The sequence below is a fragment of the Lytechinus variegatus genome, chromosome 17 (genome assembly GCF_018143015.1).
Source record: "Lytechinus variegatus isolate NC3 chromosome 17, Lvar_3.0, whole genome shotgun sequence".
In the NCBI taxonomy this organism is placed as follows: Eukaryota; Metazoa; Echinodermata; class Echinoidea; order Temnopleuroida; family Toxopneustidae; genus Lytechinus; species Lytechinus variegatus.
The window spans coordinates 28589706-28692286 of NC_054756.1; the positions used below are offsets into that span (position 1 = coordinate 28589706).

The 102581-nt window shown below is 35.7% G+C and overlaps 3 protein-coding genes across 5 annotated transcripts; all 3 read right to left on the reverse strand.

Annotated features, from left to right (window-relative positions):
* Positions 1-2423: 2423 nt before the first annotated feature.
* On the reverse strand, positions 2424-51580 carry LOC121431071. Of its 3 annotated transcripts, XM_041628545.1 has the most exons (28): positions 51527-51580; positions 42526-42707; positions 39442-39537; positions 37471-37614; positions 35323-35497; positions 34186-34226; positions 31529-31711; positions 29915-29980; positions 28358-28550; positions 27211-27432; positions 26112-26196; positions 25438-25558; positions 24198-24271; positions 22943-23051; positions 22194-22297; positions 20833-20941; positions 19918-20019; positions 18713-18831; positions 17802-17868; positions 17307-17392; positions 15706-15874; positions 14141-14221; positions 13827-13875; positions 13222-13280; positions 11801-11833; positions 8606-8731; positions 6775-6826; positions 2678-2765 (listed from the first exon to the last, which is right to left on the reverse strand). In XM_041628545.1, the coding sequence occupies exons 2-27, from the start codon at positions 42673-42675 to the stop codon at positions 6821-6823; spliced, it is 2769 nt and encodes a 922-aa protein (XP_041484479.1). In that variant the 5' UTR covers positions 42676-42707; positions 51527-51580; the 3' UTR covers positions 2678-2765; positions 6775-6820. The 3 variants fall into 3 exon arrangements, with proteins under 3 accessions (XP_041484477.1, XP_041484478.1, XP_041484479.1); XM_041628543.1 differs by lacking the exon at positions 6775-6826 and having other exon boundaries at positions 2424-2765; XM_041628544.1 differs by lacking the exons at positions 6775-6826; positions 11801-11833 and having other exon boundaries at positions 2424-2765.
* Positions 51581-65242: 13662 nt separating this feature from the next.
* Positions 65243-82146, reverse strand: LOC121430513 (proline-rich protein 36-like). Its single transcript, XM_041627794.1, has 12 exons — positions 81915-82146; positions 81319-81336; positions 79744-79926; positions 75000-75179; positions 74352-74537; positions 71923-72042; positions 71058-71087; positions 70390-70410; positions 69604-69706; positions 68745-68995; positions 67090-67598; positions 65243-66798 (listed from the first exon to the last, which is right to left on the reverse strand). The coding sequence occupies exons 1-12, from the start codon at positions 82135-82137 to the stop codon at positions 65944-65946; spliced, it is 2679 nt and encodes an 892-aa protein (XP_041483728.1). The 5' UTR covers positions 82138-82146; the 3' UTR covers positions 65243-65943.
* Positions 82147-85555: 3409 nt separating this feature from the next.
* LOC121430616 (scavenger receptor cysteine-rich domain-containing protein SCART1-like) lies at positions 85556-88916 on the reverse strand. The gene is made up of 3 exons (XM_041627933.1): positions 88815-88916; positions 87199-87342; positions 85556-85812 (listed from the first exon to the last, which is right to left on the reverse strand). Exons 1-3 carry the CDS (start codon positions 88876-88878, stop codon positions 85556-85558), a joined length of 465 nt encoding a protein of 154 aa, XP_041483867.1. The 5' UTR covers positions 88879-88916.
* Between the last annotated feature and the right edge of the window lie 13665 nt (positions 88917-102581).

Sequence of the window (102581 nt, forward strand, 5' to 3'; positions counted from 1 at the left end):
GAGGGGAGATGGACCTGATGGGGGAATTAATACGTTTTTTTTTTTTGGGGGGGGGTAACATGAAAATGCAGTCATATGTTCAACAAAATTGTATTTAAATATAACATGAATTGAAAACAATTAGAAAACACATTTGCGACAAGAAAGAGATGAAGCATACACTGTAAAAACTGTGGTGTTAAAACTGACACCAATTGGTGTTAATAGAGGACCACACCCTGAGGTGTTAAAATATCACCCTAGAGATTGAACATAACACCAAAGAGTGTAAATGTAACAACCATAGGTGTTGTAATAACAACTACAGGTGTAAAACTAACACAACCAATTTAACACCGGTGTAAAATAACTGGTGTGGTCCTCTGTGTACAGAGGAGTCACCAACTTACTGAATAGATTAAACTATGACAATAAATACTCATCATACTGTAGAAAATAAGTACACTTATTTTACTTTGTTCTAAATCAATCAATAAATTTCTGAAAGAGGTAATGATCCGTTTTAGATTAATATATATGTAGTTATAATATAGATTAAATATATAAGATAATATATATACAAGAGTTGTGACATTGAAAGACATTAATTTTGCTGAAAGACGGTTTAGATGAAATTGAATATGTGGTCAATTATGTATCCTAAGTAACTTTATATATATATATATATATATATATATATATACTTTTTCACAAAACATGCAGTGTAGAGAAATCAATAATCGTGTAACCTTAATGTGTGCCTACTTCAAATACTAATTCAATAAAGTTGTTATATTTTTATATCTCTCCAATGGGTTAAAAAGCAAAATAAAATGTTTTAATGAAATAGTTTCTTTGTTTTTGATGATGATCCTTATATGTCAGGATTTTATATCAATAAACTTTTGAATTTGAATTTGTTTGAATGAAGAACAGTATATTAAAGAAACTATTCATCTAATTGCAACATCAATAAATACATTCTGAGAAAAAAAATCAAATTTCATTTTAAAAGCAATAAATCTGCATTTTAAAATCTTAATATGAACAGTTAGAAGTAAAATTATCTATCTATCTTGGATCCAGACAAATATGGGTAGAAGAGGATGTAATGACAACCCCAAAATAATTGCATTTTTAGCTTCAATTTCCAGAAAAAAAACTTTTCTGATTTTGAGCATTGTTAAACATCCTTAATGTACCAGCGTGTAAATGTACAGATTAATTGTACTTTTTGTCTGGTCATCCATGTAAATACTAATATAGCTGAATAGCTCCTGGATAGCAACATTACTAACCTTGTCTTAGTGCAATGATGCACGCATAAGAGGAAAAAATTAATCACACAAATTGATATTACTCTTTCTAAACATCAATTTCATACAAATCACAAACTTAAACTAACAACCAAGCTCTGGTTTAAAGATATTCTTGTAAACATATTTGAAAAAATAACAATTGATGGATGCTAATCGCCCCCCATTTTGGTTAATATGGTGATTTGCAAAACATCTCCATATACATCTAACCTTATTCTTTGGCTACTCTGATGAGGTCATGTATTTCAAACATTGTGAATATTTTTGAATATTGATTTGAAGGTTAAATTCTGAAATGTGATTTCTCTGTCACATAGTTCCACTTTTTTTACATTCCTTTTTTTTATTTGACTTGCACACATGAAAACAAAAATCAAAGTGCAACGTTGCAATTTATTATATACACGTATCACGTGATTTGTATAGGTTCTTAATAATTATACAGCCAATGGTAGCAGACGAAACCCTATATAGGCCTACCCTAGTCACACTGGCTAAAATGAGTTAAGATATATACAGTGCGTATCAAAAAAAATTTACACTTTGAAAAAGCCCTGGGAATTGTAAAATATACAACATGTGGGTAATTTTTTTCACATATAATCTTTGGTTTGGGTATCATCTATCCAATGAAAATAAAGGTTTTGACAAAATGTTACAATTGAGTGAGCACTGTTTATTTTTGTAAAGCTCGCAGAAATCGGTTTGCGCAGAAATGCTCATTTTCACGCTGTGTCAAGGGGAAAGGGCGAAATTAAACTTACCCTGTGAAACATTTTTTCATACATTTCCCACTGCACTTCTTGTCAAGTGTAATGCATGGATACATTTAAGCATTTTGTAACAATTTTGCCACCCGAATTGAAATTTCAACACTTCGTAAGCACAACCTTTACCCTTTTTGTGCCCGCTGGATATGAGGACATAACTAAATCTGAACAATTTTTTATATCATCTTTCACTAACTTTTCAAAAGTTAGTGGTGCTCACTCAAGCGGAAATATTTTTCGACATATAGATCGTCATTTGCTTAAATGGCTCTGTACCAATGTTAAAATGTGGAAAAATCTTCAGGATATTACAAATGTATAATTTTACAGGATTTTTTCTAAGTGTATTTTTTTTTGATACGCACTATATAACAAAGGTACCATGTCACTTCCAATTACAATTGATTGGTTTCATATCGTTGGCGTGACTGTATAGCATTGAAGTGTAGATTCTATGTACATGTACGTTACTACGGTAATTTTAAAACACAAAGCAAATGTGTGCATTGTTAGATGCAGCATACGCCACCTCGGCGTAGGTGCTGTAATAGTTGTAGCACACAACACCTTAAAGTGTTCTTGCAGGTGCTGGGCTTGATTACTGGGAATCCCCAAGGCGAACGAAGGTCCTCTGGACATGTTTCTTTTCGTTGATCTTCCATCCACCTTGCTCCATCTCTCGCTCCGTCTTAATCTCCTGTAAGTCAAGAATATAACGTTTGAAACCCATCGATTATCAAAATCTGAAATTCTAATAGGCCTTGGGCAAGGAACTCCATGGGAGCATTAATTGTGGCCAGCCATCTCAAAACCAACAAAAAGTCACCCAAAATAAATGTGTAGACTTCCATTGAATTATCATCGTTATTATCATTATTATTTAATCATTTATTTATTTATTTATTGATTTATTGTTATTATATTTTTTTTTGGGGGGAGGAGCTTTAAAATGATATATAGCTTACCGAAATTAATCAACAGTAACCTACAAGAAGTACTTGATTGAACGCAGAAAAAGACTGAGCAAGAGCTTTAAACAATATGGAGAAAACAACGTTTGTAACATAAGGTTCACTGAAGAATGAGATATGCATACTGTTCAATTTCGGTATGACTTCCAAGTAATTCACAAACTCTTGTGCTAAAGAAACTATTTTATCTTGTTTTCTATCCATCTTTCCAACTAGAAATTCTTACAATATGAAACTAATGAAAAACTCTCTCAAACGGGGTTCATTATTATTACTTATTTTTTTTCTTTTTGAAGACTAAATTGTTATTTTGGCTATTTACAGAGACCCTTCCCTGGCGGCTTCTTGTTGGTTTTGAGGAGCCAGGTCACATTTCATGATTTCCACTGACTTACTTTTTTCTATAGTCACCTCATAGTATCAGTTTGTGATAATAACTGACAGTAATATTCTCATAAAACGCTCTCTGGAGTCCAGTATATAACGACTTAAATTTCATCTTGGTTTATTACCAATAAAGGAAAAACTTTCGCAATTTTGGTGCCCTACAATAGGCCACTATGATATTAGTCTTTTGTATATACTTTTTTTTAAATATAATATTTACACATACACAGAGTGTTCTTTGGTTTCTCTTGGTTTACAAAATATAAGTAAAGCTGCAGTCCAAAAAACACTCTACAAAGTTTGGTTTGAATTGTGAAGGCCATTCGAACCATAACCAAAGGTTGGGGAAAGAACTACAGTGAGTTGGCAACAATTTGCTGCACAAACGATTGTAAAAGAGTATCAGATTAATTATGTTTCAAATGGGTGTGTTTCTGTCAATAAGACTAGATAAGTCAAGTGTTGGATTGTGGGAAAGGTACCAGAGACTGGTTGAGCAGCTTTTAACATGTCACTGAGGCCAGTATTCTAAACTCAGGTTTAACTTTAACCATGATCTAAAGTTGTGGTTTCAATATGGGTAGCCAAAGTTGGCAGCATTCTCTATAATTGAATAAATGAATTTATCATCACAGTGCGGCATTCAAATGATTTCTTTTGATGATAAATATGATAGAAGATCGCCAAGAAATAAAAAAGTTTTGAATCTTTAAAATACTGCTTTTATTTGTATAATTTTAAACGTGTTTTCACATATTCCCGCCTTTAGATTTGTATAGTTAACAAAAGACTCCATGCATTGATGATTGCCAGCAGATCAAAGTGTTGAAAAGGTCTGTAAACACAACGGTAAAACGTCTTCACTTCATAAAATTATTGAAATTCAGGCATTATGAAAAAAAATCCTGTCCATTTTCTGTGATTAAGGCATAACAAAAAATTAAGAGCAAATAATGAACCTTTAGACATGTGACCTTTTCGAAATGCAGATACCTCTGACAAGTGGCTTTTTTGCATCCTTTCTTCAAATTGTTTTTGCTCACTCATGTTTGAATGAGGAATCTTATACCAAGTCAAAGAAGAGATTCTAGGCTTAACAGTGAGAGGGTTTTTGTCCACTGTCTTTGTTATTAAGTTATAATGAATCATTGATAGCTCTTGGTTTTATCTTTCTGGGATGCACTGTAAATGCACCTACATAATGTAGGCACTAAAGAAGTATGCATATATCCTTTAATATTACATTTAGTGTCAAAGGCCATGCAATTCCAACTTAAAATTAATGAGGTGGTTATATATGCTTAAAATAAAATATATACTGGCCCATATTCTGAAGTCAGGTTCAAATTGAATCCTGGTCTAATGTTGTGAATGTAATTACAAATATAATAAAAATCAATTTGTATCGTATTTCCTGTTGAAAAATAAAATGAATTAGAATTTGAATTCATGCATTTAACTATGGATAGCCAATCCCGAGATATGTCCCTAAACATGATAAAAGTAGAGGCTGAATTTACTTTGGCAATTCATAGCGGAGTGAAAATGTAGAATACAATATTTTACTTTATCATTCAGGCATGGAGAAAAGATTTAGAACTCAATAAACATAAGAGCACAATGTAAACAAATTCTTGACATTTTTTTTTGCTTCTCACAATTTAAGCACGATTCACCTTATAGACCAGGGTCTAATTCAAATCTGACTTCAAAATGAATGGAGTTGAAGCATCTTATAGTAAAAAAAATAGTAAAATTCCCAAGTAAATCATTTTCATTAAGGGGCATTCACTATCATGACTATGGCTATATGCAAAACTAGTGATAATATGCAAATATGTTTTCATAGCCATGATAGCCAAATGGTCACGGAAGGTTGTACAACCAGTGTGGAAAACCTCTTCTGAATTCTGTACGTCCCACAGACTTTGTACATGCACAATATGGTTCAAGTAGGCAATGTATCGAGTGAATAAGTGAATTGGATGCTTGAATATAATGGCATGCCGAAATCACAGCGATTAAACACGAACATGCTTTGCATGCATGCCATAATCAGGCTTGAATTTCATTACATTAAAAATAGCATGCCTTACAAACCCAAAGAAAAAAGAAAAAGAGAGGAAATGTAATTGTGCGACTGAAAAACATAAAGAAGAAAAAACATGTATATAGTATGACACTCCACCCCAAACAAGTCAAAACTGCAAATAAGTTTCAAAATTTCATTTTTTTTTCTCAGTTGGAAAAAGTAGATTATAAATTTCATTGCTTTATAAGAATTAAATTGCTTGAATGTGATGACGAAATTTCATTATAGTCATATTTGGAATGCTGACAAGAAGTCACCGACCAGTGTGAGGATGAGAATACATCCTTAAAAAAGTGAGATCGCTCACGCATGCCGACCTCAGTTTTATTTCCAGCTACTACAGTTCAAAACGTTAGTTGGTTTCAAATTCCATCAAGTTTTGATATTTAAGGAACTTTGCCACTGATGAAAAAAAAAGATATAAAACGTCCTTAATTTTGAATAGAAGGGATCAGTGCATGTAGATTGAGCTCAAACTTTGAACAATATTTATATAATGAAATCTTGTTATTCAATCTGTTTGTACCATTTAAAAGCATGACAAAGAATCTTCTTTTAATTATGGTCAGTCCTGTATAACTAGTAAAGGAAGCAAATAGTTTTTGCCTTTCGATAATAGTGCGAAAATTACTTTTTGAAACCCCAAAACGTAGTTTGTAGACCATAACAGACAGATGGTGTGTTCATTCATCACCTATAGGAGTTAAGAAACTATGATAAATAAGTTTTCAACCCCACTATTTTCCTCTTTTTGCAGAAACTCCCATCAGACTTATGACTCGTTTTGCGGTGGAGGGCACATACGTGGATCTATAATGAGTCATCTAGTTTTGTGGATTCCGTTGATTTTTAAGATTTTCATGGGCCCCTCTTTTGGTCAAATTATGTGGTTAAAAACTACAAACATGGATAGTCAGGGAGGACACTAATCTCCAACTGGAGAGATTTTATTTGTCAGTTTATTGGCATTGCATGCCCTTTGAAGAGGGGCTGCTATGCATGCTAAAGCACCCTCTCAACAAGATTTTTTTTCTGGGGGTGCTCCGTATGTTATACACCATAGGTAGCACCCCATGGAAATGTGGTTGGTAGGCTTATTTAAAATGTTGAAATTTGACTTAAAACCGTTTCATTTATTTGACCAAATCACTTTAAGATTCATATAAGGAAATGAGTCTGATATTGGAATAAGGAAGTAGTCCACATGACTAGAATTCCCATAGATCCATACAATAATAACACAGGGAGGCAATCACCGATTGATAAAAAAAAAACATTGAAAAAAATGCTGCAATCCTGGCATCATTTCTGTAAAAGAGAAATGTACACAATAAGAATCATACAGTGTAGCATCAAAGAAATTATTTCATTGATCTTTATGTCACAGGCCTAACTGCATAAAATATCTGAATGCTGTGAAGACATAAATCTGTTTTATGAACGAACTTCATACTGAAATAAAATGCCAATTGGAGCAAATTAGAGTAGAATTAAAATTTTGTATTTTGTTCAAACCTTTCAAAAGGCACATCACCTCCCTGATATTTAAAAGACATAACTTCATGAGAAAAATAATTAAAAGCATAACCTCTACATCAAATGCACCATGCGGATAATGTAAAAATGTCCAAAATATTATTGGGCCCTTTCACTATACACTTAATCTGATCTTCAATCAAATTTATGCAGTACATGAACATCATATCGGGCATTCATCGCAGGCAAGTTGGATGATTATCAGGAAGTAACAATTAATTATTTTTTTATTATTATTTTTTTATAGTAGAGAGAGGCTACGAACTGAATCAATTTTTGATAATGTACGTGTTGAAAGAGCCCCCCCAGCCCTTTATGAAATAGTAATAAAAAACATTAAAGTGAGAGAACAAATATCTGCTGGATACTGTTCCTAAAGAAACTGTAAAGTGATACATTTTCTTTTTTTGGCAAGAACTTTTTGAGTGTTGATATGACATCATTGGATCATCAAATTCACTTTTTTTTCATATTGCGATATACGTGTATGAATCTTGCCACATTAGTGACCTTCGATCCCCCAAATCATATTAATACAGAAAATGAAAAAGGAGTAAAATATGAGACATGTACTTGGCATGTCGTATTTGTAATGCTTTCCGATCATTTTGTCAAAATGTTTAAAAAATATTTTTAGGAAGGGAACCATTTAAGTCATTAAATTATTAAGAATCACTATCTTCAAATCAAATTGGAAAATTTCTACCTTCAAACCTTTAACAAACCCTAACTTCATTACAGAGTTAAAATTAAGTGATTTAAGGAAAAATATGGTTGTTGCTAATTTGAGGAGTATAAAGTGACCGAATATGACTTCAAAGAATTTATTGTTCCAAAGAAGTTGAACATGGGTTGATTAAGGCGCACACATTCGTAATTCCGAAGCTTCGTTATTCCGAAGGTTCGTTATTCCGAAGGTTCGGATATTCCGAAGGTTCGTTATTCCGAAGGTTCGTATTTCCGAAGGTTCGTTAATAGTCCAAAAACGAAATGAGGTTCGTAATTCCGAAGGTTCGTTAGTCCGAAGACGAAGTGAGGTTCGTAATTCCACAGGTTCGTTAATCCGAAAACGAAATGCGGTTCGTAATTCCGAAGGTTCGTTAGTCCGAAAACAAAATGATGAACTAACCTTATTTCGTTTTCGGACTAATAACGAACCTTATTTTGTTTTCGGATTAATGAAACTTCGGAACATCGAACCTTATTTCGTTTTCGGATTATCGCAACTTCGGAATAACGCCACAAATGTTCGGATTAACGAACCCTTTTACGTTTTCGGATTAACGAACATCGAGGTATAGGCAATTTACGTTTTTCGGAATTACGAACCTTCGGAATAAAGAACCTTCGGAATTACGAACCTTCGGAATTACGAAGTGTAACCGATTAAGGTAGTGATAAATGCTCATTGAGTGATGAGCCTACCTAGATGCTCATCGTATCTCACTCAAAAATGGCACGTGTGTCCTCATGGTTTGGACCCTCATCATCATCATCATCATCACCACCACCACCGGTAACATGAACGGGAGGGGTAATAGCGAGATTCACCTGTCGTATGGAGCTCGTCTGAGCCTCGTCGAAGTTCTCACCGATCTGCCCAGGCAGGGAGAACTCTGAGTCGGTCTTCATGGGTCCCGCTTTAGCCTTGGAATTGGGATCCGTAGCCCCCTTATTCTGGTAAGGAGAGATTAATGGGGAGAAAGATGTTAAGCCCCGCAGAACACACACGGTATGGGTCTGACTACGACGCAAGTCTTGAACAATTCGCATTTGCATATTAGAATTAAAATACCATGTAGTAAAATTATTAATGGTCACTAAAGAAAATCTTATACCTGGGTTTTATCTTACTTTACAACTTCTAATATAAACAGTATGATGAAGAATTACCATCTCTGGTAAGTTATTTTCCTAATTTTAACTTTCCCGTTTTGAAGACCAAATTATTGTTTTGGCCTTCCATGGCAATTTCATTGTTGGTGTTTGGGTAGCTGGTCAAATATACAGTGGGTAAATTTGTGAATAATTTAGGGTGAATACATATACACTTGTGAGTGGTGATTTCAAAATTCAATAAAGATGAAAACAGATTTCTATTTAAGTATATTTTTTTCCGAAATAATTTTGAAATATGCATTTTCAGACAGGGGATGTAAAGTCTTATTTCTGCATTTCAGTCTTCAAAATAGTTTTTAAAAATGAGCACATGGATTTTCACAAAAAATAATAAGAGAAGAAGGTAGCAATTTTATTTTCACGTGCGTTATCTCCAATATTTAGCTACTACTTCTGTGCGTGTATATTTCAAGTAAAGCTGTTTGTTAACACTGCATTGGAAAAAGGAATGAAAACAAAGCATATACTTTTACAAATACAGTGATAAATTATCAAATACTAAATGTATGAATTATAAAAAAATCTTTGTCCAAATGGGAACATTTGTAGTTCAACTAGTACAGCACTGAGACACACAGTATCAACTTTCTTTGTAAAAAAAGACAATAACAGGGCTAAAATCAACAATATGGACAAAAAAACAGAATAAATATCAGAAAGTAATACAAATTGAGAACATGCAAAAGCTACATGTATAATATTTTAAGAAGCGTAACTAAGGTGCATTTTTCTGTGGGAGTGAACATTTATTTTTATCATTGCATTTCCATAAGTATCATTGTCAAATACCTCAAAAAAATATTCAGTTATTATGATAAAAAAAGGAAAATGATCATGATATAAAGAAGGTAAACACTAGAACTTAACTTGCATGACTATATTTTTAATAAGTAAATTAAATGGCATTGCGATCGATTTGCCAGTAATAAGAAAAGTTCCATTACTTTTCACGTTCTCCTGATTTAAGAATTAAAAAAAAAACAATTACAGAAAAATACTGTAAACATAAATTTGGGTATAAAAAAGAAATATATATATATATATATATATATATATTTTTTTCTATTTTTTTATTTATCATTGTGGACCTAAGCCCTTTTGCAAGCAGGAATATATCCAATCTCTTTTGATTTGAAAAAGTGATTTTTCTTTGTCACTTTTATTCATGATTACTATTATGATTTTCAAAATTTCCTTTGGTATCATCAGAGCGACTAACAAATTAGAGGTTTAGAGACAGAAAGCAAAAAAATTATGAAAGGTGGACCTAATCCTTTTTGACAAACAAGTTCTTCCGAAGGGTTTAATTGCTAAAGGGGTTATGTCCACCCCAAGAAAAGATTTTTTTTAATTCTCCCATATTGCAATATCCTTATGCGAAACTGACCGTTCATGATACCCTACCATGAGAACATAAAACTGGTCTAAAGGAAATCTACCTGTCTTCATATTTATAAAGATATTCTTGTCCAAAAAAAGAATCTGTGTGGACCAAACTCTTTTTGCAACTAAACTGAAATAGACCTAACCCCTTCTGAAAAAACAAAGTGATATTTCTTTGCCATTTTAGTTAACTTTTTAATAGAAATGTCAACTTTCTTTGGTATCATCTTATATATAGAGCTACTAAATATTCATTTTGATAGAAATGTCAACTTTCTTTGGTATCATCTTATAGAACTACTAAATATTCATTTTAATAGAAATGTCAACTTTCTTTGGTATCATCTTATAGAACTACTAAATATTCATTTTAATAGAAATGTCAACTTTCTTTGGTATCATCCTATAGAGCTACTAAATATTCATACATTAAGACAAAGAAAATAAAATCTACTCTGATGATAAATGGACCAAACACCTTTTGCAAGTGAGCTCTTTATATGTTGAAATTGAACCTGTCTTAGCAACTAAAAAGCTAAGTAATATGCAACAAATAATTCACAAAAATTGTCCAGGGTTGTTTGCTTCTGTTCATTAAAATTTTGAGGCTTGTGAGTTTCTACAGCAAATGTTTAGCTGGTAAGCAGTAAACTGATTTCAATTCGTGCATAGTTGTATATTGTAGCTTATATCTTTGAAATTAAGTATGCTAGTTGTTTTACTCAATATCCCTGGTGGTATAATGATTAAAGGCAGGATACTATTTGTCTATTGATCACTGATTAGGCCCGTATCTTGAAATCATTTTTACCATGATCCAGCTGTTTTAAAATGATGGGATGCAAATAGTTTCAAAATTGCCTTCATATTAAAAGTTTCTTTTCTTTTCTTGGCTCTTTACTCTTTTTTTGTGGATGAAGAAAACTTTTGCATTAATTATTCGTCATCAGTCAGTTAAGAGCTTACACAGTGAAATTGTACTGTAAAAGAGATACACACACCTGTCCATAGTTAGACCATAAGTTTAGAGCAGGGCTATGTTACATAAAAATTACTATTATAGCAACTCTATCATCCAATTTTAACTGCCATGGCAACGGTGCCAATCAGCCAATCGGAATCAAGGATTTCAGGGAAGTTACTATTGGATAGCAAAGTTACTATAGTAATATTGTTTTACTCATTGAAGCCCAGAGTTTAAACATGGACCTATTCCATGGTTTAAATTAAACCGAATTTCAGAACACGAGCCACAGGTATTATATAGAAAGGGCCAATTTTCAGTCGTTAACAGATCCAGCAACTGGTAGTGGTAAAATGTTTTAACCAGTTAAAAAGAAATCAATTTAGCACAAGCAAAGATAAGTCTCTTTCATTTTGCAGCTAGCGCTTTTTGAAAGCAATTCATTATTTTTTTATAGAATCTTTAGCATTTTAAGTAAACACTGACGTAGCCATGGTTACCTTCCTGTTCTTCTTTGGTCTGTCTGGGCGTACCTAAGAATGAATTCATCATGACAGATTTAAATACCATCTTTTTTCAAACATTTCACCAAGAAGTACGTTTTCTACTTTGTGGGAAGATATACATGACACACGATATAACAGAGGACATAATTCTAGATAATTATATACATAAAGCCGTTTTATGGCTGAACCAGTGTGCTGCCCACATTGTGTTACCATTTGGTAATAAATAAATCATGAATAAATCAATGAATAAAACTGAAGAACAATGCATTGAGAATACTCAGAATGATATTTCCATTTTAGGATAACCTTGAAATCCTCATTATCTATTAAATAGAAATCGAAGATGAGTCTATAATGTCTTTTGCAATATACCTGCAAATTCGCCTAAAGGTTTGCTTTCACAATCAGGTTATACTTCCCAAAAAGGTATCTTAAGCCTTATAAAACGAAATATGTGCACTGTAATCTCAAACAAATGATGGCAAGCTATTCGGGCACAGTGAGGGCAACCTACAAAGGGAAAGAAACGTACTAAAATGCATGTTTACTTCTTACATGTTTTATAATTGACCAAGTAAGGCGTTTTGGGGCCAAACGTACTGCGTCATTGCTTTTCTAATGTCCAGTCTCTGCGTCTCTATCATTATCAATTACTCTACCAATGGACATGCAATTGTACGTTTCCAAAAGCTACTGACAGTTTGATATATTTGTGAGTTTTTTTTTAAATGTGGTGTTAAGTCTTAAAAAAAAATCTTCTCTGAATCTTGTATTTACACCCTTAGTAAAGACATTGCTTGATTAATGAGAACACTTGTTTATAATCAACACATCTAGAACGCTCACTTAGCCCACATCCACATATTTTCAGACAGTAAATGTTCTAATATTAGGTCAAACCTCTCCTAAAATAAGCAAATCACCAGAACATGTAATTAAAAGATATAAAAAGGTTTTGGCGACCATATGCCTGAAAAATTAAATTATCATTTTACTTCTTTACAACACATATCCAGAAAATGATGACCAACAAATTGACCCTTTTTTTATTCATATGATATAGTTCAGTCCCTCTGATTGTAAAACAAACCTCTAGATTTTAACATCTTCAAGATGGTTCATATTAAAGACGACTTGCCCATATTTTTATCTCGATAAAGTCAACTTCTCACCTTTCCATTCTGACCCCTTTAGGTACACTTTTGATCCGTTGAACACTTTTGAATTCAACATAACACACATTTAAAATAAAAGGGGGAAAATGGAATACCTTAGTAACAGTAAAGGCTTCATAATAATCTTTCTCCATAGACCCGATCATGATTAATATTAAGCATAAAAATCAAGTTTCTGCAAAAGTTTCATTTTTTTAAATAAGGAATTGAAAAAGTTAAAGAAAAAAACCACATTACCATGGATGAGTCGTATATTGCGACTGATTTCTCATTGTCACAAGTGGTTTTTGTGGTACCTGTTAAAAAATAAAAGGGGGGAAACATGGTATACCTTAGTAATAGTAAAGTCTCAACAATAATTTTCCTCCAATTATTGTAAAGACATTTTTTTCAGAATACAATTCGAAATAAAAAGTAACTATAGTATTTAAATTTTCTCTACATCCTCCTCTTTTTATAACAATTTTTCCTTTTTTCTTCTCCTCTTCCAACTGCTTTACCGTCACCTCTCCCTTGCTGTTCTTCGTCTACTTTATTTGTCTTATTTTTTTTCTTTTTACCCTTCCTCTTCTTCTACTTTCCTTGTTTTCTTTATCCTTTGATTTTTCTCCTCTTTTTCTTCTTCTTTGTCTTCTTCCTCTTCTGGTTCTTCTACTTTCTGGGTCTTCTTTTCCCTTTCACTCTTTGTAATCCTTCTTCATTTTATTTTTCTTCTTCTTTTTTAATCTTCTTTTTCTTTCCGTTTTCTTCATTTACCCCCTTCTCCTCATATTGTTTTACTTATTTATTTATATTCTCCACCTTTATCATCTTCTCCTTCTTCATTTCACAATCACACATACCCTTAGTTAGGCTCTTGGATGTGCTATTAGCAGTGTCCTCGGGATGAACCTAAAACATAAAAAAATATTATCATGAACAATTTTAGGTATATAATACAAATGTTAATAGAGAAAACATCTAAATCCTGCTACAAATAGCATCCTATTACATGGAAGTAATGATACAAAAGTTTTGAGGGGTGGGGGCAAGAAACTAAGGGCAAAATTTGGTTAAGCGAGGAAAATAAATTCACATTTTTAATGCAAGAATCTGATTTTCTGTTAAATTTAACATAATGTTCAGACAATATAATATCATAATTTATATGAGGTACCTTTCCCTTCTTGCTCTGTGTAGCTGGGCCAGCAGTGGACCAACCCATCTTCTCTTGTTCACGCTTCAAAGCATTCCTCACCTGAGAAGAAGAGAAGAAGAAAAGAATCCTTTCATTGATCTTGGAAGGCAATCTTGATTCTGGTGATTGAATTTAATAGAAACAATTTATTTTAAAAAGTAGATTGTTGTTATTTAAAAATGGGTAATGAATGAAAAAATAAATCAATAAATCATTCAATCAATCAATCATAAATCAATCAATCAATCAATCAATCAATATCAATCAATTTATTCAGTATCCACTTACTTTCCGATTCATTTAATTTTTCATTTATGTATAAATTTATTCTGTAATCAATTAATCAAATTTCCTGATTTTTTGTATATTGCTATTTGAATATTAATTATTTTATTTCTATCATAATTTTATTTATTTATCTATTATTATTATTTATTTATTTTTTGTTGGGGGGGAGGAAAGAGACAAACAAGTTTGACCCCATCTATATACAAACATTTAGAAATAAGGACACAGCTTTGCTAACAGTGGAGAATCATCGAAGAAAGCTGCAGCAAAAAAAAACACTTAGGCCCGTATTCTGAAATCGGGTTTAAATTAAACCATGGTTTAAAGTTGTGGTTTAACTATGGATAGCCCATAGGGGCACAAATGTTTTTAAGTACATATTAAACGTATTAATTCATATGACAATCAAATAATTCATAACTGCTGGGAAGAATTGAAGTGTTTTCTTCATTATGAAAGCAAATGGAAACAGAACAGTAAACATATGAAATATACAATGTAAACATAATTTTTGACTACCTATAATTTTATAAAAGACTTAGACCGCGGTCTAAATTAAACCCGACTTCAGAATACGGGCCTTAAGCTCCATTCCTACCATAAAATATGGATATACATTACGGTACCTCATTGCATAACTTCACATTTGACATTTTTTTAACAACTGCTCCCCCACCCACTGAATGGGGTTTAAGGTTTAGAATCATATGGGGATCAGGACCTAGGTTTGAAGCTCGCGATGTTTTGCTTAATAATATACAAAAAACAGGAGCAATTATCGTATAAACAAATAACATGGAACCCTCACTAAAACTATCGATAAATAGATGAAATACAGCATCTCAAGTTTCAAGCATATGCTGCAACATCTTTCTATTTATTAACAAATGCTGTTTTTTTCCTGTTCATGTATATAAGTATAAGTATAGTATAAGTATTTATTTATTGTCCATAATTGGAAATTCTTCTAGTTCTGTATAAATACCTCGGTCATATTGGGAAAGATATATTTTATTACAACGGTTTTTTTTCACCATCAGCCAGTTAAGGATTTGGACAAGATCTTTGAATATGAATATAAGACCATTCTATTTGCCAACTCCTACTGAGTACGGAACAGCGGTTATTTTAAATTTGAGCATGTATGAAACAATTAAATGAATAAATAATTTATACATAGATTGAGAGATAAATAACTAAATAAATAATTCAATCAATAAATAAATATTATAACAGTTTTTGTTTCCTGTCCTTACCTCAGAGTTCAAGAGACAGTGAAATACGAAGAGAAGGATACCCTGAGTGCTATTGCAAATCACAAAGAGATACTGGAATACGATTGTCCCCTTTCCAAGAGCGAATATACCCAAACACCATGTGATTCCAAGAATCGGCAAAAGAGCAAGCGATCCCTTGGCTGCAGCTCTAGGCAACGTGGACGAATCAAGAGTGAAGTTATTAGTTACATCTCTTGTGGCATAAAACATGTAACAGATATACAGTTTTCAATGACAAATTTGCGAGTGGCTAATCGAATGCCAGTAATTCATTGGCTTTCAAAGAGTTTTCGAAATGTTGCTAAAAGAAAACGAAACCCGAGAAGAGAAACAATCATATTGGAAAGAATTAAACAAGAGGAACAGTATAAAACAAGCTTCATCAAAATCGGTTGTAGAATAAGCAAAAAAAAAAAAACCCTTGTTGTACTTTCTATGGGGATCCTCAAAGTGGCAAACATGCTTCAAAATGGCTGATTTTGTGGACAACTCTCCATTTGTTTTGTACACAAATTTTCAGATTTTCCCAATTATTTTTTCAAATTGCATCTTGCATCCTTCTGGGCATAACATTTGTCTTGGAAGAATAAAATTAACACCCAATTATGTCAAGGTCAGGAGGAAATGATGTTACATAATAAAGGGGAAAATCTGAAAATTTGTGGACAAAACAAATGGAAGGTTGTCCACAAATTTAGCCATTTTAAAGCACGTTTACCAATTTGATACCCATAGAAAGTGCATCAAGACCTTACACGTCCATAAAATGCTCATTTTCGATTTTCATGAAACTTGTTTTTAATTGTTCCTCTTATTTTACTATTTCCAACAAAATTTAGTGGGTGTATTAAACTACATCAAGGATTAAAAGGGGCATTTAATAAAAATACTTCAATAGGTTTCACAATAATTATAATATATAAATAAACTTAAAGCCTGTGTATAGCTTTGGTAAAGGGTCAATAATGTGATTGATAATCGAATATTATCTAATATGACAGTCTTACTGAAGCGTAGAGACCGTTAGATATTTTTCCAACTGCACTTCTCTGAGAAAATTTCAAATATTCAAATCTTGGATATATAGCGCCCTCTCTCGGCGTTGTCGGCGATGCTTGTTTTAAATTTAAAAAATGGGCATTCAAGCACTTATTTTATAAATTTAGTGATTAGATATCCAAAAGTTACAGACAAAGAACATATCTTGAAAGTTTCAGCCCATTCCATGATTTGGAATAGGATTTAATTGAAAGACAAAAACACACAGATATTTTGATTTGATCGGGTGACCCGATCAAGTTAAATTTCCATGTAAAATCGCAAAATTTATTATGTAAAACACATTATCATTTCATATCCTCCACATCATAACTGTTATAGGGCATATCCATTCATATTAGCTAGCAATGAATTGGAATAGTGATAAGTGCATTTTGGTGGATTTACCAAAACTATACACAAGCTTTAATATTCATTTTGGATGACTTATTGATGGTTCTGTGGTGGTAAGTCACATATTTGTTTACCGAATGACTGATTTATGAGTTGAAAGAAAAAAACAAAAACAAATGGATTCATACTTGACTTGGTCGACAGGGCAATCCACGTTGATAGCTGATGATCGATATATGATACGCAGAACCATACAAAGTACAAATAGATTGAACTATTTAAAAGACAAAATGGAAGATATGATAAACAAATATGAACATCATTGAACTAATGACTCACAGTCAAAATGCTGAATAAGTGCAAGATCCACTTTTTGTAACAACATTGGTGATAACAGTATAGTCCTTGTTGAATAAATAAACACATCATAAAATTTTGTAATCAACACCATAGCCCATCATCAGCAAGGTCAACATCACCATCATCATCATCATCATCATCATCATCATCATCATCATCATCATCATCATCATCATCCTCCTCTCATCATCACCACCATCGTCTTCATCATCATCATCATCATCATCATCACCACCATCATCATCATCATCATCACCGCCATCGTCTTCATCATCATCACCATTGTCATTATCACCAAAATGTAAATCATACATGTAGCTTACGAGTATAACGGCGATCACTGGTCCAACAAAGGCCCAAATAACACTTGAGCCAGGCTTCAGCCAACACCTGCAAACAGACATACGGTAAATTAAATTAAAAATAGATTCAATTCATTAAAAAAAAAGAAACACATGCAGAGCCTATTAATATTGGAGTTCTAAGTGATGTATCCACTTATCATAGAACCATTATCATAGAGCATATATCATCTTAGATGATGATTAGATCCAACGATCAGAGATCTCATTATCTAAGACCCATTATCATAGTCCTATTATCATGGATTCTACTGTTACAAATCCCATTTACATCACGGATTCAGATCCCATTACCATGGATTGGTGTTTTACAGATACCATTATTACATATTGTATTATTACAGATACCATTATGTATTTTTCACTGTCACAGATCCCATTATGATAAATTCATATTCCATAGATGCCATTATATAAGAAACCCCTCTGTCACGAAATTCATTATTTTAATCAAATTATCATGATTATATAGAATTATCGTATATCAACTTTTATTGATCTAATTTACATGGATTTCATTTATACAGGTTCCATTATTGATCTCAAAATCAGAGATCCCATTATCAAATAACCAATTACCATTCGTCCTGTTCTTTCTGAAGGGCGAAATGAGCAAAGGACTGATGCTTTTTAGTGTCATACTTATTTTTCTATTGATTTTATAATAAAACACTCTTTATTCATAATGCTATGCTTCATATTTGTTCAGTTGTAATAATGGTTCAATCTTGTTTATTATCATCATGCAATATAAGAAATGCATTTGAATTATCACTGTAATAATAATTTATAACCACCTAGAAAAGGTGTCATATTGATGCATGTATACAAATATACAGTGAGATGGTTTGAATTGTAATGATTGTACTTACATTTCAGATGTTCCGTATTCTTTATACCTAATGCCCACAGAGACAGCGACTACAATGATTGGAGCACCCCAGCCAATGATTAAATAGTATATCTGCTTACTTCCTTCAGATCCAAATACCTAGTTTTATTTTTACAAATGTGATGAAAACAACAAAATTGGTGTTAAAAATACAAACTAGTATCATTCCATTACAATCTTGCAGTGATCATCTATTTCATGTCGCAATATATCAATATCTGATTTATTTCTAGGGAAGGACAACAAATAGAAAATTAGCGATTGTTGCTGCTTTGAGAAGCAAAACTATGATCTTTTTAAATGTGAGTGCAACTTAGTGCTATTTTCATATGAAATGGGTAATATATTTATAATTAATGTGGACATAGCTTATGCTATGTTTTGGTGTCATGTTTTATTATCAAAGGTACAAAGATAGGATCCCGACTTTTGGATGGAAAGCCGTGCTTGTTGTTTATGTCTATACTCATTTCCTACCAAAATTATTTGGCACATGTTTTTCTTTCACTTAATTAACGCTTATAAGTGAGCAATTTGCAATTATTAAAGCTCTTTTGTAGCCCTTTGTCTCCCTATCTACAGCTGTATTGTGGTAATTCTATCGCCCTTTTAAAAAACGATTTGAAAACAGTGAATTTTGCCAATAGATTTCTGAATAGGCGTCAATTCTGCATGAAAACAGCTATAAAACGGCACTTCGCATAGGTTTGCTCAAAGTGATATTATTTCTACTGCATTCAGTTCCAACTCTGTTGTTACAACTGGCGCAGTTATGTTTAAATGAATTTTTTTTGTTCTTAAATGTATTGTTTAACTTTGTGAGCAGCCGATTTAAAAAATTATCAAATCAAGATGAAACATGTGTACAAGTGCCTGTATTAGAACTAATAAACCCTGAAAACAACCATTATTGAAAATGAAAAGCTAAATCTACAAGGCAAACCCCGATTTTGTAAATAGGCGTCTTATAGACACCTAAATAGTACAAAGAAGTGTATGGGATGAAATTAAGATGGTGTTTCCGATCACTTTATATTTCAATTTTTGAAGCACTAAATAATTATTTTCGAACGCAATTTTTTCTGGGCTTCATTTTGTAACAAATCACAGGCACAGGTGACAAGTGTGACCTTCTAGCTCAGATTTTTTAAAAGTCAAACCAATGTTAACCAATCACTTTAATACCTTGACAAGCATGAGGTAAAGATGGATCCCTTCAATTAGCATCCAAGCAAAAACAGCAAGGTAAAGATAATGCAATAAGGCGGCAACGATGGTACACATCACCTGCAATAGATAAAATGAGACAATATATTAATCACTGAATATATATAAGTGAGCCCTTAAGGAAAGAAAACAGTGTGACCACAGTTTGTTCACATAGTGGACCAAGCATGTGATGATATCATTCACACTGTGGACACCTCGACAGTGTGACTCTGTGTTCGTATGGTTGACTATGTGATTCACACTGTTTAAAATACTCGAATGTAACAGTGTTTCAGATGGTTTCACATCGACCTCTACAATGTACATGCAGGAAACTTGTTCTTTTCAATAGGGTAAAATCTGTCCTGTAACATGAAACATGGTTACTTAATTGATGGCTGTTTGATAAACAGATATAACTAAGTTCAGGTAGTTAGTATTAGAGAAAATTCATTATCAAAACTTTCGAAACATCCTTGGCAATCACATCGGCCTTCTGTTTTAAAGATACCTGTAATAATAACACATTGAGCCGGGGTAGCCACATCAGTTCTGAAAACTAATATCATAGGGAGCCCTGCTTAACGTGATTATATTATCATGAACCCGGCTTTGGTTGGGTTGCCCTCAATCATTCAAGGAATTTCTCCTACGAGGTACCAATTACTATTCACAACCCGGTGGAGAGTTGCAAATTTAGATAAATGCCTTGCCAAAGATCACAAGTGCTGGGGTGGGATTCGAACCCTGAACCTTAAGGTTCATAGTCCGGAGAGACTTGTCCACTACACCTCCTTATGTGCGCCAACTCTTACTAATGCTCTAATGATGTACAGGTGTACAGTATTTGTATAAATAACATGATCATGATGACACGATTTTAGTACTAACCGGAATAGGAGTGCCATAGTTGATACCGCCTAAGAAAACAATATAGGCCAGAAGAAGTGCAATCATCAAGTTCCGATGAATCATATTGCGTTCGGATGTGCGCAGGGCTCTGAAATAAAAAAAACATAAAACAATAAGGCTCAATGATCTGAATTCATTATTTGCAATCAACTTTTGTTTGATTCGCACAAGTTGGTCTTATATCGATTGGTCTTATACGAGCAGGTTCTTATGTCAGCAGCAGGCATTTCCATTAACCTTTTTACAATTACGTTAAGAACGACTGGTGACCCTCTCTTCTAGAAAATGATTTACACCAATTTTTCATTCATGTTGATTTAGCTCTTGAGAACTAGTCATTCATTAAGCAACCCGTAACTTACATCCACCTTTTATTGTAAAATAAGGTCTTATACCAGTTGAGCTTATACCGGTTTGTCTTTAATACATCAGCTTATCTTATACCGGTTGGTCTTACGACAGTTGATCTTCTCCCAGTTTCATCATGCTTCATTCAAGTTTGTCTACATGTACATGAGTTTGATATATACCAGTTGGTCTTATATCATCTGGTTTTACATCATTTAGTCTTATATGAATTGGATACCAGTTGGTTTCATAACAGATGGCCTTATATTGTTTGATCGGATCCCAGCTGGTCTTAATATCAGCTGATCTTATACCAGTCGGTTCTTATGGTCTCATATCAGTAGTTCTATACCAGTTGGTCTTATACTAGCTGGTTTCATAAAATAGTTCTATACCAGTTCGTCTTGTACCGGTTGGTTTCATACCAATAGTCCTATACCAGTTGGTCTTATACCATCTGGTCAAAATGACAATGTAAGTAAGGGGGGGGGGGCAGGGGGCAGACTGCCCCCCTAACGAGTCACTACCCATGCAAGTGACGTACCCCTGACCCCCCCTGACGAGTCACAACTGACTCCTGACGAGCTGCAAGTGGCCCCCTCTTTTGAACTTGGCGACCTTTTTTTTGCTCTTCAATTTTTTTTCTGGTACGAAATTCTTTATTTGTGGTTGAAGACCTTTTTTGGCTTGTTAAATTTTTTGGCGGACGAATTTGCCCCCCCCTGGAAAATCCTGGGTACGCCACTGATTTCAAATCCATCACTGCACTAGTGACCAACAAAGGCTGCCGGTTATCAGTGCGATTTCTTCCGTACCAGTGGACCCCTAAGATTTTCTTTATTTCATCAGTCCACTTGTCTCCCCCCAAAAAAAAATATCAATGGCATTTTCCCCAAGAATAATATGTGATTACAAGGCATCACCATTTTGAAAATGGGAATTGAATATGTAACATACAAATCCATGATTGATTATATTGATATATGACTTACCCAACAGTAAAGAAAATAAAGAGAGCTATGACGAGACACAAGATGGATAAGCCAATCCCTATGTAGGTTAGAATGGTCATTGCCAGTGAATCAGCCTTGCTTATCTATAGGACAAAGATAAAAATAAATAAATACTTTCTGTCAGTACATCTTTTCATTTGAAATTCTTCAAGAACCTATACTTGTAGCTTTCTCTACCAACGGTGCATAGAAAAGGTGAAAGTGTGGGGATATGATAGAGATGTCTTGATGTTGAGAAATCTAGTACAACATCTCAAGTTTCAGAAAGAATGAAATTAGAGGACCAATCTAAAACTTGTTTTATCAAAATCGGTTATAGAATAAGAGTTATGGAGGTTTAACAAACTTCTGTTGTACTTTCTATGGGGATCCTCGAATGGGCCAAATTAACGTGCTTCAAATAGCTGATTTGGTGGATAACTCTCCATTTGTTGTGTACACAAATTTTCAGATTTTCCTCATCATCTGAAAATTTGTGCACAAAGCAAATGGAGAGTTGTCCACAAATTTTGAAGCATGTTTGCCAATTTGAGGATCCCATATAAAAAGTACAACAAGACTTCTTAAACCTCCATAACCTGCTTATTTCATAACCAATTTTTATGAAACTTGTTCTTAATTGTTCTTCTCATTTTACTCTTTCCAATAGGGTTGCTTCTCTTCTTTGGTTTTGGTTCCCTTTGAAGATTGTTTTTTTCAAAAAATAGTACTATAGGTATTAATAGTACCTCAAAGTCAACGACCTGAACCAATACAGCAAAGCTGGTTGTATGTCCACATATGCAGTTCGTTTCACCCGTCAATTGGATAGTAATGCACCCTTCGTCGGTCCATTCCCTAAAATGATAAGTAAAGTTTAAAGAAAAATTGAAGCTCAATACATAGTAATAATAATGATTATGATAAAAATAACAACAACAACAACAATAATAATGATAATAAAAAATAATATTAGATAGCCAAGACACATAGACAAGCGCGATTGTTCAATTGCACGTCAGGTGATATGATCGATATTAATGTATTTTACCAGCCGGTCCACCTTCGATGAATATATTGACCAACTGGTCCATGAATATATTTTTCTACGTGGATAGCGCCCTCTTGTGGATTAGATGTTACTACAAGGAAATAATAATGATAATAAGAAAAAATATAATAGTAATAACAACAACAACAATGATGATAATAATAATAATAATGATAACAATAACGTCATATTCTAGCCAGGATAGCCACTTCAGTTCCGAAAACAGTTCTTCTAGTGTGAGCTGCTTAATATGACAATGTTATTATCATGATTATAGGGCCCCCGGCTTTAGCATGGCTACCTTGATCTGGCCCTCGAGAATTCGAGGAATTTCTTCTTACCGGGTACCCATTCACCTTACCTGGATCGAGTGCAGCACAATGTTGGTAGATCTCTTGCTGAAGAAACACACTCCATGGCTGGGAATCGAACCCACGTCACTTAGATTGAAAGACGAGAGTCGTAACCACTAGACCACAACACCCCCACGATGACATCAAATTTGTTCCAGATAAATCGTTCCAGTTTATATCTTCCGACTGTCATGACTTAGTCTGCAGGCACAGAACCTCATTGGAACTTTGATCAACAAGTGTGCCTCCACGCGAAGACTAGCACATACAAAACTTTAGCCTTCAGTACACAAGGCATGAGTAGGCTGCACATTCAGACCCATGTTTCGAGTGAAGGTTTGCCCAGCAGACTAGTCATGACTTGAGGGTCTATGGAATTTCTCTTTCACGGCAATATCTTATTTCAGAGACTGTCATTAAGCTACACCCCATTTATCACATTCTTCACAATGAACTTTAGATATATATAAACGGCAGTCCTATGTATTTCAAAACTGGCTTTGATAAACATATCTTATTATTCATTCATTTTATTCCCCCAAAGTTAAATTTGAAACTGACCATCAACTTACTACTCATTCAATACTGAACAGAACTTACTTTTCCTCATTAAGCCACACGCATGCGCTCTCCGTATTCCGGCGGCGGGATGCATTTTGACTTGGTTCCACTTCCTACAAAACAATGAACATAAAATATTGTATCCTTTATTTGAACTTTTTGTCAAGAGAGTGTGCCCCTGCTATATGGTGATAATCAGAAGGTAAACGTACCCGACTCTGATTTCCCTGGGAGCCGGGAGATTGATAGTGCCAGTCACACAAATCAAATCAATTAAGACTATTGTGCATAAACATAAACAGCATTTCACTTTACCCATCTACAAACTTAATTCAAATTTATTTCCGAAGCTGATTAAAAAGTAAAAATAGTTGTACGAAATTTATTCGTCCAAATTAAAGTACGGTCAGATATCATCATCACCATCATCATCATCATCACCGTCTTCTTCTACTACTACTACTACTACTACTACTACTACTACTACTACTACTACTACTACTACTACTACTACTACTACTACTACTACTACTACTACTACTACTACTACTACTACTACTACTACTACTACTTCTACTACTACTACTACCACCACCATAACCATCACCACCACCACCACCATCACCACTACCACCACCATCATCATCATCATCATCATCATCATCACCGTCTTCTTCTTCTACTACTACTACTACTACTACTACTACTACTACTACTACTACTACTACTACTACTACTACTACTACTACTACTACTACTGCTACTACTATACTACTACTACTACTACTACTACTACTACTACTACTACTACTACTACTACTACTACTTTTACTACTACTACTACCACCACCACCACCATCACCACCACCACCACCATCATCATCATCATCATCATCATCATCATCATCACCGTCTTCTTCTACTACTACTACTACTACTACTACTACTACTACTACTACTACTACTACTACTACTACTACTACTACTACTACTACTACTTTTACTACTACTACTACTACTACTACTACTACTACTACTACTACTACTACTACTACTACTACTACTACTGCTACTGCTACTACTACTTCTAACACTAAATATTTCATGCAGATCGTGTAGATGTTACAAATATGGTATGAGACCATGGAAACTCTGTTGCCGTAGATAATGAACTTTCTATGTGCCCAAAATTGGGGTTCTGTGGTGCTTATAAACATCTTAAGAATCTAAGACAGCCGAAGTGAAAGATGACTGAGGCATTGGGATTGTTAAAACTTACGCGCTTGTTCTCCCACCGGAACTCAACTGGAATAGAGTAGGAACTTCCATCAACAAATACTGTGAGCGAAAAGATGTTCGAGTTTATGAAGTTCGAACTTGAAATCAATGTTTCTCCATCACTGTCATAAAAAATAAACATCAATATCATTTTCATTTAAATTACATAATCCAAATCTGGGGGTTCATAACACCATTATCAAGATTTTCATCGAATATTGCTAAACCTTACGAAATAACTTTGCTATATATTATCAAATTATGGTGAAGTTTTCAGTGCCTGACTCGGTGAGCTTTACTATCTTTTAAGATAAAAATATTTTCAGTCCAGAGTACCCATTGAGAAAACATCATTCTGAGTATAACTTTTTTGGGGGATTTTTTTTCGTCTCATTTTATGTACATTAAAGCAAGGGGAAAAGTAGTTGAGATGCTGGCCCTTTGAGACCCCCCTCCACTCTCCGCGCACCATCCACTGCACGTTTTCCTCCACATTGCACTTACCCACTGATCGCGCAACCCCCGAATTTTACCCTCTCCAGGACTAAAGGAAAAAACTGTTTTTAGGCCTACAGTACATCAAGTTTGATTTTTCCATAAGCATTGTGATTACAACTTTTTAGAAATAGAACTTTCAAAAGTAAACGTTCTGATTGTTCTATATAACTCACTTACTTAACAGGTGCAGAGATATTAAGATCTGCAGTTTGGTTTGTTTCTAGGAAGTCCTCTGTCTCAATAAGCAGGGCTGTAAAGCGAGCTACAATGGTAAAAAAAATGATTGAAATAAAATATGAAAGACTTTTTTAAGGGGGCCCCACATTCAGAAAACAGTGAATCCCTGAAAAAATAATTATCTTGAGTAAACAATCAGAAATAATTTAGTTTTGAGACATGGGGCCAGAATGATATTTTAGGGGGGGGGGGGTAAATTAGGAAACGTCACATACAAATTTCATCAATTAGACCTACATTTCTAAAATCTATTATAGGGTATTAACGATTTATGATATGTGAAAAAGAGATCATTGATCTCCAATAACCTCGGGAATTGAAACAAATCTTTTTTTTGTAAATATACATAGGCCTATATATATATATATATATATATATATATATATATATATATATATATATATATAAATCAAAGAGTTCTTCGTCGGCGTCATAAAGTAGAAACAAAAGAAGACTTAATAGAAACGCCGTGAGGAGACATAATCTTCCGAATGTGCTTGAATTCTGCATTGTTATAATAATCTCACACATATCATTTAATTCGTTCAGGGTAGACGTCGGTCGCTCCTGGTACTGCCTCCCCTTACTGCGTCATCACGAGGAACCACTGTACATACATGTAGCACAGTCACTTGAATTACAATAACTTTCCTATTCAATTGAACAACCATTATGCTTGGTACATGTGGGGGGGGGGGTACTCACTTTGGCCCATCGGTATTTGCGGATCATGATCAGTTCGAGAAACTGGTGTCACTTTTTGTGAAAAATCTTTGAATGATTTTGACCTGAAAAAATGCCTTAAACATTTAGCCACCTTTTTTAGATCTTGATAAATTGACTTTTTTGTTTTTTGCTTGGATAAAACAAAAAAGACTAATCATGGGTCACTATGTATTCAGCGGGGAGGGGCATTTTCCCCAAGCTGGCACTTGTTTTGCCTCAGCTTCAACTTTCAAGTGGCTTGGTTAAGTTGGAGCCAACATCGCTAAGTAGGCCTATACAATATGCCCTTTCTTATTTGCAGTGGGTTACTCACGTGGACTTGTTGGTGCGCTTTCAGTGTCATTCCCCTCTGATGATTGTGCACGCTGAAGAACATCTTCGATGACTGACAGGTCAACCTTGATGTTCACCGGAGCCACCACACCCTCGTCCCCGGGGCCGTTCTGCCCTTGTCCGCCAGTGGGGTCTCTAGGAAAGGTAATCTCCAGTTTACCGTCTGTTTGACTCGTGTCCGGTAAAGGGGCAGACAGGACGACTTAAAACATGAAATAAAAACAGTGGATACATCTATCAGCATTGATCATTCAAAGCATTCAATAATAAGATGATCAAGTGGATGATTAACGAAATCTGTAGTATTCATCCAGCGACTTCTTTTCAGGAACAGCAGCAGACCAAAGAATTACCAATTTCTGAAATACAGTGGGTACTTGACGAGACAGCGCCCTGGTCAGCATTAGTGACCTCATCGTCATCTACATCACTATTAAGATCATCATCAACGTGGCGTCATCATCATCATCATCATCAACAATCATCATCATCATCAACAACATCATCTTCATCATCATCATCGTCATCATCATCATCATCATCATCATCATCACCATCAGCATCATCATCATCATCATCATCGTCATTGTCATCCTCAGCGTCATGCCATGTACCGCAGAAATTTATATCGGGGGGGGGGGGTACGCGCGAACATATTTGTCAACAGTCGTTGGGGCCGTTTTGCATATCCCCACAGCAAAAACTAAGGGATTTCGAACACACTTTCGGTGACTTTGTGAAAATTTTCAGTAAGAATTTTTTTGAAGTGGGATCTACCCGCTTCATACGGTCATGACCACCGTCAAAATTATCACCAACATCATCGCCATCATCATCATCATCATCATATATCACCACCAACATCATCGTCATCATCATAATATCAACATCATCACCAAAATTATCATCATCCTCAACGTCGATCACCACACACTGTCACCGGCATCAAAATCATCCTCACCTTCATAATCGTCATTATCACCACCATCATCGTCATCATTATCATCATCGTCATTAGGCCTACATCACTATCAATCATGGCCATCATTAATGACCACCATCAATACAGGCCTATCACTTCCTTATCACAATCCCATTATCTAATCTCGACAACGCATTCCACTCACCAACATTCTCCGTTTCAGCGACGATGGTGGCGTTGCCAGCCTGGGCAGTGACGACTCCGATCGCCTGTTCGACGGCCAGAACAGCTTGAGCTTGTTGATTTGCAATACGGTGATCTTTATTCGACGACGCACTATCTGTATTAGCCGCTGCCGTGTAAGGCCCAGCTGGGGTGGTGGTGTATGCATATCCTTCCTGTGTAGCAGAATGGTAAATGAACTGTCACTGAGCGATTCAATTGAAGTTGTGTCAATAATTTTCGCTTAAGCTATTAGCACGTATACGATAATACAATAGGAACCAATGATTTGCATTATAGCTTGTATTTAGTATTTGGCACTTCCCGATTTTTTTCCTGCTCTTTGTTTAATGGAATATATGGAGCCCGTTTAATAAAACTTGTTAAAATAACGAATTAGCAATAACTTTTAAAGCCACTGAAATCCAAATCTGATTGGCCGAGAAAAGTATCGTGCATTTATTATTATAACAACTTTTCAGGAAAAGGGACCCTGGAAGATTTATCGTAAGTGTTTGCGTAGAAAAGCCATTATTGAATTCAAATATGCATTTCTTGACATTAAAATATATTTTTTTCATACCAATGAAAAAATTTTTGATATAAAAAAATTATTTCTGTAATGCTAAAAAAAAATAAAAATTGTCGTGATTTTTATTTGTCATTTTTCCATTGAATAAAATGCCACTTTTTTGCATGCCAAAAATTGAAAATGACTTCAACATCCAAATTAAAAAAAAACTCAGTTTTCACACAGGCCTCTATGAAAATACAAACTGCTCCAGCAGGTTTGAATTTCGAATGCCAATACAGTATGGAATATCTAATCTTATGCCGTAGTCACACAGATTTAGCCCCAACAATTTCAAAATTTCAATCGTGTTTGTCTGTATGGATTGCATTTCTTTTGTGGCGATTCATTTATTGTAGTCGTGGTTTGTTTTGCTTTCTATTTTCTTCTGTTTAAATCATATCTACTTTGCGGTCAGAGAAGAATTGTCTTTTCAGTTTCAATTATAAGACAAAAATAATACTGTGTCATTTGAATAATTCGTCCCTAATTCCTTTCGAAAATGTCATATATAATTTAAAATCATTTAATTTGTTGTCATGTCATTCCCTTTTAGTTTTCATTATTTCATTTCGTTTCATTCAATTTAATTCAATTAAATTTCATTTCATTTGACGCCATGTCATTTCATTTCAGATTCTTTTATTTCGTTTCGTTTACTAAGGCAACGTTTAATTTCGTTTTTAAGAAAATACAGATTAAGTAAAACAGTATATCAAGTCATATGATAAAAATGAGTGTGCAATCGCTTGACTCTTTTAACGACATGTATACCATTCATTTGTATGGCAGCTGATATTTATATAACTAATACAGGCCTACGCATAACATCGACCTTATTTCATACTCTTCACTGATTTACTAAAGTTTGCCCTATAGTACGTACGGCTCCAGCTTATGTCTACAACGAGCTATTGTTTTTTATTCAACTTGGCACGAACTGTTTGATGCGTTCCCATGGTTACTTACATTTTCTTGTGGTATGATGGCGTACGATATAGCACCCACAACCTTTGAGGCGACTTCAGCCAATCCCTGTAATAAAGCAATATTGGAAGGAAGTTAATCCATGCCTACGAACAAAGTGGTATAGATATGAGACGTATTTTTAATTTTCATTTTTATTATTATTTATTTGATTAATATTATTATTATTTATTCATATATTTATTTATTTATATATTTATTTTTCATTTTTATTCTATTTTTATTTTTATTCTATTTATTTATTTTATTTTTTTATTTTTATAATTATTACTATTTTTTTTTGAGGGGGGGGGGGGGTTCCCCTAGAACTGCTCCAAAAACTTCACGACCAAGAAAACATTACAGAGTAGAACGAAAGGAATGTATAAGAACATATATATTACCTTCGCATGTTATATAAACCACTCCGCCAACATCAGAATCTAATTTTATAACAACGTATTTTTTTGTTTAGTTCTTGTTCGGTGTTTTATTTCATTGCATTTTTTTTTAAATTACCCCGATAGGCGGCTTCATAATAGCCTCCTTCAGACGTTGGGTCATTACCGTATGAAAAATTATATTATGCATGGATTCACATTCCAAAGAAATTGAACCAATTTAGTGAAATTGATCCTGTCACGAAACAATCGTAGGCTGTTTTGGTCGGCGGAACTGGGCTCAGAGGGAGCCCAGTTGGAGAAAAGGTAGGAGAAGTGCCCGTTTGGACAGAGTTACTCCGACCTACCTCCTTGGTCGAGGTAGGTCGGGGGTAACTCTGTCCAGACGGGCACTCATCTCTCCGAGCTACATGTAGGCGAACTTCAATCACTAAATAGTGCCCATTCCTGAATATCAAATGCATGCAAATACATGTATTGTGCTTGTTTTTGTCTTCATTTGGTCCAATGCCAATTCGTCCAATTGCCAACTCGTCTACTATCATTTGGTCTATCATCAGTTCGTCCAATATCCACATGGCCTAATTGCCATTTCGTCCACTCACCATTTATTGTAATAGGCCTAACCAGTTAGTCAAATAGCCATTCAGTCAATATGGCTTAATTAGACTATGTGTTTTTTTGTAAAAGAAGTGACCCCCCGAATATTTGACCAACTGGTCATGAGATGAAATGGTCATAGACGAACTGGTGATTCGACAAGTGATGATTGGACCAAATGGTTGTTAGACGAAATGCTGATGGACGGAATGGCACTAGAATACATGAAGGACTCGCCGATGTGGCGAGTGGACGAATTGTGAATTTATCCTGTGCTCTAGTCACACCATTAAAACACTCTGGAAAGCGATCGATAGTATGATCGTTGGAAACTGACGGTACCTTTGATTGGTCTTCCCCGTAAGACAAAGATTGATGATTGAATGGCCTATCAAGGTCATCGTTACATGCGCATTTTGCTCAGTAGATTTACGAGGAACCAATCAGAATTGCTCTTTCATATTAGCGATTAATCAGTGAGGGTGATATTAGGGGCCCATGAGCCTATCATGATCATCGTTACAAGCGCATTTTGCTCAGTAGACTGACGAAGAACCAATCAGGATTCCACTTTCAGAGTAATTTCGAAGGTGTGGCTGTAGGTGGAACAACTCACCTGTGTAAGATTTTTTGCTAGCTCCGTTTGGTTGGAAAGGTCGAGGGATTTATTCTCGAAGGATTCAAAGGCGTCGAGGAAGAGGACGACCTCGTCATTGGTCAGGTTGGTCCGTGATTGAATGGAAGGACTGGACACCGTAAGACCCTCGGCGATCTCTAGGGTGTCGTTGGTGACGCTGAGCTGGAAGGTAGCGGGGGATAGTTACAGAGCGACGGGGGCGAGGAGGGGGGGGGGCAGCAGGAGGATGATGATGATGATATGTAGAATGGGATTCATACCATGGATGAGATAGAAAGAAAGAGAGAGAGAAAAAAAAACATGTGGGTTTGATAGGAGATATAGCGATAGATAAAGCAAAAAATATATATATCACGGTCGTGAGAAGGGTACTAATGAAAAAGAAATGATAAGATAAATATAAAAGATCAATGGGGCACTATGGGGAGACAACAGTCCATTTAAAATAGGATACGTATAGGCACGATAGGAGGGAAACAGTAAAATGCGATACCTTCAATAAAATGAAGGCTTTTACCATCAAACCTCTTAAAATTATTTTGGCAAAATATCGTCCATTTTCTTACTTCTTTTCTTTTTATTGATCGTAAAAAAGGAAAAGAAAGAAAAAAACTTGAGCGCGATGGGAAGGGGGGTTATTTTCTTGATGAAATGTTTCATTCCTGCAGTTTTTCTTGCGTTTTGAGGAGTGTAAGTCGTAAGGCACTGATTATGTCTTTGAGGCGCAAATTTTAGATAATGCAAGACCGAACCAAGACAACGTTAAAGTATAGAAGCTCTTTTCTGTCATTAAGACGCACGAATAAAAACTAAATAAACAATCTGGACGATCGAAAAGCCTATCATTGCGATTAGTAAATTTACATGGATGACAGTAACTTGGTAAATCCCATATTCCAATGATCTGTTATCGTGTTGAAACAGACTAAGCATCTCAACCGGATATATCGGTAACATGCATCCCGAATATGCGACTTCAGAGGGTTTAGTATTCAACGTGAGTGCACGAGGTGAAGAGACCCATTTTTCTTTACAAAATGGTATTAAATAATTAAAAGATCAAGGCAATATAAAAGGATCTGACAGGTCTCAATACTGAAGATAACATCACTGAAGTGTGACTTTTATTGGTACTCAAGTAATTATCATATAAAAAAGATAGCAATTCCAATCAGCTTAATGCATCGAACAACCTCGTCAATTTCTCCTGTCCACTTCACCGATTGCTCTTTTTTATCATGCCAATGCCAGCGATTGTCATGGAAACGTTTTTAGTGTCGCTCCGTGTTTTGATCGACTTTCTTGTATATTACGATGCATTGCGATATGACTAGTATTTGAACAGTAAACAAAAGAGATCCACCTTTCGAAGCAATGATTTTGCATCGTAAAATTTAATGAGAATAAGGATTGGACTATAATGCATTATGATCATTATGATTACTACACTCTAAAAACAGAGAGTAAAATTTATCCAATATTGGACAGAAAGGGAACATGTATGCTTGCTGGGTAATTTTTCTCCCAACATTAGGCAAAATGCATGTTTGAATGGCAAATTCCGACGCAACATTGCATAAAATTTACAAAATTATTTGTAAATTACTTGTAAATTATCTTTTTACCCAACAAGCATGCATGTTCTAAATTTACCCAACGTTGGGTAAGCTTTTATTTTTAGAGTGTATTATTGTGAGTGATATCTTATTATTATAATAAGTATTACAATACTCATCATTACTACTTTCAACGCTTCAAGACTATTATCATTGTAATATAAACGGGCGGCGATCTGCAGAGGGTGGGGGGGGGGGGGTCCTCCTCGAATCTCGAATTTTGCACAGCGGGCTATAAAGGAGATTGTTGGCCCAATTAAGTGACCAACTATCTTCTCACGAAATCGCATGGAAATTGAAATTACCCAAGCAGCCCCTACGAACTGGACTGATTGATAAGAAGAGACTGAGAGTTAGTTCGACACTTGTGTTATTCATGGAAAACGATGTAAAGTGAAATAGATTGATGCTATATTTACGACGTTCCGCACTGATCTACAAACATAATTGAATAATTTATAATTCATTCATTATTCAGATAAAGAGCATTTCCGATAATTGCGTTTGTTCAAGAATACCAGAATACATTATTGTAGGTGGGTATCCTGTATCGTTTCTTATAATTTTACATTATTATTCATTTATTAGGAATTTAAGCCCCTTATGATATCCATGAATGAAAGAAAATCATGGGTACAAAATGATACTTACGAATTCTCCCCTTTTGCTTTGCCATACATTTAATTCAATTAAGCAATGTGCAATGTGAAATCTGAATATCAAAAGTAAACAATTTATCTATACAATGCTTTATTACGATAGTAAGCGAATAATACATTGAAACCTCCACAAAAACTACTAATTATTGATGGACATCGATACAATAATGGATTTTACTTTATAACTGTGAAATATTAAAACTAATCAAAAGTACTCGACTTATTATCTCAATGCGAAATTCAACTTCGAGATACGAATGTTATTATCGCTATTCTGCCCTTGTTTTGATCAATTAAAGTGCTTAAATTTGTCATTGTCAATTCATTTAGAGGGGGGAGGGGTAGAATAAATATCTATTACCAAGTTATTGAGGTACTCCAGGGCTGGGTCTATGTCCTTGCCTGAAAAAAATAAAATTAACAAACATTCAAACAATAACATATTTTAAATATCTATAATAAGAGATCTATCTAAAAGATATTACAAATAAACCCCATGTCTAACAAAGATTTGTAAAACCTACCCCAGTATCTTTAGGTCATCTGGAAATTATGAAATAAATTAAAATTATGAAAGGAAGGGGAGAACATGGGACGGAACTGTGAGCTCGTGTGAAAACAACGATGGAAGAGAATAATCAATGCAATTTTGATTTAAGAAATAAAGAAACTATAAAACCCTCATGAGCATTTGAATAATGAGATCACTAATGATATGGACACCCTCCAATCGTCAATGCGAAGAGCATATGTATGACATTACTGTTATTCATATTTTACGATTTTATTTTTGAAAGTTTAGACACAGGCCAGTATTCTGAACTCAGATTTAAATTAAACCCTGGTTTAAAGTTGTGGTTTAACTATGTATAGCCAATTGGGACACAAATCCCTAGTAGTACATTATACATATCCAATTTATTATCTCATATGACACTCAAACTGTTCACAATGAGGGAGGCGCGATAGCTCAGTCGGTAGAGCGGGGGATTCGTATTCCGGTGACCCGGGTTCGATTCCCACTTGGTGCGCTTGTGCCCTTTGGTAAGGCATTAATCCTCAGTACCAGGTCCTTTAGATGGGACTTTAAGCCGTCGGTCCTCTGGTTGCTTGCTTACAAGCATTCATGCTTTCTTAGCAATCAGGTAAAAACAGAATCACCACCACCACAATTGTCTTGGAATGAAAACTGAAGTATTTTTCCTCATTATGAGAATCAATAGGAAACAATACATTAAAAAAATACAATATAAACATTTTTTTAATTTTTGGTTCCCGTAATTTAGCACAGAGTTAGACCGTGGTCTAAGTTAAACCTGGCTTTGGAATACGGGCCATAGGGTCTACATGCATGAAAAAAATACCGTAGAAATAAAAGATCGAACAATAAATAAGTTCCAACTGCAAACAATAAGGGGGCCCGGAATTTTAATCAAAGGGCAGGAAAAGGAGGGGGTGGGGTATGTGCCCCCTTGGATCCCCTTAAACGGCATCTTACCAACTTCGTTGCAGCCAGTCATAGACAATCTGAAGCTACTACTGATCGGGATCGACATGAAATGGATGAAGAGATAGGATGCCTTGAAGTACTTGGTCTCATTGTGGGTGAAGACATCATCCGTGAAGTTGAGACGATTCCATACTACTGACAGATCATCATCGTCGGCATACTCCTGTATCCACGGCGATAACGATGATACAAACTGCATGCTTTCTTATTTCACCTAAAACCTAGTTCCCGCTGTCACGACTCGTGCTACGATTGAAACCTTGCTCCAAATCGTGGAGTTATCGTAATGATCGTGTCAGATCTCATCAGATCGTCAAGGCTGGTCATTGTAATCGTTTTGATTTTACACACTCACACCCGCACACAGACACACACACATACACACCCTCACAACGCACACCCTCACACACACAAATTGAAGCTTCAAAATTTTTCGCGATCAGCGGAAAGGCCAATCGTAACGCACGACAGTGGGAATTAGGTTTTGTCGCGTACTGTCTAAAATCACAAGGTAATCTAAAATCACTTGGCTTCACATGGGTATAAATCTTCATACAACATTTCAAAGAAACCCTCGAAATCCGGCATTGTTTTATTCAATCAGGAATACCAATTTACATCAATACAAACTACATCGGAAGAAATGTTTGGTGTTGTGTTTAAGGACTGCACCAAAACTCTCTCTTTTTTCTCAGCTAATCCCTCCACTTCTTTGGAGATCCCTGGAGTCCAAATGGAATATACATGTATGTAATCACAGATCCGATATATCCTAAATTCACCAGCGTTTTGACATTGGTTTTGTTTGTTATTTCCAAAATCTCGACACTCTTTTGGGTTCTATTCAAACTTCACAACGCATATAGTGTATCTGACGTGTATTGAGGGTCTGGCCTTCTCCCAACATCAATGGGTGATGTTTGGAAACATATTTATATTTTCGAGTTTTAGAGGATTAAGTACCTTCATTGAATTTTTTTTTTAATCTGCAGTGTGGGACCCTACTTACTGCCAGAGCATGCAATATTACTCCAAGACGAAACCCTAAAAAATAATGATACCATAAGCAACATTTTATGCTTCGTAATAGTGTTCACTTTAGCGTCCAAAAGAGCAGCCATCTTATCGCAGCTATTAAATGACCGATTAGCTTTAAAAAATGTCAGGGTGATTCCTGTTTGAACTTAAGATGTGCAATCATGATTACAAAAAAAAAACTGTACGAGAATGAGAAAGTTTTTTTAAATATTTTGAAGGAAGGTTTGATAAAAAAATCGATCGAAAGATTGACAACAGGAAACAGGAATAAAAAATATATGTGCTGATGGCTTCAATTCGTTTAGGTTTTTTTTAATGATTTATGTATTTATTTTTGTATTTGGAAAATTTCTCTTATGTTTTTTATTTGACACTGGAAAAAAAAAAATATGTTGGAATTTTCTGTAGAAGTTTATTCTTGATGCATATAATTATCATCAATGTTATTTATAATTATGTATTGGAAGATGTCTGACATTGTGTTTTATTGTAACATTCATGAAAATATTATGTTTCAAAGTTCTATTTGTTATATATATTTTATTTTGTATATGAATTGAAGTTGTCAATAAAAACTACTCAATACAAAAAAGTACATGTATGTATTTAGTTTTATTTTGTTATTTGTGACTTTATATCGCAAGCAGGTTTCCTATATATCTGGTGCAAAAATTGAAAGAAATGTCATTTTGTAAAAAAAAAGAAGCTAAAATCGAAAAAGATATTTGATTGTACCTGCAGTGTATCAACAGACAAATCACATTTCACATCCTGTCCTGAAACTGACAAAAAAGCCCCGCCAATGTAGTAATCATGAACCATAAAAAAGTAAATTTATGTATTTTATGTTATATACCATATGGAAAAGCTGGTCGCACATGACAAATCCCCCCCCCCCCCGAAAAAAAAATAATGATAATAATAAAAATAAAAAATCAAAATCTATTCCAAAATCTTTCTTAATCTTTGAAGGATTTTCCCCAAACCTTGAATAATATTTTTATTATTTTTTCTGGTATTTTCACAACAAACCTTTTTGTCAGGGTGAAATTCCCCATTTTTGATTAAAGGTAGTGACAAAAAAATGCTGATACGTACCCCTGGGGTGATGTACTGCCAGAGTAGGGTATTGATGGTGGGTTGATCGGTGCACGGAACAGTATACCCATAGGCGAACTCGAAGTACACATCTTGACCAGCAGTAGCAGTAGGGGCCATATCCTCCAGCCTCACAGTCTTCACCTGGAGACAAACATTTCAATTTGATTGGCTAACTTTTAGTCACAAATAATGCATGATAAAAGCTAGCCTTTGGACAAGGCTTCGTGACTTGGTAATATTCTCCGTCAAAAAGTGGCTGAAAGGAGATAAGCGGTCGAAGGCGAGAACTGGTGGAACCCAGGTGAGCGCGAGATCAAACAACCGCAGATGGCTTGCTCGTTCACCCTTAATAGTCGCCCAGTGTTTTATATACGCGTTATATCAGATACGGGGCCTTGTCTAAAGGCTAGATAAAAGTTGGCTACACTGATCAATGGTGTTACACTCTCTCGATCATCACTTGCACACCCATCACCCACACTTTTAGCAACTTTTGTTTTTACCCGCACATACATATACATGTACAGCATACTTTCCCCAGTTGCTGTGTTTCCAAACACACAGGCCGTTGTTCTGAAGTCGGTTTTAAGTTGTGGTTTAACTATGGAAAGCCAGTTGTTACATAAATCTATAACAGTAGAGGTTCAATGTACCAGCTCATTTGAATTAAAAAAATCATCAACTGCCTGGGAATGATTAGTACGACAGTTTCCACACCATTAAATAATTCGTAAAGAGCACAGTAAACATGAGAACCATTCACTGTAAACAAAATTTTGGACAGCTTGGCTTCCCATAATTTTAGCACAGAGTTAGACCATGGTCTAAGTTAAACCTGACTTCAAAATACGGGCCACACAGTTTAAATGCATCTACACTCACCCCTCATTATTTTACCCACATTATTCACTCACTCACAAATTCTGAACCAACTCAGCTTAACCTGTCTCACACATTTAGTTTACTTATCGATTCAAAACGCTCGCAAGCTATCCAATTGACCCAATTATACCCACGTTCACTAAACCCACTTACACTCACTCGCCCACTCACTAAACACTCGCTCTCACTCAAAAACTCACCCGCTCCCCCCAACCACCCGCTCAGTCACACACTCGCTCAAGCACCCAATTACACCCTCACCACACACACACACATACACACACCCACTCGCACTCTCACACCAACACTCACCGTTTAACGACTCATTTCAACATTCACTCACCCACACACACATAAGAAAAGATTCACTCACACATTCACTCACTTAAACATTCACCGGCTCAATGAATCACTCACTCTTTTAAACACTCATTCACTCAATAAACATTTTAACTCACTCGTTCATCCCTGCTAGAAATAACACAGTACTACACAGTGTGATCACATTAAAAAAAATATCATTCATACTGTTAAATGCTCGGTGTGAATATATTTTCACACTGTGGATAACTCGACAGTGTGATTGTTCACTGCGTGTTCACATTGTCGACTATGTGAATATGTGATTCACACTGTTGAAATGCTCAAATTTAACAGTGTGGAGGTGATTTCACATTGTGTTCCACACTGTGAACACACTACACTGTAGTACTCTGTGGTAAACTGCATTATTTCCAGTAGGGATTAATTCATTCAATTTTGGGGTAACATGTATTTTTTATCTTGCAATATTTGTGCTCATTTCTTTCAAGTAATTACAAAGTAAATTAACATGAAAAACACCGTATATGGTGCTGATTTTCTGGATGTAAAATTGGCTAAACAAAAACAAGTTACTTGGACAACTATAGCTGCCAATGATACGAGAGGGTTATGGGCAACTATAGCTGCCAATGGCTCTTAAAGAGTTATCTCTAGCAATTCATTCTTCAATCAGCAAACATCGCCCACTCATTCGTCCACACCGACACCAACACTCATGCTCACTTGCACATCTATAACTCAATAATGAAATCAAGATCTTACCAGTTTTCCTCCATCAAGATCGACAATGAAGTAGAATTCCTCGTTGCAAGCTTCGTTCTCGAACTGGATCCACTTGCCATTAGCTGTGAAGGATACCTTTATCAAAAATGTAAATATCAGGGTTGTAATGAAATTTTTTTTTCATAAAAAAATAAAACGGATTTTATTGTCTTAAAACGTTTTACCCTTTTCCCAACGAATTATAAAATTTTTGGTAAATCGATTAAACTATACATTATGATTTAAGCTTTTGATGTTCTAAATACTTTTTTGAGTGAGTACATGTTAAGAGAAGAATACAATTTTGTTTTACTGAATTTCCAATAAAAAAACGATATTTCCCCAATTAATAAAATAGAAATAGAAATAAAAAACCCCACTAAAGTACATTTACGTGTAAGTAGACATTTTCTAGGTTTAATCCTCATTCATTATTATACACATTAAATGTACATGCAGTCCCCGCGGGGGGGGGGGGGGGGCGACAAAAATTTGCACAATGGTAAAAAATGACATTGTCTATAGGTTATAAATGCTTATCAATATGGTTTATTTCATTCGAATCAATTACGCCAATTTTAGTGCATGGAATACAGATTTAAGTTTAAATCTATAAATAAGCCTTTGATCTGCTTATTTTTATTGAAGAACTCTGATCAACTGCATAATAGAACAAAATCAGTATAATTTTTTCTTATTGTTTTTTTAATTGGATTATTGTCAATAATTTACAATTATTAACAAAAAGTATGAATAATGATACAGATACAAATTTTTGCGAAAATTCACATTAGATTTACACATAAAATCACATTTTTAAGCTATTCAGGGTCTGACCTACGCTTGAATAATACCATAACCGCATACCCATACGTGCATCCCAAAAGTAGTCAAACGATATGACGTGGCCTTGTCATGTCATGGATTTAGGGGGCAATTAAGGTCCCCTAGTACTGTTAGGGCTAAAGTTTACTAGCTGATTTTCTTATACTGTTTAAAGTACTTATGTACATTTTAACGAATGGCAAAGTTTCATTTGCTATCGCATGTTCCTCCAGAGTACGATGTCAGTTGTACAGTCTATTTGTAAAATATTGTTATGCTTGTGCAACACTTCCACTTCATTTAAATACTACTACATGTATTATGTTTATTTGAGTTTAATTCTAATAGTGTTTCTAAGGACAAGTCCAGCCCAACAAAAAGTTCATTTGAATAAAAAGAGAAAATCAAAGAAGCATAACTGAGAATTTCATCAAAATTGGGTGTAAGATAAGAACGTTCTGACATTTTAAATTTTACTTAATTCAACAAAACGTTAAATGCACGTCCTGGTCAGTATGCAAATGAGGAAACTGACTACATCACTCACTCACTATTCATTTTGTATTTTATTATATGAAATGTGAAATATTCAAATTCTCTCTCAATTTAATTGGATCACTTATATACTACTACTCCTGCTTCTACTATCACTACTTCTCCTCCTCATCCAATTTCTCCTATATACTCTACTACTACTACTCATCTTCCTCCTCCTCCTACTACTACTACGTACTACTACTACTACTATTACTACTACTACTACTACTTCTACTACTACAGGTACTCCTACCACTAGTACTACCGCTACTACTACTACTACTGCCACTACTACTACTACTACTACTACTACTACTACTACTACTACTACTACTACTACTACTACTACTACTACTTCTACTACTACAGGTACTCCTACCACTAGTACTACCGCTACTACTACTACTATTACAACTACTACTACTACTACTGCCACTACTACTACTACTACTACTACTACTACTACTACTACTACTACTACTACTACTACTACTATTGCTGCTATCTTAACTAATTCTATGTAGTGGCATGAACACATCCTACCAGCTAGTTCCATGCGTACCACCTCATTCTCCTCGAACTATTTTCCCTGCTGCTACCACAAACTATGTTAAAGGACAAGTCCACCCCAACACAAACTTGATTTGAATAAAAATGGAAAGATTCAACAAGCATAACACTGAAAATTTCATCAAAATCGGATGTAAAATAAGAAAGTTATGGCATTTTAAAGTTTCGCTTCATTTCACAAAACAGTTATATGCACATCTCGGTCGGTATGCAAATGAGGAACTGATGACATCACTCACTCACTATTTCTTTTGTATTTTATTATATGAAATATTAAATATTTTTATTTTCTCGTCATTGTCATGTGAAATGAAGTTTCGTTCCTCCCTGAACACGTGGAATTCCATTATTTTAACATTTTGTGCTTCAGACAAGGGGGTCCTAATCGTCAAATTCGTAAAAATTGAAATATTGTATAATTCAAACAATAAAAAACAAAAGAAATAGTGAGTGAGTGACAGCATCGACTCTCTCATTTGGATGTAACTGGCTCGTTCATATAACAATTTTGTTAAAAATAAGAGAAACTTTGATATGTCATAACTTTCTTATTTTACATCCGATTTTGATGAAATTTTCAGCATTGTGATTGTCTGATTTTTCTCTTTTGATTCAAATCAACATTTTTTCTGAGGTGTCCTTGACCTTTAAGTGTTATTCTATTCAAGTGAACGCTATATCTGTGACAGCACTGACATCGACGAAGAGGACGACGATGCGGCCAATTACGAGAAAAACTTTAATTCATATTCTGAGGGTGAATGATGTGATTTACTTAAGAATAATAATATTCAGTTTTTGTATAGCGGATTGCGTGTTAATTTAAAGTCTCTTTGCGCTTGCAAAGGAACCTTCCACATTACCAAGAAAGCCTCTTACATCGAACACACATTTTAAAGAATTAATCCATTCCAGGCAGGTACTTCACAACGTGGGGAAATTAAGTCAAGTTAGCTGTGTATGACATTAAACCCTGTATTTAACTTTGGCAAAAGGGCAGTAATGAGAACTATTACTCAAGTGTCATCGAACGTTCCAATACTACATCGAATGCATTTGTACCCATTGCAATACAAATGTGACATTTCCCAGCCATTCGGATTTAAATTCAGATATAGCGCCCTCTTTAATCAAAGTAAATGATTTACATACCCCATGAGGTAACGGATTGAAGGTATCATTCGTTCCGCAGCTGAGATTAGAGAAATTCGGTCCTGCCATTTCATCTTTGAGGAGGGAACAGCCATCAGGTACAGGGTTCAGGAACAGATCAACCTGAGGGCAGTCATAGAGCTTTGGCATTACACAGCTGCAGTTCTTACTCCTGACATCACCTATAGGTAAAGACACGGGAAAGATAAGTAAACCATCGAACAAGACAATGACAATCTTACAGATACATATCATACAGGAAGCACCCCCAAGGACCCGCTTATGTTGTTGTTGCTTCTAATACTTTCGGTGATCCAGCCATTACTACTGCATCTCCTGGGGCCTGTTGCATAAATCTTTTTACCTAAGAAAACTATGGTAAATACTGAGAACTAAGGTTAGTCTGATTTCTGCCATTGACTTTTTAACACAGGGCGAAAAAACCTCGGTAAAAGCAACCTGAGTTTTCTCAGGTAAAAAGCTTTTGCAACTGGCCCCTGGGGTCACTCTCCGCATGGCTAATAATTCCGCTGGCCTATAGATGTGTGCGTGGGAGTGGGAGGTGGGCTAGATGGAATATGGAATATTATGCCCTTTTTTCTTTGATTTTTTATATACTAAAATGTTTTCCTTTTTCCTTGATGGATTCACTAAAAAAAAAAAAAGATTTGCCCTGCACGCCATACGTGTTTATTTCCCCTTCATTACGCCTTTTTTCCATTCGTATTCACTCAGAAGTTCAGCATAAGTGCTGTTAATTTTGCAAATCTAAATGGCGTATGAAAAGGCCACCATTTAGTGGGATGATCGGAGAAAAACTTCTTGGTTAGCCTGGCGTTGCAAGGTGAAATCGACAAATACGAGACCCTATATTACTGGTCATGGGTACAACGCAGTAAGTCCAAAAGGGTTAATGACAACATTGTTGATAGAGAGATTCCTAAAGGACAAACGTTGTTTGCGTCCCCGAGGAGAGCAAGACGCCCCCGAGAGCAAGACGTCCCCCTGACGAGCTTTTTTTTATTTTTTATTTTTATTTTTTTTTGCTTTTTCATGTTTTTATCTGGTATCAAATCCTATACTAATTGTCGTCGAAAACTTTTGCCCCCCTCTGAAAAATCCTAGGTTCGCCACTGCCGATGTACGAATATGGAACATGCTTGGTCTAACTATGGGGGGGGGCGGGGGCATGGGGGCACGTGTCCCCCCAATCGGCAGACCCCCAAAAAGGGGGGGGGGGGAACAAAACAGGGAGAAAAAAGAGAAACGTAGTGCTGAAGAAGAAATTATTGTATGTTATATTTTATATCATCGTATGTTATATCATGTTATATATTACATTACATAAGACATTTTTTCCATAAATTTATGAAACAATATTTGCTTTTTTCTTTGTTCATCATTCCTGGTGTTCGCATTGTCTGACTATTAAGATATATTAGTCCTGTTGTATTTTAAGTCCATTTAGATTATGCACCAAATGCACTTCAAGTTATTATTGTTTTATGTAGTGAAATATGTTTTTTTCATGACTATATACTTAATGTAATTGCCCCCTTTTAAGGCCTTAACATAAAACGTTTCCAGTCTGTGCTTACGTTCGCATTGAGAGGGATCGATATAGATACCGGGCTGGTGTTTAATCAACACCGGCATTTTTGCAGTGCACGAATTCCTAAAGCAGTCCTTAAAATGTCCCATTTTCTGGTCTGAATATAACAAATTTTCAGTTCGCGCTCGCATCACTTGGTTAGTGAAATATGAAATTCCTAAAAACAAGCCAAAGAATGCCCCTCTTCAGGTCTGAATTTCAAAAATTGTCAGCTCGCGCTTCTCGCCCGCAATATTCCATTAGTGAGATACGTATCATGTTCATGATAACAATGACTTCAAAAAGTGCTTCATGTGTCTACAATGTAGGTGTAATTCTAACGAAATCAGCAAGCGCTTGGCACTCGCATTAGATTATAATGATGAGATACGTACGCACATCATGAATCCCAAAAGATAATCCTTAAAATGTCCCTTTTTAGGGTAAATTGATTTTTAAAAAATTCACTTCGCGCTTCGCGCTCGCATTGTTTGTTTTGTGAGACAAGTACGTATCACGATTGCAAATTTTTTTGTTATAATGTCCCTTTTTAGGACTGAATATCAAAGATTTTCAGCTCTCGCTTGCATTATTTGATCAGTGAGATACATATCCGTTGGCACAGTCCTTTAAATGTCCCTATTAGGTCAGTATACCTGGCAATTGAGCGCGCTTCGCGCGCCCACTCAAATAAATCAAATTTTTTGCTGGTGCCCCCCCCCCCAATGCCGTGACTCACGGTACGCCACCGGGCCTTTCAATGAATTTTCAAAGATATTCGAGGTCTTGCAAGATTCCCAATTGATATTTTAGAGGTCTTCATGGTCTCTGTGATTTCCAAGTATCATTGAAACGGGTCAAACTAGGGGCCTGGGGTCTTAAACTAAAATGGTCTATCGGTAGTATTTCAGCAGTCTTCCCATGGTGTTTCAACAGTCTCTCATTTTTGGAAAGAGATCTCTGTCAATTTTCAGAGTTTTTTAGAAGTCTATTCAGAGAAGTTGATTGATCTTTCAAAGATCTATGACAGTTCTCAAGGATGGAAAGCGACAGGTTGGGATACCAGCAAGATAGGTTCAGCCGTGCTGTAACCCGAGATGGCGACAGAATTCATATCCGTACTGGAAAACCCTTCTGGAAAGTGAGAATGAAAATCGGAAGAGCCAGATGACGGAATTTTAGGAGAGAACTATCGCGAAGCTGGTCAGGCTAGTGTTTAAACATCAGAGTGGAACACCTTCTTTTGCAGAATTGTTGGACAGCACTTTGGTACTATCTCGACTGACTGTGGGGAATAAGAGACATGGAGGACTAATCGACTTAGTGGTACAGAAATCCCTGGAGGACAATTCAGTAGTGCTAAAATATTGGTCACAGGCCTGATGGACGAGGGAGTCACATGTGTGGAGCCACATGGTGGGTGCAATTTTGCGGACTTGCCGAAGCGGTTCCAGAACCAGTTTGATGAGAATGTGCTACATGTTCCAGTTGAATGTCGGGAATAGGTGCCAAGATCGTTTGAGGACTTCGGTATTAGCGACTTTTCGTTTTCTGCGTCAAACCATGTGGAAGTCGGTCGTCACATGGCATTACGATGTATCTGAAAATTTTGACTTTTTCAGGTTTTGACATTTGGTTGGATTTTTGAGGGAGCTCTTTTCATTTATCTTATACTCATAATTACAGGTATTATAATTTTCTAGATAGCATGGGCTATCTGCAGTACTTCTTTTTCAAATTCACCAACTCGTTTGATGGTAAAATGATATACTCCAAAAGTGCCGCAGTAGAGTGCAATGTTCCTTGGAAAAAAAAAGTATCTTTTAGTTACACTTTTCTTCCATCAAATGAGTGAGCGCATCCATGTAATGGAAATTTTATTTCATAAAAAAATAAAACGGATTTTATTGTCTTAAAACGTTTTACCCTTTTCCCAACGAATTATAAAATTTTTGGTAAATCGATTAAACTATACATTATGATTTGAGCTTTTGATGTTCTAAATACATTTTTGAGTGAGTACATGTTAAGAGAAGAATACAATTTTGTTTTACTGAATTTCCAATAAAAAAACAATATTTCCCCAATTAATAAAATAGAAATAGAAATAAAAAAACCCCACTAAAGTACATTTACGTGTAAGTAGACATTTTCTAGGTTTAATCCTCATTCATTATTATACACATTAAATGTACATGCAGTCCCCGGGGGGGGGGGGGGCGACAAAAATTTGCACAATGGTAAAAAATGACATTGTCTATAGGTTATAAATGCTTATCAATGTGGTTTATTTCATTCGAATCAATTACGCCAATTTTAGTGCATGGAATACACTATGGTAAATACTGAGAACTAAGGTTAGTCTGATTTCTGCCATTGACTTTTTAACACAGGGCGAAAAAACCTCGGTAAAAGCAACCTGAGTTTTCTCAGGTAAAAAGTTTTTGCAACTGGCCCCTGGGGTCACTCTCCGCATGGCTATTAATTCCGCTGGCCTATAGATGTGTGCGTGGGAGTGGGAGGTGGGCTAGATGGAATATGGAATATTATGCCCTTTTTTCTTTGATTTTTTATATACTAAAATGTTTTCCTTTTTCCTTGATGGATTCACTAAAAAAAAAAAGATTTGCCCTGCACGCCATACGTGTTTATTTCCCCTTCATTACGCCTTTTTTCCATTCGTATTCACTCAGAAGTTCAGCATAAGTGCTGTTAATTTTGCAAATCTAAATGGCGTATGAACAGGCCACCATTTAGTGGGATGATCGGAGAAAAACTTCTTGGTTAGCCTGGCGTTGCAAGGTGAAATCGACAAATACGAGACACTATATTACTGGTCATGGGTACAACGCAGTAAGTCCAAAAGGGTTAATGACAACATTGTTGATAGAGAGATTCCTAAAGGACAAACGTTGTTTGCGTCCCCGAGGAGGGCAAGACGCCCCCGAGAGCAAGACGTCCCCCTGACGAGCTTTTTTTTATTTTTTATTTTTATTTTTTTTTGCTTTTTCATGTTTTTATCTGGTATCAAATCCTATACTAATTGTCGTCGAAAACTTTTGCCCCCCTTTGAAAAATCCTAGGTTCGCCACTGCCGATGTACGAATATGGAACATGCTTGGTCTAACTATGGGGGGGCGGGGGCATGGGGGCACGTGTCCCCCCAATCGGCTGACCCCCCAAAAAAGGGGGGGGAAACAAAACAGGGAGAAAAAAGAGAAACGTAGTGCTGAAGAAGAAATTATTGTATGTTATATTTTATATCATCGTATGTTATATCATGTTATATATTACATTACATAAGACATTTTTTCCATAAATTTATGAAACAATATTTGCTTTTTTCTTTGTTCATCATTCCTGGTGTTCGCATTGTCTGACTATTAAGATATATTAGTCCTGTTGTATTTTAAGTCCATTTAGATTATGCACCAAATGCACTTCAAGTTATTATTGTTTTATGTAGTGAAATATGTTTTTTTCATGACTATATACTTAATGTAATTGCCCCCTTTTAAGGCCTTAACATAAAACGTTTCCAGTCTGTGCTTACGTTCGCATTGAGAGGGATCGATATAGATACCGGGCTGGTGTTTAATCAACACCGGCATTTTTGCAGTGCACGAATTCCTAAAGCAGTCCTTAAAATGTCCCATTTTCTGGTCTGAATATAACAAATTTTCAGTTCGCGCTCGCATCACTTGGTTAGTGAAATATGAAATTCCTAAAAACAAGCCAAAGAATGCCCCTCTTCAGGTCTGAATTTCAAAAATTGTCAGCTCGCGCTTCTCGCCCGCAATATTCCATTAGTGAGATACGTATCATGTTCATGATAACAATGACTTCAAAAAGTGCTTCATGTGTCTACAATGTAGGTGTAATTCTAACAAAATCAGCAAGCGCTTGGCACTCGCATTAGATGATAATGATGAGATACGTACGCACATCATGAATCCCAAAAGATAATCCTTAAAATGTCCCTTTTTAGGGTAAATTGATTTTTAAAAAATTCACTTCGCGCTTCGCGCTCGCATTGTTTGTTTTGTGAGACAAGTACGTATCATGATTGCAAATTTTTTTGTTATAATGTCCCTTTTGAGGACTGAATATCAAAAATTTTCAGCTCTCGCTTGCATTATTTGATCAGTGAGATACATATCCGTTGGCACAGTCCTTTAAATGTCCCTATTAGGTCAGTATACCTGGCAATTGAGCGCGCTTCGCGCGCCCACTCAAATAAATCAAATTTTTTGCTGGTGCCCCCCCAATGCCGTGACTCACGGTACGCCACTGGGCCTTTCAATGAATTTTCAAAGATATTCGAGGTCTTGCAAGATTCCCAATTGATATTTTAGAGGTCTTCATGGTCTCTGTGATTTCCAAGTATCATTGAAACGGGTCAAACCAGGGGCCTGGGGTCTTAAACTAAAATGATCTATCGGTAGTATTTCAGCAGTCTTCCCATGGTGTTTCAACAGTCTCTCATTTTTGGAAAGAGATCTCTGTCAATTTTCAGAGTTTTTTAGAAGTCTATTCAGAGAAGTTGATTGATCTTTCAAAGATCTATGACAGTTCTCAAGGATGGAAAGCGACAGGTTGGGATACCAGCAAGATAGGTTCAGCCGTGCTGTAACCCGAGATGGCGACAGAATTCATATCCGTACTGGAAAACCCTTCTGGAAAGTGAGAATGAAAATAGGAAGAGCCAGATGACGGAATTTTAGGAGAGAACTATCGCGAAGCTGGTCAGGCTAGTGTTTAAACATCAGAGTGGAACTCCTTCTTTGGCAGAATTGTTGGACAGCACTTTGGTACTATCTCGACTGACTGTGGGGAATAAGAGACATGGAGGACTAAACGACTTAGTGGTGGAGAAATCCCTGGAGGACAATTCAGTAGTGCTAAAATATTGGTCACAGGCCTAATGGACGAGGGAGTCACATGTGTGGAGCCACATGGTGGGTGCAATTTTGCGGACTTGCCGAAGCGGTTCCAGAACCAGTTTGATGAGAATGTGCTACATGTTCCAGTTGAATGTCGGGAATAGGTGCCAAGATCGTTTGAGGACTTCGGTATTAGCGACTTTTCGTTTTCTGCGTCAAACCATGTGGAAGTCGGTCGTCACATGGCATTACGATGTATCTGAAAATTTTGACTTTTTCAGGTTTTGACATTTGGTTGGATTTTTGAGGGAGCTCTTTTCATTTATCTTATACTCATAATTACAGGTATTATAATTTTCTAGATAGCATGGGCTATCTGCAGTACTTCTTTTTCAAATTCACCAACTCGTTTGATGGTAAAATGATATACTCCAAAAGTGCTGCTGTAGAGTGCAATGTTCCTTGGAAAAAAAATGTATCAATTAGTTACACTTTTCTTCCATCAAATGAGTGAGCGCATCCAGCTTCGTGAAATATGACAAAATGATGTATCTGCAACATACATATTTTACCGTAATCGATGAGCCACGAACTTCATATACTAGTTGATGGCAAAAAAAAAAAATGTATCTACATTTGGTTCCATTTCATCTCCCATTTTATTTTTTTTTCAAATATTTTAGTGATTATTTTTTTCTATCTAATTGAATTAAGTTATTGTAACTCAATCTACTTGAGTAAAATGGATGCAAAGGAAATAAGTAAATTTTACTTAAAACTGCTAAACTCATAACTACTTGAAAAAATTAAGACAATTTTTTTGCCTCAATTTTATTGAGTAATTTCAACTAATTTTGTTTTACAGTGTTTCATTGGCGAGTAAAAGAGAACTTCTGTGGTATCGTCTTACACCCGTCTGCAAATGCTTATGTCTGTTTGGCGAACGCTACCAATATGAAAATTGTTTTCGAATTTTGCAACCTTTTACGAACCCTAATTTCCAATTCGCTGCGTTCAGAAGCTTCCGTCGCTCATTCAAATGCACCTTCATTACAGACCAATTATGGTAATTACATTATCTTAATTAGATTTTTTTTAATAAAGTGAAAGATATCTCGTTATGCTCCGGGGACAATTTCTAATTGTTTTTACTTGGTATAGAGTTGAGTCAATCCTCATTGTGAAGCATTATTATCTAAGATACCATGACCCTGGGAAGCAGGGAGCTGCAAGTATTATTTTTCAATGGCAGCATCCCCTGGAATTCTGGAAATGTGATCCAATGTAACCCAATATGACATTTTATAGTAGTGAAACCTGTTTTCTTTTAATTTATTTCTTTTTCTTGTGAAATTTCTCGTTACCAAAGTGACCTTCATTTTCTAGTAAAACTACTTATTTTGCTTATTAAATATTTCGGGACCAAAATGAACTTCATTTCGTAGTGAATCGATTTTTTTTTTGCTTGTCAAATTTCTCAGGACAAAACATCACCTCCAATTTGAAGTGAAACCTTTTCTTTTTACTTGTCAAATTTACATCAGCACCCCCAGTCAAAACGAAATCGTTACCAGGGCACTGTATGATACGATCCATAGTGATTTTAGAATAAAATGCGACTCATTTGCAGTAAACCGTTGATGAACAGCAAGGAATAGCGCTGGCAAAAGAAACCTTCCTTGTCACGTTTAAATAGTTCCATATATTGAAGCATTTGTAAACAAAGTAACAACACTGTTTGCAAAACAACCTCCATTTCATATAAGGAGAAGATCATGGGCCAGTTGCATAAAACTTTTTACCTGAGAAAGCTCAGGTTGTTTTTACAATCAGACTAACCTTAGTTTTCATTTTTTACCAGAGTTTTCTCAGGTAAAACGTTTTATGCAACAGGCCCCATATCAAGCAGAACGTATATGAGTAGGGAGAAAAAAAGATAAGAACGATAGGGATGGCAATGTAGATGATAATGGGGATAGTTAAGATGATGATGGTCATGGAGATGATGATGAAGAAGAAGATAATGTTGATGATGGTAGTGGTGGTGGAGATGATGATGATGATGGTTGTGATGGCTGTGACGGTTGTGGTGGACGTGGCGGCGGTGATGGATAAGGCGGTGGTGGTGGTGATGATTATGACGATGATGATGATGATTATAATGATGATGATGGTGATGATGATGATGATGATGACGGCGATGATGATGATGATAACAACGGTGGTGGTGGTGGTGAAGTTGATGATGACGATGGTGATGATGAAGATGATAATACTGTTGGTGGTAGTTGTGGTGGTGATAATGAGGTTAATGTTGGGGATTATTATTAGTATGAAAGTAATGATATTGATGATGGCAATGATAATGATAAAGGTGGTGTTGGTGATGATGATGGTGATGACGATGATGATGACGACGATGACGATCATAATGGTAATGGTATTGATGATGATGATGAGGATGATGATTTGTGCTTAATGTCAAACCTATAGAACTGTTCAATGTTGACATTGCCTATATACTTACAATTTTCAGCGCCTCGGGTAAAAGCCACTGATCCCAGGAAAATCAAACAATTGATGAACTGTGAGGAAAAGCAAAATAAATAACTGATTGCATTTGACATTTGCGGCATTTCTACAAGAACAAGAAACTAAGGTAGATGTGTCATCTATTAAAGGTGATTATGGGTTTCAACGTGTTAATGAATGAAATTATTATCACGATTTTTAATAATACCACAAATGGAATAGTATATTAATGGGGCCAAATGGGTCCATCTTTCCTAATTTTTTTCTATCGCATCCTCTCCGTCCTCATATACCCTCGGCCACTATTACCCCCACTCACGCCAACCCATGCGCTCACAAACATACACACACCCACACACACGCACACACACACACACACACGCAACCTCACACACCCACATCCATTCCAATCCCCTGCACGTTGTGCGTGTATACCACACGTGTTTTAATGTCGTGTTCGTATCTGTACGGTTGCTGTTCAAAATACCACGTAAAATTGCAAATTACCATTTATTACTATAATTGGACATTAATCATGGATTAAATAACATATGAACAATATGAACCTTATGCCGCCTAGACAGGAAACATAAGTGGTTCTTTGTTAGATTTATATAGGCAAGGGGACACATGCACTTCTTAAAATATTTTTTTTTTGTTCATCATTGACATGTTGATAGCTCGGCTTTGTAAAAATAATTACATCAAAAGTATAGATTTTGTGGAAAATATTCTAGAAAAATAATCAGTATGCAGAGGGCAAAATTGTTTCCTATTTATCATAAAAAAGGCTTCCCGGATGATAAGAAAAAATATTAAGAAAAAAAAGAACATCCACTATACCCCTTTGATAAAACGGAATTCCACATTGGCATTTCATACTCGCGAGACATTGAATTACGCCCTAATTTGTTTGATATCAATGTATAATGTGATATTTAATGGTGATTTGGAGGATTTAAAAATGGTCGAGGGATACAAACAACATTTAAACGTGAGCAAATGCAGTTATCCACAATCTTTTCAAGACAAGTGTTTAATAGATGCGTGGTCTCACGATGCCATCAAGGCGACTGCAGGATAATACCATGCACTGAAAGTGTATATGACTTTTAAGATATATCTTTTAGGGGAAATACATAAAATTGTGTTTCCATTGTCTATACCCAATACAACGTAGTTACTTCATAATATCAAACTTATAATATTCATATAGACGGAGTGTACCACGGAGTTTGATAAGTTATTGCTTTATAGTAACTTTCCTTATAAACATGGACCTGGCCATGGAGGATTATCTATTGTTACTGACAATGCTCAGCACCCTCAGTAATAATAGACTTATCCTCCGTGGACAGGTCCTTGCTTATAAACATACTAAACTCGATGTACATGACAGAAGCATTTGCAAGAAGATAAAACCTCGGTATGTACATCCACCCTGTTTATCACTTGAAATTTTGGCCAGATTTTTCCTCGGGTGAACAGGACATAAATATGGACAAAACTGCAGCGAAAAGCACGAACTTGCATCAGATTGCACTGAGAGTAATAAATGATGAAGGATCTAGTCGGTGATTGGATGAATCTGAGCACTTGCCTACCTAGGCATATCCATACACGCACACCTATCCCCCCACACTCATCATCTCTCCAAACATCCCTCACACACACCCTCACACACACCCACACAACCCTACATCAACACACTCTACAGTTGAGGTAGGGTTGTGTGGGTGAGGGTATATAATATAGAAACAAATGTGACATCATCTGCTCTCTCATTGTCATAACGCCAGTGATATATCAGCGGCTTGTGAAAATATATGTGCGGATTCAAATTAATCTTATCTTTCAGTTTAAGAACTGAAGGATATCATTATAATATTGCATTATAGTTTAAATGGTGATGTGCCTTCTTCGCCGTGTTCTCTTTACCTCATCTCATCCTTACCTTCTATCTTTCTTTCCCATATCGCTTTCTACTTGTAGCTCTGGGTTAAATAATCGTTCTCAATTTCATACACTATTTTCTGTTATTAGATTTATACCTGAAATTTCCATCTGTTTATGTTCAGGATATGTATTTTCCATTTGTATTGTATATATGCTTGTATTCTGTTTTGTTTTATGTTATACAGGGCCCCAGGTACAACTGTATTTGACTACTGATGGGATTGCCCTGTATAAATGATACCAAATAAATAAATAAATGAATGAATGAATGAATGAATAAATAAATAACTAAATTACCCCCAAAATTTACTTGACATGCGATATTTTTAACAAAATCTTTGAATTATTTTGGACAGGATACAAACAGTATTGTTTTCTTATACGAAGAGAGCTGAAGTTGAAAATCCGGAAAATCGGTAAAAAAATGCCTCATTCAATAGTATAAAAAAATATAACTGGGGCATCGCAACAGACTTTGGAGTAAAGGAAGGAATTGATATAGCATTGTTGGTTACTACTGTTTATTCAAAAATAAAAGATTTTAGTGACAGTTTAATCGACTGAAAAAAGGGACTCGGGGTCGGAATTCACATCCACACCCACCACGCCCACGTTGAACTAACAGAGCTATTTAAGGATTTTATATGTCAATACAAATACAATTTTTCCAGCAAGAATAATGCAAAACGAAAATTTTCGTATGATTGCTAGTCAGGCTATGATCAATACAGTGAGTCTGATGAACTTAAACGAAAAAAAAAAACAATTACTTAATATCAAGTCGAGGAAAACAGTGGGCATTTACGTTTTTCTATAAAATTGTGATGTACGTAATTTGTTTTACGTCAAATGAATTTTTGACAAAATATCAGCGTAGTTTGACATTATTTGTTAATCAGAAGTCAAGTTTCTACAGGCAACAATAACAGACAAGTTTTTATTCAGGATATCGCTAGCATTTCAACTTAGGACTATTAAAAGAAACAAAATAATGGAATGCTTGAATGTTGAAACAAGATTAATCTGACAAAAAATATATTTTGACAACATTCAAATACGTTTAAGTGATGTTTTATTTCTATATACTTTCTGGGAATCAATCTTGCCAAAAATCAAATTTATTTGCTCCACAGACTTTCCTTTCTATTGCCTGAACGTCCTTTTAATTTTACGAATACTTGCTTTGGAATCAACTTTTTTTAAACATCTTACGTGGGGATCAGCATTTTAATAAGAATTTCCAGCTGGTATGTTTTCGTTTCTTTTAAAAAGCATATACTCACTTAATAACTCGATTAGATTGTTTCATACCTTAATTTTAGAGAAGAGAATATGAACATTATCGATTTTTTTTGTATCGATATTCCCCAATTTAAAAGAACAAATTCATTATTTTGAGTGTTTTTTATCATTGATTTGTATTTCTGTGTTTTTTATTTGTATTTTGAAAATTGATAAAAAAATAAATAAACTAGCCAATCTCCAAATGTTTGATAACCAATTCATTTCTCTTAAGTAGGCATTTATTGTGTGTATAATGAAACTAATATCCGCTAGATCTCATTATTATTCAATACATAATGTTATCATGATAAGTAACTGTATACGCTGTCCAAAAAGCACAAAACGCCAATCACATAATTGTCTCAATTATCGTCATTAGCTGAAATGCTATGGGCAATGAATAGGGCATACTCAATGAATACCTACAAGTATTACATGGTATTTTTTAGATGATATATAGACCGCGGGTCGAATTCGAACGTAATATCGATTGCTCACGAATGCTCGATTAGAGCTTGAAATTGCCCGCACGTTCATTGGAAATTGAATAGACGTCGGCCTATTGTGATCTAAAATACAATGGGAACTAAGATATTCAATCTTATTCATCGATAACCGTTAAAGCAATAACTCATAGATTGGAAAAAAAATCTAGGCCCTTGTCTACTGCGTATATTTTAGAATCGTAGTGTACACGTATCGGATATTTTACTTTGAAGGTGCAGCTATTATTATTAGGTACCTTTTCTCATTTTTCCTTTCTTTTCTTTTGTTCCGAGATCGCCTTTCTCTCCTTTTCACTTTCCGGTATTGTTATGAGTATATACAATTCCAGTCACCGAGCTTCCTCCTTTCCTTACTCCCTCCCCCTTTCTCTCCCCTCTCTCACTCTCTCTGTCTTTATCTATCTCCATATCTCCCTCACTCCACCTCCCTTTCTCTAATCAATTATTTCCTTTTAAATGGGTAATATACACTGTAAAAAATGAAGTGCTAATTTAGCACTTACAGTGCTTGTATAGTGACTGCAAACATAAGGAGATTTTTGATGCACTGTTAAAAAACCCTGATTTGACAGAAAAAAACAAGATTTTGCAATTCATAAAACATTTTTTTTTTACAATTTAACAGAACAGGTCTGTTAAAAAGGGGAAATGGTGTTTTATTAAAGGAAATCTGTAAGATTCCATACACCAAATCCCAATTTCCTGGAATTTTACATGATATAATGCAAGATTGCGCAATCTGGTAAGATTACAGGTGTTCTCGAGACTCTGCTGCAGGAACTTCTTTTATTTTAAGGATACATTTTCTAACAGTGTAGGAAGTGTTCGAAAATTCAAATTTTTAAAAACATGATTTCCATTTCGTATCATAATGCTTATGCGGAGAAGGAAACGGAGTAACTGCGTGTGTCTTTGCCGGTGTAGTGGCAGAGCTGGTTCCACTGGCGGATACGGTATCCGCCGGCAGATATCCTTCTTTACTCGGAACTATATTTGCCGGGTTGCAGCGGTTTGATTTCCTTTTTATTTATGTTCCTACTATAATAGATGGGAAAAAATGGTAGATCCTATATATCTTTGAAGGACATGGGTACCGCGTGCATGCAGATTGAAAAATGATAGTAAGAACGGCATCTGGGGCCCGTTTCTCAACACCGTCATAAGTCTAACTTCTTGACTAAATCGGAGATAGTGAGCTACTTGTCCGCTAACCGTTTCACGAAGCCCTCTTTACCAAGATCGGGTACAACAACCTCACTAAATATTTATGACACCTCCGAACCTGTCACAACTTCTTTCTTAATGACGTAGTGGCATCACGTGGGTAGACTATGACATGCAAAAGTGCCTAGAAATGTGAAAATTATAATCTTACGTAATCAATCATAGATGTTGAAATTACATCAAAAAACAAGTTGGATAATGCATTCTATGATCATTGTAATACAAAGAATCTACAAAAACTGTTGGTAATACTCCACAAAACCATTCATTTTGAAATAGTAAAATAATTTAATCGATAAAGATTCTACCACGTCAGGCCATCCATAAATGGACTCGTATTTGTCATTTTCAGACCCCTATTAACATTTTGATAAATTCTATCTCGAATTTATGCATAGAATTTGTCAAATCGTAAGTTTCAGTATCTAAGATTTAAAAGAAAACTGTTAAACTATATTTTGATGATGTTTGGAATCGTAAAATACCGTATAATTATCATCATTTTACAACGAAAACCGTTATGGTTTTACTTTCGTAAACTATTAAAATTGGATATCCCGGGGGTACCCATCTCAACGTCCACATGTGATTTTTTAGTCACGAGATAAATTATTCATAATTCCATATTCTCAGCAATTGAATGCTCTAGTCTTCATGGTCTAAGTATGTATGGTGCATAATATACATGTGCTATTATTTTTAAAAGATGAAATTCCCAATTCATCACAATATTTGCAATTTTGTTGTAATTTTTCTTTTTGAAAATTATGCTATTTTGTGACTAAGGCTACGTCTCATCTGCTCTTTTTACCGATAATATCGGTATCAAGGTATTTTAGTTAGAAAGCCTTTCGAGAAACGGGTTTAGTAAGATTGGAAATAACTCCGTGGTTGGTGGATAAAGATATGACTAACTTGTCCAGGTGTTGAGAAACGGGCCCCTGCCGAAGAGAAATTAGTTCTGAATCCGTCGGAATTGGAACACGATCTGCCGCCAGATAGTGTTCCTAGAACCGTATCTGCCTAGCACTGAATCCGCCGCTACACCGGCCAGGTCGACCGTCGTGTATGTCCATAATGTTGCAAATAAAGTGATTTGATACAGTTGAATTACTTGACAAATATCATCTTGGCAAGACAAATATGAGCAAAATATCATCCCATCTCTCGTTTCGATCTTTTTAATGATATGATGAGTAATTTTTACGTTTTTAATGACGAATGTTCTTTTGCTATTACCGCAACTTAAGACCATTTTTTTAAAGACAGAAATCGCCAAACAGCTAGTTTTCCAGATTTACTTTAGTTCAGAAGAAAGAAGGAAATCGAAATGTTCTTCTACTCTTGAAACTACTTCGCCTTGTCAACATCATACTTTTGATATTTGAAATAAACAATACATCTTCATAGACTATGACAGAATGTAATCGTAACAAAAATCATCTAAATTGCTCACTCACATTGCATCATATCTAAATTAAATGCATGTTCTATATGTTCTCTAACGAAGATAGAGGAATCCACCTTCCCTAAAACCTTTTACTGAAATCAACCATGTATATATTTTAATCATATTTTCTGCATTTATACTCGTTTCTTTCTGTATCATGCCGTTCTCCTCGCCCCCCCCCCCTCTTTCCACCCCTTTCCATTTTCACCCACGTTGTCCATGTCGTATTTGCTGCTATTTTCTCAATATTCTCACAATCAGCGCATTTCCCCGTCTCCTCAAAGTTTGTTTTGCTGTGTACACAGAAATCATTCTCATTCAATCTAAAATGACAACTCCCCTTTTCGAATAACTAAAATCATGAAGTTCATTAAACTATATCATCATTAAGCAAAGCACAATAAAAACAACTATTGAACTCACCTTATAAGCTGGTAAAGCCATTTCTCCCAATAATCGATACTGATGAATGAAGAATGGGACGAGCTTTTTACGATTCCGACAATGGTATCCACTTGTCTTTCCAAATTTTTTTTTAAGAGATATATCCCGACAAAAATGGTATATCAAGATGAAACAGACCAAGCAATCACTGTAAGAGGGATTCGATGCGAGTTCATATACTTCTCACATGCCAAATGGCCATCGAATGAGGCTCGAGGGAGGCGAGATGATGTCCGCTTCTGCGCATGCGTAGTGTCTGTAAGGCGATATAGGTGTTACCATGGAAATGGACGCCAGGAGAAGCGGAGGCTGGTGATAGAAACAATATGATGGTAACAGCGATTCTAAGGATGCATGGGAGGTAAGGGGGGGGGGGGTAATGTAGTTCGTGCTCTCCAAACCTGTAACTACCAAAAGCCAATTGACACGTATCGAGAACCCCTAATGTAATTAGTTTTTAATGCGGGATACGGTCTCTGGTTCTACAGTCATAGTGTTCTACTAGTATATGGAAATTATTTATATTGCTGAAGATATTTCATTCGGCACGTTGGAGTCACGGACAAGTCGAATATTGAAGAAATTAATAGAAAACAGGGATCTTACCATTAGAGTGATACGGGTGACTCTGAAATAGAGGAAAACATAATATTAAACCAATGTATACAAGCTTCGCTGACCGTGTGCGACTCGTCTTTTCGTTGCAGACTTTAACATGCTTAATGATAGATATTAAATATGAAATGCATACATATTGGAAGCAGATTTTACATTTTACTATTTTTCTGATTTTAACAATTGAAAAAAAATATTGGAATATATTTTCGTTTCATCTTTTCTAAGGAAAACGGTTTTTGATGTGTTATTACGAAAGGAGCTAACTAATAAAAAATGTTAAATAAAAACAAAACTCTGTTACTTAAATAAAAAAATGCACTGTTGACGTGAAATTGATTCTAAAATATGTCTTAAAACCTGAATGCATAACGTTATGTAAATTGATTGATTGATTGACTGATTGATTTTATTTGGCAAGTCACTAAAACATATATACAGTAGCATTAAAAAACAACAAGCTTGCACAGGATGACCCACGAAAGCTCGAAAGCTTATTTCCGGTGGGGTCCTCGACATTGAGATAATAAAATGGTAAAATTATACTATAAACGTATTTAGAAAAATGAAGAAAAAAATCATATTTTACTATTACCAACAAATACACAGTAAAAAAGAAAATATACAACGCTGTTTAATATATGAACCTTACAGTAATTGTTAAAAAAGTTTAAACAACTGTTTAAATTACCAACAAATACACAGTAACAAAAATTATACAACGCTGTTTAATATATGAAGCTTACAGTAATTGTTTAAATAGTTTAAACAACTGTTTAAATTTTAAGCAAAGAAGTTTAATTCTAAATAAATCAAACATGATTGTTTAAACGGTTAAACAAATACTGTAAGGTTCATATAGTAAGCAGCGTTGTATAAGATCTTGAACAGCGTTTTTACTGTGTAATATATAGATATATACATACAAGAATATAACGAAAAAGGAGAAGAAGAAAAAGAAGAAGACGAAGAAGAAGAAAAGAAGGCGAAGAATGAGGAGGAATATAAGATAATTGTATGATTTGGAAAATGTCAGCTAGTGCTATTTTGTCCATATTATTCAATTGATATGGTATTGAATATTAGTATTATGATGTTTATTTTGTATGGATAGATCTATAGTATATTATTGTGTTCATGATTGATAATTTATCTATTACCAAATGTGTTATCATATAATTGCTCTTATTTCTTGATTTACCTCTCTGTGCAGGGACTGCTTTGATTTGACTAATAAATGTTCCTACAACAAACAGACCTACAATTCACGTTTCGTCTTTTTGAGCCCTCAACAAATGTGACGAAATTAATCTACCACTTAGTGGATTTAACTGCAGCTCCTTTTGAAATAGATCTGATTTTTGATTTAGCTTCTTTTGAAATAAAATTTAAATTTGTAATCATTTTTGCCAACCTCCACAACATATTTTCATATGGTGCATTTGATTCTCACGTCTAAGATACATATCTGTATGTATACAAAATAATCTTAGTCAACTGGATTTAGCGCCTTTTGGAGTCAAACTCCAAAATTTCCATCCAAACGAGGACATCTCTTTCTCATTCACTTCATCGTCTTGGCTGGTTGAACAAAGCCATCATATAAATCAGTTAATTATTCATATCAAAGAATTATGGAAATTGGTTTCCTTCCCGATAATCTAATTTATTAAAGTGAAGAGGCACACGACCCAAGTTTCAGGGATCATATACCTTAAAAAAAACAATTGAAATAAACAGCGTGTTTGTCAGTTATGGTAATAATATAAAAAACAGAGTTTGTTTGTTTGTATTTATTTCCATATAAAACAAAATATATACATTATCAAAATAAACAAAGAAAAAGAAAAATCGTCAACTAGAATATGGATAATTGCCCATGTCAGCGGTATTAAATGACATCCGAAGTGTTTGTATGTATATAAATACATAACATGTGCCTAATATGTAGAGATGGTTGCTCCCTCGCAACTCTTTATACATTAATACGCCACTGTATAGTCATTTTTCAACTCAAATTCTGAATTCTTTCTTTATAAACCAGATCTAAATTCACCATGACACAGTTACACCAAACCTAGCTTGAAAATTGTTTTCTTATGAAATAATTGTTGCTAAAACATTTTTTAAACCATAAAACAATCGCGATGGATTTTATCGATCAGTTGTCTAAAGCGATCGGTTTTGTATTGTGTTATATTTTATGGACTTTTATATGTAAGGGTATATTTTTAGTGTGTTCAATTGAGCCAATGACATGGCGGAGCATTGTTATTATTTTTACCCCGGCTTAAGCTCGAGCTGCCTTTCAGCGCTTGTGCATTCAAGGAATTAATCCTGCCGGGTACCCATTCACCTCATCTGGGTCGAGCGCAGCACGGTGTGGATAAATTTCTTGCTGAAGGAAAACACACCATGGCTTGGATTCGAACCCACGACACTCTGTTTTTAAAGGCGAGAGTCAGAATCACTAGACCACGATTCGCCTTCCAATGAAATTGTAATTATCATTCTCCCGGTTATGCGTTCTTATTACGGATTTCCGCTTCCAATTCGCGCGACGCCTTCGGCAACATAGAAAATTTATTGCCAAGTGACATTCACAAAAAGCAGTCTTTGTCGAGAGCTAGTGAATCAGAGCAACAGTGTTGTCCGTGATTTTGTATAAATGACACATTTCTGATTTTTCGTCAGCTCCAAAACATACGACGAAACTGCTCTTCTGGTTCATCAATGTTCGACGAACCTCACAGCTGTTCATTGTCAATTAATGGGGAATTTTCAGCCCATTTCCATTTGTTCTTTAGCCTGTCACCGTCGCAGTTGCGAAAAGTCCCTATTCATTCAGTTTAATAATGAGATATGATAGTTTATGAACCAATATTCCGATGTGAATGAGGAAATTGAACCTGCAATGGTTTGATCGTGCAAACAAATGGCCACGTTTCATGAATGCACCCTTTAGGAATGGCGCAGCATCAACGTTCAATTATATTAATGTCAAATGATCGAATTTTAACTTTTCATTACGATTCTTTTTCAGTATCGAATTAAATACATGGGTCATTTTTTTCAAAGAAATACACATCTATGGATACGAAACAAAATAATAAACTGAGGAGCACAAATAATTCAATTTCAATACACTGTAAAAAAAATGAAATGCTATTTTAGCACTTAAAGTGCTTGTATAGTGACTGCACTACGAGAGCTGATTTTCTAGTTAAAATTTGAACTAAAAAATCAGCACTCGTAGTGCAGTCACTATACAAGCACTGTAAGTGCTAAATTAGCACTTCATTTTTACAGTGTAGTATTTTTAATACATGTAATAAAATCAATAACTTGCTTTTCATAACCGAAAGCACTACAGGTAAATCATATATCTAAATACAATAGATCATCGATTATACGAATACCCCAAATTATCTACACAGTAAATTGTATTTTCAAAATTAGATATGATGTGGTCACTGTTATTAACAGGCCGGGGAGCGTTTTATGAAAGGACTTGTCGGACGTTTTATTCTACAATCCCTGTTTTATCCAACAGCTACCGCAGTAACATTGCCTGTTATCAGGGGCCCATTGCAGAAAAAGTTGCAATCAATCGCAACTCTAAAAAATCATGCGCAAATTGATTTTCAACCAATCAGCAACGCACATTTGGGACTTGCGATTGATTTTTTTTACTTGCGTTTAAACTCAACTCTTTCTGCAACGGAGCCCTGGGCCCCGTCTTACAAAGAGTTACGATTGAGCCGATCAATCGCAATAGTGGACGACCAGCAACATCTGTTATACATGTATGTTCAAAACATTTTCTAGCTGTGATGTATATTCATGCATTCGTTGTTTTTTTAACAAATTTACTGCGCTTCTTTTTGCATATAAAGGACACTTTAATGCAAATTTTCGTAGAAAACAATATGACACTGATGGATTTCCATAGAGTTATGATTGATTGGATCAATCGTAACTCTTTGTAAGACGGGGCCGAGATCTGACAACTTGCACAGCAAAAAATGTGGTGTTAACCGGTGTACATAGAGGACCACAATAGTTGTTTTACACCGATGCTAAATTGGTGGTGTTAGTTTCACACCCATAGGTGTTATTACAACACCTTTGGTTGTTACATTTACACTCTTTGGTGTTATGTTCAATCTCTAGGGTGTAGTTTTAACACCTCAGGGTGTGGTTCTCTATTAACACCAACTGGTGTCAGTTTTAACACCACAGTTTTTACAGTGTGCTTGTCAGATCACAATCCAATGACACGCTCCCCATAACTCTTGGTTTAATTTGTTCCCTATACGTTATTTGCCCAAATCAAAGGGAGAGCCCTTATATTTAAAAATTAAAAGTTTAAATTTAAAGTCAGCACTCGTCTTGTCATGGCTGTCACTGACCTGGCCCTGGGAAGTGGGGGTGCAGCTGTGGGTGCTGAGTGTATTATTTTCAATAGGCAGCACCCCCAAAAATTCTGGATGGTATATGACAAAATGGAAAAATGTAACCAAAATGACCTATATTTTGTACAACCCCCCCCCCCCCCCCTCCTTAATTTGCGCTTGTCAAATTTCTCGGAAAAAAGTGATTCTCATTTTTTATGGAATCCATTTTTGTGTAAAGTTTATAAGGAGGAACATTTAAAAACGACCTTCATTTTGCTTTCCAATTTAAATCAACATCCCCTTTACACACACTAAACATGTTCCCAGGGCCCTAACCATTGTTAGTCGATAGTACATGGTTTACATGGTATAGATAAAGCTATTAATTTAGTATTAACTGTACGTCCTATCCATGTAAATACTTTCTAGATTTATCCACTTTCAATGTTTTGCTGCTTCATATATTTGATAAAGTTCATGATGTTATAATGTTTGTAGTAGATGTTTTTATGCTCTATTTTAACGTTAAATGATGCTTAAAAAAATTGAAGGGCACCTTTGTAAAGCATTTTTCTTCTCGAAAAAACAGGCTCGCCCTACGGTATAATGTAAATAAAACTTATCAAACAAATGATATATACAAATCAAATCGGATTACGATTTATTTTTGGTTGTTATAGTGATGTTTTTTAATCACCAACAGAGAAGCCTCTAGCGGTAACCTTCACAAAATAAAATGAATACATAGGACATATCCAACACAAAACTCAAAATCTTCAAACTGGAAACATTGATTATGATAAATAATAATATGCACGGAAGTACGTGTGAAAACCTCCAATCGAAGAAAGAGATTCAGCTCGATCAACGGGCACTCATTTTGAAATCTATCATTATGCTGCCTGAAGGTCGTATAAAGTATAATAAAAAGTTATATAAATATGACAAATACATAAAATGTATAACATAAAACAATACAAAAATGTATTTTCATGTACAAATCAATGAACCTAATTTATAAGGAAAATCAGAAAAATTATATATTGTGACGGAATAATTTCACAATTTTTCTCCATTTAAGTAATTACCACTAGAAAAATGAACATCGGGTGATGTATTTTCTAAACGAGAACGCTTCATTTTATTCAGTTAGGCCCTTTGGAAATATATATCGATTACTTTTTCAAAAGTCGAATTGATTACCTGCCTAAGAATGATTATCACAATGTAATTGTGATTGTTTAGTTCGTTTCCGCCTCATTGTGAATCGAGATGCGTTTAGAATTGTAATCTTTGTTAGGTATTTAATGAATTTTGCTTGCAGGTTTATATGAGTATAATCGTTATACAATGCCCCATTTTCTGAACTTTAACTCAAACCATGGTCTATCAAAGTCTAGGCTAGAATTATGGGATGCTTACGGATGTGATCAAAGTTGTTTACACCTATACAACGCATTTTGTTTTAACTTGATCCGATCAATCGCAACTATGGAAAGCCAGCAACGTCAACATCTAAAATAAATCTTTTTCAAAATATTTCATCATGTTTATGATATATATACATACATTCACTGTTTTGTGGACAATTGAGTATATACTTCTTTTTTGTTTTTAGAGGACACTGAGTAGATTTCCTAAAGACAAATTATGACATAGATGGACTTCCATATACTTGAGACGATTGGATCAATCGTACATGTAACTCTTTGTAGGACGGGCTCTGATGTTTTGATATTGGAGAAAACTAATGTATTCTTCACTGTCCGTCTATTTTCACGGAGTTGAGTGCCAAAAGTATTGATAAACGGATTATTTGATTACAGCTCTTTACGTCGTATTCGGCTACCCATAGTTAAATCATATATTTTACACCACTGTTAACGTTCAACCAGAGTTCAGAATTTCTATTGTTGGCCATAGCGATATGTCTATTCGGCTTTAGGAAGAAATCATTTATTTTTTTTATGTTTCAGTTGTCCCGATTCCTGGTTTTACTTGTATTTTAAAGGCGGTAGCTGAACCTTATTATGGAATATGATATGTTTCATTTCGACCCTAAAATAAACATAATAAATAATAAATGACCACATTACTATTGATAAATCTACAACAGAAAAGAGTTCCTTTCCTAGTGGCATAATGCATTTTCTACTTAATAATCTACAAATCTGATATAACCTAACGAACACTCAATCGTCACTTCATCACATTGCAACGCTTTTTTGCATATTATTTACAAATAAATATCCCTACTTTACACATACTATCCATCCCCTTGTGGCGATTACGTTGATAGATAAATACATCAATGGATTAACATGAACATATAAAGAAAATGCTCGTTGAAAAAAAATAATTGCACCAAGAATGGTTTTAAGAAGGTCATCATATTTTAATTCGAGAATTTGCGGTTTATATATCAATTACAAGGATACCAAAAAAGGAGAGGTGATCATATTAAACGCAAGAGAACGCTCACTATTGCGTAAGCAAATTAAAATCAAACCCATGAGCGCCACTGCTTGACATTCCTCTATGAAACCGTGCAATCATCAAACTTTTCTTTTACGCCATCAAAAAAATCATCTAGCATGTCCTTTTCTTTCTTTTCTCCCTCTTTGTCTTCTCCCTTCTTTCCATCAGCTTGACCATCCAACGAGTCAACAGGTGACACTGATCTTGGTGAGTCTCCGAGAGGCGCTCCCGCAAGCTCCCCAGGAGATGGCTCTTGTCTCGAAGGACCAGCCTGTGCTCTTTGGGGTGCAAGGGCTCCCGAAGATGGTCCAGGACGAAGTCCAGAAGAAGAAAGCAACGGACCCCTGTCATCCACACTTTCTTCGTCTGACGTTGAAAACTTTCTCCTGTTCAGCAGAGCCCTTTGCAGTTCACTGTCAAGGTTTTCATTATAGACAGGCAACTTCTTGTTCTGCTTTTCTATATTCAATCGGGATCTCCTTGTGTCGACGTCGTCTTCGTCCGTGGAAAGATTCGTATTTAGATGTGCCGCGGGAAGAACTTTGTTCGTTGATCGAGGTACGGCGCGAGCTGCCTTTGGTGGAAGAACCCTAACAGCGTTCGGAGCCAACACGGGCTTGGGTGCTACTGGTGGTGGTGATTTAGGGGCACTGGTTGGTGGTGGTTGCACTGGTTTGACCGATACCGGTGGTGGGGCTTCCACATTGGATGGGAATCGTCTGATTGGTTTGGTTGGAGACGGAGATATCGGTATGATGTGAACAGGGGATTCCTCCACTGATGATCCGGGGGATTGGCTCAGGTTGACAGGTCTAGATGCGGGATATTGTTCTATGGGGATAGGGCGAGTTGCGGGAGATTGGTCCAGTGTGACAGGCCGCACTACGGGAGATAGTGGGCGGGGACTAGCGATCTAAAGTGAAAACAGTAAGACAGAACCAAAAAATAGTTTGCAGTTGATCATTATTCAATAGAAATATATTTCTGAATACTTCCGAATGCCAAATTACAATCAAAACATTCATAATGGTTTAAATATTGCACAGACGATATCGTAATATTCATGAATGAATTGTACTTGGAGAATATTCCGTTTGATCTCAAACGTGGCTATTAGAAGTATATATGCAATCAAACATTATTGGGAAGAAGGCAAAAGAGGAGGCGTCATTAAAAAAAAAAAAAGAGGCCGAGCAGCGGTTACCTCAGTCGGTCCAACGGCTGCTGGCCTATTTGAAGTTGACAAAGCTGAAGGACTACGAGCAACTGGTTGAGCAGCAGGTAATACTGCGGGAGCATGACGACCCTCTGGTCGTACAGCAGATGACACCGCAGAAGGGTTACGACCGACTGGTCGTGTTACAGTTGACACAGTAGAAGGATTTCGGGAAACCGGTCGACCGGAAGTTGACTCGTCGGAAGGGTTACGGGCAACGGGACGAGGAGCAGAAGATACTGCAGAAGGGTTGCGAGAAACTGGTCTGTCTAGGTTAGTACCTGATGATGGAGGATTTCCCGAAGGGCCTGCGGGAGTACGACGGGACAATCTAGGTGTTGAAGTGGTCGATGATTGTGGCGATGATGCAGCTTGGGCAAGGACGACCAGTGGTTTAGCAGCTGTTCTTTGTCGGTCACGAGGAGCTTGAAAGGCACTTCTGTCCCGGTGCTGGGTGTTCTCAGGTAGTCTATCAACGTTCCTAGCGATACCAGCTCCTAGGAAGAGTAACAAGGCAAATCATGCATAAGACAACTGATGCTGAAAAGATGTGTAGGTATTATTTTCGTCAACAATATCTCGGTTGTTTGCCAATACCAGTATGACGTACATGTATTATAAAACAGTATATATATGTCACTTTCATATGTGGACTTTCTCTGCTTTGTAAAAGTAACTTAAGAAATGAACATAGAAACGATTACGTCGTCATTAAGAAATTAATAACTAACAAAACAGTGACTCAAATATCTTGATAAGTACGCCTGGCAGTCAGAGCAAGCATGTAGTTACGTCTGCAGAGAAAAAAAAAAATGTTTGATTTTACCAGGGTTACGAACTTCAATGAACCATAAAGTTTAAAATTGCAAACTTGGATATTGATTAACAAATTTGTTTTTGTAGATGATGATCATCAGCGACATCAAACAACAATTACACCATCATACTCGTCAAGTTTACCCAAAGTATTTTTTATCTTAATCTCTTCTTAACTTGTTAACCTCCTTTTGTATCATCGGAATCACTTTCTCCATCACTTTTATTATGATGGTGATGATGATGATCATCATCACATCACAATCAGCATAATAACTATCATTCTCATCACCGTCGTCATCATCGACACCTTCGATCACAACTACTACAACCACCACTACCATTATTACCATCATCATCATCATCATCACCACCACCACCATCATTATCATCAAGATCATCATCATCATTATCACCGTCATTATCATTATCCTCCTTATCATTGCCATAATCATCACCATCATCATCAGAGTAATTACCATCATTATCATTATCATCACCATCATCATCATCATCATCACCATCGCTATCATCGTCATCATCATCATCATCACCACCATCATCGTTATCATCGTCATCATAATCATCTTTACCATCATCATCGTCATCGCTATCACTGTCTTTATAATCATCATAATCATCACTTTACAACTAATCTTATCCGACATCTCCCATCAAAACATCAATTACTCTAGTGAAAAGAAAGTGAAGGTGATTTGTGGACAAATTTCCTGTTGTTGTAATGGGTTGATTGCATGCTGCTAATATACTTCATAATTAATCTTCTAATTGCATCTTGATCAGCAATGGTAACCATGACAACATACCGATAGACGGGCCCGGTGGAACTGTGACTCGATGAGATGTTTGGTTCTGCGTCGCACTGGTGAAAGCCGGCAATGAATCGGTGTAAGCATTGTTCTCGTACTCCCCTGAATGCTTGTTGTTTGGTTTGAAGCCGCTGCCATGTCGGGAGGAGCGTCCACTGTGGTAGCCATCGGCATGGTGTAGGCGGGGTGAAACCGCTGCTGTCTTATGGGGTAGTAATCTGGGATCGGCTCTTTTAGATTTCCTTTTGCTATTGATAAATGAATGTTGGTGAAAATTACTAATACAACAATAACAAAAACAACCAATCAAAAAAACAAAATCGAACTTCTACTTACATACAAAATGTATTCCCACTCTTCCTAGTGTACCACTTTTACAGACCCTTCTACTACTTCTACTACTACTACTACTACTACTACTACTACTACTACTACTACTACTACTACTAGTCTACTTCTACTACTACTACTTCTTCTTCAATGCTGCTGTTACTACTACTACTACTACTACTACTACTACCACTATTACTACTTCTACTATTACGAATACTGTTGTCATTATTGATTTTTTATGGATGACCAAGAATTATATGTCACATGTTGTCTACCATTAAAGGGATATATATTATCATGGATTCTGATCCTATATGAATTATTTATATTTTAAGAGTCAAAAGAATAATCATTACAAGTGTTAACGCCATGAATGATATAGTTGGAACAAACAAATTGTCCGGAAACTTTATTATTATTTTTGTCCTAATTGAAATTTAATTCATAGTCTATCTTGAAAAAATATTTACGGTAAAACCTTTTATATGGAAATCACCATAGCACGATGCGAAGATTTATTTACCTTCGATAGATTATTAACCAAGCAATTAATATTAGTAGAACAACGACAGATACAATGAGAATAGTAACCCAAGCCCAGGTCGGAAATCCACCTTCTTCGCCTCCTAAAACAAAAGAAGAAAGGAAAACACAACTGAGAGTACGCAAATGATAAAGTAATAAAGAATAATATACCCTCTCGAAATGGTCCTTCATTAGAAAAAAATATGTCTGAAGTGTCAAAATATCATTCAAACCAGAGTTATATTTCCCTCGTTAATATGATATAACTATCGAATTCATTCAGCATGTCAAAACCCTCACCTTTTGATAGCCATTTCTTATATATTCAATGTTTAACGATACATTATCAAAAATATATAAAATGTTGAGCTGAAAATAAACGTTTACACAGTGAAAACGCTGTTTAAGATTTTATACAACGCTGTTTATGAACCTTACAGTATTTGTTAAACCGTTTAACAATCGTGTTTAATTTAATGAAAATTAGATATTGAAAATTAAACTTTGTTGCTTAAGATTTAAACAGTTTTTTTAAAACTGCTTAAACAATTACTGTAAGGTTCATATAGTAAACAGCGTTGTATATATATATTTTTCTGTGTACTGGGCAGCAATATGTATTATATACTCTTTATTGTATTTGTCTAACACACAATGGTGTGATACTGTCGGCTAAAAACTCTACGGTGTAAACACATGGGAGAAATAAGGCTATCGCACAACACCGAATGGTGCTGTATTAATACTGCATTGTTTAGTGTTAACTTCACTACCGAAAACTTACCTATTCCTCCTACATTGGTTCCTGGAAAGAAAGGGAGAGTTGTAGAAAAAACGCATTTAGTCATCTATTCGGCATAATGTTAATTTCGTTAATGCTGAATAAATTAAAGTGATTTGTTAAGTCAAAGACATTTGGAGACAGATAATTGTTCACTTATTACCATAGCTCTTTACACAAACCAGAGTCTGTTTTCGAAGTCACTTTGTTAATTACCCTGGAATCTTTTGATTAATTATTTTTGTAGACAATCGTGAGTAGTTTGATTACTATTCTGTGATGAAAATGAAGAAACGGGAAACAGTGTTTTGGAAGAATGATCTCGAAAAACCTGTAAGATTGACTGTGTTGCCATGTTGGATAAGAATTAATTTATTCTAGGGATTTGTAGAAGAACCGTGGCAATTATTGCAATAATAAATGCTAGATAAATTAAACAAACGAAAGTGGTAATGATTACGATTGTATTACGACACCACCACCAAAAATAATGGTAATAAATAATGATACTGACAATAAATAATAATATTGATAATACATCTACTAACAATTATACTGCCACTCCTTCTACTTTCACTTCTATTACTACTGCAAAAGATGATAAAAGTAATACTACAGTAATAAATATAAAAATATAATACAAGATAAAGTAAACTATACTGATTTCTTACCATTGCCCGCAGGAGTCGACGGTGAGATAACTGTTAAGAAAGAATGAACTCAATGAAATAAACACGGTATAATTTTGTTTAACATCTTAACCTATTGGGCAAAATCAGTTACGAAAACTGAATTGCGAAAATAAGTAATGAATTGAATGTTCGTGAAATTAACAAACCAGTCACTGCTTTATAAAGTCGTTTGATGCATACAACATTTTGTAATAAACGATTACCAGACGTACATGCTTGTACATACGTGGTACTAGAATGCTCTCTTCCCATAGTATATCTATGATTCTGTCATTATAAAGAGCCCAATTTACATTATTTCATACATACATTATTTACTTCTTAATGTGTTTGTCTATTTTTGAAACGTAAATACACTGTAAAACTTTACTTTGTAGTGTCAATCAAAGTCTTGAGAAAATGACATTATGTATTGCCATCAAGAACATCGATATCTTTTTCATTAAACAATGTTCCCATAAAAAATTCATGTTCCCCGCATTTATATAGTACTGGATCCACCTCTTTACACCTGCATAATTTTGCAAACGTATGAAATTTTCCTTAAAAATACCTTTAATATGCCTAATTGGTTTTTGAGGTGACACGACATTTGATCTTGTCTTCATATTTCCTGTCTTAATATCTTAGAGATTTAGAATCAGAGGCCACGGAACGGTTTTCAAAGGGGGAGGGGTGACCATGCCCCCCCCCCCGCTTCCGTGGCCCCCTGGAATATTATAGAGATGAAGCTTAGTGTCTATTTACTCATGGAGGTTAGGCTTTATGTTTGGCTTCACATGCAGAGTTTCCATCGGAGCAATTGTCGCCGGAGTAAATGGCATGGAACCTGTTTTGAACTTACCATCTGCAAATTGGCAATCCTTGCCTGTAAATCCTGATGTACATATACAGCCGTAATCTCCCTCGGTATTCCGGCATCTTCCTCCATTCTGACACGGGCTATCTTCGCATTCATCAATATCTAAGAGAACAACCAGAGAAAAAACAGTTATTTACATAATATGCTAATCACCCATTAGCGTACCTACGGGGGGGCAGAGGGGGCAGACTGACCCCCCTGACGAGTCACACCCCATGCAAGGGACGTATCCCAGCCCCCCTGACGAGTCACAACTGATCCCTGACAAGCCACAAGTGGCCTGCTCCTTGTCTTTAGAACTTGAAGACTTTTCTTTTTTTGCTTGTCAAATTTTTGTGCGGACGAATTTGAACCCCCCCCTTTGGAAAATCCTGGGTACGCCACTATACTCACCATCCATGATGGGAATAAATTCGGTAAAGAAAAACAATTATTGAATGTCTACAACCACTGTAACTTGCTTATTATGGTACATACAATGGTAACAGGGCTTAGCAATCAATCAGAATCATTATTTCCATGGTAGTAAGGATAATGGCAAAGTTAAAATGGATGTAGGTCTTTATGATCGTGGTGCTCTTAAGGAAACGGATCTAAATGGCGGGAATGGAAGGGGGGGGGGGGCGTGGTTATTGCTGGATAACTTCGGCAAAGTTTGAGCCAGTTCATCGTGAAAGGTAGTCCCATCTAGTCCCGGGAATCCAGTTCAGGGTCTTTTCCCTTCCATCATTCGAATTCTGCAACAACTAACACAGGGCCCTGGGAACTTTATTTTTTCTTAGTGAGGATGCTGAGGTAAATTTGGAAAGTAAAGCACCCCCTGAAGCACCCCCAGTACCCCCGCTTCCCATTGGAAGGTCGATGGGAATCGTCTGCTGGTGACAATGCTTTCACCTAAAACACAAGATGGCGCAATTATTTGTAGAAAAACACAAATAAAAAAGAAAACAAAACAAGGGAGAGTGACACGAGCAGTTCTCATAACGATTGATTTCTAATCACTCAAACCGTTACACCAGGGTATCCCTCTTATTATTAACTTCGACTACAATTATGGAAATCCATCAGTGTCATACTTTTTTACATGGAAAATTCACACGATGTCCTTTGCCAACAAAGAGAAACCCTGAATTTTCAAAATACCAGCAAATGTTTGAATATACATCATAGAAAATATTTAGAACAAACATGCATTTTAAACGTTCACATTGCTGGTTTTTCAAAGTTCTGGTTGATCGGGTCGATGCCCTACTACATTTTTAACTGTTTTATCTGCATAAAACTTTATTCAAGCAAGACTGTGTTTATATTCTTTGCTCAGAACTGCTTCAAAGGTCAGCAACTTACATGTAGTTCATTTCACCTTGTTTGTTTTGACCACATTTCTTCATTTACGCGTATGCAGACATTCTTGACCTTGTTTCAAACATTCCTCGCGCTGAAATGTATCATGTACAGGATGACTATTACATGCCATCATTTAGTTCGCCGAACTTTCTACAAACCAATCACAGCTTATCTTCAAGATTTAGCCAATCAGCGTTCAGTACCGTTTTACATCATCAATTTAATCAGCCAATGGACGTCACCCTTGAACTTGGTCACCGATTTGGCAAGTTTGCTTATTTAACATGATCGATTAATCAGACATTTGCTTTTTAAAACACTGTCGAGTTTATTCCGGCCTACATGTGTTTACGTCATGTACGTGTTATCAGGAGTTAAGTTACTTTTTCTTCATCTCCGTCAACTGGAGTATTTTCTCAACTCTCTAGGATTCCTACGTGTGGATTTTTATCTGTACTTTAATTTCACTCATTGTTGGATTAACATTGATTATACATTGGATTTCCATGCATCTTTTGTTTTCACCGGGATCGTGCAATATCTGAACTTTCGCGGTTTGCAAAAAGTCGCGACTCGTGAGTCACTCCGAACTCTAGCGGTAGTTTATTGCCAATTACCGTTCGACATTTTCAATGGACTCAACCAATGCAAGCTACATAAAGCACTTTTGGAACTGGTCTCTAACTGCCTAATTGTTCGGATCTTTGGACACATCACTTCGGGTGAGTAGAAAAATAACCATATTTTCCTACAGTTTTCCTAAAAGGGGCTCAGGTATAAGCAAACCACAAACAATCCATTTCCCCCCACCCGGAGAGGCAGTGGCTAGGATTTTCCACAGGGGGGGGGGGCAAAACCGTCCGCCAACAAATTGACATGCAAAAAAAAAGGTCTTCAAGCTCCTCAGGGGGGCAATAGAGGTCTTCGAGCTCGTCAGGGGGGGGGGCAGGGATACGTCCTTTGTATGGGTGGTGGCTCGTGGCCCTCCGCCCCCCCCCCCGTAGGTACGCTAGTGCGGAGAGGACAAAATCACCATGACCTCGTCAGAGCAAACAATTACTGACCATCACAAACTGGATCCAGTCCTATCCATCTTTGGTTCTCTGTACATGTCTTGATCATAGTCTCGTTGTCTCCTAGTCTTAGTCCTGGACTACACGTAAACGTGATTCTCGTCCCCAATGCTGTCTCATCCACGAGACTCGGGATGGCATTGGGATAGTCCTGAAGAACATTACAGTCACTCTCATCTGTATGGAAAATATAATAAAAGTTAAATCCGTAAGATTTTCGTACAATTTCATCAGTTTTGATTCAATATAAAAATCAACATTAACATAACCATTGAATAATTTTCGAGGATGTCGAAAGGTATTATGTCAGTTTGTTATGATTATCAAGAAAATGAATTTGTTTGTTGAGGAGTAGCTTCCTTTTTTTAATTGTATCCTTGGAATGTTTTGGAAATGTTATTGGGATATTTGGAAACACTAAACAACAACAAAAACGAAAACGTTCTCATGAAAAAAATGTGAGGAATGTAATTATGCAAATATTAGCGCAACATTCCGGAAATACTATGAAAACATTACATGTTAGCTACGTTTACATGATGAAGAGTGATTAGCTCGTTACCAGGAAAGGGCAATTTGCGTTTGATGAAATAGAATTATGAAAACGCTAAATGATTTTGCTATGACACGATACATTACCTCTACAAAGTGGTGTCGTACCGGTCCATGACGCATCGCCGCTGCATGTTAAGAATGAAAGTTCATTTCGGACATGACGATAATTTGCCTCACACTCAAAAGTCACAACAGTGTCATACGCCCTCTCGGTCGTACTTGGAATAGCATTCTGATAGTCGGGGAGAAGGGGGCAGACCACTCCTAAAATGTATTGAAAGACATTATTACATTAGTTATGAAACGTATTATATAGAGACAGGATCTTTACATTTTAGCATGACAACTATTTAAAATGTTCGCACAGGTTCATGTCAATAAAACCAAATATTAATTGAAAACAAGGCTTGTAATGCAGGTTGTATATTACAATAGTGAATTGAAATACTAACTTCTTAGAAGTTTGAATGTTGCAGTTATGTTTTGATATAATTTGTGATCACTATGTGAGTGATCTTGGTCTGGTAACTTAGATTTTAACGTCAATTGTAGGGCTGACTTTTGAAATGAGTAATCGCTTAGATTAGGAATCCGTTTTCCAAAAGGTACGAATGATCCAATGAAATTCAACTCTATGGAAATCCATCATCGTCCATATCCTTCTATTATTTATTTGTGCAATATCCCTTATAAACAAAGAGGAAGCACATTGAATCGTCAAGACAACGGTGAATGCATGAATATATGGTCCATCACATCAAAGAAATAATTTGAACTGGATTTTAGATGAAGGTGTTGTTGGCTTTTCATAGACATGGTTGATCGGATCATTCGCAACTCTTTCTAAAGGACCAATATGCGCAAGGAGTCCGAGGATAAATTTGTTTTAACATGTTTAATGATATATTGTGACATTTTGAGCTTCTGATAGTATATTATCAATCAAGTTGGAACTTTGACGCAGAGTGCATCGATACAAGCAAAAAAAAAGGAAAGGTTATCATCCCAAAAGTAAGGTCATCTTGTCCTAAAATACATGTTTTATTTCGATTTTGAATGATAAAATTCTTACAATCATAAACGACCAAAAAAGTGGGGGGGGGGACATATGATAATGTGTCCCCTTTTATTTTGAGTAGGGGGGGATGTCCCTCTGGGATTTCCGCCAATGATTGGACAATTGGCATCTTGCAATTTCTCGTCCGGTCTGGATTCTTAAGTCGATGTTCTGTCCTGATCAACCAACTTTCGATAATGACCTCCAGTTGTCCATTGCGACTTGACGGTTATTTTCAATAGATTCTAAACATTGCAAAAGTCGTATTGATGGCTGCTAAGTTAAAGTATTTGCAATCAAAAGCAACCCATGAAATTGAAATCAAACTCAACTATATTTCAAACTAATCAATGAAACACCGTAAATTTTGGACCAACTCAAGAAACAAACACAACTTAAATTTTTAACAAATATCAGGATGGTATTTGGGACTTGCGATTTTATTACTATTTTTTTAAACCATGACAACCTAAAGCCCAGAAAAAAATACATGTAAGGCAAAGTATAAAGACAACACAACATAAAACAATAGCCCAGTAGAGAAAAGATGAGAAGCTTAAGTACTATTCATGAAAAGTCATGATTATTAATTTTTTATTCGTTACTCGTTAAAAAATGTGATCAATGATTACAATCCACGTTTCGTGAAAAAAAACCGTCATGCCACTACATTATCTCATAAATGATGCTAGTTCACTCTTTGTCACTTTATTGTATAGAAAAATAATGTCACAGATTCTGCTAATGATAAACCACTCAATTATATATACATACATATAACAAAAGGAACAACACGCGTTTAACATGTCTCTATCTAAAGACATGGGCTTTCATGTCTCTTTCTAAAAACGGTAGTTTTGGCATATTTTGTGGAAAGTGGTTGTGGGCTTTTCTCTAATTAATAGAAGGAAAATGAAATAACTTCTATAAGATAAGCTACCATCAACATGGTAATGATCCCTACACGAAATTGTATTTATTCTCTTCTCAATATTTTTTCCCCAATACTCATACCACTTATCATTCGAGCTTAGGTCATCGGTGCACGATGGCGTTATCTATACACCCGGATAATTGCGTGTAGCGCCGTTATGATATATTTCATCCTTCGTAATATTCAAACTGCCTATTTGAAAATGTAGACTTATATAAAATCCTGATTGAAAAAACTGACATGAAAGTAGCAGCCCTGACTACAAGAGATAATTTTGTTTCATGAAAAAACATAGGCCTACTATGATCACCCCTTCCGGAATGTAAAAACACGCACATAATTTTCTTTTAAGGTTAATTTCTGGCTATACATTAACGGAAAAATAGGTATAAAAACTTTGTCCCATAATACAAGAAAGAATGCTCACCTCACATCAACTAAAATGTAATATGCGTTATTAAACCAAGGAAAATTTTAGCGATAAACATTATATGTCAGGGGCGGATCCAGGATTTTGAAATAGGGGGGGCGCCAGCGGCGAGGGAGCGAAGCGACCGAGCGGGGGAGGGTGTGGGAGGGGGGATACCCCCCTCCCACGGCAAGGACTTTTTCCAAAAATCATGTCCAAAAGTCGTATTTTGAGAGCACCTTTAGAAGAAAAATGCACACTTAAATCACTGTAACTTCATGAATAAAAGAATATACAATTTTGCTCCTTGATAATTCGTTGGAATGATTGCTTCGGCGAAACTTAGTTGGGGCGCCCTGGATAATATGCCTCTGAATCTACCAGATAGTGTAAAAGTTAGTTTACATTAAATACAAATATGTCTGACCTATACATTTCAGTGAAAACGTACATGACCAAGGCAGAATGATAATGCTGCGCACGTGGCGCCCGATATAGGGCTTCATTTTTGAGTGAAGAATAATCTCGGGGATAGACATTATCATTCGCCTCGTTGACACTCTCTCTCGCGATCTGTTACTTACAATTTACATGTATTTGCCATAAAGACGGACAAACGCATGTTACAAAAAACACAAAATTTCGGGAAAAAATGATATCCAATCCAACATCTTCACACTGGTCACTGCACTGCAACTCCCGATTACAAGTGGTGCAACTTTTCAACCAATCGACTTGCGCGCCCTGGAATTCCGGAATTTACATATTGCGATACAGTATGACAGAGGTGCATTTGTGCGAACACAAATGCCATGAGCGTAAGTTAAAATAAAGTTTTGACTAGATCTAGCCCTTGAAATTGACTACATTGTACCAATCCAGTAAATATAACCATCAAAACGTATATGCCTCCGAAAAAAAAAAAAATCCGGCGAAAATAGGGGGGCGCGCGCCCGGGGCGCCCCCCTCTGGATCCGCCACTGTATGTAAACATTTCATCATTTTATGTACATGTAACAATGTATAAAACAATAATATGACAATAAACCCATTGTCCAAACAGCCTAAAGTATTATCTATACCTGTTCAGATATCTTTCGAAAAAAAAAATGAAAATTTCAAACGAGTCAGTATTTCCATTTACAATTTTAAAAAATGAATACACTATTTTATTCTACTTAATACGTTGTAGGATTAAAATATTCTATATACCTTTTATATTACACTCACCCTTAAGTCATATAAGTATATAGTTTTTACAAGCATCCTAATATTTACTCATAACATAATCATATGAAAGTATCCCTTCCAATAAATCAATAAATCAATACGCTCTTTCATTCTAATAAATGAGTTTTAGAATTAAAACCTTTTTAAAAACATGATATTGCTTTCACTCTTAAGTCATATAACATGTATAAGGATAGATGACATGCATCCCAGTATTCAATCATAACATTTTGACTATATTAAGTGGAACTCCCTATTGACTAATGAAGGAAAAAGGAGGAACGGTTATCACGCTTTGAGGCCCGTTCTCTATTATCACGTATTTGAATCAGACGGTTGGAGGTTCGAATTCCATTTCGCAACGTTGTCTTCCTTGGTCCTCATCGCATTGGTCTTGATCCAGGAGAAGGAAATGTAGAAATGTGTTCCTTGAAACGCAGTGTTTAGCAGTGCCTCTTGGAGATACGTCATATTGCTGCTCTGCTAAGGCAAAGGTAATTATCCGGCATTATTGTACAGAGACTTCCGAATAACTCCACGTTCAGGAGCGAGATTATGACGGTACTATTTATCAAAGGTAGAGGGCGTCAACATTATAGTGAATATCTCTAGAGGGAGTGGTACCGCGTAGAATAACAGGTTTTATAACCAGTGAGCTCATTTTTGTCTATTTCTAGGCAATGCATATTTAAGTTTTGTAAACAATAGCTGCTCCCTTTCAGAAGATAACATTCTTACTCGATTTCTGCTCTGAAATGGCAGACACCATCTTTAGAACTCTTTCAAATGAACATATTACAGGGCCCCGTCTTACAAAGAGCTACGATTGATCCGATCAATTTAACTGTATGGAATTCCGTCAATGCCATTTTTCTACGGAAGACTTGTACAATGTCCTTTGAAAACAAAGAAAAGCAATTAAACTTTCAAGGAAACAATGAATGCATAAATGTACAGTTTATTTAGAAAATATTTTGATTAACATGCACTTCAGATGTTGACGTTTCTGGCTTTTCGTAGTTGTTACTGATCAGATTAATAGAAATTATTTGTGAGACGGGGCCCGGAACTTTGCCTCCCTCTACGTTGGGTGGTATAATTGAGAGAGACTGATTAAAAAAATAATAAAACGAAACAAAACAAATAATGTTATTTACATCAACCTTTAAAGTACAGGGCCAACAAAAGTGCAGCTTACCTTGACACATTGGCGGACTCGAGTTCCATTCGCCATTGGAACCGCAAGTCAGTGATGTAGCTTGACCTACGATGCTATATCCCTCGATACAAGAGAATGATACGACGTCATCAGGGGCATAGTCCCTTGCTGTGCCGTCCACCATACCGTTCTCAGGCGCTGGTGGAACTGGACATCGAACATCTTAAATGGTAAAGAGAAAGAGAGAAAAAAAGCTTAAGCGAAACGTTTGAAAGTGGGTTGGGGAGGAGAACATTGGGGAGGAGAACAGAATCGTGTAATTTTTTTTTTCACAACATGTTTCTTTGCAATGGATAGAAATACTTATTTTTATATATATGGTATACAATTTGTTTTTGTTTGATGGAAGTGAAATAAATAAAATTGAATTGAATTGAATTGAAAAAACACAATCAGATGATATTTTTTTCGTTCATGATGAATTGAAAAAAAAAACATGAAGGGACTGCAGCCCGCCGCCTAAATTCCGCGAACCCTGTCACATCTGGAAGATCAACCATGTCACTAGTATGTGATCAGCCATGTCACTAGTAGGGCCTATGTGAATAATTTAGATGAAAACACCATTTTTTCGTACATCACACCCATGCTCTCTGGCTACAGTAAATCTATGTCCCCCGAAAGCCAAAGTCAAATAGCTGTAAACGAACATTCTTGTGTAGGGGGGGGGGGGGGGCTACAACTGATAATTAATTACCAGTTCATTTGGCTTCAAGTTCAACGATCCAGTCATTTGGATCCAATATTCAATTGTGTCTTGGTTTTCCGTATAATTGTGTCTGCCTCTTGTTACATTTTTTTTATGGGTGGGTGAGGTCAGGTGATTGTCTTTGTATTCTCTTCATGTAATGTATTGCAACTGTGTATCTTATTTTGTTTTATGCATGTAGTCACGTTATAAAGGACCCCATGGAAGAACAGTGATAATTTGTAAATACAACTGGAATGGGCCATCCTTGATGTATACGATTTTTAAATTTTATTATTTTTATATGGATATAGATACAAACAGACAAACAAACCATGTTACCGGTATCGGTGTTGATTTACAGGAAAAATGAAACTCGAACACCAGTTACAGTGCAATCATCCAAATGGGGGAAAAAACATTTCCCCTAATATTATCAGTGTCAAGCAAAGCAATTTCCGGACTTTAATTACGTTATTACTTTGTTCATTATCGGTACGAAACACAGGCGAATACATATCCCCTTATGGGTTTTCTTAAAATCATATAATGCTTTTAACCAAAATAAAGCATAACATCTATGTTGGATAGGCCCATCAGTATCACAATTATACATTGACCTGCATGTATACTGGTATTTGTAAGGGTAAACGAGTTTACCCCTAAGTCTATTCCATTTTTGCTAGAATCCCTGTATATTTATTTATTGTCTCCTTATTTTTGAAGCTGAATTTACTATGCTAATAGGGTTTACCGAATATTTATTCGTTCATGTGTACTGATATCAGGTAATATACGCCATGTATATTTTTAGAATCCCTTTGGTAACCGTTATCAATGAATAGTAGTTGCACTTAAAGACTTACCACGTCCGTTCCAAGCATCTGGTAAAACAAAGAAAGGGAATCCATATGATAATAATAGTCAGAATAGTATCTTACTATCAAGCATAACTTTTCGAACAAGACTAACAGTATGACGTCATTCTCTCAATTATTTTCCTTTTCCATTGTTGGGTAACACTTGTAAGAATCTGTATACCCCTTGTTGATGCTAATATTTATAATCAGGCTTGGTATTTAGACAAATCAAATTTGTTCACAACACAATGACACGTTTATCATATTAGGAAATGCTAGTATAGGTCAAACCGTTGTACTGCAGTGTATACTTCCAGTGTATTTCTACGATGATTTTTCTTTTTTTACGACTATTCCGTCTTGTATTAAGTCACCCTTTCCCCCTTTTTCACCAAAAAGTGAAATGTGTTGCTTACATTCTGGATGAAGTGCCAACCATCCATTAGCACTTGCTTCATGCAAGTTTATGATTTTATTTCAATATGTTATTTTAGTATGTTAGAACATAGGGAGTTAGAGTAAGAAGTCAAACCAATCTTTTGAAAATGATTTATATTTCCGACCTGAAATAATGGTGGATATATCAAATTGATGCCACTTACCGCATTCATATATTTGAATTTTAAACACCGTGCCACATCGCGTTCCATAGTCTCCGGAACATCGCTGGTTACAACTGACATCCGGTAGTGGATTTGGCTGGGTGGAGGCGAAATCCGAATTGGCATTCCCACAGAAGCATTCACTGGAGGATTCCAAGCCCGCGTACAGATACTGCTCTTGCCCTCTTGAACAACACAATTCTAGACATCTTGATGTGGTCATGTCCTCGCGGTAACATCCTAAGTAAATAACAGTTGGACCAAAAATAACGGCAATAATAATGATAACTGTACTACTGCTACTACTACTACTACTACTACTACTATACTACTACTACTGCTAATAAAACTACTATACTACTACTAATAATATTAATGATAGTAATAATAATAACAATAGATCTGTTGCTACTACTACTACTTTTACTACTACTACCACTACTACTACTACTACTACTACTACTACTACTACTACCTGCTACTACTGCTATTACTACTACTACTACTACTACTAATGGTCACAATAATAACAATATAAAGTACTTATTGATATTACATGTAGCAGTATACAGTACTAATGATGAATTGTAAATATTTATTGCTTACCAATGCCTGCTCCAGGTGCAGGACCTGTTTAAGAAACAGAACAATTAAAAAAATGTTGATTGAAAAGTAATAATTTGAATTTAGTTAGTTATTTTTTGCTATTATATTTTAACTGACATGTATACAGACTTGTGCCACTTCTAGAATAATACGTACTACGGTTGACTATATCATGCTTTTATACATTTGCGACGTGTATTCGACTTCAGCACAAGCAAAAATACAAGCATTGTTTCGAGGGATCATAATTTTTTACTTCTTGACCATTTGTTTGGATTAAGGTATCAAATACATTATCAAATGTAATAGAGCAGATATTGAACTTTTTTGGTTCAAAAAGAAATTTAGATATACCCCGCCAAGTGAGTTTTTGGCATCCTTTCTTTGAATTGTTTTTGTTCACTCATGCGTGAATGAAGAATAATCTAAGAAGTACCAGATGAAAGGGGGATTCTAAGCTTTTCGTTGGTAGGTCATTTGTCTATTTTATTTATAATTAAGTTATGATAAATCATCGCTAAATCTCGGTTTCGTTTTTTTCTGGGACGCACTGTATATATTATTAAAGTCACGTTTATTTTGTATTTTAAGCTCTCGCAGTGGTATTTTTTTTATTCGGTAATTAGACCTTAAGCATAATGACGTCATAATCCCATAACTTCTGGCTTTAAAATGGCGCCGATATGACGTCAATACACAAGTTCTATAATCATCAAAACAGATCCACAGTAGATATGAATCAATCGATTTGACAATAATTGTTATTGCGTGTTTATAATGTCAAATGATGTGGCGAATATCCCGCAGAAAAGAATGCAGTGTCACGCAATGTGATCACAAAGTGTTCACATAATGGGGGAATTGAAAATATTATTCACTCTTGATATGCCCAAATTCAACAGTGTGAAGATATTTTCACAGCGTGACTGCGCACAGTGTGTTTATACGGTCGACTATGTGAATATGTGATTCACACTGTTAAAATGCTCACATTCATCAGTGTTAATGGGATTTTACATTGCATTCCACAGTGTGAACACACTGTGGGGGCCAATGTATTCTTTCAAATAGGGATATACTTGAAAAGGGTACTACCAACCTGGATACTCTATCACCTTGATTTCCCCAAAGTGGTCCCTTTTTATTTTGGCGATATATATTTTGAACGAATCAACAATAAGTGAATCGAATTTCTACTAATTTCTCTTAAACTATTAAAAAACTACAAAACTATATTGAGAGCAATGGCGGTGTCAGAGTCAAGTGTGACATGGGATACCGCTGATGAATTCTTACTGATAAATAGGGAAATATGGTGTGCTACTCGATTTCATTTACCTCGCTATTTTGAACAATATCATAGAATTGTCTATTTCTTCTGTCTTCCCTTTTTTCTATTTAGGCTCCTTTATATTTCACTGTATAATGCGATTACGTGGAAATCAAAACCTGAACAAAATGGGTCAATATGATATAGATATAGCATTTACCAATATTAAACTGCATTGGAATAGGCCTACACTCGTATACGAATAAAGGACGGTAAACTACTAACACCACCTGTCGCATCGTTGTAACCAGTTTGTTATAACAAGAGTGTTAGAATCAGTGATCCATGGTTAATTAGAAACAGAATCCAAATTTCTATGAAATGCTGATAATTCATACCTCCTATCAGTACCATGGAAACAGGTTTTTGGATGAATTACCGATACATAGTATTTTCCATAGAGGGAGTCCTACAATGACACAATCGTGCTATTAATGACATATTCGATAACCCCTATTTTTAATTATCACTTTTCTATAACTCATGTACCTCATCTAAGGCTCTAAACAAACTTTGAGAAGTTTACAAAATTTGAATTTGTGACATTTTCATTTGAAATGGTTGGTCACAGAAAAAAAACACTTTCTTTCCTAGAAGACTTAATGGCACACAAATGAAAACCAAAAATGAATAAGCAAAAACAAAATGAATAAGCCATCGAATTCAGTATAGTGAGTGAGATGCTACTGCCATTGTAGTTCTGTTCCCTTTCAAATCTATTCATTTTGAATAAAAACTTCCCGTGATGATAGAGTTGAAATATACAAGTCTTTATGCAGGAACGGATACTCACCGGAACTAGACGTAACACAGTCGTGACACAGATCTTTGTTGGAACAAGAAGCAAAATCTGCTAATATACGCTGCTGAGTATCCCAGTAACATCCTCTGTACCCCTTCTCTATGTGGAAAGAAATTGTCAATGGCGATTATCGAGGATTACAAATTTTCGCCACCACCCCCGTAGTTTATTCATTGAATATTCATCACGAGCCTTGATATGGGACCGGCTGCAGAGAGAGTTGCAAGGGCCTAACTCTAAAAATTCAAACGCAACTTGACTATAAGCCAATCAGATCCATGAAATTAGGGCGAGCGCTTTTTATGTGGCTGCATGTATTGTAAACACAACTGTTTCTGAAATGAGGCCCCCTGCTCTGTCGATAATGCTGACAAGTTATCGTTCATTTTAGGAACACTTATTACATTATTAATCAGAGAGTGGCCAATCATAAATAAACATTTACTTAAATTGCCATAGCTGACAAAATTAATGAAGCAATGCCTACCGATTTCTTGGAGGGATTTCCAGTTTATAAATGTTTATGTATATTCATGTTTTTCTTATCTATTTTTCAAATATTTTCATATGTTTGAAAGTACTGGGATGAGTTTACTGCCAAAAAAGTAAGAGGAAAAAAAATCGTACATATGCACAGCGCTATGTCGATTTAATACATGTATAAGCAATTATCTGAGAAAGTGAAAAACAAAGTGATTAACCCCCCCCCCCCCGAAAATCAAGAGAAAACATTTACATTCTTTCAGAAAATACTCAACAAGTTTAGCAATAACAAATCTGGATTTGAGAATTCACACTATAATTATACATTTTTTTTTCAGCTGCTAGTAAAAAAAATATTGAACACTTCAACTAATCGCCTCCATGTATTCTTCTCGATGTTGTCTGTGTATATTATTTTTGCTATTTTCCATTAATCAATATGAATTTTAACAGAAGTAATTTACCATATGGCACACAGTTTACGTATGCGCTCTCGCACGGGTTAGTTGTCCCAGAGCCCAGCCAGGTCTGTCCGCCCGGACAGTCAACCAGGCGGGCTTGCTGAGGCACCATGGTATCATCACCCATACAGGTTACCCTGAGTAGCCACACCTGTCCACTAGCAGGACGGACCAAGTCCTGGGGTATAGATGGCGAGTCCAAGGCACCATTATGACCTATCAGGATCAAGAGTAAAAACATAATATTAGTCAACGTGAAATTATACATTTACTGGTAGAATATTCAAAATCAATATTCGTTTATTTCATACACAGTTTCTAATCTAAAATTTAAGGAAATTATAACCTATGTGGTCATAACTTGAGTGCATTTCCAAGAAAGGGCGAAATCGCGTTCAATTGGTTTTTGAATACACCAGGTGCCAGTGGCGTACCTAGGATTTTCCAAAGGTCTTCAATCACAAATAAAGGAAATTGTACCAGAAAAAAATGACAAGCAAAAAAAGTCTTCAAGCTCGTCAAGGGGGGGGGGGGGGGAGGGGGGCAGGGATACGTCTTTTGCATGGGTTGTGACTCGTCAGGGGGGGGGCAGACTGCCTCCTCTGCCCCGCGTAGGTACGCCAGTGCCAGGTGCGTTGCTCTGTCAGGGCATGATTCATCTTTTTTATAAATAAAACATATAGGCATAATCTAACAATTATTTGAATATGATTAAATTCTGGCCAATATCATGAATAAATTGACCATTATGATAATTCTTGGAATAACGTATGTGGAATAGGTTACAGACAGTGATTATCTCACCGTGAGAGAAAATCCAACACGGCCATGGATGGATCGATTATTGGAATCCAGGTGCGGAGTCAGAGGAGGGGGGAGGGGGGCATGGCGAGGGGAGGGGGTTGGTCGACGACCAAGAATTGACGTCATATTTTTATGTATTGTAACTTAACGTTTCAGACTTCTCCTTGTAATCTTCCTGTTTTCTCCCCTCATTCGATTTTGTAAACTCTTTTTTCACTATTTGAAAAATCATGGGGGAGGGGCGTCGATCCTGTTTCTCCTGTTGTGTTAAAACCTGTCATATATTTTGTATTCTGTATCACTCTCTCACTCTAGACATGGTGGTACAATGGTAGAGCCTCTAGAACGGGAGGTCGATCCCCGAAGGGGGATGCTTGTGTACCCCGTACAATTAACAATGACCCTTTTTTTGCTTATCAATTTTGAAGTCCGAATCTGGATTCGCGCCTACTCGTAATTTCATACCGGGTCGATTCATAAGAAAGAGTTTTATTAAATGGGACCTTTAGCCATCTAGCTACGTGTTTGGAATTCAGAGTGGAGAGGGTTAGGCGATTCTTTAGCTTTTGCGAGAACGGACATTGATTCATCAACGAATCGAAAGGACGACCAAAAACAACTTATTTTGGGCGGATGCATACAAGAAAGCCCACTGGAAAAAATAAGAGGAAACAAGACGGTGGATATCGTTAAAAGGGAGCTAGCAGAAGGACATTTGGTCACACTGGGAACATTGCAAATGTAGGAGAGAAATCAGAGAACAAACTACAATATAAATGCATAGACGTAGATACGAACCTAATTGGACACATGTTACTATTGAACTGTCTACGCCCCAGCCTTGATTACAGACTCTGCCCCACTGGTTGCTGTGGTAGATCTCAACAAATCCAGAAAGATCATCTTCACCGTTTATAAGCCTCACGTCACCTTCATTTTGACCTGTTGAGTAAATAAAATGATTTTCACCATTGTTCTTTACCTTTACCTTTACCCAGTGATATCACAACCCCCCTCGTCCTCAAGAATTATGTCTACATAAAAGTTTAGGCGATTTATAAAGCTATGTAAAACCTGGTATACTCTCACAACCATACCTAAGACGTTTATGTTAATAATGGTAACAGAATGCACTCTTCCCATGAATCTCTGTTTGCCAGGGAGGTATTACAAGGATGTAGCACTAGACTTTATCTCACACTCTGGTAAGTTTATCATGAACCTATTTCCCTCAAAGGATTGCCTACCTGTTGCATGACACCGAAGTAAAGGTAAGGAGTACAGAAGTGAAGACGTAATTTTTTGTGTGTGTATTTTAGCACTTTTGATACCAAATTCTCGGAGTTTTTCATTTTCATGTCTATTTCGTACAATAAAATTTGGATTTTCATCTTATTATTGTTTATATTGCTACATATTTGCGCAAGGCTTTTTTTGGCAGGTGAGGTCGTAAGATTTGCACAACAGAGGAAGACCAAATATAGGAGTACCGGTCCTGACTGTTACTGATGCAGAGTACATGTAGTTGAAGATAGATCCAAATCTCCTGTTGCTGATGCTAAAATTTTATATGGAATACAAATAAAACGATGATAATGACAATGAATATAATACTTCTACTGCTATAGCTATATGTAATAGTGATAATGACAATAATGAAAATTGTATTGTAATGCAATGTATTAAAAGTGCCTCAATCAAAGAATTTTCCAGGATCTCCTCGTAGCAATATTCTTCAGTCAAAAATTTTGTAATTAGTATATTTTGTAATATTATATCTATTATTTCTCCTGACTTTGAAACTTAAGGTCTGGGGTTCGAATCCCACCATGACACTCTCGTCATTTGGCAAGGCGGTTTTCCGCATTCCTTTTTCCTTTTTTTCCAACCCAGGTGTAATAGATGGGTATCCGGTAGGAATTCTTTAGTGATCGAGTACCTGGTCAAGGTAGTGGTGCCAAAGTCGGATTATAGTATTCGGTTTTTTTTATAATGAGAGGATTGAAAAAAAATGGGAGTGGCCTCTATAAAGAGGTTAGGAACCGAAGTGTCGCCACGGCTGTAGAAGAGCATGGCGCTAGAACGAACTAGTACGGCACTATGCGGAGACAGCGATATGGGATATCTTTAAGTATTTCGTTATGACTGGGGCCATTTTGAGTGCTCATTCTGAAAAGAGTGGATGGCTTCGTCCCATTTACAAGATTTTGCATATAAGAGTGGGTGGTCCTGGATGACGTCAGATTCCATGTAAAACTAAGAGGTTGAGTGGCAAAACAGCCCTCTAACCTAGAAACTGCTTCACATATCATGAACAAACGAGAGTGGCAAATGTTAAATGTCCATTGTAATGTTTCATAGCGCAATTTGAAGCGAACCAAATTATCACAACTGATAATTTCTTCAATACTTACCAAAGCAAAGAACAAACCATTGTGTAAAGATTATTCCTAAAATAAGTCCCTTATTCCAATACATTTCGACCTCTGCCTCTTCGTCTGCGGTGGGCAACGTACCAATAGAAAATGAATTGATATATATTTCGACAATGAAATTGTTAATCATCGTTGGGCGGAACACAAAATCGTGTGAAAAATATCGATTCGGATTTAGCAAACGTGGGGAAAATACTGTTCTCCCGTTGTAAAGTTGAAGGTCATTACCTTTGTATTAAAAGTTGCTCTGTCCTTTCCGTTTATAACCAACTGTATTTCCATTTTGTAGGGTTAATGTTCGTTTTATTTGTACTCTAGACCGATACATACTTTTAATTTGTAAAAAGGGATATCATAGGTAAACATGATAATCCACCACACTTGTAGAAACATTTTTAATTTTATCTTTGTCACGTTTATGGTCAAATGGACCGGTGTGTTGGCTCAGTTGGTAGAGCGTCCGTCTCACAACCGGGAGGTCGGGGTTCAAACCCCGGCCGCGTCAGACCAAAAGACGTTAAAAGATGGGAGTTGCTGCTACCCTGTTTGGCGTTCAACGATAAAAGGGATAGAGCCTCGTCGATCTGGCGCTGCACAGTGGCTGCCGGGCCCACGATCAACTGGGCAAAGCAAATTTTCGGAGTATTTCATTTCATGTCCATTTCGAACAATAAATTATGGATTTTCATTTTCATTTTTTTCATTTTCATTTTTTTTTTGCAAATAAACATAGTAGTTGAGCATTACCGTCCAATGAGGAAAGGCGGGACTTTTTTTCTGTTTTGCTTTATGGAATGGAATAACTTATAGATATGAAATATTTCAGCATGCTCTAGGGATTATAATTTGAAACGAATCGGAGTCACATAGCCCGAAATTTCTACATTGTTAATGTTTTACAGGGAAGTAACTCTATGTATTTCAAAAAAAAAACTAAATTATTTCACAGAATTGTCTCTTTCCATGGGACGACAGAGCATTTGTGACATTACAATTCTCTCTAATAGGGAGTGTGGCCCAGTGGTTAGAGCATTGGACTCATAATTGCAAGGTTGCGAGTTCGAATCCCCACTCTGCCATTGTCTCCAATTTTATAAAAAAGGCCCAATAGTAATATCTGTCGTCTATAAAGTCAGCCATTATGACTGATAAACCTAGACGTAAAATGTTTCCTAATGTACGTAATTGGTTAAATGCCAGCTTGGTGTCTACCACCAAAATGCGGCCCCGCCCTGTTCCTACGGGAGTTACTAAAAACAGAAACTCTGTTTGAAATAGGGCAAAATAACATTCATATCTTAATTTAATTCATGGCAGTTAAAATGTGTTAAATGTTAAAGAAAATCCTGACATAATTTTCAAATGCAATATTTTTTGCAACTGACATCCCAAAAGCATGTGAATACGCTTACTCGTACTATGACGTGTACATGAATCTCCATGGGGGAAAAAACCGAAACCAAAACAAAACATGCAAACACCTCCCATCTTTTTTTACTGACGTCATTCTTCCAAGATACCACTCTTGTACTATGCATGGACGTGTCGTGTTCTGTATTTGTTTTGAAGTGGTCGGGGGTGTGTGCATGTGTAAGTGGGAATAGGTGTTAATGAAAGAGTCCATGCGTTTTTGTTTCTGTCCCATAACTCCGATAAACCGTAGATATCAACACCTCTCAATGTCATTAAATAGGGAGTTCTCACAATAGCGACAATATAAAAATCTACTGCCAAAAGCAGACTTTGTCGAAAATTTGTGAATCAAAACAGCAGTTTTTTGTAATTTTCGTCAGCTCAGAATCTGGTGAAGATCAACTTGTCCCTGTTCACAAATTTTCGACAAAGACTTCTCAGGATTGTGATTTGACGGTAATTTTTAATAGATTGTCTGTGTTGTAGAATCCGTCCCCGTCGCGATTGTGAAAACTCGCTATTGTCACATCAAGCCACGATCCCCTAGACGTTGACATAATATAGAATTCCTTATTCAATCTCTCTCGATAAACCTAAAATACACAATCAATTAACAGATGATTTTAATCATTCGTTGCCATCCATAATTTGCATGGATAATTTCATTTTCAAATAAGGTTCTATACCCCAATTTGAACGGTAATTTCGGCGAGAAAGCGAAGCGAGGAAGTCACTGTTTTGACATTTTCGTTACTGATACCAAACTTTGATGGATTAGACATATTTGACAAAAATATTACAATGATATCCTGTATCTTGGAAAAATAATATCATAGTTTACCATTTTTTTTGGGGGGGGGGGGTCAATGACCCTCTTCACACAGTGGATCGTGTGCATGGTGTGTTTGCTTCGCGTGGTTAATATGTCACCTTCAAACCTGTAATACGAAAGCATCATGTACTCCCTTTTATACGTGTAGAAGGGTCATATATTTGCCACTCTCCACCCAGGTGCAAAATGGTCACCCGGTAGGATGCGATTAAGTATGCCTAACAATTGAGTCATGGAACTCTTGTTGGAATGCTCCCCAGGGAGTGGAGGAGGTGCAGATATTTTATGCGCGGATGCAAGGATCCGATGACCGGGGTAATGATTATTTGTAAAGCGCTTAGAGATGTCGTTCCGATGTATTAAGCGCTCTTTAAATGCGAATTATTAGTATTATTGTTATCATTAGTAATAGTAGTAGTAGTATATTATTTCTGATCTATACATTTTTTTTCCTAATCAATATTTCTGCTGACAGCCCGAAAATTAGTCAATAAGGGGAAAATGACAATAAAAATACATAAAATAAATTACGACCGAAAACAGATATTTGACGAAATTTGAATAATTATACAATGGACAATCAAACGTGGAAATCAAGCGTACGACCAATCACTATTATCGTTGTGTTATGGGACTCAGAAGTAGACATTAACGTTCCCTAGATAAAGCATCGCCTCGCAATTCTTACCTTATTGCAGATTGTGCTATAATTATGTCATTACTATTACCAATATTATTTAAATCTTCGTGACCACCTTTAACCCTTTGCGTGCGGACCCACGAATTCCGATACCTCTCCCTGCGGCGGGGCCGTTTTGGTACATTGCTGGTATTTGGATCTGTGGCGGTGCTAATCAATTGCTAATTGCGCCAATCTGATGCATTTTCAGGAATTTTAGTAAATGTAAAGATGAAAGATCAGACATTTTTCTTTCTAGAAATAAAGGTTTTGCTTCTGAAATCAACAGAATAGTTAAGAAATTTACGAGGAAAAAGTCGTGTCATTTTGTAAAATCTTCACTTTTTCCCAAGTCAATAGGCACTGTGTACAAAAATGCGTAAGGGCAATCAGCACGCGCGGACAGGTCGGGTTCGATCGATACCGCTTTGTTGTCTGCTCTGGTGCTTTTTTCATTGCCTATTGTCCCGCTACTCATTTACCTAATTGTAGAGAGATCACTTGCAAAGTGTATACTTACAACGATAACCCGTTTTGGGTAAAATCAACGCATACCAAATACCTTTATTTTCCAGAATGAATAAAAAAGCGTGAAGTTTCCCTTGCAAGTGCGATGATGGTGATTTAACACCGCGCAACGAAAGTCCGAAACTATTTTGTGACTTTGAGGGGCTTCAAGACGGTGGCCTCAACGATTCACTAAAAATCATCTTTGGTATCTTCTTTTCATAAATTATAGTTTGTAATAATAAAAACATTTTGTTCTTGAAGATTGCATACCAGTATTCGATATGTTTTTTCGTTGCAATTTCAAAGAGTGAAGGGTGTAAATGTGAATCGGTGGATCGGAAATCCATACCCTCCCAACGCTCTCCTCGTCTCGTCTACAATGCATTTTTCTTCTATCTCCCTTTCCCTCCAAAATAGCTATGGTACCGACTACTGTTCATCACAATGAGAAAAAGTAAATCATTTTCATCTAATGAAATTGTAACATCCAAATTAAAAGATTTTTTTATTATGTTTTTCCATTTTATTCATTTTTTAACCGTTCTGGGTTTTTCACAACCGAAAACAAAATGAATAAATAAATCATGAAATATTTGTATCCCGTTATGTCTATCATTTTAATCGTTCAATTAAATAGTACAGAGGTGTTGGAGTCGGAAGGAGGCGTCAGTCCATGATTTTTTTATTTTATTTTATTTTTTTTTTTTTTGGGGGGGGCGGATCATTCCCTCCCACATTCAACTCAACCCCTTCATTATAAAAAACGCCCAGCAGCCACTGTTTGCCGTAAAGAAAAATAAAAGGTGGACCTGTCTTTTTTCCTTTATATGGATCCTTTTCTACTATGCTATTCGCCAGGAAAAAAGAAAAGGAAAAAAAGAAGTAAGAAACTGACGAAATGGTAGGAAAATTGATAACATTTTTATTGGGGGGGGGGGGTAGATGGAAGATTGAGAGTGATTTGTCGGGACACGCCAAACAAACGTGCTTTTTATAGATGGATGCCTCACCGTAAATTCTCATTCTAATTCCTCAATTTCCGGTGAGGAAACTTTTAATTCATTATTAGTTTTAGCTATCGTACTTCTATATCCCCTCCCATTTACACCTTTTTTTCTCTTAGTTCTTCTCATTTAAATTATATCTGTAACGTCTTCCTTCTCCCCGATTTGGATTACGAGTTATTATACCAGCCTCATCCCCCTCTATCCATTCTCTCAGATTTTTTCTTCTCAGTACCTGCCATTTTACATGACATCTACCCCCCTCTCTCTCTTCATAGAGTAGGCTATGCCTGTATTGATCGGGGATTGTTGCATTTGTGAATCTTTCATCCGATTGCATCGTGGCCATCATGTCGAAAAGGGGGTTCTCCCTGATTCTCAAATAGAGTCCCGAAAACCCTTTTAAAACTACTATCGTAACTGGCATTTCACAATAAATTTTATATCATCTTCCATTTCCTATATCAATAACATGGGTAGATATTTATCGCAAAATAAAATATGATGATAATGATCATCGTATAAAAATGCACGACTAAACTATTTTTTGTGAACTTCGGGCTTAGGGTTAAGGCAAGACAGACTCCTCCATCTTTCACTAAAAGTCATTTTTTTAGATTTTTTTCGTATATTATGTCTCATTTAATTCGATTTTCCACGCAGCTATTGTAATAGTAAACTAATTTTCTTTGCGCATCAGTATTCGATTTGTAATATCCTGAAATTATTTCAAAGAGTTACACGAGTAAAAGTGACTACTAAAATTGTAAGTCTGAAATCATACCTCCCGACTCTCTCCTCGTCACTTTCTACGTTTCTTTCTTTATCTTGCTTTTCCCTCAAAAAGAGCCATGCTAGCAACTAATGAAAGTAAGATAAATTATTTTTTCTTGAATAAATTATAACATCCGCTATCAAAAGTGTTTTTTATTTGTTCTTTCGTTTTGTTCTATTTTTTATGTGTCTCCTTGATTTCACAACCGAAAACACATGAAGTAATGATGGTGATAAATAAATCATTAAAATGAAGACAAAAATAAAGAATAGAACATAACATTTTAATAAACGGAACATGTTTCGAGGTGTCGCACCTCATCCTCAGCCTGAAAATTATTAACAGAGTCATTGGTATTTATAAAGTTGGGATGTCAAGTAACAATTTCAAGAATGTAGTTACACTCATTATCAATCATTAAAACAAATCATAATAGTTAGAATTCATTTTTGTCTCTATCGTTTTAATCGTTCAATTTGATAGTACAGAGGCGGCGGAGTTGGTAGGAAGTTTCAGTTCTCACCCCCTTGAGAAAAAAAAATACAAAAAATCCAAAGTCTATATAAATTTGTAACTTTTCTTTTGGCCGGTCCACTCCCTTCCACTTTCAGCTCAACACTCCATTATAAAAAACGCTCAGCGGCCCCTGTTTTTATGTAAGAAATCTTATGTTTTGGTTTTGATGCTAACCAAGGTAAGCGACCCAAATGTTTGTTTGCAGTAACGGGAACCAAAAAAAGGGTGCGGGTCAGATATTTTTTTCTAAATGAATCTTTTCTACCACGCTATTCGCCGGTTAAAAAAAATAGAAATTGCCAAAAAAAAAAGAAATCGGAGAGAGGAGACAAACAAGCAATATTAGAGTGCAGGTCAGAACATTTCTATCTGGAAGGGGGTAGGTCAAACATAATAATAAAAAGTCATCAGTTTGACAAACAAATATTGTGGGATTTTTTTTGTAATCTATAACCAAAAAATAATGTCATTTTGTTATTCGTTTAAGTTGATATTCATGGAATATTAGCAAAAGCGCACTTGTCTTTTAACTCTTTTATCTCTGTCCCTCATTCTCTCTCGTCCGTGACATCTGAACATTTTTTTCTATCTAATTTCCCTAAATGGTTCTTCTTTCATTCTTATATACATCATCACGAAGGGGAAGCGCTTTTATGCAATTAAAATGAATCACTGATGGATGTCATAAGCGCCTACGTGGTGTTGGTAAATGAGACAAAGTTTGTTGTTTTTAGTTCCGGTATGTTGGTCGAAATAAAAAGAAAAAAAAAATTATAAAAGCTTTTTGTATTGCTAAGTACGAAAAGCGTTCAATAAGTCACCCTCTCGATAAACACTAATCTTCCTTTTGTTCGGGTCGTTGACCATCTGTATCCTGCTCTTTTCGGAAGGAATTCGTTTGAGTGGCCGCCCTGACATTCTTTTGTTCGGGTAGTGCGGATATCATGAAATACGTGGACGTTTTGAAAAGAGCATAAGATGAATGGTGTGCTAGATCTGCTTTCTTTTCTCTCTTTTTTTAATAGAATAGTAGACAAAAATAATGAGAAGAAGAGGGATGATGCGGGGAGGGAAAAAGTTCAAAAGTGCACCGAGAAAAAGCTGGAAAAACTTCATCGAATTAAACCAAAAATATCTCGGCTTCTGTAGAAGCCCGTCGTAGCTAAGTGAATGACTCGCTGGGCTTCTACAGAAGCCCGTCGCACGCGTTCAAAAGCTACCGTTGTTGTTGGCCTGCTACCCTCTACGTTCATTGGTGACGTCATGCTATTATACACCGATCCAGATCTATTCTTTTACTCTTCTTCGTTCTTTCTTTTAATCTCCTTATTTCAATCTTCCGTTTCTCTCTTTCACATTTTTTTGCCCCTACCTCCCCTTGGCGCCCCCAGACGCTCGGCACCAATGTCCTCATCAGAATTGGATAGAGGCACCGCACAACTATCTAATGTGATTTCAGGCCGAGATCATGACGGCATTGATCATAAGTCTTATTACGCGTCAAAATAAGCCAACCCTTTTAGGGTAAAGGCCACTGCACACCTCACAATTGCCCTACGACCCGATTGGAATAAAATGTTGTGAAATTTGATGCAAATATTGAAAAATGCAATCAATCTCACGTTCAGATTTATCATTATGCTACCATCTCATAAAGCGAAATGGATATCTATTCGTTGTGATGTTATACCAAATTGAATTTTGATTGGCCGCGAATTTTGAAACCAGTCGGTCCTTTACTCCAAACTTCTTAATATTCTTACTGTTGTTTTGGAAATCAAATGAAAGTTACTTCCGATTCACAATTGCAGGAAATGAACCCAAAAGTCAGACCGTGGATCAATTGCAAGCTGTGTAGAGGCATTTTAAAAACCATATACCAACCGCATTATTTCAAATTACATCAACGTTCTTTCCAAACACATCTTTGCTCAAAGCAGAAATAACAAAGCAAAAAGATTAGCATGTGTGTTTCCTTTTTCAAGAGACAAATGAAATGATCACATCAACATTTATTGGTATCAAAGCATCATCATAAATCAATCAGTTCAAAATCATAATGTAATAACACAGTTTATCATATCACTTAAGTTTGCGGACTCTCATTGTATAAACATGATCAATCATTAATGAAAAATGCATTATAAAACTTATGAGGTAAGAATTAAAAGAATAGTATGTAGGACGAATCTCTAAATTTCATAGATTGAAATGGATTGTTATCAGGGACCAATTTAATGTTGGATTAAGGTTTCAATCTTATAGATTTATAATTAAATCTTTTCCGATTGAAAATTTCGATCGAATTTGGTTTGGTACCTGGCCACAGTCTACTAGCATGACTAGTTTGAATTTCCAATCATGGGTTATTATTCCGTGCGTGACTGAAGATTTCTAAATAAATATACTTTATAAAATCGATTTCCCAATAAGAGCATACCACTAAGATTCAGGGTTCAATTAAGCAATCAATAGCAGCATACCGTGGGATGCTAACTTAAAATCGAAGAGATTTAAAGTAAATCACTGACAGTGAGCATCCCATCGAGTTATGGATTTAGTTTTATCCTAAAGAATCACTTTATTTGAAATCCCTGCAATACAAGTGCTATTGACCAATCAAAGCATCACTATGGGTCGATGATATTCACCTTCATGCAGTTAATAGATATACACCCTACAATCTAAATTAACAGGATTTCAAATATACCCACGTCAGGAATGAACAGTGACCAGCCAAATATGAGATTTAGATTTAAACCGTGTGGATTTAGGTATGAAACTAAAAAGATTTGAATTTTAATATTTTGAGATTCAAAGGTTTATCCTTAAGATTAAAAATTGATAAAAAATCTTATTGGATATGGACTTTTTGTTATTCTTCAAGCTGTTTTCTGTTTAAGTAAGTCCAGATGGATTAGTTTAATTTTCCACCATAATGTTTACCTGTTTCCTGGATAAATCAAAACATACATCAGCTTATCAGGTGATTACTGTCAGAAAGACCTAAAGTGTTGCATTTATAATCAATGGCACTAGCTACAAAAAATAATAAATCTGTCCTGAACGAGTTTTACAATCCCTTTAGTTTTGGGGTCCAATATTTATGACTGAAACATATTTCTCTTTTCGTGTTTTAAAATGTGTCACTATTACACACTTCACGTTTAAGAGTTTCATCTAATTTCATGGAGGTATTTTTCATCTTCGCCATCTCCTTTTATACTTTTTTTAAAGGATAAATCTTTTTACTTTTTTAAATCCAGGTTCTTTATTTAAAATAAAAATAAATAGGAAGGGATGTTCAATCCTATCACCATGTTAAAAAACCTTCGTTAAGTTACATCATTAATCAGGGGAAAAATCGTGGTGATGATGATTTAAGTAACCAAACACATACTGAGATTAAAAGAATAGATCACACACATAATGGAAATGACCAACCTACCATACAAAAAGTACGTTTTAAAAGAAGTTTCTTCAATCTTTCATTAGATTTTTCTATCTCACTTTTTAAAGGGATGGTTCAATTCATTGTATGCGGTTAATAATTATGCAATTATCATGCAAGTATTTTTACGAATCTTTGGGTATGTTGGAATGACAAGTTATGGTTATTCGGATGGTATATGGAAAGGATGCTATCTTGGATACATTGTTGCAATCTGTTAATGAAGGGCTTTGCGAACAAGAATATATAAAATTCAATGAATCGTATCTCAACAATCTACCTTAAAACGTTAGACTCTATGAATTGCAGGGATTTTTAACTAACCAAATCGAATTTTGGATTTATTTTGAATCCTAAATATTAATTTTCAAATCTTAAAGGACAGGTACACCCTAGCAAAAAGATGATTTGAATAAAAAAGAGGAAAACCCAACAAACATAACACTGAAAATTTCACCAAAATCCGATGTAAAATAAGAAGGTTATGACATTTTAAGTTTCCCTTAATTTCACAGAACAGTTATATGCACATCCCGGTCGGTATGCAAAAAAGGGAACTGATGACATCACTATTTCTTACTACTTATTATATGAAATATTCTATTTTGTCCTCATTGTCCTGTGAAGTAACGTTTTATTTCTCTCTGAACTTGTGGAGTTACCATTGTTTAACATATTATGTTTCAGTTAAGTTGGCCCCTTATTGTCAAATCTGTAAAAATAGAAAAATTGTATTATCGACATCATCAATTCTCTCATTTTCATGTGACTAAAAATGTCATAACTTTCTCATTTTACATCCGATTTTGATGAGATTTTCAGCATTATGCTTGTCTAATTTTTCTCTATTGATCTAAATCATATATTTTTCTGAGGTGGACTTGACCTTTAAAGGATTTATTTTTAAGTCTCTAGAGATTCAGAAATATATATTTTTAGGATTAAAAAAATAACTAGAACTTGATTGGTCCCTATCTACAGTCCATCTGGTTTTATTTTAGTTCCCTGCAATTTACAGCGTACGTAAAAAGGGTTTAAAAAACGTAAGAAATATAAGAAATATTTGTTATTTTAGCGAACAAGACGTGTAATCATACGTTTAGTCACCATACCACTAATATCACGCATTTGTGTAACGTACACACATTGTAAACATCGTAATAAGTAAGGAACATCTTAAGATAATCACATCTACATCATCTACCATTTCTACACATCGTCTAAACATTATCTACACAGTAAACGAACACATATTCTAACCATTGCACGTCAAGATTTCATAGGCTTATATACGAGAACGATATTTACAACACCACGGCATCAGACGCAGCGGTTGCCATGGTAACGTAGTATTTCAAAGCTTATCTCATTACAACGATTATTTACAGATTCTTTACGATAGACAAATATATACAAGATAAGAATAAATATCAAATGCATTGATAACCAGTTAAAAATCTGATAAAGTTTTTTTTCTATGATTTAATAGACAAAGATAATAAATAGCTCTGATTTTACAAGATTGATATTAAGAACTTCCAATTTTCTTTTGTTGAGGTAAGATGTTTCAGGTTTATTTATTTTTTACTTAAAAACTAGAAAGGGTATATATATTTCAGGATAAACTATATTCATTTTAAGAGTCCATACACTGCAAAATCAATGGTGTTAGAACTAATCCAGTCGGTGTTCTGGGAGTATTACACCAATCATTATATTCCAGTGCTAAATTGATAAAACCGTTGGTGTTATCATTGTGCAAATAACTTTATCTCACCATGGACCCTACTAAGAAAAGTCCCGAGAAATGATTGCGTTTAACACTATTCGGTGTTCACCTCATCGTATGGTCCTGTCAGAACACTGATTGGTGTTAATCTTAGCACTTTAGTTTTCACAGTGTAGTCCCACGTTGTGCCTACTAGGTTGGAAGAACAAGAAATATAACAAAGAAATAGAAACACATTGAAATTCTACCCCAAATAAAATATATATATACAAAGAGTAATAGTTCTTCATGAAATAATTTTTACATCTGAAAAACAAAAGAAAATATCTGAAATCATATAAAAACGTATAAAATCTTAAAATATTTTCCCTTTTTTATTCCATAAAATCTCGTTAAAATATTTAGCCTTTAGTAAATTCCGACATTCCAACAAAATGTATATAATGCAAGGTATATAAATGAATAACATCTACAATAACTAAACGGTATTTAATAATACCTTAATTAATAAGTTTCAATATATTAATGCGTCAGCAATTAGCTCTCCCGTGTCAAGTTTTACGAACAGCCACGCCCACTTTAAACCTAATCAAATAAAATGTTACGTGCATTTCTATCGTGTGTTGTGCGTAGTTTTTTTAAAGATAAATTGTTTTGTATAAAATTGCCCAAAGCACACACGTATAAAAAACGTAATGCAAGAGGTATAAAAAACGTGGTTGCTTTCATTCCTTGGTTGGCATTCCATCAATACTTTCGTCCAAATATTGTTGTCAGATTGGACAATTTTGACTGGCTGAGAAGTACTGTTACTATGGTATCTGTCGGATAAATTAGGCCTTGTCAGCTAAAACCTCCGACACCCCGTTTCATGAAATGCTCTCCTGTTTGTGTGCAGAATGGTAACAAACACTGAAGCATAAAAGGCATGGTTCTAATCAATTAATTGATTTTATTAAAAATTTCAATATATTGATCAACCTCAGTCTATTTTAACTGAGTAAAGTTATAACATCGCGACGTTCAAAAAGCACTATGACTGTTTTCGACAAAATATCCTCGTTGTAACATAGCTATACAGGAAATAAATCTGGTTACTAAACGTAAAATATCTAGGGTATTATTTTTTATCACAACTATCGAATGACCAAACATATTGGTCAAAGTACTATTTTTAGCACCAATTATTTTTCTTTTTTTTTTTTTAAATTTGATCCATCACTGTTTGCCAAACCCTACTTTTTTATGTAAGTTTAAAAGGCATTAATTCACACTGGTATTGTTAAAACGTCAAAGACAAAACACGAGAATCTATTTCCGCACCTATATGAATTTCTAAATAATTGCTATGTATAAATGTCTCTTATATCTACATTTTGACATAAGATCATAGTCCTGTACGTTTAACATTCCCCGTATCAAATACCTTAATGTAAGAGAAATGGACTTATACACGCATTACAGGAATAAAATATAACCGTAGAGCCTTCAGAGTAACACCGTAACATCATGATGGAATTAAGATTAAAGTAAGGATGTTACAAGAAACACCATGACTTTACTTGAGACCGGATATTGATCTTGTTACTGAAATGTCGAGATAATTGATTTGCTCTCTTTTATTCCTTTGAAAATGAAAACGATTTTGAGTTAGACACGTTGGCATGATACCCATCATAATGCAGTCTCGATGACATTTTTACGCATCCGTCCTTAATATGGACAGTGTCTAATTTGTTAAACACATCTTGCATACCATTAGATACATGCCACTTCTTGAATAAAATGGAGAGAGGAACCAGTCTAAAAAGAAAGATACAATTATAACTATTTACATAGGGCAGTAAAAACACTTGAGATTTTCACCTTCACATCAATAATAAATCTTAATCACCCCAATATTTTGGCAGCAGAAATGACAATTATTCCATCCATAGGAAACAAATATGACATATTGAGACATCAATAATCGCGATTATGAATGTAGATATAACTACGATAATCTAATAATTGCTCAAATCTCCTATCCAAAATCATATTTGTATCTTCTGCTATATATCAACAACAACACTATAACGATTGATTTAAGCTTTTAATCATCTAGCAAAAAAAAAAGTAGCTAGTGAATGCTACCCCAGCTTCCGGCGCCTTGCATGCACAGTGCTTGCATTATTTTGACTTTGGGCAGGTTGCACGTGAGGAATGCATCTGTTTCCATCAATATGCCTTTAGAATTTTAGCGAGAAAATGACCTTGTGGTAGCAATTCGACAATAGTCTACCTGATATAGTTTTGTTAAAAAGTTTGAAAAGTATCAGTTGTGCCAGGCAACGTACCCTAAAGCCGCCTGACCTAACGCTGCCTGAAATATACTGCACATGAAACTTCGCGGCGGGGGGGGGGGGGGACATTGTTACACTCTATAAAGAAGCAGCATTCCAGCTCAGTCACGCTCCTACATATCCTATCGCCTTGTACAGGTTATATGAAATGAATAAAATTTATGTTTCTATGAAGCTTGAGAATTTGATATTAGCTTCAACTAATTATGGTTTTTAACTTTGGCACTTAAAATTATTATAAAACCTCTTTGATGTAGTGTCATGACGGCACAATCCTTCTTTTAATTTTTTCCCAAAGGTGTATTTTGCGTAAATCAAGGTCAGAGAAACTATTTGTTTTTTTATCTATGATGTCAATAACGATTTATAAACATGATAGATCCTCTGATTTATTACAGTAATTAGATTTCGCCCAAAGAGTAATTATAAAAAATATCTGGTTAATAGAAACAACGAAGAAAAGGGGCCTACACCTTATTCGTATATCTCGACTAT

Excerpts from the sequence above, each read along its gene's own strand:
- LOC121430513 (XM_041627794.1), bottom strand. The coding sequence starts at position 82,137 with ATGACCACATCAAGATGTCTAGAATTGTGTTGTTCAAGAGGGCAAGAG. Across the intron at positions 70,411-71,057 it reads GTCGACTCCTGCGGGCAATG|GAACCAATGTAGGAGGAATA; the intron begins GTAAGAAATCAG and ends CTTTCTTTCCAG. Across the intron at positions 68,996-69,603 it reads TGGTTAATAATCTATCGAAG|CAAAAGGAAATCTAAAAGAG; the intron begins GTAAATAAATCT and ends ATTTATCAATAG.
- LOC121431071 (XM_041628543.1), bottom strand. The coding sequence starts at position 42,675 with ATGCCAAAGCTCTATGACTGCCCTCAGGTTGATCTGTTCCTGAACCCT. Across the intron at positions 39,538-42,525 it reads TCAATCCGTTACCTCATGGG|GTATCCTTCACAGCTAATGG; the intron begins GTATGTAAATCA and ends TTTTTGATAAAG. Across the intron at positions 29,981-31,528 it reads TAGCAAAAAATCTTACACAG|GGATTGGCTGAAGTCGCCTC; the intron begins GTGAGTTGTTCC and ends GCTTTATTACAG.
- LOC121430616 (XM_041627933.1), bottom strand. The coding sequence starts at position 88,878 with ATGTATTGGAATAAGGGACTTATTTTAGGAATAATCTTTACACAATGG. Across the intron at positions 87,343-88,814 it reads ATGGTTTGTTCTTTGCTTTG|GTCAAAATGAAGGTGACGTG; the intron begins GTAAGTATTGAA and ends TTTACTCAACAG. Across the intron at positions 85,813-87,198 it reads AGTAACATGTGTCCAATTAG|GTCATAATGGTGCCTTGGAC; the intron begins GTTCGTATCTAC and ends TGATCCTGATAG.